Genomic DNA, 144,179 nt, shown 5'->3' with positions numbered 1-144,179 from the left:
AACAAACTCTCACACACAACTGCAGTGTGCATAGTAAAGGATGCTGTACCAAAATTGTCTTCATTACTGAGTCCAGTGCAGCGCTTTTCCTCTGGTTCTCCCTTCATCTTGGCCTATATAGGGAGAAAGAAACACAGTCAGCCCCTGATGTGACAGTATGAGGGACGGGGTCGAGTGGTGTTCAGGCTCCAGCTGCGTGGGTAAAGGACAATAACTTCCATCCATCACTGACTAAAGGAGATGTATTTAAGTAGATGAAGAACAGAGTAATAACCATGGGGCCCATTACATTTAATTTGATCTGTATCGATATGTATCTATATGAGCATTGAAAAGAGAATAGGAGACGAATAAAATGGGCCACATTTGAATTCTTATTTGCATCAAAATCAAATTAGTTACTGCTTTCAAAATTGATGTGATAGTTTTTTTGAAGGTTATTTCATCATGTTATCACATACGGTTTACACATAATTCAAACTTCAAGTGCAATATAATGACCCACCTTCCCAGACTGCTGGACTTACTCCATCCTCAGTAGTGCAAAAATCCAATGCACGGAAGGCCAGATTTGACAGGGAACGTCAACAGCCTTGCAATACCGCCTACAAAGCCCTTCAAAAAATATCCAAACATTTCCATTAAGGTTTTATATACATGATGTGTGTATATATAAGTAGTGACAAGCACATTCATAATAACATTTAATATTTACGTATTTTGGGGCTCTATAGCTCGGTTGGGAGAGTGGCCGTGCCAGCAAATTCGAGGGTTCCAGGTATTCCCTGCTTCCGCCATTCCGTTGTGTCCTTGGGCAAGACACTTAACCCACCTGTTCCCAGTGACACCCACACTGGTTTAAATGTAATTTAGATATTGGGTTTCATTATGAAAGCGCTTTGAGTCACTAGAGAAAAAGCGCTATATAAATATAATTCACTTCACATTTTGATCATTTTAAGCGTACACGGCGCGTTCATTTAAAAAAAGCATCACAATGTTTGCTTTTCTTTTTCTTCATCATTGATTATTACTCACTGCAGACTTTATGAGAGCCAACAAACATAATAAAACATCACTTAATGTGCAATGTCTGCTGTCATTAGGATGTCGACTGCGGGGATGTTCATATATTCCAGGGGTCCTCGAACTTTTTGACTCGGGCAAGGCAAGGCAACTTTTTTTATATAAATAAATGATAAATGATAAATGGGTTGTACTTGTATAGCGCTTTTCTACCTTCAAGGTACTCAAAGCGCTTTGACATTACTTCCACATTTACCCATTCACACACACATTCACACACTGATGGAGGCAGCTGCCATGCAAGGCGCCAACCAGCACCCATCAGGAGCAAGGGTGAAGTGTCTTGCTCAGGACACAACGGACGTGACGAGGTTGGTACTAGGTGGGATTTGAACCAGGGACCCTCGGGTTGCGCACGGCCACTCTCCCACTGCGCCACGCCGTCCCGTTTACACGTTTACAACAATTTTAAAATTGGACCAAAGTGCTTTACAGGTTTGAAAACATTGAGAAAAAAAGCAAAAAAAAAAAATAAAAAAATAAAAATGGCATTAGGTTAAAAAAATTTGGCCGAGGCCCTACATATATATATATATATATATATATATATATATATATGTGTATAAACGCAACATTATTAATATTGATAGTACAGATAATTTGATCAAAAACTCCTCAAAACAGCCCACTACCTATAATATGGGCTTTTTAAACATAAGATCATTGTCTCCCAAAACGTTATTAGTCAATGAGGTCATCATAGCCAACAATCTTAGCTATATGAATGCGCATATTGTCCGTCCCCTTAAAAAAAGGGGGGCGGGGTGGTTGCACTAATATACAACGAAAACTTTAACCTTAGTCCTAACCCAAAAAAATAAATATAAATCGTTTGAGGTGCTTACTATGAGGTCTGTCACACCGCTGCCTCTATACCTGGCTGTTATCTACCGCCCCCCAAGACCCAATTCGGACTTTATCAGTGAATTCTCAGAGTTCTTTGCTGATATAGTGACGCACGCCGATAATATAATTATAATGGGGGACTTTAATATCCATATAAATACCCCATCGGACCCACCGTGCGTGGCGCTCCAGATTATAATTGATAGCTGTGGTCTTACACTAACAATAAATGAACCCATGCATCGCAACGGTAATACGATAGACCTACTGCTTGTCAGGGGTATCACCGTTTCCAAAGTTATGATACTCCCGTATACTAAAGTAATTTCCAATCATTACCTTATAAAATTCGAAGTTCAGACTCATGTTCGGCAAGCTAATAATAATAATAACTGCTATAGGAGCCGCAACATTAATACGGCCACGACGACTCTTGCTGGCCTACTGCCCTCGGTAATGGCACCATTCCTCACTGATAACCTCACTAACAATTTTAACTACGCCCTGCGCATAACCATTGATAGTATAGCACCGCTGAATTTAAAATAGTCTCCAAAAAGGCGTGCTCTATAGTTTACAGGAGAAACTAGAGCTCAGAAATTATCATGTAGAAAGCAGGAACGCAAACTGCGCGTGACTAAACTTGAGGTTTTCCATCAAGCATGGAGTGATAGTTTAATAACTTATAAACGCATGCTTGCCTTAGCTAAAGCTAAATATTACTCAAATCTCATCCGCCTTAATAAAAACGATCCTAAATTTTTGTTTAGCACAGAAGCATCGCTAACCCAACAAGGGACTCCTTCCAGTAGCTCCACCCACTCTGCAGAGGACTTTATGAATTTCTTTAATTAGAAAATTGAACTCATTAGAAAGGAGATTAAAGACAATGCGTCCCAGCTACAACTGGGTTCTAGTAACACAGATAAGACTGTTTATACGGTGGATACTGCGCTTCAAAATAGCTATTCTCATTTTGATGAAATAACTTTAGAAGAATTGTTATAACGTGTAGATGGAATAAAACAAACAACATGCTTACTTGACCCACTTCCTGGGAAACTTATCAAGGAGCTCTTTGTATTATTAGGTCCATCAGTGCTAAATATTATAAACCTATGACTTTTCTCCTGTACTGTTCCCCTAGCATTCAACAAAACGGTTATTGATCCTCTCCTTAAAAGATCTAACCTCGATCCTGACCTCATGGTAAACTATCGACCGGTGTCTCACCTTCCCTTTATTTCGCAAATCCTCAAAAAAATTGTTGCAAAGCAGCTAAATGAACACTTAGCATCTAACAATCTATGTGAAACCTTTCGATCCGGTTTCAGGGCAAATCACTCTACGGAGACAGCCCTCGCAAAAATTACTAATGATCTATTGCTAACGATGGATTCTGATGCGTCATCTATGTTGCTGCTCCTCGATCTTAGCGCTGCTTTCGATACAGTCGATCATAATATTTTATTAGAGCGTATCAAAACACGAATTGGTTTAACTCTTATCTTATTGACAGGATGCAGTGCGCCTCCCATAACAATGTGATCTCGGACTATGTTAAGGTAACGTGTGGAGTTCCCCAGGGTTTGGTCCTTGGCCCTGCACTCTTTAGCATCTACCTGCTGCCGCTAGGTGACATCATACGCAAATACGGTGTTAGCTTTCACTGTTATAATGATGACACCCAACTCTACATGCCCCTAAAGCTGACCAACACGCCGTATTGTAGTCAGGTGGAGACGTGTCTTAATGAAATTAAACAATGGATGTCTGCCAACTTTTTGCAACTCAACGCCAAACAAACGGAAATGCTGATTATCGGTCCTGCTAGACACCGACCTCTATTTAATAATACAATTTCAACATTTGACAACCAAACAATTGAACAAGGCGACTCGGTAAAGACTCTTGTTATTATCTTCGACCTGACTCTCTCCTTTGAGTCACACATTAAAAGAGTTACTAAAACGGCCTTCTTTCATCTCCGTAATATCGTTAAAATGTGCTCCATTTTGTCTACTAACGACACTGAGATCATTATCCATGCATTTGTTACGTCTCGTCTCGATTACTGTAAAGTATTATTTTCGGGTCTACTCCATGTCTAGCATTAAACGATTACAGTTGGTACAAAATGTGGCTGCTAGACTTTTGACAAGAACAAGACATTTTGATCATATTACGCCTGTACTGGCTCACCTGCACTGGCTTCCTGTGCACTTAAGATGTGACTTTAAGGTTTTACTACTTACGTATAAACGGTCTAGCTCCAGCCTATCTTGCCGATTGTATTGTACCATATGTCCGGCAAGAAATCTGCGTTCAAGGGACTCCGGTTTATTAGTGATTCCCAGAGCCCCAAAAATGTCTGCGGGCTATAGAGGGTTTTCTATTTGGGCTCCAGTATTCTGGAATGCCCTCCCGGTAACAGTTCGAGATGCTACAACAGTAGAAGCATTTAAGTCTCATCTTAAAACTCATTTGTATACTCTAGCCTTTAAATAGACCCCCTTTTTAGACCAGTTGATCTGCCGTTTCTTTTCTTTTTTTCCTATGTCCCCCCCCCCCCTCGCTTGTGGTGGTTTCCTGCTGGCTCCACTTTGGACGGGACTCTCGCTACTATATTGGATCACCTTTAGACTTGATTCTCACGGTTACGTTAAATCCACTATGGATTAGACTTTCACAAAATCATGTTAGATCCGCTCGACATCCATTGCTTTAGGGCTATATAAATAAACATTGATTGATTGATTGATTTGTTGAATTGGAGAAGGCATTCGACCGTGTCCCTCGGGAAGTCCTGTGGGGAATTCTCAGAGAGTATGGGGTATCTGACTGTCTGATTGTTGCAGTCCGCTCCCTGTACGATCAGTGTCAGAGCTTGGTCCGCATTGCCGGCAGTGAGTCCGACCCGTTTCCAGTGAGAGTTGGACTCCGCCAAGGCTGTCCTTTGTGGCCGATTCTGTTCATAACTTTTATGGACAGAATTTCTAGGCGCAGTCAAGCCGTTAACGGGATCCGGTTTGGTGGCTGCAAAATTAGGTCTCTACTTTTTGCAGATGATGTGGTTCTGATGGCTTCATCTGGCCAGGATCTTCAGCTCTCATTGGATCGGTTCGCAGCCGTGTGTAAAGCGACTGGGATGAGAATCAGCACCTCCAAATCCAAGTCCATGGTTCTCGCCCGGAAAAGGGTGGAGTGCCATTTCCGGGTTGGGGAGGAGACCCTGCCCCAAGTGGAGGAGTTCAAGTACCTCGGAGTCTTGTTCACGAGTAAGGAAAGAGTGGATCGTGAGATCGACAGGCGCATCGGTGCGGCGTCTTCAGTAATGCGGACGCTGTATCGATCCGTTGTGGTGACGAAGGAGCTGAGCCGGAAAGCAAAGCTCTCTATTTACCGGTCGATCTACGTTCCCATCCTCACCTATTTTCATTAGTTTTGGGTTATGACTAAAAAGACCAGATCACGGGTACAAACGGCCGAAATTATTTTCCTCCGCCGAGTGGCGGGGCTCTCCCTTAGAGATAGGGTGAGAAACTCTGCCATCTGGGAGGAGCTCAAAGTAAAGCCGCTGCTCCTCCACATCGAGAGGAGCCAGATGAGGTGGTTTGGGCATCTGGTCAGGATGCCACCCGAACACCTCCCTAGGGAGGTGTTTCGGGCACGTTTGACCGGTAGGAGGCCACGAAGAAGCCCAGGACACGTTGGGAAGACTATGTCTCCCGGCTGGCCTGGGAACGCCTCGGGAAGAGCTTGACGAAGTGTTTATTTGTATAGCCTAAATCACAAATGTCTCAAAGGACTGTACAAACCACTACGACCACGACATCCTCGGAAGAACCCACATAAGGGCAAGGAAAACTCACACCCAGTGGGACGCCAGTGACAATGATGACTATGAGAACTTTGGAGAGGACCTCTAATGTATGTATATATATATATATATATATATATATATATATACAGTGTAGAAAATAAGTATTTGAACACCCTACTATTTTGCAAGTTCTCCCACTTAGAAATCATGGAGGGGTCTGAAATTTTCACGGTAGGTGCATGTCCACTGTATGAGGGATAACCTAAAAAAAAATCCAGAAATCACAATCTACGATTTTTTAACAATTAATTCATGTGATAAAGCTGAAAATAAGTATTTGAACACCAACATTAATATTTGGTAGAGTAGCCTGTTTTCTATTACAGAGGTCAAATGTTTCCTGTAGTTCTTCACAAGGTTCGCACAGACTGCAGGAGGGATTTTGGCCCACTCCTCCACCCAGATCTTCTCTAGATCAGACAGGTTTCTGGACTGTTGCTGAGTAACACAGACTTTCAGCTCCCTTCAAAGATTTTCTATAGGATTTTTGTCTGGAGACTGGCTAGGCCACTCCAGAATCTTGATATGGTTCTTGCGAAGACACTTCTTGGTTTTCCTGGCTGTCATGTTGGAAGATCCAGCCACGACTCATCTTCAATGATCTGACTGAGGGAAGGAAATTTTTGGCCAAAATCTCACAATAAATGGCTGCAGTCGTCCTCTCCTTAATACAGTACAGTCGTCCTGTCCCATGAGCAGAAAATCATCCCCAAAGCATGATGCTACCACCCCTATGCTTCACAGTAGGGATGGTGTTCTTGGGATGGTACGCATCATTCTTCTTCCTCCAAACACGCATAGTGGAATTATGACCAAAAAGGTCAATTTTGGTCTCATCTGTCCACAAAACTTTCTCCCATGACTCCTCTGGATCATCCAAATGGTCATTTGCAAACTTAAGACGGGCCTTAACCTGTGCTGGTTTAAGCAGGGGAACCTTCCGTGCCATGCATGATTTCAAACCATGACGTCTTAGTGTATTACCAACAGTGACCATGGAAACAGTAGTCTCAGTTCTTGTCAGGTCATTGGCCAAGTCCTGCCGTGTAGTCCTGGGCTGATTCCTCACCTTTCTTAGCATCATTGAGACCCCACAAGGTGATATCTTGCATGGGGCTCCACTCCGATTGAGATTGACCGTCATGTTTAGCTTCTTCCATTTTCTAATGATTGCTCCAACAATGGACCTGCTTGGCAATTTCTCAGTAGCCCTTTCCATCCTTGTGGAGTTGTACAATTTTTTCTCTGGTGTCTTTGGACAGCTCCTTGCTCTTAGCCATGCTGAATGTTTGGGTCTTACTGATTGTATGGGGTGGACAGGTGTCTTTGTGCAGCTAACGACCTCACACAGGTGCATCTGATTCAGGATAATATAGAGGAGCGGAGGAGGACTTTTAAAGGCGGACCAACAGGTCTTTGAGGGTCAGAATCCTAGCTGATAGACAGGTGTTAAAATACTTATTTTCAGCTGTATCACACAAACAAATTGTCAAAAAATCATTGATTGTGTTTTCTGGATTTTTTTTTTAACGTTTTCTTATACAGTGGACATCCACCTACCGTGAAAATGTCAGACCCCTCCATGATTTCTAAGTGGGAAAACTTGCAAAATAGCAGGGTGTTCAAATACTTATTTTCTTCACTGTGTGTGTGTATATATATATATATATATATATATATATATATATATATATATATATATATATATATATATATGTGTATATATACTGTATATATATAATTTAAATTTTTTCTTTAATATTTTTTTTATTATGATTCAGTTTTCTGGGTTAGTGTATGTGAAAGATCAAGCTTACACACACAAAGTAGGGTAGTTTTGTATTCTGACTTTTATTGCATCTTAATTTTTCTAGTTTTGTTGGTAATTTTCATATTCATTAATACATTGTATTCTTTCTTATTATTTGTGTTTTTGTTTCTGTATTGTTAAAATGCTCTGGTGCCACATTTTTTGGTGGGTGAGGAGGAATTCTAACTATTTTTTTCACGGTCGAAGAACGGAAATATTAAACTTCCTTATGGTATTTTTACAATGAAAACAACAAAAATTAATTCATAGTCAATACTTTAGAAATATTTTCCACCAACAGAGTAATATGTATGTACATTTAGATTATTCAGATCCATATTGTATCTTACAACTTATAATATAGTGATATTTTCTTGTTAAAATAAAACTGCGAACATCAACATTTAAACACAAGCAGTTGTTACAAGGTGACCACCAGATCAACTACTAACATTAATTCGAGCAATCGTCTCATTTCTAAAGAAAAGAAAGAGCAGTGTCCAAGATACCCAAATTCAGTTGTGTATGATACAAGTGTGGCATCTCTTCATATTTACTGTACTACGCTGAAATAATAATACTGTTCTAAATACAGTGCATCCGGAAAGTACGCACAGCGCTTCACTTTTTTCCCACATTTTGTTATCCATCCATTCATCCATTTTCTTCCGCTTATCAGAGGTCGGGTCGCTTATATTACACTAATTCCAAAATGGCAAAAATTCATAATGACAATATAAAAATGTTTTTAGGGGGGGATTTTTTTCAAATGTATTAAAATTAAATAAAAAATTAAACATTTACATGTACATAAGTATTCACAGCCGTTGCTCAATACTTTGTCGATGCACCTTTGGCAGCAGTTACAGCCTCAAGTCTTTTTAGATATGCCACTTTGTCGTCATGCACACAACATACATTAATGCCTGTTGTGTCCAATCCAGTTGTCAGCACAGTGCCGTGAGTGTGGGGTTAAATCAATCTGATCCAAGTCTGGGCTAAAGCTAGGCCTGAAGCTTGGCTGCGTGCTTTGGGTCGTTGTCCGGCTGAAAGATGAACGGTCACCTCAGCCGGAGTTCAAGAGCGCTCTGGAACAGTTTTTTTCATCTAGGATGTCTCTGTACATTGATGCATTCATCAGGCGGAAGGCAGGGTACACCCCGGACAAGTCGCTACCTCATCGCAGGGCCAACACAGATAGACAACATTTAAACTGTAATTAAAAAAATGTTATTCGACTGCACTGAAATTAGGTGATACCCTTAACTGCATTGTTTTGAGTGTCCAGCAGGGGATGCTCTGACACAGATCACAGGAAGTCCACTTGGTATTTCTCCACTGAAGACCTTTGCAAAGACGCCACACGGTGAAGTGTCCTTAAGGCCAAAACACACTTTAACCATAAACCTTCTGTGTGTGTGTTTCTGTAACCCAGCTGCCAAAATGTGACAAATGAGACGTGTCATTTTGGTCTCGTAACGATTGTTGTTCTAAGAAGTCTCCTGCTTCTTCTGTGTTTTCACCCTAAGAATGAGTCATTGTCTTAATGTGACATCTTTGAAGGAGTGTTTTATTAATAAATAAGTAATCCAAAAAGTCAAAATAAGGTAAGTCAGCACAACAAAAGGGAAAGTTATTACACATGTAATTAAATTGGGGGAGAAAAAAAAGACGACGTTTCACCATCATCATCATCCACCCCCTTATGAGGTCATACCTACGTCTGGCGTAATGGCGGAGCTTTGATCCTCCCTGCTGTTGACAAGCACCTGCTGGGATATGTTGCTTTGCCGTTTCCATAGTGACTCTTCCCCTGGCTTAACTTGGTGGGTGTCTGCTTCTGCAGTTAGAGGCGGGATCAAGCCGCCTGGCTGGACGTCTTCTATGACGAGACGTTCGACTTCCGCGGAAGAAAGGCCATGAAGTTGTGATGGTGAGAGTTCGCCTTTTGGATGAGTGTGCAGACAGGAGGATTGTGGGTAATGCAGCTCCTCACTGATGGGGTAATAAAAGGTGGAGGAGGATGCTGTAGCGGCCGCAGGTGACGGCTCAGCTTCATCCTGGGGAAGAAAGAAAGATGGCGGAGGTTAGATGTACTAGGATGGATGATGAAAGACTGCATTCATTCATGACTAATGTTACTGGGATTTACTTTAGTGCAGTGGTTCTTAACCTCGTTGGAGGTACCAAACCCCACCAGTTTCATGTGCACATTCACTGAACCCTTCCTTAGTGTAAAAAAAATATATATACATTTTCAAATTCAAGACAAAGTTGTATATTTTTTCAACTGGTGCACAAAATGATCCATGCATGAACATCACCTTGTTTAAAGAACAAAACCAACATGGACTCACAACAAATTACACACCTCAAAATCAGTGTGACTTCTACTGTTGCTGTAGCCATAATACGCCGATAGGGAGAAGTTTTTATTTACACGATGAGTCAGGTGTATCTTGACCTCCACCGAACCCCTGAGGTTGGCTCACCAAACCCCCAGGGTTCGATCGAACCCAGGTTAAGATGACATCACAGTAGAGTCCTCTGAGCCAAAATCGAGTTGATAACATAATGACGAGTCACAGAAGATGACAATGGCGGCAGGCAACAATTACTACGCGTTAACAACATTCAGTCGTCACGCACACTACAAACACTAATGCCTGCTGTGTCCAATCCAGTTGTCAGCACAGTGCCGTGAGTACGGGGTGAAAAGTAACAGGATCACATACATGTTATAATGGCTGCTGCAGAATGGCGTATATCTGCATACATGTACAGGACAAACGCCCGGTTAGACGCATGTGAGAACACAATTGACTGCTTGACCATGTTTGGTGGATGATCATGTGCCTTGATAACGAAACCATCATGCGGTGAGATGTGGAGAGGCCAAGAAGAGAGGAAGTAAAACACTTGCAGTGTCATGTTTGAGCCACGAAACAGCCCTCACACACCTGATTGACAAGAACATGAGGACTTATCTGTAACTGTGAAGCAATATTCTTGTTCCACAGCACCTCTTACAACCGACGTTAGTGATCATCTGCCAGTTTTTACAATATGTGATGGAAACTGCAAAAAAAACATGGAAAACAAAAGGACATTTCGAAAACTGTGCACAGAAAAGAGGATGACTGCTTTCAAAATTGAGCTACATAAACTGGATTGGGACAATGTGTACAATGAAGAAGAGGTTGATGAAGCATATGAACATTTCTTAAACAAGTTCATAATACTTTATGACAAACATTGTCCATGGAAACAACTCAGTAGTAAGCAGAAAAAGAATAATCAACCGTGGATGACGAAAGGATTAAAAAATGCTTGTAAGAAGAAGAATACACTATATAGAAAATTTATAGCACAAAGAACTACAGTGGCAGAAATGAAGTACAAAATGTATAAAAACATGTTAACAAACATACTACGATCATGTAGAAAATAATATTACAGTGAATTATTGGACAGGAAAAAAAATGAGAGCAACATGGGGCATTATCAATAGCATTATTAAAAATGGCACTAAGGGGGATTACCCCCCAATACTTCTTAGACGGAAATAAACATAATGACAACATAAAGGAAGTAGTTGAAAGCATTAATAATTACTTATTAAACCAAAATTGGAAAAAAAGGATTCCGGGCCAAGTTTCAATTGAGGACTATAATGATACCATAGAGCGAAATCCCAACTCCATTTTCCTCAGTAATGTGACACAGGAGGAAATAGTTACAACCGTGAAAACATGTAAATCTAAGACTTCAACTGATTGTAACGGAATTGATATGGAAACGATTAAAAAGGTTATTGAAGAGATCTTGGGACCATTAATGTATATTAGTAACCTATCATTTCCAACAGGTAAATTTTCAAACAGAATGAAAATAGCTAAAGTTGCACCAATTTATAAGACTGGAGACAAACATTTATTTACAAATTATAGACCTGTTTCTTTACTTCCACAATTTTCTAAAATCATTGAAAAACTGTTCAATAACCGATTAGAGTTTCATAAATAAAAATAGAATACTCGTAGAGAACCAATATGGATACAGAGCTAATGTTTCAACTTCAGTGGCTTTAATTTAATTACAGAAGAAATTACCAAAGCAATAGATAGTAAAAAATGTGCGGCAGCAGTGTTTATGGATCTAACTAAAGCATTTGACACAATTAATCACAATATTTTAATAAAAAAAAAACTACAACGACATGGTATCAGAGGGTTACTCTTAAACTGGAAAAGAAGTTATCTTCAGGAAACAATACGTGAAGCTAGGCGAACACACTTCTACAACGCTAAATATATCTTGTGGTGTACCTCAGGGATCAATACTAGCACCTAAATTATTCAATCTCTATATAAATGACATTTGTAAAGTTACAAGAGATTTAAAGTTAGTATTATTTGCGGATGATATAACAGCGTTATGTTCAGGAGAGAACACACAGAGGATAATACAAATAATAACAGAAAAAATTAACAAATTAAAAAAATGGTTTGACAAAAACAAACTATCGTTGAATCTCAGTGAAACTAAAATAATGCTATTTGGTAACAGTAAAAGAGAAAGTCAAACAAATACAAATAGACGGAATAAAAATTGAAAGAGTAAATGAAACCAAATTTCTAGGTATAATGATTGATGATAAATTGAACTGGAAATATCATGTAAAAAACATACAACATAAAGTAGCAAGAAAAACGTCAATAACGAATAAAGCTAAATATGTTCTAGACCAAAAATCACTTCATATTTTCTACTGCTCACTAGTGTTACCATATCTGAATTACTGTGTAGAAATATGGGGAAATAGTTACTAAAGTACACTTCATTCACTAAAAGTGTTACAAAAAAGATCAGTTAGAATAATACATAATGCTGGATATAAAGAACAGACAAATCATTTATTTATTGAATCAAAGATACTGAAATTCCACGACATAGTGAATTTGCAAACAGCTAAAATTATACACAAAGCAATCTATAACCTGCTACCCAAGAATATACAACAATTCTTCTCAACAAAAGAGGAGAAAATATAATCTTAGAGAAAAATGTAATTTAAAACATTTGTATGCACGTACAACACTTAAGACCTTCAGTATATCAGTATGTGGAATTAAATTATGGAATGGATTAAGCAAAACAATCAAGCAATGTACTAATATGATCCACTTCAAAAAACTCTTCAATTATAATCAACTATTTGATTACCTCTGTTCTGTAAAGTACAAAGAAGAAGAACCATGATAAACATTCTGATTTTCTTCATCCATCCATTCTTTCATTCTCAAAATAATCTTATTTATCTCATCGTATGGAATATAACTTACTTCACCAATTATTTATTTTCATTGTGATTACTTATGGAGTATATTGTGAATACATTGAGAACAGGAAGTGAACAAAAGTTTTAGCAACTGTTATGTAAAAGAAAAGGGGTAGGATTAAATGAGCTCTGCTTCTTCCTACTCCTTTTCGAACATGTTGAAAAGAGAAACTGGAAATTGTGATGTATCATGTTGTATGCTTGCATGTTTGAAATAAACTGAAACTCAACTCCTCGGTTGTTTCGTGTACCAAGACAGGTTTGAAGCACTGTGGCGAAGCACTCACCGTGTTGATGGAGCGGCCGGGTCCCCGCTGTGCCACGATGGCGCCGGAGAGTGCTTTAATCCAGCTGTGCATTTCATCTGGACTGTCAGTCTGACAAAATAATACATGTCATGATGTGTAACTATAGTTTCACTTTGTATCCTGGAGAAAAAAGATGTGTGGGGTAATTACCTGCAAGTAGAATGTTCTGGAGCTGGTGATAATCTCAAACAGGTTGTCCCTCATCATCAGCTCACTGTAGAACACATTGTTTAGGTGCAGGGATCTAAAAGTTACTTTTGTTTCTTCTGCAGCCTACTTAGGCAGCAAACTAGAAGTCTAATTAAAAAGTGCACCGTGCTGGTCTAATCACTCTAGCCCAGTGGTTCTCAACTGGCTTGGCTGCGGGACACACTATCACCCTTTAATGATAAGCAGTGACTCCTCTAGCCCAGTGGTTCTCAACTGGCTTGGCTGCGGGACACACTATCACCCTTTAATGATAAGCAGTGACTCAAATCACAGAGATTTTACAAATACAATTTATTTATTGAGGTAGTGCAAAATTACTCAGAGTGCAAGCAGTAAACACGTTTAATGAACATATTAGGACTCGGGGTATTCTTTAAATAATCAACCATTCTATTCAGAGGACTCTGATTCGATTAACTTCCCACTCTGTCAGTTAATACCTGCTGAGACCCAGCGTATAGAAGCGTGTTGGGAGGATAAATCAATGGTGTTCATCGTGTTTTCTATAAATATTTAGTAAAAAACTCTTGTGCACTGACAAATAGTGTTTAGGGAGTAAGACGAAATCCACATCTGCTTTCGATTTCGCTGTTTCCAGTCACTACTTCCTGGTATGACGTCACAAGTCTGAATTAAACAACTGGCAGTATTTTGGTCTGAAAGACACTTTTCATCCAACCTGATGGACTTTGAGAGGTGCTGCAAAAAGGAATGGGCTAAACTGCCCAAAAATAGGTGTGTCAAGCTTGTGGCATCATATTAAACAAGGCTTGAGGCTGTATTTTCTGCCAAAAGTGCATCAACAAAGATTGGATGTGAATACAAGTTTTTTTTGTTTTTTTCCTTTTCTTTGGAAATCACAAAAAAGGCGCTAGCTAACAGCATGATTACAAATTCTTAATCACTTCTCCTGGACTGCTTTTGTGAATGTGCAAATATAAAATAAACATGTATGACTATATTAGACAGCCATGATTACAGTCTTAATCTTTAAAAAAAAGATGTATTCCATTTAATTTGTAATTGTGAGAAATATGTTAAGGTTTTTATTCTATTTAATATATTAGGATTACATTGTTTTAGTATATGAGGTAGATCACAAAAAAAAAATGTTTTGGTCTTCTTCTATGACAGCAGGTTTTATAAATAGCACGGGAGAACCTTTGTCGCTACTTTAAGGAGTATTAAGAGATGACGTCTTGCTGCATGAAAGAGACCAAGACCGACAGAATTATAATCAACTATTTGATTACCTCTGTTTGCACTCCTGGACTTTAAGAATGTCCTTTAGATGGATGACTCGCAGTGCCCCCCTGTCCTGTGAGAAGGCAGAGAGAGCAGATGCTTAATCAGTTGGCCACATCATGTGTGCACATGCCAAGTTGAATGAAGCTTCAAACTCACCAAGTCAGACTTGAAGTAGCTGAGAGCGTTTTCATCCAGGATAAAGTACCTGCGCTTCCATGTTTTCATCTGTGGACATAGTAACATTATAACAGGAGAAGTTGTCAACTGTGTGTTTGTTTTAGTTGTGTACTTCTGACATGATAAAAACAGGCTGTGTGGGTGTGGGTGTGGGTGGGTGTGTGGCTCACCACAGCTCCCTGTTTGACACAGTACCCCGCCTTGATGACGGCCTGGTCTTGTGCTTCTCTGGACAGGAAGTAAGGTGACTGGTTGTGGCCCCGCCTCAAACCTCCACGCTCTACCCCATCCTGCCCCTCGCCCCGTTCCTACCGCACAACAAAGTAGACGTGCACATAGACTCAAGCATTTGTTTGAACTTCACTTTGTTGGAGATGCTATGATAACAAAATAAAATAATAATTATTAGTATCTTTTAATGTCAAACAATAGCATTACCATGAAACACAGCAACACTGCAGAGTCACTGTTTGTTGTAAAGTCAAGTTTTCCATTCTAGAATTCAAAGCAGTGATCAAGCATGTCGAGACGTGCACACGTAGCACACGCATCCACGCATACCAGCGCACGTGTCCAGGCGTGCCAGGACAGCACCAAATGAAAGCCTTACCTGAGTAGCCGTGACGATGGGCACTCCTCCAATGATTTCAGTCTTGTAGGAGACTCCCAGGACTTCCTGTTGGGTGTCTGCCGCCATAGCTACGCTGACCTTTGGCACCTGGAAGTAAGCAACAACCGCGCTGACTCATAACATCGGCTGTTGTCTTGATTAACACCCACGCAGAAAAATTTTATAATTCCTAAAAGACATTCATTCTTAAACTGAAAAAACAGTTTCAGTAAATCTGTCACTTAAAGAAAGAAGACTGATAATGTGTCTGCTTTGGACTGTAGGTTTTAATTTGTAAATGTTGTTTCAGACAAGAAAATTTCTTCAGCATAGGGAAAAAAGGCTTACGCTCTTTTACCGTAACTCCTGGTATAATTATAGAAATCATTTAAATAAACCAATAACGCAGACGCCCGACATCGATACCACCAAAAAAAGATCATGCAAATACACAGATTACACTGCACCACATTGTACAGTACATGCTTTGCTCTACTTTTGGATGTATTTTATTTTACTTAAATTTACATAAAGTTCCCCCTAAATTCGAGCATTTGAAGTGTTAACATTCTGAAGTGTTTGAACATCATGCAACAAAAAATTTCTACATTACTACTCAAATATCTCAGATATAGGCTAAAACGGTCTAAAAAAAAAATCCCATATTGAAATTTTAGTTGGCTTGGTTAACAGTAATGGGTAGGATCAATTATTATGTTATGCATTTTATTGCAAAAAAACATTTTCACAAAAAAGCCAAAAATACCTTTCAGCAAACATTCTTTTTCAGAGATATTCATCATAATTTCATGCATCAGTCAAAGGACAGTTGCTCTTAAAATAGCTCCTTGTCAAACTAACTTAATACAGAATACATTGCAGTATAGAGCAAATGTTGCTTGCAATTAACTTTTTCAATTTTTGTAAAAGATTAGGATATTATATATCTACACAAAAATAATAAACAGGTTTATTTTTCTGTGTGCTAATAATTTGTACCTTTTTTTGTAAACAATATTGTGTTTTTATGGTTACTATAACGATTGTATGTATCTAACGTGGAGATTTTATGTGGTAGGATTGGTCACGTATGAATGTGTGCATTTATGTTTGTTTAGTGTTGTACATGTATCAGAGAATTGTGAAATGTTACACCTCAGGCTAATGCAGCTGCTATTAGGGATCTTAATAAACAAACATGCAGGCTAGCAAGCTGCTCTGTACATAAACACGCTATGCTCTCATCAGGTAGCATTAACCATTTATGAATGATGGTGGAAGGAGTAGCGGGAGAACACCGGGGTTGTGAGTGCAATGTTTTGGAAAGGAATTCAGGCACTGTTTTGTAAATGAATGTCAGATATTATACGTTTCAGTAAATTGGGGTCTTACAGTTATCTTGGTGGCATTGTTGAGAGCAGCGATCCATTCCACCAAGTCTTGTTGGTCGTTGGCCTGCAGGTAGAACTTCCTCATTGCTGCGTTTATAACTGTGCGTGTGAAAGAAGATACAAATGGGAAAATGTCATCATGGTTCAGAATGAGGATACACACTGGTACTGCTTCCTCCCAGAGGCAAACCACAACAGGAAGTGGCGAGAGACAAAAGACGGGGAAGAAAAGTGCGGGGCAGACACACGGGAAGACGAGGCAGAGAAGGGACTACCGAAGGAAGCAAGGAAAGGGGAATGAGAGGAAGCGCACCTGCACCTTTCAACACAGATGTTTGTCAACATGTTTGAAAATAATCATTACAGAACCTTCCTATGTGACCACGGTGACCACCAGACTTATGCATGTTCTCTGTGACAACTCACCAAAGCAGAACTCAGTCTTTGGCCTCGTTTTGGTGGCATCGCTCACCTGCAGGCAAAAAAAAAAAAAAAAGACACTGCTGTTTTGCTGTACCTCACGCAAACGGCTTCCTATTAATTTGTCATCTGCACGCACTCACCTTGGAGATGTAGGAGAGGTTGAGAGAGCCTACATTTTCTGCTCCTTCCGGAAGATTCTATACCAAAGAAATGAACATTGCCATTGTTGTCATGGTGGCGACATACACACACATATACATTCACTCACCTGTGGGTTGTCCATATACCACAGCAGGTTGCGCTGTTCCGTGCTAAGGATGAAGTAGCGGCGCAGAAACTTGCCACTGTTCTCCATCTCCTCAATGTCCAAGAAGCCGCAGATGCGATTCTGTCGGTCTACGTACGGCATGACGACATCTGCAGGCACCACCCACGCTGTGACATCACAGGTAGGCTGCAAAGAGGCGGATCAGAGTCAAAACATGCTCGGATTGATTGATTGATTGAAACTTTTATTAGTAGATTGCACAGTACAGTACATACTCTGTACAATTGACCACTAAATGGTAACACCTGAATAAGTTTTTCAACTTCTTTAAGTCGGGGTCTACGTTAATCAATTTATACGCCACATATGACAAATGACAAATAGGACTTTTATATCTAAAAAGAAAAAACACCAGAAAACATCAACATTGAACGCATCACCCTAGAGCAGGGGTCTCAAATTCACTTTACCTGGGGGCCACTGGATGCCGAGTCTGGGCAAGAAAAGATTTCCTAAAAAAATGTTGTATACTCCTCAGCATGTCTACTTGTATAATGACATTTGAAATTGTATCCCTTGTGCACCGCAACTTTCTCTGTGCAAATAAGACACGTCGGGGTGCCCCTGTGCTCAAAAGAAATATTGCATCTCCCACTTTTCCTGGAATTTTCTTTGCACATCATTAAGCTTTCTTTTCACTGCAGGCTTAGAAAAAAAGACATGTTTGGGGTTGTGGAATATATTTGTATTTTGCCGATGCGCGGAGAATAATGTTTTTTCCACAATGTGTGTCGTTCCGCTTTTCCTTCCGACAACAACACGGCGGTCGGCGGATAATGAGTGTTAGACAAGCCTCCTCTCTTCCTGTTTTTAAATCTCTCTTAAAGACATACTTTTATTCAATAGTTTTTAACACTGAGTGATATCCATCATTCAATGGCGCCCCATTATACACCTGCTGTGAACCTGTTTTTATGCTTTATTTATTTAATTGTATTTATTTATTTTTTATCATGTTCTGGTTGTGTTGTGTTTGCTTGGTTCTCATTTTTAAGCTACCCATTGTGCAGCACTTTGGCTACCCCTGTGGTAAATTTTAAATGTGCTATATAAATAAAGTTGATTTGATAACAGCCGGGAAAGTACCGGGATAGCAAGCGCAAAAAAAGTGACAGCTCCCAGAGTTTTATCCGGCGTCATATAGAAATATATGTAGTGTTCATCGTGTGAGGCAATGCAAATCAAACAATAATAAAAAAAAAACAAATAATTTGAATTGGTCCAAGTTATCAGGGACTGTTATTGAAGACGGACAGGTGTCGAAGTATAAGAAAACCCTCGTCTTTGTTGTAAGCACAATACCAATGGCACGCAATTTGCAAAATGCGCAACTGCATTTTGCAAATGTAATGTCATATCAAATCAAATCAAATCAAATCAAATGTTTATTGGATTCATCACTATACATTGTACATCCATGACTAAACTACTGACTAAATTACTACCAAGTGTGGATTCAGGCTGGGTGGCCTATTTCAAGTTCCAGGTAACCCTACATTATTATATTTTATAAATAGTTAACCAAGTTGTGGTAGTAGTTTAGTCAGTAGTTCTGTCGTGGATGTACACTGTATAGTGATGAATCCAATAAACATTTGATTTTACATTAAATTTGCAAAATGCGGTTGCGCGTTTTGCAAATTGCGCGTCATTGGTATTGTGCTTACAATATCTCCATGGAAACGTGTCTTGTCGCTTTCACTCACTTGCCGCTTATCCACTAACAGGGGTAGGCAACCCAGAACGTTGAAAGAGACATTTTGGACCCAAATAACACAAGGCTGTCAAACGCCATTCATATTGAAACTTGCGGGCCGCACTAACATTAAACTTTCATATTAAGGTGGGGGCCGCAAAATAACGTCTCGCGGGCCACGTGTCTGAGACCCCTGCCCTAGAGGAAGTGTGTGTGTGGCGTGTGTCCCCTTACAAGTCCAGCAGTGGCGTGGACATCACAGCAGCTGGACACAAATTGACGTCACCACGTTCAATGCTATTCGGTAGCAATTACACTATTCTATTCACTGTAATGGCAGTGTTTCTGTTACTGTATGAGCGTGTTGCTAACTCGAAAAAAGGAAAAGGCATCCTGTTAGAATGACTTACATGTAATTAGTTCCCACTGTAGACGCAAGTTAATTCCGCCTATGAATGGCTTGTACACCTTCATGTCAGCCGCAAAAGTTAAACAAATCGTTTTTCGAACAAGGTTTATGCTGCGAACCAAAACACATCGAAAAAAGTATAACTTTCAGCCAAAATTAACGGGAAGTTTAAAGACTTCACTTACAAGTTTGGCTCCGTCCGAGTCCACCTGGCAGCTCACTCCGAGCAGCGTGAAACTCCCTGCCGCTCACCAACTCACACTTCCGCTTCCGGTTTTTCCCCCAGTGCTGCACAGACTGCCTAGCACATAAAAGTACATATAAAACAAATATTAAACATATTATTATTGATAATATACCAAGTTACACAGCAGTAGTAGTGTTTTCCTAAAGAATATAAATTCAATAATATTAAAAATATATTCATTATTAAGCTGTTTTTTTTTTTTATTGCTTTTGCCGTTTTTTTTCGTCTGGATCATTGTTTTTGGCACATCACCGTTGTCTCGCATGAGCGAATATTCGGTGTGCGAAAAAATTGGTTTGGTTGTATACTACTTGCGTATAAAATACTACACGGTCTAGCTCCAGCCTATCTTGCCGGTTGTATTGCACCATATGTCCCGGCAAGAAATCTGCGTTCAAAGGACTCCGGCTTATTAATGATTCCCAGAGCCCCAAAAAAGTCTGCGGGCTATAGAGCGTTTTCCTTTCGTGCTCCAGTACTCTAGAATGCCCTCCCGGTAGCAGTTCGAGATGCTACCTCAGTAATAGCATTTAAATCACACCTTAAAACTCATATTTGTATACTCTAGCCTTTAAATAGACTCCCTTTTTAGACCAGTTGATCTGCCGTTTCTTTTCTTTTTCTCCTCTGTCCCACTGGAGGGGGTCTGGTCCGGTGGCCATGGACGAGGTGCTGGCTGTCCTGAGTCGGGACCCAGGATGGATCGCTCGTCCGGAGCCGGCACACAGGATGGACCGCTCGCCTGTGTATTGGCTGGGACATTTCTGCGCTGCTGATCAGCCTCCGCTTGTGGTGGTTTCCTGCTGGCTCCACTGTGTATGGGACTCTCTCTGCTGTGTTGGATCCACTTTGGATTGAACTTTCACAGTATCATGTTAGATCCGCCCGACATCCATTGCTTTCGGTTCCCCAAGGTTTCTCATAGTCATCATTGTCACCGACGTCCCACTGGGTGTGAGTCCCACTGGGTGTGAGTTTTCCTTGCCCTTATGTGGGCTCTACCGAGGATGTCGTTGTGGTTTGTGTTGTGGTTTGTGCAGCCCTTTGAGACACTAGTGATTTAGGGCTATATAAATAATCATTGATTGATTTATTGATTGATTGATATCACACTGGGAGAGCCGAGATCAGACCATATGTGCAACCTGTCAGGAGAGCTCCATCTGATCAGAGTCCAAAGCCAAAGAAGAAAACCATTAGAAATATTACAGTATATAGGGCCAAATGGGACACAACTAAATGAATGAGTACATCTTTAAATATGTACTTAAAGGCCTACTGAAACCCACTACTACCGACCACGCAGCCTGATAGTTTATATATCAATGATGAAATATTAACATTGCAACACATGCCAATACGGCCTTTTTAGTTTACTAAATTACAATTTTAAATTTCCCGCAGAGTTTCCTGTTGAAAACGTCGCGGAATGATGATACGTGTTTGTGGCGTTATTGGTTGGAGGGGACACAGTATTTTGGACATCTGTGTTGCTGAATCTTTTACAATTTGTTCAATTAATAATGGAGAAGTCAAAGTAGAAAGATGGAGGTGGGAAGCTTTAGCCTTTAGCCACACAAACACACGGTGTTTCCTTGTTTAAAATTCCCGGAGGTGAAGCTTTACTATGGATCAGAGCGGTCAAGCGAACATGGTTCCCGACCACTTGTCAACCGGCAGGTTTCGGTGAGAAAATTGTGGTAAAAAGTCGCCTCTTACCGGAGATCTGTGGAGTTTGCGCCGTCCTTGTATCTGCCGTGACTTCCCTCAGACACTGGCCTCAAGACACCCGTGGACACATCCCTCCGACTATCAGGTACTATTTAATCTCACTAAAACACTAGCAACACAATAGAAAGATAAGGGATTTCCCAGAATTATCCTGTTAAATGTGTCTAAAAACATCGGAATCCGTCCCAATTGCGTTTTTTTTTTCCTAGTCCGTTGCTATCAATATCCTCAAACACAAATCTTTCATCCTCGCTCAAATTAATGGGGAAATTGTCGTTTTCTAGGTCCGAATAGCACTTTTTGTTGGACGCTCCCATTAAAAACAATGTGAATATGTGAGGAGCCCTCAACATGTGACGTCATCGTCTGCAACTTCCGGTAGAGGCAGGGCTTTTGTCTTAGCACCGAAAGTTGCAAACTTTTATCGTGGATATTCTCTACTAAATCCTTTCAGCAAAAATATGGCAATATCGCGAAATGATCAAGTATGACACATAGAATGGACCTGCTATCCCCGTTTAAATAAGAAAGTCTTATTTCAGTAAGCCTTTAATGTTTTCTCTTCAAAAAACATGTTAACATTTTGCTATTTTGTGAGGCTAATCACCAATTAAATCGATATCAAATAATTTTAACGAGAGACATTGGTTTGTGATACAAGAGCCGTCACACAACCAATTAAGCTCCTAAATTGAGCTACTACTGCATTTAATTAAAATTATAATTAATTATTGACATATATAAGTAATTATTCAAACCTATATTTATTAATTACATTTTGACCCATTTGGCCCTCCAGAATATACAGCACCAACTGTGTCAAAGATTTGTACTTAGCTTTTATAAAGTTGAATTAGGAACCCATTTTAAAACACATTCTGCTCTGTGGGGATTATACATACAGTAACAAAGGTCATGCTTGGTGATTTTATTCTGATCTAAATAAGGGCCGTCACCTTTCATCATTTGAAAAAAAATTTTTTCCGAACTACTCATCCTGTGACTTAAGCCACTACCCCTCCGCCCCCCCCCCCTAAAAAAATCACCATATTTCATTCATTAGCTGCTTTACTTAAGAATCTTATCTAGTCTAATTTGAGAGGTCTATATTTAGAGTACAGCTTTGAAAATGATATTTCAACCTATGTCCTTGCATATGCCAATAGGATAATCACGCCGTTGTTGATACCGTTTGTGATATGAAACGAGCATGAAGTACCGAATGGGATTTTTAATGTTCCTATTCCACCACATGACCACATGAAAGTGAATGTGAGACGCACGCAGACAGGCACACGCACACATTCCTTGCCATCTGTTAACATATGTTCAAAAATAGCCCTACCAGAAGCTTCCCTAAGATAGGCGGAGCTGTGTTCACGTTGCCGTCCTTGCAGAGAGTTTAGTCTCCATAATGATCTTTAGATACCAATACAGGGTTGTTTACGTCAATATCAGTTTCTAGGAGTCAAGGCCCAACAAGAAATGGAACCTTTTCCCGACCAGTTCATGGAGTTCCACCCTATCCACGGAACCAACGTTCAACTGGACCCCTTGTCCACGCAAGCCACACGGGTCGAAAGCTTCGCCAATGGAGTATGCTTCAGCAAACACCCCCTCAAGCCAGGGGAGATATTCCTCGTAGAGATCGAAGACAAGGAGCTTGGCTGGTGTGGCCACCTCCGGATAGGCCTGACCGCCAAGGACCCCATGAGCTTGGAGGTGGTTCCTGAATACTCTATACCGGAATTGACAGACCAGGGCGACAGCTGGGTTTTCGCTATCACTCGCAACCACAATAAAATCGTGGAAGAGGTCGAGGAGGGAGAAGGTGAGCAGGATCCCGCGGGGGGTCACAGACTGGGTCAGGGGGAGGAGGAAAATGAAGGTGACACAAACAACAAACCTAAAACTTTTTTCACTGACTCTCATTTGTACATTGAGAACGTCCGAATCCCCAGAGACAAGCTCGTTGGCCGCAGCCGACCTGGACGCTACAGCCACATTCTGGACGACTTGTACAAGACTAATGCGCTTCCGCCGACAGCCAGACGTAGCCGGATAGGAGTTCTGTATGTATCCAAAGGCCCACATCTAGCTGACATGCACATTGTCATTAACGGGGAGGACATGGGGCCTTCTGCGAGAGGCATCCCTACCACGGAGCCCATTTATGCCGTAGTGGACGTGTTTGCTGCTACTAAGTGTGTCAGGATTGTGCAGGTGGAGTATGGATGTGAGTGTCACTCTTGCATGATGGAAGCATTTTTTTTGTCAATTGCGTATCTTTAAATGTCCCCCAATTCAGTCTCGTCCTTGCAGACACTGTGCAGGAAGACCATCCAAAAACACATTGTTCACAGAATGGCCATTGACTGGTTGGCGCTGCCAGAAGCATTAAAGCACTACTGCAAGTATGAGTGAGGACTGAGGATCTTCAGTGGGAACTAAACTGAGACTCTATAGATATTGTGAATGGATGCTGTGTTAAATCCGGATGCTTAGTTGCGAAACTAAAAGCCAGTTAACCTAACAGAAGTGACAGCTTCCTTAAGCCGGAAAACTTTTTGTCCATTTGTGTCCATCCAGATGCACTTGTGAGGTCAGAGTTCATTGAGGGAGGTATGAGGTATAACTCGGTTGGTAGAGCGGGCGTGCCAGCAACTTGAGGGTTCTGGGTTCGATCCCCCTAGTCACTGCTGATGTGTCCTTGGGCAAGACAGTTCACCCACCGGCTCCCAGTGCAACCTACACTGGTTTAAAAATGTAACTTAGGTGATGTTCTTTAAGTTACAAAAAAAAAAACGCTATATAAAATATAATTCACTAATGAGGGCTCAGTGGGGTCTTCCACATCTAGACTCATCCAACCGTGCCTTTAAACTTCGGAAAAAGGTCCTTCCCCAATCGTTACCATAATTTTGGAACAATAGTACAGATTTAATTGTGCTTGTTTGATTTTTTTTTTAAGAATATTGGTTGATTAAAAATAACTGAACTTTTTTTTTCATTTTTTTTTTTATTGACATCTTCTCCCTTAATTTAGTACAGTACACTCAACTGAACACTATTTTGAAATAAGTCATGCTGCTAATTGTTATGATTTAAGTTGCAAGCAAAAATCTTAGTTACACGCATCCTCGCTAGCTAGAGATGGACATCGCTTTGTTTTTGCAACCATGGTAAGGAAAAAAGTGAGTTTGAAGGACAATGCTGAGGAGAAGTAGTGTATGATATTATTTGAATTGAAAAAATAAATAATCAAAAACATGACCGAGTGTGTAGTCCACATGACGAAGCAGTACGAGCGTATCCCTGTTTGTCTGCACCATACAGAATGAGTCTAACGCCAGGAAAGATTGTTCAAATAATGTCAAAATGCGAACATTTATCCATGAAGATATGAAGTAGCTGCTAATGGTGTGTTTGATGGAGGAACAGCTTGTAGGAGATACCATAGAAGTCCACTCTCCAATGTATACACTATTATAACATTACTTTATGAACTACTTTAGTTGTTTTCATTCAAAATGCATTAACTTAAAAAAATACTTTTATTTTTAAAAGGCATGTTACATGTTAAAATGGTGCCATATGTGGGGCCAAGCACAGATGAAATTGATTTAAATTAATTCAATGTGCAAGTGTATTGAATTAAGAGCTACGTGACAGAACCAAGTTAAGGTACTACTGTATATGCCCATATGTTTATTATACACTAGTGGAAAATACCAGTGGTTCCATTTAGTACTGTATTTTATTTTATATTGTATGAATGTTTGAGTTTTGTATATTTCAATTTTTTTGTTCAGGACAACTGCAAACAACAGTGTGTTAAACACTTGTCCAAATCCAAATATTAAAAAAATATGTATTTATGTGTGTGTATTTAGACATGTATATTGATTTATAATACATTTTTAAATATAATTCACTGACTGTTACATTACATGTAGGGCACACACGTTTAATGAGAACCTACAGAGGAGCTGCACGAATGCCTTCATTAAAATAATAATGCAGTACGTATTCATTAAACAATATGTTTATGATTGTTTGTTGTTTTCAGTATGTGAAATGCATTGCATCATATTGAGAGCTGTTTCTATGCTGTGCTATCTTAGTATGCAGAAGTATGGACTGCCGGGGCGAAGCACGAAATCCTGGGCCCCCATACACAGGACTCCTAAGAGGCCCTCAATCCCACGCTAAACCCAACCGCATCCACACACACTTGGTGTGTTTACATGCACTAAAACGCACTACATGTACTGAAACCGGCTTTCTAAAATACATGTAAAAACGTATTAGGTTTTTGACTTTTTAAAGATGGGATTAATATGCCTAAAACATATCTAGATAACCTATCCTAACCAATTTAGTTTTAAATGATTACAATTAAAAAAAAGTTAGTTTCGGTTTTAAAAAAACGTGTCAACAAATGATTATAGAGTAGCCAAAATATGAATTTAAATACGGTAATCATACTACCTGCCACTATTCATTTTAATATGATTATAAATTTGTCAAATTCAATTTTACTTTAGACTAACATCATTATTATTTAAATATATATCGTTATTAGTGCATCTCGGAGGAGATACGTCTCCCCCTTTCTTTAAAACGTATTGACACCTCTGTTTCTAACTTTAATCAAGGGTCTTTGAATGCACCACAGTTATTGGCAAAGAGATGCAAAGGTGAAACTCGTAAATAACCTTCTCCTATCCTGTCACAGATAGATTTTCTTTTACCATCTCTCCTTGTTCCAATATGTTGTTTCTGTGTGTGAATGTTTGAAGGTGAGTGTTCTGATGACGTTGTGTTATATATTGTATATATTACGCAATAATATAATATAATAATAATAATAATAAATACTGTATGAGGTGGCGACTTGTCTAGGGTGTACCCAGCTTTCTGCCCAAATGCAGCTGAGATAGGCTTCAGTAACCCCCTGCGACCCCAAAAGGGACAAGCGGTAGAACATGGATGGATGGATATATAAATATCACATAAATGTTATATTTTGTATTGCTACTATGGTACATTTTTGGTCGACTTTATACCTTTTGTTTTCGCCCTCTTTTTATGTATTTGTGTGCATTATCCTTTCCATCCTTTGTACCTGAGCTACTGTGTGGAACAACTTCACTTGTGGATCAATAACATTTGTCTAAGTCTAAGTCTAAGTCTAAGTTATGTTACATCTGTGTTCAGTGAGGTGTTCCAAGCTAGGTTTGCCTATTCAGGTGGAATGAACCCATTCACATTTTTGATAGGGGGTGTAGGTAGACCCAGGTCAAGATCAACCTTGCCCCATCTTTCACTTGCTGCCGTGAGCTCAAAGACGAAGAATTTCAGACAAATGCTGTTCCTGTTGGACTAGTATTAAGTGACTTTTGATGCTCAAATCAAAATGCCAATGCTAATGTTAGCTATTGGAAATTTGTGCGGTACCAATAAATAGCCAACAGTGTGATAGTTTCACACTACTGGCGGGAAAAATAATCTCCCTCCGGTCTTTCTTTGCTTCAGACCTGCATCCGGCCTGATACATTCTTGGTAGTAGCGTCATGTTGGTAGCGCAATTCAAGATTATTTCTTTATAGTGTCTGCTATCTAATATCAGCATAACCATTAGAGATGTAATATTTATGTCAACATTACAGCGGAAATCGGGGGAAATGTGTTCATTTTCTGGCAAAACACTACCACTTATGTCCACTGGCGCCGCCAAAATCAACCAAAACTGAAAGTTCTTAAGTGGGATTTGAAATATGCTTGCTAAGTAAAACTCTGCATTTTTTACTTGAACTTAGGCCTACTACGCTACTGGATTTAATTGTTGGTCAATATGGTGGTACTTGGAGAGCCAGAATTTTTCTGAAATGGTACTTGGTGAAAAAAGCTTGAGAACCACTGGTCTAAGTCATTCTTAATTTGATTCAGACAATTTAATTATTGAATGTATAGGGTTGTATTGATTTTTTAATGAATTTGTATTACTTAGCTTTTTTTTTTATAAGTAATGTATTTGAATGAGGGAACAAAATATTTAAACCGTACAATGGTCCTCCCTGTGCTTTTGGCTAACAACATCTCCACTTACCTTCCCACTTCACGAACCGAATGACAGTTCAGTTTCGTTCAATTTCAGTTTATTTCCAACATGCATACAATACAATGTAATTCATCACACATTTCCAGTTGTTTCAATTACAGGACGTCCGAGAAGGAGTAGGAAGAAGCAGAGCTTATTTAATCCTACCCCTTTTCATACCATAGCAATTTTATCCTATTTCCTTGTTCTCTGTAACAGAACAGTGAACAAATAAATAATTAATAAATAATATACCATAATAAGCAAACAAATATTAAATACATAGATAATCCATCCATTTTCTACAGCTAATTCCCTTTTGGAGTCGCTGGTGCCTATATCAGCTACAATCGGGCGGAAGGCGGCGTACACCCTGGACAAGTTGCTACCTTATCGCAGTACATAAATAATATTTTTCTCAATAAACAAAGAAAAGAAAAAAAGAATTAATCCTAATTGTTGTTTTGTGTACTTTGTGTTCACAAAGTACTACACTTGTAGTTTGAACAGTCTCTTAAACTGAATCATATTGGTGCTTTGTTTGATCTCTTTGGTTAATCTATTCCATAATTTAATTCCACTTACAGATATGATAACAGTTTTAAGTGTTGTACAAGCATACAAATGTTTCATATTGGATTTTCCTCTGAGGTTATATTCATCCTCTTTTGTTGAGAAGAATCGTTGTACATTTTTGGGTAGCAGGTCATAGTTTGCTTTGTACATACTTTTAACTAATTGCAAATGCACCGAATTGTTGAATTTCAATAATTGTGATTTAATGATTAAAGGGTTTGTATGTTCTCTATATCCAACATTATTTATTATTCTAATTTATCTTTTTTGTAACACAGTTAGTAAATGAAGCGCACAATTGTAGTTGTTCCCCCTATTTCTGCACAATAACGAAGATATGGTAACATTAGTGTGCAGTAAAGAATATGAAGTGATTTTTGGTCTAGAACATATTTTGCTTTATTCATTATTGACATATTTCTTGCTACTTTTTGTTGTCTATTTTTAAATGAGATTTACAATTAATTGTATTATCCATTACTACACCCAAAATGTGTTTTCTTTTACCCTTTCAATATCTACTCCATATATTTATAATTGTGTGTGATGTTGTCTTCTCCTGTTACCAAATGGCTTAATTTTAGTTTTACTGGATACAAAGATAGTCTGTTTTTGTCAAACCATCTTTTTAATTTGTACTTTTCTTCTGTTGTTATTTTTATTATCTTCTGTGTGTTTGCTCCTGAACAAAATGTCGTTGTGTCATCTGCAAATAAAACTATCTTCAAGTCCTTTGTAACTTTAAAAATGTTATTTATATAGAGATTGAACAATTTTGGTCCAAGTATTGTTCCCTGAGGTACGCCACAAAATATTTTCAGTAAAACCAAGACACACATAAGTCGAAACGTTTTAATGCTGAAAGTGGTTGTGAGGGTTCAACTTTGTGGTGGCAGGAGCGTGAAATAGTCCATCATCTTACACTTTTTTCCAATTGCTTGAACTCAAAATTTTACATTTTCACACAGTTAACAAAAGTCTACAACCAGTAAACAAAACCACTGTGCAGATTTGCCTAATTTTAGGCAAAGACTCCCATCTTACAAATGTGATGTAGATGAGATACTATGTATGGTCTGATCCAGCTAGACGAGCAGGTGACGATTAAAATCAGTAACTGAAGTGTTTGAGTAGGTTCTTTTATTGAGTTGCTGTTGCCTAAGTCTGCACATGTAGACTGTACTCTATGCCAGTGTTTGTCAACCACTGTGCCGCGGCACACTAGTGTGAGATACTGTCCGGTGTGCCGTGGGAGATTATCTAATTTCACCTATTTGGGGTAAAAAATGTTTTTGCAAATCAGTAAATATAGTTTGCAAATGATGTGTTGTTGTGGCCCTGCGATGAGGTGGCGACTTGTCCAGGGTGTACCCCGCCTTCCGCCCGATTGTAGCTGAGATAGGCGCCAGCGCCCCCCGCGACCCCAAAAGGGAATAAGCGGTAGAAAATGGATGGATGGATGGTGTTGTTGTTGAGTGTCGATGCTGTCTAGAGCTTGGCAGAGTAACTGTGTAATAATCTTCCATATCAGTAGGTTGCAGCAGGTAGCTAATTGTTTTGTAGATGTCGGAAACAGCGGGAGGCATTGTGCAGGTAAAAGGGTATCTAATGTTTAAACAAAAAATAAACAAAAGGTGAGTGCCCCTAAGAAAAGGCGTTGACGGTTATGGAAGGCTATGCAGAACGAAACTAAAACTGAAGTGGCTACAAATTAAACAAAAACAGAATGCTGGAAGACAGCAAAGACTTACTGTGGAGCAAAGACGGCGTCCACAATGTACATCCGAACATCACATGACAATCGAAAATGTCACCACAAAGAAGGATAAAAATTGCTAAAACAAAGCAGATGCGGAAAATATCGCTCAAAGGAAGACATGAAACTGCTACAGGAAAATACCAAAAAAAGAGAAAAAGCCACCAAAATAGGAGTGCAAGACAAGAACTAAAACACTACACACAGGAAAACAGCAAAAAACTCAGAATAAGTCAGGGCGTGATGTGACAGTACACCTACTTTGAGACACGTGCTATATTGATGCATGCTTGGTTATGGTTTGAATTCATATCCAACAATTGCGACAACGACTTTTTACTGTCGACTCAGTTTCGTTTTTTAATGATTTCTGCTGGTGGTGTGCCTCTGGATTTTTTCAACCCAAAAAATGTGCCTTTGCTCAAAAAAAGGTTGAAAAACACTGGTCTATGCTGTCATTTCTATTTATCTCCAGATTTTTTTCCACACCTTTTATTTGTCTCAGATTTTAATTTGTGAAGTGAGGTGTGAAGTGAGTTCCATTTATATAGCGCTTTTCTCTAGTGACTCAAAGCGCTTTACATAGTGAAACCCAATATATAAGCTACATTTAAACCAGTGTGGGTGGCACTGGGAGCAGGTGGATAAAGTGTCTTGCCCAAGGACACAACGGCAGTGACTAGGATGGCGGAACAGGGGGTCGAACCTGGAACCCTCAAGTTGCTGGAACGGCCACTCTACCAACTGAGCTATGTCGCCCCATTTGTACCGCATATCATTGTTGACTACTGTGATATGTTACTTTACCTGACTGTGGTAAAAAATAAATATTTGCAGTTTGCAAAATTATTGTTAAGCAGTTTTTGAAAATATTACAGGATAGTTTTACTTTCTCTTTAGGTCCTTACATATAGGCCCACTTCAAAGTAAACAATGACGATTGCTGTGGATCTGCCAATATGTTTTTTTAAATTACAGTAATCACCCGGAAAAGGGTGGAGTGCCATCTCCGGGTTGGGGATGAGACCCTGCCCCAAGTGGAGAAGTTCAAGTACCTACATAAGAGTCTTGTTCACAAGTGGGGAAAGAGTGGATTGTGAGATCGACAGGCGGATCGGTGCGGCGTCTTCAGTAATGCATACGTTGTACCGATCCATTGTGGTGAAGAAGGAGCTGAGCCGGAAGGCAAAGCTCTCAATTTACCGTTCCCATCCTCACCTATGGTCATGAGCTTTGGGTCATGACCAAAAGGATAAGATCACGGGTACAAGCGGCCAAAATTTGTTTCCTCCGCCGGGTGCCGGGGCTCTCCCTTAGAGATAGGGTGAGAAGCTCTGCCATCCGGGAGGAGCTCAAAGTAAAGCCGCTGCTCCTCCACATCAAGAGGAGCCAGATGAGGTGGCTCGGGCATCTGGTCAGGATACCACCCGAACGCCTCCCTAGGGAGGTGTTTAGGGCACGTCCAACCGGTAGGAGGCCACGGGGAAGACCCAGGACACGTTGGGAAGACTATGTCTCCCGGCTGGCCTGGGAACGCCTCGGGATCCCCCGGGAAGAGCTTAACGAAGTGGCTGGGGGGAGGGAAGTCTGGGCTTCCCTGCTTAGGCTGCTGCCCCCGCGACCGACCTCGGATAAGCGGAAGAAGATGGATGGATGGATGTTTTTTTACATGGATGGATGGATGGACAGTAATCACTCATCACATATGCTAAAAAGGTCGAGCAAAATGCCCCACACATGTGATTTCTTATAGTAAAATAGGGGTTTTTACAAATGTGTATTGTATTTATCACTGTTCTGGGCAACTCACTCCAATAGTGTCTTATCATTTGACGTCTGTGTGAGTGAGATGACAATAAAACTGCTTTATTTTGATGAATGGATATGTTCTTTAAGATGTCATTTTGCAAATAATCTAGGAATCAAGAAAATTGAATGTGGTGTTTGGGAAAATTGTCTAAATCCTTTTGAAAATAAAGACACACAGTTAGTAAAAATGTGTGTAAGCCAATGGAAAAAACTGTAACCTGTTCCCTTCAGTAGTGGTAGTTCTGAGGTAGTCAAACGCTGCCATCTAGCGCCCACTAAAATAATTGCGGCGGGCGGAGCTCCCGTTTAGTCTCGCGAGAGGAGGCAAAAACGGAAAGGCGATCTCACTGTTGACAGTCAGTCATCACCAGTCTCCCTGGTAATTATTGGGGATCACATCCATCACACACAGCATGTCTTTCTGTCGTTTTTTCGGCGGTGAGGTCTACAAGGATCACTTTAAACCAGGTGAGTCTGTAACAACGTTACGAAATCACCTGAGAGGTTAGGTAACCTGTGGACAGGATTAAGCAACCTAAGGTAATTAACATGGTTTATTTTAGGCCTGGCATATATGTTTATTATTATTAGGTTGTGTTGCGTCCTTTTGCGAGTCAGTAAGTAGACACCAATATATGGATATTGAAATAACGTTTTTATATATCAATTGATCAATCAATGATTATTTATATAGCCCTAAATCACTAGTGTCTCAAAGGGCTACACAAACCACAACATAAACCACAACGACATCCTCGGTAGAGCCCACATAAGGGCAAGGAAAACTCACACCCAGTGGGACTCACACCCAGTGGGATGTCGCTGACAATGATGACTATGAGAAACCTTGGAGAAGACCGCATATGTGGGCAACCCCGCCCCCAGGGGACCGAAAGCAATGGATGTCGAGCGTATCCAACATGATACAGTTAAAGTTCAATCCATAGTGGATCCAACACAACCGTGAGAGTCCAGTCCAAAGTGGATCCAACACAGCAGAGAGAGTCCCGTCCACAGTGGAGCCAGCAGGAAACCATCCCAAGCAGAGGCGGATGAGCAGTGCAGGGATGTCCCCAACCGATACACAGACAAGCGGTCCATCCTGGGTCCCGGCTCTGTACAAGCGGTCCATCCTGGGTCCCGACTCAGGACAGCCAGCACCTCATCCATGGCCACCGTACCCGACCCCCTCCAGTGGGACAGAGGAGAAAAAGAAAAGAAACGGCAGATCAAGTGGTCTAAAAAGGGAGTCTATTTAAAGGCTAGAGTATACAAATTAGTTTTAAACTTAAATGTTTCTACTGAGGTAGCATCTCGAACTGTTGCCGGGAGGGCATTCCAGAGTACTGGACCCCGAACGGAAAACGCTCTATAGCCCGCAGACTTTTTTTGTCTCTGGGAATCACTAATAAGCCGGAGTCCTTTGAACGCAGATTTCTTCCCGGGACATATGGTACAATACAATCAGCAAGATAGGCTGGAGCTAGACCGTGTAGTATTTTATACGTAAGTAGTAAAACCTTAAAGTCACATCTTAAGTGCACAGGAAGCCAGTGCAGGTGAGCCAGTACAGGCGTAATGTGATCAAACTTTCTTGTTCTTGTCAAAAGTCTAGCAGCCGCATTTTGTACCAACTGTAATCTTTTAATGCTAGACATGGGGAGACCCGAAAATAATACGTTACAGCAATCAAGGCGAGACGTAACAAACCCATGGATAATGATCTCAGCATATATATATAGTGACTCTGGTCTAAATGAGATGTTCTCCACAGGTGTGTACGTGTGCTCCAACTGTAACCATCCACTCTTCTCAAGTCGGTCCAAGTTTGCCCACTCATCCCCATGGCCCGCTTTCACCGAGACCGTCCGGGAGGACAGTGTGACCAAGCTGATGGAGACGCTCACAGCCTTTAAGGTCAGCGAAGTCATCAAAAGTACTCCCATCCATGACTTCACAAGTACAGGAGGTGGGAATTGATCGCGTTATTTCGGTTCAGTTTCACTTTATTTGGAACATGCATCAATGTAATGCATCACACATTTCCAGTTGTTTCATTACAGCACGGCCGAAAAGGAGTAGGAAAAAGCTGAGCTTGTTTAATCATACCCCTTTTCATACCATAGCAATTTTATCATATTTTGTTGTTCTCTGTCACAAAACAGTGAACAAATAAATAATAAACTAATAATACACTATAGTAAGTAAACAAATATTAAATGCATAAATGATCTTTGTCTCAATAAAAAAAACACACAAAAAAAGCAAACAAAACAAACAAAAAAAAGGTTTCAAGATATTCATCATAATTCTTGTTTTGTGTACTTTGTGAACACTTGTATTTTGAACAGTCTCTTAAACTGAATCTTTGTCTGATTTCTTTGGTTAATCTATTCAATAATGAAATTCCACATACTGATATGCAAAAGATTTTAAGTGTTGTGTGAGCATACATATGTTTTAAATTAGATTTTCCCCAAAGGTTATTTTTCTCCTCTTATTGAGAAGAATTGTTGTACATTCTTGGGTAACAAGTTATAGTTTGCTTTGCACATAATTTTAGCTGTTTGCAAATGCAACAAATTGTTGAATTTAAATATTTGTGATTTAATAATTAAAATGATTTGTATGTTCTCTATATCCAACATTATGTATTATTCTAATTGATCTTTTTTGTAACACAGTTAGTGAATGAAGCGCACATTTGTAGTTGTTTCCCTATATTTCTGCACAATAACTCAGACATGAAGTGATTTTTGGACCAAAACATGTTTTGCTTTATTCATTATTGATGTGTTTCTTGCTACTTTATGTTGTATATTTTTACATGAGATTTCCAATTCATTTTACCATGTATTATTACACCCAAAAATGTGTTTTCTTTTACCCTTCCAATGTCTACTCCATCTATTTGTATTTGTGTTTGACTTTCTCTTCTACTGTTGCCAAATTGCATTATTTTAGTTTTACTGAGATTCAAAGATATTCTGTTTTTGTCAAACCTGTAGGTTCTGTGTGGTAAGTGCGGCCAAGGCCTGGGCCATGAATTTTTTAACGGCGGGCCGGAGGAGGGCGTGTCACGATTTTGAATATTCAGTCACTCGCTCAAGTTTGTCCCAAGCAAAGGTAAGACAAGTACATTAAAGCACACTTACAACCATATTACTACACTCAGCAATTACACTCTTTAAGGACTTTTGGAATATATTTGTTCAAGCATGCCATTACACTGAATTGGTTCCATTTGCTTGTAATCTCTCCAAATAAACGTACATTTCTGTAATTTTTCAAATCTCAACCATATAATACACATATTTAACTACTCAATATATGTATTGGCCCATCTCAGGCACAGTTTTCTATGTACGAGGTTTAAATGAAAAATACTTTATGTCTCATTTGAGTAACATCACCGAACGTAACAGGAGTGAGTTTTTAGCATAGACTGAGCAAATACATAAAATGATTTATGCTAATTGCTTGTTCATTCTAGAGCAGTGGTTCTCAAATGGGGATACGCGTACCCCTGGGGGTACTTGAAGGTATGCTAAAGGATACGTGAGATTTAAAAAAAATATATTCTAAAAATAGCAGTAATTCAAAAATCCTTTATAAATAAATGTATTGAATTCTACTTCAACAAAATATGAATGTAAGTTCATAAACTGTGAAATCAAATGCAACAATGCAATATTCAGTGTTGACAGCTGGATTTTTTGTGGACATGTTCCATAAATATTGATGTTGGACTTCTTTTTCTGTGAAGAAATGTTTAGAATTAAGTTGATGAATCCAGATGGATCTCTAATACAATCCCCAAAGAGGGCACTTTAAGTTGATGATTACTTCTATGTGTAAAAATCTTTATTTATAATTGAATCACTTGTTCATTTTTCAACAAGGTTTGAATTATTTGTATTTATTTTTTCCAAATAGTTCCAGAAAGACCACTACAAATGAGCAATATTTTGCACTATTATACAATTGAATAAATCAGAAACTGATGACATAGTGCTGTATTTTACTTCTTTATCTCTTTTTTTCAACCAAAAATGCTTTGCTCTGATTAGGGGGTACTTGAATTTAAAAAAATTTCACAGGGGGTACATCACTGAAAAAAGGTTGGGAACCACTGTTCTAGAGATTAACTAAAGATATTAGTATAAGTCACAGTACTTTGCCTGTGGTAAATACAATATTTTAGATTATTCATCAAACTGCAAGGTTCCTTGACAGTAAAATTATATTTTATCACTTTTTATATTACAATTTCAAAGTATGTATATTCGTCAATATGCTGGGTGTGATTACCCTTTTCCAGTGTTTTACTCCGTTAAATATAGCATTTTAAACCTAATATAGCTTTAAAACAACCTTTTAAACCTGGTTTAGTTTCCTTATGGTATTGTTATTGCCCTGTTTTAAACGTGGGTTGTAAATGCAACACACGTTTGTTCTGCAGTGCATAACTAAGATGCTTGAAGGGTAAATAATAAACCTGAATCATACAGAACTATAAATTCATCCACCATCACTTTAGGCCTCCCATGGCCTGCAGAGGATATGAATGAGGCAACTTCCTGTGGACACATGAATTGTAAAAGTAGTCAACATATTCAGTGGGGTTAATGTGGGACAGAGCTCAAGTGTTAATTTTTACTAAAAAACATTTATTTTATTTTTAAAGGGAAATAAAATAGTGTTTTGGGGATAAGAAGTAATATAAATATGATAACATGATATTTTACAATAAAAAGATTGGTTGAAAGCACACTTTTTAATAATTTTTAAACTATTATTTTTAATTATTAGTATCCCTACTATTATTTTCACTATTTTAGGTTTTTATTGACCAATAATTTATTATTCATATTTAATTGTTTATGTATGTTTTAAACTACATTTTAGAAAAAAAAACAAAAAACATTTGTAATGTTTTTCTTACTCTCCATGCCTCAAAGGTTGTGCTTATTTGTGTTGCAACTTGGCCGATGCATGAAACATGCTATATGAATAAAGTTTGATTGATCAGTTGATCATAGTTCATGGTTAAGTCACATTTTAGGAAGTAGGGCTAGGCAGCAAATGCTATTTTCCAGTGTTCAAAGTAGTTGAAATTGATATTTTACATTAGATGTATTAAATATGCAATCACATCAGTGCACAGGATGTGTGTGTGTGTGTGTGTGTGTGTGTGTGTGTGTGTGTGTGTGTGTGTGTGTGTGTGTGTGTGTGTGTGTGTGTGTGCGTGTGTGTGTGTGTATATATATATATACATATATATATATATATATATATATATATGTTTGTGTGTGTGTGTGCGTGTGTGTGTGTGTGTGTGTGTGTGTGTGTGTGTGTGTGTGTGTGTATGTATATGTATGTATACAATTGCTGGAAAATAGCGTTTGCGGCCTATCCTTTCTCAAATTTGACGTAACTATGAAATATAATCATGTCAATCACACATATGGAAACGAGGGTTGTATAATCACTGGATACATATAACAATTTAATAATTTTTTTTTTCTTTTTACATTTTTTTTCTTTCCATGATGGCACGTGAGGCACTGCCTTACCTGCCTCCACGTCACTGTGGATATATATATATATATATATATATATATATATATATATACTGTATATCATAATTCCATGTATGAATTTCCCAGACATGACATTGTGGTTGGTAATAATAGGTTATCATAATATTGATTATGTTCTATATTTTCTTCTTCCCAGGCAAGGACAAGAAATAAAGAGTGAGTTTCAACAAGTCCAGAGACTGCGGGTATCCATGTGGAGAGTATGATGCGGCTAAGAGAAAGTCCTGAGAAGGACATCTTGTCTGTTGAAGTATCTCACATTACATTCTGTATTACCCTTCATGTTTAAGAACAGTATTTATTAGTAATAATATAGATTGTATGCTGATATAAGTCGGCCACATGATCTTTGCACTTACAATCTGCACATTGCGCATGTTATAATATTGAATAATGCTAATGGGTAATAAAATGCAAGAATGTTGGTGTTGTTTGCTGAGTATTCACTAGAGGGAGCTGTTCTCTTGTGTTGTCACTTCATCTTCTCTCTCTAAGCAGACTTGTGTGAGTGATGGAGGCAGCATCTTGTATAAGACACACCACTGTACACTTACTTACACGCTTCATCAGCCGTCCACGTTTTTGTGATGACATGTGAACGTCGGTTGGTTGAGTGGCGTGTTCTGGCGCAGCTGCAGGCCGCATTCCTGGTGGCGGCGGCTTGGCGGTGGCGACGAAGTTTTGAGGAGAAGCTGGGCAGCCTCGTTATAGAGACTAGAGAGCAAAGGCTGTGATTATACAGGCAACACGCACTCGTACTTAAACACATGAACAAGTGTTGGCTGTATTCTTGGATAGGGCACACTCGAGCCGCGACTTTTGAAGTTTTGTTTACGCTCTTGTAGTTTATTCACACAAAGTGCACTCAAGTGGTCTTCCCGCCGACACATTTCGGTGTTGCCCATAACTTGCCCTTACATAGCACAAATGCCCAAGGTGGTCATTATGTTTGTGCATACAACAACTTCAATTTATGTGTACAAGTAGACATTGAAGGTGTGTCTTGCTGACAGCGCTTGTGTTGTTGTTGCATGGGTTAGGATTTGTGATAGATTAACTACTGAAAAGAGAGGCTTCATCACTTATCATGTCTTCAAGGGCCCAACACTAAATAGAATCATCCAACAGAATGTCCTTACTGCAAAAAGGTATTAGCATAATAGAAACGCCATATTTACTCTACAAGGGGAATGTAGTAAATTATCCTTTGACTACAAAGTCACTTAGAAGAGAGTAGACCTCACATAAACAGGTTATTATTTTTAAATACTTACACCATTTACCTTGTGTGGCCATTTTTTTTGTTGTACTCTCTCAAAATAAACTTGAATGTATGTATTTTTTAACTATCGCGAAATATAACCTTAGAGCAAAATCTAATTTAAAACATTTGTGTGCTGTTATAACACTTAAAACCTTTAGTATATCAGTATGTGGAATTACATTATGGAATGTATTAACCAAAGCAATCAAACAAAGCACCAATATGATTCAGTTCAAAGGCCTACTGAAATGAGATTTTCTTATTTAAACAGGGATAAGCAGGTCCATTTTATGTGTCATACTTGATCATTTCGCGATATTGCCATATTTTTACTGAAAGGATTTAATAGAGAACATCGACGATAAACTTCGCAACTTTTGGTGCTGATAAAAAAGCCTTGCCTTTACCGGAAGACGCAGACGATGACGTCACAAGGGTGAGGGCTCCTCACGTCCTCACATTGTTTATAATGGGAGCCTCCAGCAGCAAGTGCTATTCGGACCGAGAAAACGACAATTTCCCCATTAATTTGAGCGAGGATGAGAGATTTTTGGATGATGATATTGATAACGAAGGACTACAAAAAAATAAAAAGGTGATTGCATTGGGACGGATTCATATGTTTTTAGACACATTTACTAGGATAATTGGGAAATCCTTTATCTTTCTATTGTGTTGCTAGTGTTTTAGTGAGATTGAATAGTACCTGATAGTCAGAGGGGTGTGTCCACGGGTGTCTTGAGGCCAGTGTCTGAGAAAAGTCACGGCAGATACAAGGACGGCGCAAATTCCACTGATCTCCGGTAAGAAGCGACTTTTTAACACAATTTTCTCACCGAAACCTGCCGGTTGACAAGTGGTCGGGAACCATGTTCGCTTGACCGCTCTGATCCATAGTAAAGCTTCACCTCCGGAAATTTTAAACAAGGAATCACTGTGTGTTTGTGTGGCTAAAGGCTAAAGCTTCCCAACTCCATCTTTGTACTTTGACTTCTCCATTATTAATTGAACAAACTGCAAAAGATTCAGCAACACAGATGTCCAGAATACTGTTTAATTTGCGCGATGAAAAGAGACGACTTTTAGCCGCAAATGGTGCTGCGCTAATATGTCCTGACAGTCCGTGACGTCACGCGCATGCGTCATCATTCCGCGATGTTTTCAACAAAAACTCCGCGGGAAATTTAAAATTGCAATTTAGTAAACTAAACCGGCCGTATTGGCATGTGTTGCAATGTTAATATTTCATCATTGATATATAAACTATCAGACTGCGTGGTCGGTAGTAGTGGGTTTCAGTAGGCCTTTAAGAGACTGTTCAAACTACAAGTGTTCACAGAGTACACAGAACAAGAATTATGATGAACATCTTGAACCTTTTTTTTCTTTTTTTTAATTGAGACAAAGAGTATTTATGTATTTAATATTTGTTTGCTTACAATGGTATATTATTTATTTATTTGTTCACTGTTATGTTACAGAAAACAAGGAAATAGGATACAATTGCTATGGTATGAAAAGGGGTAGGATTAAATTAGCTCAGCTTCTTCCTACTGGAATTGTGTGATGCATTACATTGTATCGTATGCATGTTCCAAATAAACTGAAACTGAACTGAACTGAACCCTCAATCTGATTATCCACATATTTGGGGCTGCAACAATTCATTGATAAAGTTGATTAGGAAAAAAAAAAAGCTTTGTATGGTGCATCCAGAAAGTATTCACAATGCTTCACTTTTTCCACATTTTGTCACGTCGCATCCTTATTACCATTTTGAATAAATACATTTCTGTCCGCAAAAATCTATGGACAATACCACATAATGACTGGATATTATGTAACTTCGATTAATCGTTTAATGAGTGTAAGTAATGCCATGTGATACAATCCAGACCACATGAAGTGCCCGGAACTTTAAGTGGACGGGTTCCGTAGGGACGCTGAAATAGAGTGCACATGAGAGCGCGCGCGTAATACACACATGTTAAACGGGCAATTTCAATGCTGATGATGTGCATTTAATGGGAAATAAATATGGTTATGCTAAGCAGAGTAGTCTCTGTTTATGCCAAGGGTGTCAAACTCATTTTAGATTATGAGCTACATGAAGAAAATTCTACTCCCCAGTGGGCCGGACTGGTAAAATCTTGGCACGATAACTTAAAAATAAAGACAACTTCAGATTGTTTTCTTTGTTTAAAAATAGAACAAGCACATTCTGAAAATGTACAAATCACAATGTTGTTGGGTTTTGGTTTTACACTTACATGTTGTGGTCAATAGTTTTCTATCTTTATTTGTCGTTACTTACACTTTCTGAATAAATTATGTGATAATATTCATCAGTCAACTCATTGGCGTTAATTTTCAGTCTATCAAGATACATTTTTTTTTTAATCAAAATCAAATTAAAGGATGTTATTTATGTAGTTTGCTCATTTTCCTCAACTGGTGACTAACATCATGTGGTTGTTTTTGTTTTTTTACGTATGTAGCATAATCTACAAAGATACAGATAATTGCTATTTTTTACATCTTGTGGACACATTTAGAACAGCTGTTTCTTTAATTAAAACATTTCGGCTAATTTTTATACTTAGCAAACTCATCAGATAAGGCCGGATGTTTGACACTTCTGGTTCATGCCAACTATTTTCCCTAAAGTATGCTATAGGGCTATAAAGTCTCATCTTGTCCGATTTTTCAAACAAACTAATCGATAAATTACTTGAGTACTAAAATAATCGATACCTAGCTTTTGGCCTAAATTTATTTAACCACTCAAAAACTGGATTAGCCCATCTCAGGCAACATTGTTTGTACAAGGGTCATATGGCAAAGTGACACGACTGCATGCAACAGGACTGAGTCATTTGTAAGTGTATCAGGCAACGTGGAAGGTCGTGATGATAACTATAAACTTCAACTAGTAGGGAGCGACACGTGAGATAATGCCTGTATGCAATCACATACTGGGTGGTGTAGAATTTGGAGAGGATTGGAACATCTGCAAGGCAGTTATAACATTTATGATTTTACACCAAGAGGTGTCACGTTGACCATGTAGTCTGAATCGCAATTCTGTCATGATGTTAACATGTTTCCCATGCTTACATTTAAATGTAAACATGGGAAACAATCCTGGATCCTCATTTTCAGCTAGATCTTCAAAAAATATAACTTTACGACAGCTATTATTTTGTTTACTCATCCACAATCCTTATGTGAGATTAGAACATTCGTCTTTAGCTTTTCTGTGCATTTTAACCCTTGTGTGGTGTTCGGGTCTGTGAGACCCGTTTTCATTTTTTTATTAAAAGAAAAAGGATACGATTAATTAATTTTTCAAACTGAGACTCACTGACTGGCTCATTTTCTGTGAACAACATATATCAGAATACATATTTAATGACCACACACCATACACCCCCCTACACATTTCTATTACATATAAGATGTCCGGGTCCACTGGACCCAGGGCTAATAAAAGTGTGGAAATTGATGTTCTGTGTACCACACACACACACACACACACACACACACACACACGCACGCACGCACGCACGCACACACACACACACACACACACACACACACACACACACACACACACACACACACACACAGCAGGCCAAGACAGGAGGAGGACAGAGTGTAGGTACACAGAACATCAGAGGGTCAAATGTGCGAGAAAATGAGAGCAGACAGTATCGACAAACAGTGTTGCAACCGTGTGTGGGAACCGCAGGTGCAGAAACACAAAAGAAGAATCCTTGTGGGATGCAGAAAATGGCAGAGAAATTTCCCGTGCATCATTCATATTGTTAATCAGCCAGCGTTTGTGGGTCTGATGGACCCGTTGCATTTGGTGGCTTTTAGTGCCTCACAATCAAACACTTTTATGTTAAAATACTGAACAGATGTTTTTTTGGATAAGGTAAACATTTGTGGTTGAGCAAGGGTTAAAAAAGCTTAGTAAGAGGCGGCTTACAATAATGAGATTCATCATCCCTGCTGATAAGGCGCTCTAAAAAGCTGCCAACAATACTCTAACGCTATAACATTGTTATTGTAAGAGCTAACACAGAGGAACTACTTTTTTGATGCACTGAGACATTGCCTTGCTCATACTGCTACGCCAACCACTATTCGCTAGCGAGAGCTGCCAGAATACGACCTGCCATAAAAAAAGGAAGGCGCTGTATTGTCTCTGAGTTAGGAACAGTTAATGCTAAGTTGTAAATTATACATCTCACCTGTGGAATAGAAGGCTGTGGCATCAAGCCAAGAAAATGGTCACCTTTGAAAATCCACACGCTACCAACTTCATACTTTATGGCTCTCAACTTGGCTCTTACCGAAAGGAATATAGCGTAAGACCATAGCGTAAGACCAATAATCATCAGAGGATTATTCTGAAATTGAGCAGCTCAAGAAGCGCGTAAGTGCCGAAAGATACAGCAATTTCATCCCAGTGAGAGTGGCCATTGTAAGTCACTTTTTTATGTTCTTACTTGAAACGTTACACGCTCTGTGAAATCAATGCGCCTATGTACCAATACCCCATTACCTGCGCACATTACCTGATCGTCTTACCTGCAGGAAAGAAAATCAGGTAATCCTTAAAATGAGCTATATGCTGTAAATAATACATGTTATCAGGAACATGCCTCTTACTATATTACATATAAACTTACAGCATGCATATACAGAGGTTTTTGGCTATTTTAGAATGCTTTACTGGCGACATAGATCATATCCCCAACACATGCATTGTTAATTGCCTTTTTACGAATGCCTTTTTAGAATGCACAGAAAAGGGAAAGACATTTGTATTCTTATCTCACATAAGGACTATGGATGATTGGTAAAATTCAACAAAAAAACCCCCAGTGCAATTCCTCTTTAAAGTTATGTATAACTAAGGATACAATAAAACATTTAGATAAAAAAATAGCCCTTGAAGTGTTAACACAGGTGATTAATGTTAAAGGGGAACATTATCACCATACCTATGTAAGCGTCAATATATACCTTGATGTTGCAGGAAAAAGACCAAATATTTTTTTAACCGATTTCCGAACTCTAAACGGGTGAATTTTGGCGAATTAAACGCTTTTCTATTATTTGCTCTCGGAGCGATGACGTCACAACGTGACGTCACCTATGTAGTCAATCCGCCATTTTCTCAAACACATTATAAACATCGAGTCAAATCAGCTCTGTTATTTTCCGTTTTTTCGACTGTTTTCTGTACCTTGGAGACATCATGCCTCGTCGGTGTGTTGTCAGAGGGTGTAACAACACGATCAGGGACGGATTCAAGTTGATTTACGTAGAGTGTGCACCGATTAGCACGGCATGCTAATCGATGCTAACATGCTATTTAGGCTAGCTGTATGTACATTTGTAGCTAAATTTGCATCCAGCCTTTCCGTCCACCCACATTTAATGCCAAACAAACACTTACCAATCGACGGATTTAAGTTGCTCCAGTGTCACAAGGTGCGAAAGTCCCGATCGTTTGGTCAGCACATTTTTCCAGCGATGCTAAGGCAGACATGGCACATCGATGTATGGATATCCTGCAGATGCATCTCCAACGATAAAGTCAACAAAATCACAAAGGTGAGTTTTGTTGATGCTATTGACTAATGTGCTAATCAGCCATATTTGGTCGCGGCATGACTGCCAGCTAATCGATGCTAACATTCTATTTAGGCTAGGTGAATGTACATCTGTAGCTATATTTGCATCCAGCGTTTCCCTCCACCCACATTTAATGCCAAACAAACACTTACCAATCGACTGATTTACGTTGCTCCAGTGTCACAAGATGCGAAAGTCACGATTTTTTGGTCTGCACATTTTACCGGCGATGCTAAAGCAGACATGGCCGAATACGTCAATAGCTATTCGCTCAATAGCTTCAGTTTCTTTTTTGATTACGTTTTCGTTATCTGCCTCCAAACTCCAACCATCCATTTCAATACATGCGTAATCTGTTGAATCGCTTAATCCGCTGAAATCTGAGTCTGAATCTGAGCTAATGTCACTATATCTTGCTGTGCTATCAGCCATGTTTGTTTGTATTGGCATCACTGGATGACGTCACAGGAAAATGGACGGTGGCTTCACAGATAGCGAAAATCAGGCACTTGAAAGCCTTTTTTCGGAATATTCCATGATGGGTAAAATAAATAAAAAAACTTCGAAAAATAAAATAAGCCACTGGGAACGGATTTTTATTGGTTTTAACCCTTCTGAAATTGTGATAATGTTCCCCTTTAAATGGAATTTGTTTTCCCCGAATTACATGGGTTGCTCATTGAATTACTCCCTAAATCAGGGATGTCAAACTTGTTTTCATTGCCATCAGAGGGCCGCTTGTTACAGCGAATAATGTACCAATTTGCCTCTGGATTTCTTTATTTCATTATTAATGATATACATTGGTTTTAGTAGACTGTTGATTTTACAGTAAAAACTTCACATTTACAAAATGTTACTGTATAATATAGTGTTTTCTACAACATTTTACAGTTAATGGAATAACAGTACCATTGTTTTTTTATTGGTTTGTTTGTGTTTTTTTTTTTTTTGGGGGGGGGGGGGGGGTCTCCACCTTATTGCAGGTAATTAGAGTAACATCCTTCAAAGAGCACAAAATGATGGAAAAGGTTATCAAATGATATATGTAAAGAACCATCCATCCATCCATCTTCTTCCGCTTATCTGAGGTCGGGTCGCGGGGGCAGCAGTCTAAGCAGGGATACCCAGACTTTCCTCTCCCCAGCCACTTCGTCCAGCTCTTCCCGGGGGATCCCGAGGCGTTCCCAGGCCAGCCGGGAGACATAGTCTTCCCAACGTCTCTTGGGTCTTCCCCGTGGCCTCCTATCGGTTGGACGTGCCCTAAACACCTCTCTAGGGAGGCATTCGGATGACAACCTGACCAGATGCCTGAACCACCTCATCTGGCTCCTCTCAATCTGGAGGAACAGCAGCTTTACTTTGAGTTCCTCCCGGATGGCAGAGCTTCTCACCCTATCTCTAAGGTGTGGCCCCGCCACCCGGCGGAGGAAACTCATTTCGGCCGCTTGTACCCATGACCTTGTCCTTTCTGTCATGACCCAAAGCTCATGACCATAGGTGAGGATGGGAATGTAGATCGACCGGTAAAATGAGGGCTTTGCCTTCCGTCTGAGCTCCTTCTTCACCACAACGGATCGATACAGCGTCCGCATTACTGAAGACGCTGCACCGATCCGCCTGTCGATCTCACAATCCACTCTTCCCTCACTCGTGAACAAGACTCCGAGGTACTTAAACTCCTCCACTTGGGGCAGGGTCTCCTCGCCAACCTGGAGATGGCACTCCACCCTTTTCCGGGCGAGAACCATGGACTCGGACTTGGAGGTGCTGATTCTCATTCCGGTCGCTTCACATTCGGCTGCAAACCGATCCAGTGAGAGCTGAAGATCCCGGCCAGATGAAGCCATCAGGACAACATCATCTACAAAAAGCAGAGACCTAATACCGCGGCCACCAAACCGGAACCCCTCAACACCTTGACTGCACCTAGAAATTCTGTATGTAAAGAACATATGTAAAAATGGACAAGTGTAACAGAGGTCAGTACTTAGTTAAAAAAATCACTTTCTGACACCATAAAAGCTCGTGCTGTCGGCTCGGGCTTTTAGCTCGATGCCCAGCGCGCTCTATTCTCACTTTACCCAGGTTTGAGCCCCGGGCTAAAATATAAATCTGAAAATCTGAATTTAATAATGGGCAGGTTAAGCATTAGTATTACGTCTATCCATTCAATCTCAACTACAATCGGACGGAAGGCAGTGTACACCCTGGACAAGTCACCACCTTATCACAGGGCCAACACAGATAGACAACATTCACACTCACATTCACACACTAGGGCCAATTTAGTGTTGCCAATCAATCTATCCCCAGGTGCATGTCTTGGGAGGTGGGAGCAGGCCGGAATACCCGAAGGGAACCCACGCATTCACGAGGAGAAAATGCAAACTCCACACAGAAAGATCTCGAGCCCGGGATTGAACTCAGGACTACTCAGGACCTTCGTATTGTGAGGCACATGCACTAACCACCGTGCTGCCCGCATTTCATCTCCTTTGACCCAAATGAGATAAGATGCTTACTTTAAAATTATCCTATCAATCACAACTGTACCCCAGATTTGAAAAGCAGGTGCGGTGATATCATCGTCAACACGTATGTACGCATACATTACACACATTCTCTCTCAAACAAACATACACATGCATGCACACGCCCACATTCACGCACACACACACACCCACAGACAAGCAACCACACACACACGCACAGTGAAGCTGTTATGTTTAAGTAGTTCAAATGGAACACGCTGGAGGCCAAATGGCATTTTTGTGGTTTACTGCCAGTCAGTCCGACCAACATCTTTGACTATCACTATATGCAACATTGCAGTCAATTGCGCAATATCACTTTTAGACCTCTGCAGTACAATTACATATACAGTATTACTTTTTCTTAAATTGATGCTGTCTCATGAATCAAATTTAAAAATCTAATTTAATTTCAGTTAAATTTACTCTTCTGCCTTAAGAAATAACATGACATTGATGCAAATCTCTATAAAAGATTTAGACTTAGACAACTTTAATGACCCACAAGGGAAATTGTTCCACACAGTAGCTCAGTTACAAAGGATGGAAAGAACAATGCACGTATAAAATAGACTAAAATGTACAGTAGTAGCAATACAACATATAACATACATGTAATATTTACATAATATATGTACAGTACATGACGTACACTGATATATTATACTATACTATACGTTTATATAATATATACAATATATAACATTTACCATGTACAATATTACAGTACAGGATTATATATAGTAATAGGATTATATCTGTTAAGTTTGATGTACATTTCATTACAACGTGTGGATTCCTGTTTGTCCCTAAATGCACCATTTTTCAGGCCGGGACTTGTTTACAGAAAGAAATGGCTGATGTAATTTTGAGATGAATTTGACCAATTTAAGGGTGCTGTTTGCAACTTCCTCACAGTAACATTTTTCAAAGCAAAAAATACAACAAGAGCACCACCTGCTAGTTTATGTTATCATTAGTGGTTTAACAGAACACATTTGTTTGACAATTGTCAATATTTTTCACAATTACAAAGTTGATTTGATAAAAATGTTTACTGGACCGAATTAAATGAATTATACATACACATATATGTATGTGTATATATATATATTTATATATATATATATATATATTAGGGGTGTGGGAGAAAATCGATTCGAATTTGAATCGCGATTCTCACGTTTGCGATTCAGAATCAATTCTCATTTTTTTTAAACTTAAAAAAAAAAAAAAAAATATTATTTTTTTAATCCAACAATCCAACAAAACATACACAGCAATACCATAACAATGCAATCCAATTCCAAAACCAAACCTGACCCAGCAACACTCAGAACTGCAATAAACATAGCAATTTGGAGGAGACACAAACCCGACACAGAACAAACCAAAAGTAGTGAAACAAAAATGAATATTATCAACAACAGTATCAATATTAGTTATAATTTCAGCATAGCAGTGATTAAAAATCCCTCATTGACATTATGATTAGACATTTATAAAAATTAAAAAAAAAAAACAATAGTGTCACAGTAGCTTACACTTGCATTGCATCTCATAAGCTTGACAACACACTGTGTCCAATGTTTTCACAAAGATAAAATAAGTCATATTTTTGGTTCGTTTAACAGTTAACTCAAATTTACGTTATTGCAATCAGTTGATAAAACATTGTCGTTTACGATTATAAAAGTTTTTTACAAAAATCTACAACTCTGCTAGCATGTCAGCAGACTAGGGTAGATCCTGCTAAAATCCTATGTATTGAATGAATACAGAATCGTTTTGAATCGGAAAAATATAGTTTTTGAATCGAGAATCACGTTGAATCGAAAAAATCGATTTATAATCAAATCGCGACCCCAAGAATCGATATTGAATAGAATCAGGGGACACCCAAAAATTTGCAGCCATTTTGATATTTTTCATTTTCAAACCATAACAAAATATATAGATTTTTTACTTTTAGGGCAACCGGGGACCATAAAGGGTCTCATTTATTAAAATGTTAAAAATAAGTGAAATTATTATTTTTTAAATTTATTTAACGATGACAGTAAATCTCTATACCAACTTCAGGCTGATATAAAGTAACAAAAAAAGGTTTTATGCCTCTTCTGTCAAAGACAACCTTGTTTTTTATAGTAAAACTGAAATATGCAGTATTTGGTCATTAAAGCCCTAAAAGATCAATAATGCAGGACACCATTGATTTAAATTATTTTAGATTTTTGAGTAATCACAGTGAAAAGTTAAATAAAATCTCACTAAATATAATTGGGATCCAAAAGGTCCCCCACTTATAAAGTGATAGATTTGTATTAGGTTTTTTCACTTTCAACACTTAAGTTACAAGATCAACTTCAGATATATCTGTCGATTTTACATTTCAACTATTATTTTGTTTGTTTTATGCTCTTTTGTCAAATAAAACATTGACGTATTCATATCGCGACCACACAATATATGCAATCTTTTCCACATAAAACATTATAAAGTGAAATATTTGAAGTAATTGGAGCCTTAAAAAAGGTCAATAACTCAATATATCATAGATTTTTTTTGTGATTGAGCAAAGGCAAAAAAAGAAAAAACAAAGATAGACAAAAGAAAAAAAACTGCCTGCATGGCAGCTTTGTGTCAACAGTGCAACGTTTTCTGGTAAGATTTCAACTCATTCCACTTTTTTTAATGTTTTTATTTTTTATTTTCGCAATAGCATTTCCAGAATGTGTGGTGGGCCGGTAAACAACTAGCTGTGGGCCGCAGATGACCACCGGGCCGCACTTTGGACACCCCTGCTCTAGGCAGTCTCGTGCCCTTCTGTGATGAACCTAACCACTGTAGTAACATCCGACAATTTGATGTTGGAATTGCTCGGATGGATAGGAATACAGTCATAAGTGTATTTTAGAATAAGGAGAAACGATAGAAGAAAGGTAATATTATAATAGATCTATTTGTGCCAGGATAGGATACCGTTATGTACAAGTTTCATTTTTGCATCTTATTGCACATAACTGTGGTGGTGACCCTCGATTAAAGTCAGAAGCAGAGGCGTCACCAGGTTTTAAAAACATGCAGTAACTTAACTCCCAGTGGCTGCACTAATAATAATATAATTATGATAATTATGTATTATTATGATTCATATTAGACATTGGGGATAATCCTATGTGTGTCAGATAATATCTACTTTACATTCTGTATAAAGGAAAACATGACTGATTTGTAATCGTATGTAAGTGAATAATGACAGGGATTTAAATTCGTATTCTGCCACAATATGTTGGCATCAAGTAATAATTGCCAGGGTTAACTACACTGCAAAAAGTCAGTGTTCAAAAACAAGAAAAAAAATACAAAAATTAGGGGTATTTTATTTGGACTTAGCAAAATGATCTGCCAATAGAACAAGAAAATTCGGCTTGTCAAGACTTTCCAAAACAAGTAAAATTAGCTAACCTCAATGAACCCAAAAATACCTTAAAATAAGTATATTCTGACTAGAAACAAGTGCACTTTTATTGGTTTGGTAGAAAGAAAAAGAGACCTTTTTGCTCAATATGTTGAAAAATATTCTTAAAAAAGTAAATGCTAGTGCCATTTTCTTGACATAATGATATGCGCCCGGCATCATGATTTAATTTTTCATGCTTGAAGTAAGACATTATTACTTTAAAAAAGTAGTTTTATACTAGTGAGTGTTAATGACACAGCTTTGCATCAGTTGATATTCTATTTTCAAGCTTGTTTTACTCAATATAGGTCATAAAATCTCAGCAACAAGCTGTAATATCTTACTGATATCATTTAGGACCAAAACCCTTAAAACAAGTAAAACACTCTAACATAAAATCTGCTAAGTGGGAAGAATTATCTAATCAGACAGAAAATAAGAAAATATCACCCTTATTTGAAATATTTAATCTTACTTAGATTTCAGTTTTTGCAGTGTAGATATGCTGTAGATATATTAATCCCATTTTTAAAAAGTCAAAAACCCTAATCAAGGTTTTAACATGTGTTTTTAAAAGCTATTTTCAACCAAATTCATACAAAATATGTTTTTAGTGAGTGTAAGCATGCCAATTGTGTGTGTATGGGGCCGCAATGTTGGGTTTAGGGTGGGATCGGCGGCCCCTTTAGGAATCTTGAGTATGGGGGCCCAGAATGTGGTCCCACGCCCCTGTTAATGAACAATGTCTCGCACCCCCTCTACGTCATCGTGGAAAGTCTGCAGAGCAGCCCAGAAACAGACTTGTGCAGCCCAGATGTCTGGAGGAACGGTACAGCTCGTCCATTCTGCATGCCAGAGGCTATCAGACTGTATAATTCACAATCCACGTTTCTTTTGTTGTCTTTAACAGTTTTAAGACGGCTATTTGTGGTGTTCACTTCAAGGACAGAAAAAAGTGTGGTCAGATTAAACACTCATTAAAAAAGCCGACATCATATTATCTTATAAGCCCAACTGACATGCAGTGAATTAAAGTTACAGAGTTAACTACAAGAACAATGGTTAAGTTGTCTAAAAAGTGCTCACGTTTCATCATTCACCCACTCCTTGAGGGTGACAAATTAGTGGTCAGAAAGTTAAATCCGAACTGTGTAAAAGCCGCAGGCAACTAAGCGGCCGGCATGACTTAGCATCTGGGCTAAATTAGGCTAAATCCTTTAGACATGGAGCAACTCTTCACCATCCATCTCACACTTCTGCACGCCTGAACTGGACCCAGGTAGAACCCCCCCGCTGAACACACACACAGGGGTCAACATGCATACATCACACTCACACAGATCAGTGAGAAGGCAGCACAGACACCGGAATGTTGACACCTTTCACCTTCCGTGATGGCATTTGGGTTTGTACACCACAAAGAGTTTTACTTATTGTTTTTTTTTTGTTTTTTTTTGTTTGCATTGTCTGTGTTCTTCTTTGGCTATTTTTAAGACCCTTCTTTAAAAAAAAAAAAAAAAAAAAAATACATATATATATATATATATATATATATATATATATATTCACTGGCTTTTAACCCAGCATGAGACTTTAAACTGATTTTAACTTTTTTAACTGTTTTTAACTTTTTAAGTACTTTTCATGTTGAGATCCGCTTTTCGGTTCTCCACATATTATTGTTTATTGTTCCAGTTTTTGTATCACTCCGTCGTTTCACCTGCTTAGTTCCTGTTTTGTTCGTTTCTCATTGATTTCACCTGCTACTCATGGTCCAGCACACCTGTTACTGTTAATCAGCTTCCCTATATAAACCTGTCTCCTTTTGTTGTTCAGTCTGGGACCCAAGTTTGCTTTCACGCAACGGTACGTCTGTTATGCTCATTTGCTTACGCGCAATTCTTTCTTATTCTCGCGAGCTCTCACGCTACACATTTGTTTTATTCCAGCTCTCATGCTGATTAATTGTTTTTCCTTTTGTGTGCCTTCGTGCCAGTTTAGTTTTGCTATTTGTATTCCTAGCTTTCATGCTAATGTCCTTTGTTTGTTTTGTCTATTGGCTCCAGTATTTTTGTTCTCTAGCTCCTTTTGTTATTTTAATGAATCAGTTAATCTTACCTTTGCTGTGTTCTTGCTCGACGCATCCACGGAGAGACAATCTTGGCAACACTATGCCACACAGACGCAACATTTCATCGAAAAAATTGTTGGTTTTTCAACGTGTATTTTACCTCTGTTTTTAATGTTAATTTTTAGTCTGTCCTTTGCCTATATTTCATTTTGGTGTACCGCCCTTTGTTCTTCAAGTGTGGTTGTTTTTAAAGGGCTTTATAAATAAAGTTGGTATGGTATGTGTTCCACACTGGATCTGACTAAGATCACTACGGACATACAGTATGTTACACAACCTTTGGTAGTCCCAAAATTGCCGCGACCCCAAAAAGGGATAAGTGGTATAAAATGGATGGATTTGTTATTCAAACTCTCTACAGCACCTACGTATTGACTCAAATATAAGACAGTCCTCTAATTGTTTGTTACCACCTTTTGATATGCACGTATAAATATGAAGATTTTTAGACTGTTTTTCAGTCATCCATCCATCCATCCATTTTCTACCGCTTATTCCCTTTCGGGGTCGCGGGGGGCGCTGGCGCCTATCTCAGCTACAATCGGGCGGAAGGCAGGGTACACCCTGGACAAGTCGCCACCTCGTCGCAGGGCTAACACAGATAGAAAGACAACATTCACACTCACATTCACACACTAGGGCCAATTTAGTGTTGCCAATCAACCTATCCCCAGGTGCATGTCTTTGGAAGTGGGAGGAAGCCGGAGTACCCGGAGGGAACCCACGCATTCACGGGGAGAACATGCAAACTCCACACAGAAAGATCCCGAGCCTGGATTTGAACCCAGGACTGCAGGACCTTCGTATTGTGAGGCAGACGCACTAACCCCTCTCCCACCGTGAAGCCCAGTTTTTCAGTCATAAAAAGATAATAAATAAATAACGGAATATGTTTTGCTCGATAGTGTAAATTATGTCATGGAACTTGAGACTCATCTCAAGACCACAAATATAGGGCAGTCTTCTGTAACTTTTTTTTCCAAAGAAAAAAATATCGTCTTATATTTGACTAATTATAGTAACGTCTTTAAAAAACCCATAATCATAGAAAAAATAAACAAAGTAATATGTGTGAGGAAAGACAGTTAACAATGGACGAGATGACTATTTCTGTTGTAGTATTGGACCTGTTTGTATCTTCTTTTTAATCAATAAATAAATAACCTTAACTTGATGATTTAGAACAAAATATATATATAATACATATGATAGTAAACAATTATTACAAATAATCTAATAATTAAATGTGTCACTATGGCTTATACTGTACAACATGATATCATGTAATACAATTGATAACATTCAAAACAAACAACATTTAAATGATTGCAACAATACTTCAAATAAAGTTTTGGTTTTAAAGGATGCATTACAATGTATACTTTATAATGATTTATAATAATTTAAACCAGTGTTAGGCACTGGGAGCAGGTGGGTAAAGTGCAGTGAAGTGCGGTGAACTATACACCAGGTGAGGCATAGATACTTTTGGAGTTTTTTTTTACTTAAATTGATATGAGCAGTTCTAAACATTGTTGATTTAGGTTGCGCATTAAAATAACAGGAAAACGAAGGGAGTAATTTGCTTTCATAAAAACGTTATCATAATGATATTATGGTTTGACAAATTGGTCCAAAAAGTATTTGACAAAGTTGTTATTAAATACTTTCTGGTCCCATTTTCTTTTAACAAAATAAATCAAATATTATGAGTGTGTATTACCTTTCTGTATTTGTACCTGAAGCAGCAATAACACCCACACATGCTGGCTTACTCTAATAAAAATGCCATGTTTGTTATAAATACAGTTTTACAAAAAAAAGAGATAAGGCGGGCTTCCGCTGGAGAGACATGTGTCTGCTAGTTTGAGCGCCCCCACTTCTCCTAGTGTGGCAAGTCAGATTACTGCTGAGGCATTGAACAATATATCGCCCCCTACTTTGAGGCAGAGGTACTTGCTGCCTCATGGCCTGCCTTTTTCCCGTGGCATCAAGCACGCGCCCCCTCTCACGCACACGCTCAATACACTTTGCCTGTAGCCATGGAGGCACCACTTGTGTCTGCCTCACCTCTGGTCTGCTGCGTTATTTTTATCAGGAAACACAGAATTTCCGCGATTTTGACCATGAAAATTATCCAAATGTACAGGACCCACACCAAAATCACATAGAAAGCATAGACCAAAAGACAAATATTTTATTACGCTATTTTTTGAACATCTCATAGTTAAAACTTTTACCCCTCCTGGTGGCAAGGTGAGGCACTGCCTCACTTGCCTCCCCTGACAGCACGTCACTGGTAAAGTGTCTTGCCCAACGACACAACCGCAGTGACTGGGATGGCGGTAGCGGGGATCGAACCTGGAACCCTCAAGTTGCTGGGCGCCCACTCTATCAACCGAGCTATACCACTCTCAAAAGGTGATCTGGGAGTGCGGACGGTGGTAAAACACCTGACATATGTGAGACATGCAAATTATTCACAGTAACTGTAAAACTGTTCTGGAATCAGGTATTTTTAATCCAATTATTAAGCAATAAAGATGGCGAATAAATGGCGCGGCAGTTTGCAGAAGTGTGGAACTTCACTGTATCATGTCAAGAAGTGCTTCTAATATTTTGGTTGTCACAGTCACCAGTTCTCCAAACTACAATATTTGCTTGGTTAGTTGGCAAATTAGTAAGTATAGACTGACCATACGTCCTCTTTTCCCTGGACATGTCCTCTTTTACGGGCCTGTCCAGGCTGTCCGGGCGAAGTTTCTTAAATGCCTCAAATGTCCGTCATTTTGAGTTAGGGTTGCGTGTATTTTCAATGTACGTTCAGGGTTAAGAAGGTGTTAAAAACAAAACAAATTGTGAAGGTGTGCGCACACAGCATCATTTGTGAGGGGGGGGGGGGGGGGGGGGGGGGGCAGAGACAGAGAAAACGAGAGAGGTGTGATAAAGGCGCATGAGTCACCAGGTTCTGCTTTTTATCGATAGATTTATCAGATTACATTTTTTATTATCTATAGCAGGGGTGTCAAAACTGTGCCCCGGAGGCCATTTGCGGCCCACAGCTTATGTTTTAAAGGCCGAAGGCACATTCTAAAAATACTATTAAAATAAACCAAAACATAACAAAAGTGAAATAAAAAAGCTTAAAGGTGAAATGTAATTTAGGAAAAATTGCAATGTTGACTAATAAAACAAAGCTGCAGTCGGGCTCGGACACAGCGTGGAGGTAAGAAAAAATGATTTATTAATAAATAAAACAGACTAAGAAACAGAAAAACTTGCACTAGGCACAAAAGGCAAAACAAAAACTACTAGCATGGGAGCTAGAAGAAAACAAAGGCATAGTGCGAAAGCTAGCAAGTGAAAACATGGGAATCAGAGTCGTTACTGTTGCAAAACACAAACTGCGTGTAACACAAACTAGGAAGCGAGAATGAATGAACAGAAAAGGCAGGCTTATATAAGGACGGTGATTAGCAAAAACAGGTGTGCGCCTAGAAATCGTGGCAGGTGAAAATAATAAGCAACCATGGTGACAGAACAAACAGGAACCACGGATGTCAAACACATAATATGATACAAAAACGGAACAAACTAGTATATGGTATGATCCGGGCAGCGGATCATAACAATAATATTGAATCAAAATCAATGTTACTATGAATTACTGACCTATCCAGGGTTCCGATTACTTCACATCAAATATTCCACTTTGAAAAATATTTTTTCCGGAAGATTTTGCATATTTTGTGTGTTTGCCATTAAAAACATAGCTTTGTTTGACAAAAAAGGGCGGAAAACAAACAAACAAAATAACAACATGAAAAAAAACTAAAACATTTTGAAATGAGCGGTAGATCTGAAGTTGATGTCGACTCCAGAGATTTAAGCGTTAAATATAAAATGTATGTATGCCCTGGCACACCATTATCATCATTTCATGACCGAAGCAAAACACTTTTTACACTTGTATACTGAAATAAATATACCTTCAACTTGTTTAATAAAAACATGGAAAAAACTACCAGCAGCAGTAAAGTTTAGATCCATGAAGGAAAGAAGAAAGTGAATTAACGTTTATAACTGAATACATTTACATATGCTTACAAATTTGTTTTATTTTTTATTTTTTAATGAATTAAGTAACATTTATGACAAACTTTTTACAAAACACAATAGAGAATGTGAGATACAACAGGATAATGCATACATTTATCTTTTTTTTTTCAAAATGCTTACAAAAAAGTGGGATCCCAAAAATTTACTGTGGGACCCCATTTTGAAAATTCCCAGCGCCAACACTGCTGTCTACAGAGGAGAAAAAAATGCTTTATTTAAATAAATATATTATTCATAAAGCATGTTCGAGTATCATTGGCAAATTTTCACCTCGTGTCCTCTTTTTGGGATTTCAGAATATGGCGAGCCTAAGTAGAATTATGCAAAAGCTTCATGGCCAATTTTCGGTTGGGCCAATGAAAACCATTTTTATTTTGGTCTAGATCTGATTAAAAATGCAGATTAAAAATTTTAGTTTGCTAGCGTGCAGAGTGGTGTGGTGATACACCACATCCAGTAGATGAATCTGTGATGGACAAAGCTGGAAGTGGGCAATTTTCTTAGTAATGTACATTACTGCCACCCACAGGACTGCAAAGGAACAACATTACTTGACACTATGATAGGTCAATAAGAATTGAGCGTTATCAACACGAGCACAGTTACATGCACTAATATAACAGTCACATTTTAACGAGCTACCATGCACGGTTAGTACTCGCTGGAGACAAGCGAAATGACAAGACTCAGCGTACACGTTTGTAGTTGACTGATGGATAGTTGGCAGAGCTCCAGGGTTTATTTCAAGATGTGTAGATAAGCCGGATTTGTTAGATTTGAGCATTTAAACATAAAAGGGAGCTATGATGATTTTAATCTACATTTAAAACACTTCCTTGTGGTCTAATTAATATGTATTGGATATGCTTTGGTGTAAATTTTGCGTACATTTTGCACCACAGTCCATTTTATGATCCACTTCTTAAGTATGTCTGCAAGGTGTTCGATTGTGGACGCGTTAATAGAGTTCAAGTGAAAACACGCCCAACATCTCCAAAAGTAATTTATGTTTTGAAAATGTGCACTGTTTAAATATATGTGTTGATGTCTTCTCTGCTATTATTTTCAGATACAGTCGAAAATATGCATAATGAACAGTACAGTATATAGATTCATCCGGTCACAACGTTGGGTACAACAAAATACTCTGCAATCTATTTAGACTCATCATTAAAAAAAAGTTGCTTTAAGCAGCATTTTGTCACGCTCCGCGACTCGGATCGTTTATGGTTTTGCCTTTAATGTTTTCGATCATGTTTATTTCTAGACTCTGCGATACCTTCAGTTATGTATTTCCTTGTTTGTGTTCGTCGCCATGGTTTCGCCATTTGATTCACCTGCTCTGGCGTCAGGCGCACCTGTGTTCCGATTATTATTTGTGTATTTAAGCCCACCTGATTCCTTAGTTCGCTCTCGGCTCTTTGTTTGCTTTATGCAACACGTAACGTATGTATTATCTGCTTATCTCTGCTTTGTTTGTGCTAAGTCCCGTTTTAGCTTCGCGTGCGTTCGGCACGTCACCGTTTTGGACCTTTTTGTATCCTGCTAAGTTTAGCGTTAGCTTCCGTGCATAGGCACGCGCTTTATTTTGTCTTTTTGTACCAGTGTTATTTTATTTTTGTATTAAAATCAAGTTCTTACCTGCAATCCTGCCTGTCTGGTCGTTGTGCATCCAAGATGTGGCAAATCCGCGCAACCAAGTGTGCCGCGCATACGTGACGCATTTATGCTACTGCATGTTGTAGTTTTTATGCACACGCCAAAATTAGATTAAAATAATACTTTATTCTACCTTTTTTGTTTCCTCAAAGCCTGAATCAGAAAATAACTTTTTTAGGGCCTGATTTGCGAAAAGTTTGCGAGTAATAGAATGCGTGCAAACTTGATAGCACATACGAAGATGATCCACTAAATGTGTGCAAAGTGGATCATGTCTCTGATCATCAAGACAACACTGGGAGGATAAAATGCAAATATAATTTTTTAGTATTTATTGAGTATTTATCGACACTTTACCATTTTGGGATCGTTATTTTGCGTTTTTTTTAGCACGGTTGAAAAGAATGCGTAAGCTGACACAGTTCCAAACACAGCTGTGAGAGAGGAGTGCTTGCATTGCAAAGACACACTGTGGGCAGGGAATCCTCCATCCTATATGTATGTTTAGACATATTTGGACGGTCTAAAATAAAATATATTAGACACGTCGTCTATTCAGCAAGATCCTTTCATAATTTTTGAGCTTCTACATGAGGGGCTGATTAAAACAAATTTGATTGATGTGTTTGGTCATCTGATGTTTTTTTCTGTTCTCATACAGCAGAACATATATGTAGAAGGTCTCCGACCTGGATCCTCCATTTTGTCACGGACACAACACACTTTGTTCAGTGGTTACACTTTCTTTTTAATGTTTCTTACTTTTATACAACACAGTCACTTTGTTCACAACTCCTTTTGGATTTTCAGCTCACTCTAAACATATGTTACAGGCCTCGCACTGAGTAGCCTGGTCCCAGTGTTTGTAATGGTGTGTCCTGTTTTATAGGGATAAAAAGAAGACACGAAGTGCTTGATTGCGTTCTCATCGCAGGGTGTGGCATGACATTTTTATTAAACATTTCTTGATTTCTTTACTCTCATTTACATTTCTATTGTGCTTTTACACTTTCTTTTTAATGTTTCTTACTTTTATACAACACAGTCACTTTGTTCACAACTCCTTTTGGCTTTTCAGCTCACTCTGAACATACACAATGTGTTTTCCTTCCACTCCTCCGTCCGTCAGTCTCTCCCTGCTGCCGTCTGTCACTCATGATCTCCAGCCCTGCTGATAAAGGATCAGGTGATTAGATAACTCGTCCCAGCTGAGGTATCTGCTCACCTGATTGCTGCTTCGTGACCGGCTCCTGCACATGCCCCGCCCGCAGGGAACGGGTAGGACAGGCCCCTCTCCACAATATATTACTAACATATATCCTATATGATAAAATCTTCTTGAAGTATGCATTTTTTGCGTCTTGAGCACAGCGGTGCAGCTTCCATCCCATGCAACTTCAGCGGTTAAAAAAGAAAAAAAAAAGTAATGTTCATTGAACTGCAACATACAACTGCCCATAAAAAGTGGTGGATGTCTACTGTATGTTTAAAAACATAGCGATACGCCACAAGCAGGAGCACAATAAAATAGATGTGCAGTAAATGATCGAGTGTCTCCATGGTGACTGAGTACATGCAAAATCCTCATGTAAGAAAGGTGGTTCGCACCAGTTTTTAATTGCAATCGCAGTCATTGTATATCACATGCAACACGCCCAATAACCGTACATATTAATTATGATTTGCACACACTGTTTAGTGCAAAGTATTTGGATCTCATTTAAATCATGCCCTTAATGTTCAAATAAGTAGAGCCACCTTGCTGTGATGTCACAACATAGCCAGGCTGCAAAACCCTGCAAATAAAGGCATCAAAAAATGCATGCAAGCTTGTAGTGTTGTCCTGATACCATTTTTTTTGGTACTGGTACCGGTACAAAAATATATTTCGGTACTTTTTGGTACTTTTCTAAATAAAGGGGAACACAAAAAACTTCATTATTGTCTTTATTTGAACAAAGAAATCTTACGATACATTAAACATATGTTTCTTATTGCAAGTTTTTCCTTAAATAAAATAGTGAACACACAAGACAAGTTGTCTTTTAGTGGTAAGTAAGTAAACAAAGGCTCCTAATTTAGCTGCTGACGTATGCAGTAACATATTGTGTCATTTTCCATTCTATTATTTTGTCAAAATTATTAAGGACAAGTGGTAGAAAATGTATTATTAATCTACTTGTTCATTTACTGTTAACATCTGCTTGTTTTCTGTTTCAACATGTTCTATCCACACTTCTGTTACAATGTAATAATCACTTATCATTCTGTTGTTTGATACTTTACATTAGTTTTAGATGATACCACAAATTTGGGTATCGACACCAAGTCGTTACAGGATCATACATTGGTCGTAATAAAAGTCCTCATGTGTCCACGGACATATTTCCTAAGTTTATAAACATAATTAAAAAAAAAACTAAATAAGATTTTGTGATGCTAAAAAATATAGATGTAATCATAGTAGTATCGACTAGATACACTCGTGAACTTGGTATCATTACAGTGGATGCTAGGTGTAGATCCACCAATGGTTTTTGTTTATATCGCACCATCCCGGAAGAGTTGGTGCTGCAGGGAATTCTGGGTACTTTTCAGACGCGGTCTTGTACTGAATATGATTCATAAGTATTGCGGTACTATACTAATACCGGGACACCGTACAACCCTAATACAAATTCACGCAACAATGCACAAACCTATAATTTGACGCTTTGGCATTGTTTAACATGAGTATACAACAATAAATCAAAAATAAGTATCACTACACACTAAACGGGAACGGCGTGGCGCTTTGAGAGAATGGCCGTGGCTAGCAACCTGAGGGTTCCTGGTTCAAGCCCCACCTTCTACCAACCTCGCCACGTCCATTGTGTCCTTGAGCAAAACACTTCACCCTTGCTCCTGATGGGTCGTGGTTAGGGCCTTGCATGGCAGCTCCCTCCATCAGTGTCTAAATGTGTGTGTGATTGTGGAAATAGTGTCAAAGCGCTTTGAGTACCTAGAAGGTAGAAAAGCGCGATAAAAGTATAACCCATTTACCAAACACTATACTCTATTACAAAATGTGAACTTTGTTGGGGTTTTTTTTTTGTCATCTGCTGGTACTTTAACAGTCATCAAGTTGAAAAAAATATCTAAGTCGACGCACAGTTTAAAGCACACACACACTTTATAGCAGCGCCGTCTGGCTTCATCCAACATGGATGCCCCTCTGACAGCGCTCACAGTGACTGTTTGTAAACACGATCCCGGAGCGCCGCCTAACCGCATTATCTCCAGCAGCGAGACGCGATAGGAGCCGACCTCAGCGAGTTGCTTTAAAGCTGCTGAGCTTACTGAGACACACGCACACACACACACACACACACACACACACACACACGCACACACACACACACACACACACACACACACACACACACACACACACACACACACACACATTGCTGCAAAGTTATTTAATCAGGAGCTTTTCTACTGCGGCAGACGTTCAACTGTTGTGTGTGTGTGTGTGTGTGTGTGTGTGTGTGTGCGTGTAAGTCAGGAGGTTAGTTGTGTTTGTTTAGGCTACCTGTCGTCCCTGCTTAGACTAATTGATGTGTTTTTAAGACCTCATTGATCTCTGCATCTTAAATAGTGCAGTAATGGAGAACAGTACTTTGCTTCTAACTTTAAGAAAATTACAACTCTAGGATCAGTCTTTACTTTGGCCTCAGGCGCCGTCTACCCGCTCTTTATATTTACAGCCTTAGCCTAGCTTCGGATATATCATCCTTCCACTGCAGAATTTCATAGCAGCTAGAATGGCCGCCAATGATTATAGAGCAATCTTTATTGCATGAGTGACATCATGACTGTAGATCATGCAATGGTGGGATTATACTGGGCACTGTAAATCGCACTGTCGCTGTAGCACGGAGTCCAAAATTCTTGTTTAAAGGATTGGATCGGATGCCGAGGAAAAAGGAAGGACTGCATTAGAGGACGCACAAGCAGATCTAGCGAAGGGGAGTCACATGATCTCCGAACTTTACATGACAGGACAGGGTGGTCCTATTAATTCAATGCAGACATTTGACAAACTTACCAAAGTCATCAATTGCAGTACAGGACCACCTATATTTGTAACCTCCACATTATTTCTGACTCTAAAGTGGGAGTCATCAACAAAAGATGCCATTTACTGTTACCATTTACAGTCTGAGAGCATGTGTAATGTATATACTGTAAGCCAGTAATAAATTACACACACTCAAATATATATCAAAAAATTAATGCAAAAAAATTTGTGGCTTTACCACTTCAACAATTATTAATATACTATTTAACGTGTTAGTGTAGTCCAAAACATGCAGATAATTAGATTTAGGTACAGTGCAGCATAAAAATTGTTTCACACAAATAATAAAGTTTGAACATTTGTTGTAAAGGGTCTGGGGGGATTGTTTCCAAATAAAATTCTGCAAGGGTGAACAGTGTTTGTAAATAGAAAAGTTTGCACATTGAATTTGTTATATATTATAATCATTATATAACTATATAATATAATATATAATTATATATTTTATACTGTATATATAATATGTAAATATTACATATATGTTATATTTTATATTGTTACTATGGTACATTTTTAGTCTATTTAATACCTGCATTATCCTTTCCATCCTTACTCTTTCCATCCTTTGAAACTGAGCTACTGTGTGGAACAATTTCCTTTGTGCATCAATAAAGTTTGTCTAAGTCTAAGTCTAAGCTAATTTCTCCATAAGAAACTATGTCAATATGAAAAATGGGTTCCAGTCGCAACAAAAGTTCAAATTTTCATTAACGTTTGTGCAATTTAAACACAATATACAATACTGTACTGAAAAAAAGGTGATGCACAAAAAGATATATAACAAGGGGGTGATGGATCAACTTTCTATTTAAAGGGGGAACATTATCACAAGACCTATGTAAGCGTCAATATATATCTTGATGTTGCAGAAAAAAGACCATATGTTTTTTAAACCGATTTCCGAACACTAAAAGGGTGAATTTGGCGATTTAAACGCCTTTCAATTGTTCGTCTGTCGGAGCAATGACCTTTCACCCGTGACGTCACATCGTGAAGCGACCCGCCATTACACACACCAAGTCAAATCAGCTCTGTTATTTTCCGTTTTTTCGACTGTTTTCCGGTCCCTTGGAGACATCATGCCTCGTCGGCGTGTTGTCGGAGGGTGTAACAACACAAAAATAGACGGATTCAAGTTGCACCAGTGGTCAAAAGATGTGAAAGTCCCTCGTTTGGTCTGCACACTGTACCGACGACAGCTATGCTACGACAGAGATGGCACAGAGATGGCAAGAATGTGTGGATATCCTGCGACACTCAAAGCAAATGCATTTCCAACAATAAAGTCAACGAAATCACAGAGGTGAGTTTTGTTGATGTTATTGACTTATGTGGAGTGTGCTAATCAGACATATTTGGTCACGGCATGACTGCAAGCTAATCGATGCTAACAGGCTATTTAGGCTAGCTGTATGTACATATTGCAACATTATGCCTCATTTGTAGCCATATTTGCATCCAGCCTTTCCCTCCACCCACATTTAATGCCAAACAAACACATACCAATCGTTGGTTAGAAGGTGATCGCCAAATTCGTCCGTGCTTCCTCCCGTGCCGCTGTCTGTCGTGATATGGCTCAAAAGCTTCTGTTTCTTCTTCAATTTCATTTTTGGTACCTGCCTCCACACTCCGACCCTCCGTTTCAATACATGCGTAATCTGTTGAATCGCTTACGGCGCTGAAATCCGAGTCTAAATCGGAGCTAATATCGCGATACCTTTCTGTGCTATCCGCCATGTTTGTTTCTGTGTGGTCACACTGTGACGTCACAGGATAATGGACGGGTGAATGTAACGACGGTTAAATCAGGCACTTTGAAGCTGTTTTTCGGGATATTGCGTGATGGGTAAAATTTTGAGAAAAACTTCGAAAAATAAAATAAGCCCTTGAAAACTGATTTTTATTGGTTTTAACCCTTCAGAAATTGTGATAATGTTCCCCTTTAATATCAAATCTAAAACAACAACTAGCAGAACTGTCCTCTACTACAGCCGACACGCACACACTATCTATCACTAGCGCCGTGGTGCACTACCAATTTGAATTCACAAAACTCTTTCATTTAACTGCCAGGTTGATTGGGAATAAAAAATAGAATCCACTTTCGGTTAATCTTCTTTACCTGCAACTAGGTGTAATAAAAAAAAAATTATGATAATAATTAGCTTTATTGTCTCCAAGGAGAAATGTGTCTTGGACATCAAGGAGTAAGGTTGTGTCGGCATTGACAACAATGCTGTGGATACTTCCCGAATATTTCAAACCACATATTGCTTGTCAATTACCATTCGAAATTATATTGAGCTAGCAAAACTAGAATTTTTTTTTAAAAAGGCTAAAAAAACAAATGCTTGAAAATCAACACAAAATATAACTAACAATGAGCCCACAATAGATGTCCTGCCAGCACAAAATGGCTACCCTGCAGGCAAACAATGGGTGTATGAAACGGTTATACCCTGAGACAAGATTCGTACAAAAAAGTTCATTTATTTTTGGTCCGCGGTTCGTAAATCGAGAAGTTAGTGTAATGAGCGGTACGTAAATGAGTGTCGTCAATCATCGCGGTGTTGTTGTTGTTTTAACACCTGCATTATACAATTATAGAATATACATTTAAAAATGTGACGTTCCTTGTATTCTTTCATAAAGACTGCTTTAAACTCTCCGATTCATGGACAGCGCCACTCTTCTTAGCAACTGTTGTGGTCAAAGTTGGAATTGCCTCTAAACATAATAAACAGTTGGTATTAAAGCTCTCTGCTGCCATCTGGTGGTAAAAGTTGGTAGTTTACACCCTCTCAACTCTTCATGTACCTACTGTGCTGCTTCCCAACATCCTACATGTCGCAGCATACTTTTTCCCCTATCTTGCTTTGCATATTTGTGTCCACCAATCAAATCAACCATTTGAGGCTTGTTGATACAAACAGATTTCAGGAGATTTTAAAAAAAGGGTTTTGTCTGCAAGGCCCACCTGAAACATGTCCCCTGACCTCACTGCTGATTCCTCTGATGTTATTACCTCTAACAAATCAGGTGGTGCAACATAAAAATGAAGAAATCATGGTTAGTTGAGGCGCCCCTGGTGCTTTGGCATACATCTAACAGCTTGTGTTTTTTTACCTCTGTAATATTTTTAAATGACAGCAGTATATAATGGATACTAGGGTGGCTAAAACATGTTTTTAGGGCATTATCTTTTCATCTTACAGCTTTGAGATGTAATAGTCCTGTGCAGGCATGCAACTCAGTCGAAAGATGTTTCGAGTTCCGAGCTCTTTGGCCACACCCATGGGGCTGTAATGTAGCTTATTCACGTGGCCTATACTTACCAGCTCGCCACAGAGCGCTGCCCTGCACTTACAGCGGAAAGTGTGCGGCCTTCTGCAGCTGGCGTTCGCATTGCATGCAACGTCCGATTGCAGATGCCATGGCTATCTAGTATTGTTCCTAAATTACCATCTTCACAACATTTTCTCTAAGTGCAGTGAAGGCATTTTCATGTCAGTAAGATTGTTACTAAGATTAATGCATCATTCACTGACAAATTAGGAATCCATGCACACTGACAAACAGATAAACAAAAGACCCACAAATGATATATAATTAGTCTAGTGCATTAAACATGGCTGCTGTGTCATATTAATTGTTGTTTTTTTTTTTTTTTGCTGCCAGTATTAAAATGATTTAGCGCCATTTAATCATTACTAATGTCCCAATGTCCCTGAAGTAAACATTTATCCCACCACATTGACTGATGACTTGTGGTTGAATCCTTCCTGAGTGACTTTAATTAAAATTTAAAAAAAGGTTCAACCTCTAATCCATGTTGACCTTTATTAAGGATGGCTGATGGAGCGTGGTGACAAGCATGTATACTGTCCGTCTGTGTGTGTGTGTGTGTGTGTGTGTGTGCATTCCATGCAGGTGAGCTAACAGAACATTTAGAAGAGGTATAGATCTCCTTTGTTGCACACTTTGTAGTCTTTTTTAGAACTTTCTTTAAACTGTGTCCATCATAAAACCTCTGTTAACGGTACAAAGAAGGTATTAAATTGGGATGCTCCGATGAGGGTTTTATACTCACGGCTCTGATACTGATAATCCAGAGTGGGATTCGTTTGATACCAATACGGACCACATGTGTTTTTCAATGTATTTTGGTGACAGTTAAACATTATCAACATGTTACTTAAACTAGTTCATTATTCCCTTTTATAACATTCATTTTTTTGAGCAAAATATAGCCAATAGTACACAATAACTCAACAAAAACTACTATTTCTCATTTAAATAATTAGTTTTGTGTCTACAAAGTCCTCCTATGTCCAAAAAAAACAAAATATGACTTTGATTACAGTAACAAAAATAGCAAAAAAAAATATTGTGGGACAATAAAAATATTGACCTAATCACTCGATCAATCATATACTGACACGACTCTTGGTATCGACACCACCAATTTATGGATGGTGACCCACCAGCAGTGGTTCTCAAATGGGGGTACGCGTACCCCTAGGGGTACTTGAAGGTATGCCAAGGGGTACGTGAGATTTTTAAAAATTAGGCTAAAAATAGCAACAATTCATAAATCCTTTATAAATATATTTATTGAATAATACTTCAAGAAAATATGATTGTAAGTTCATAAACTGTGAAAAGAAATGAAACAATGCAATATTCAGTGTTGACAGCTAGATTTTATTTTGGGAACATGTTCCATAAATATTGATGTTAAAGTTTTCTTTTTTTGTGAAGAAATGTGTATAATTAAGTTCATGAATCGAGATGGATCGCTATTACAATCCCCAAAGAGGGCACTTTGAGTTGATGATTACTTCTATGTGTAGAAATCTTTATTTACAATTGAATCACTTGTTTATTTTTCAACAAGTTTTTAGGTATTTGTATATCTTTTTTTCCAAATAGTTCAAGAAAGACCACTACAAATGAGCAATATTTGGCACTGTTATACAATGTAATAAATCAGAAACTTTTGACATAGTGCTGTTTTTTACTTCTTTATCTCTTTTTTTCAACCAAAAATTCTTTGCTCTGATTAGGGGGTGCTTGAATTAAAACAAATGTTCACAGGGGGTACATCACTGAAAAAAGGTTGAGAACCACTGATCTACAGTATCTTAGCACGCCTGCTCCTGGCAGACGCTCAGTGTGTTGTGTAACCTGTTTAACCTTGTCTTCCTGTGATCATTTAATATTGATACTTACTATACCAAGAAGGTTGATTGGCAACACTAAATGGTCCCTAGTGTGTGAATGTGAGTGTGAATGTTGTCTGTCTATCTGTGTTGGCCCTGCGATGAGGTGGCGACTTGTCCAGGGTGTACCTTGCCTTCAGCCCGATTGTAGTTGAGATAGGCACCAGCGCCCCCCGCGACCGCAAAGGGAATAAGCGGTAGAAAATCGATGGATGCAATATACTAAGAAATGCGGTGTGTTTGCCATAATGGAGGTGATTCTTCCACGCTGTGTATGGAGACACACAATTATCTGCTAGCTGCTTGTCAGCCGGTGCACTAAAACTAAATAGAGTAACAGCCAGTGGGGCTTGGCATCAAACAACATGACGATTGTATACTTTTTTTTGCAAAAAATAGCCACTGATGACCGTTGGTCAGTCCATCGGCACATCCCTAATGTTAAGTCGTATTTCAACATGTTTCATCACCATACAAGTGTAAAAATAAGTAAACTAAAATGTGTGTTTTGTGCGACTTTTGAGGCGAATGTTGGTGAACTTGCTCAACCAAAAGGGCTTAACAGATACCACTGTACACACAGTCATATGCCATGGAAGAGGAGATGTAATGTTGGATGTTCTGTACTGTTGTCCGTTAAATACATTACACTTTGTCACTCTCCTGTGATGTCACACTATCTATCTATCTAGTAGTATTTACATTTCACATAATGGATTTACAGCAACTCTGCAACAGCATTTGATGACACATCTGTTTTTTTGTTTTGTTCACAGTGTGACATTTAGAGGCGCGACACCGTCTTTCAAGCAGCCGCTGCCAATCGTCACTTTCGGGAGGATTATAGAGCAGAACTGTGCATGCTGGGCTCTGTACAGCTGTCTGCTTTCCCACAGCCACATACCTGACGCAGGTGGATGGGCGCTCAGCACACAGGATGTCACTCACTGCTGCAGGTGTGTTGACAGTATGCGCAAAGCTCCCATTTCATTTCACTCAGCATTGACTGTGACTTGATTAGGCCTAAAAGTTTTATAACTAATACTTGAGATTACTGTATAGGATGCACACTTTGAAAAGTAAGGATGTCAAGCCTCAAGTTACCAGACTCAAAAACGTATCCATTTGTATTTTTCAGGCCAAAAAAGTACAGGTATTTGACTAAAGCTGTAAAAGTCAAGCTTCATAGCTACATATGGCTGTTTGTCCAAAGATTAAAGCATATGCACATGAACATGGATGTGACGGTGCAGCGGGAGAAGAAGACGGTAGAGAGGCGATGACGTCGCTAGCTGTCAGCGTCTTTATTGACAGCAAGATATGTGTGTGAGGTGTGGGATTAAAGGCCTACTGAGACCCACTACTACCGACCACACAGTCTGATAGTTTATATATCAATGATGAAATATTAACATTGCAACACATGCCAATATGGCTTTTTTCGTTTACTAAATTGCAATTTTAAATTTCCCGTGAGTTTCTTGTTGAAAACGTCGCAGAATGATGACGCGTGCGCGTGCTGTCCTGGACTGTCAGGAAATATTAGCGCTGCACCACTAGCGGCTAAAAGTCGTCTGCTTTAATCGCATAATCACACAGTATTCTGGACATCTGTGTTGCTGAATCTTTTGCAATTTGTTTATTTAATAATGGAGACTATAAAGAACAATGCTGTTGGTGGAAAGCGGTGGATTGCAGCTGTTTTTAGCACCGAGACACAGCCAGTGTTTCTTTGTTTGTTGTAAAGCAGAGCGGTCAAGCGAACATGTTTACTCTACGTCAACCAGCATGTTTTTGGATGGGAAAATTGTGATATATATCTTACCGGAGACATCATTGGATTATTCGTCGTCCTGCAGCAGGTGTCAAAAAAGGCAGCTGTGAGCTTGGCTCCTCGGCTTCTCTCTGAGACACTGCGTGTTCACCGCAGCCATCCGACCTCCAGGTATGTCTTTACAATCTTTACAATCTCACTAAAACACTATTAAAACAATAAGCATATAAGGGATCTTCCAGAATTATCCTAGTAAATGTGTGTAATTACATCTAAAACGCTCAAACTCCCGCCGCCCGGAGCCGTCGTTTTTTATTAATTTATTTATTTCTAGTCCTTCACTATCAATATCCTAATTCACAAATCTTTCATCCTCGCTCAAATTAATGGGGAAATTGTCTCCTTCTCGGTCCGAATTGCTCTTACTGCTGGTGGCCCCCATTAAAAACAATGTGAATATGTGTGGAGCCCTGCAACTTGTGACATCACGCGCACATACTTCGGTAAAAGCAGAGCTTTTTTATTAGCGACCAAAAGTTGTGAACTTTATCGTGGATGTTCTATACTAAATCCTTTTAGCAAAAATATGGCAATATCGCGAAATGATCAAATATGAAACATAGAATGGACCTGCTATTCCCGTTTAAATAAGAAAATCTAATTTCAGTAGGCCTTTAAACCAAAGCTATGTAGTGTGACTATGTGTGAGTATTATATGAGCCTGGTTACCAGAGGGTGTTGAGGGTGCGTGTTGGGATCGATGCGGAAGTCCAAAAAAAGGGCAAAGCAGGCTCAGAAGTCGTAAGGCAGGCGGATGGTCAAGGACGGGAGCGGCGTCGTGGGCAGTGGGCAGGCGTGAAGTCGAAGTCCAGGAAGACAAGAGAAAGTCCGAAGGAGATCCGGTAAGACGAGACACACAGCCCGACAAAAGAGGAATGGCGACGGGAAGCTGGACGACTCCAGCCAAGAAGGCTGAAATCGTGTTTGCTTTCTGTACAAGGTAAGAGAAGCTACGTTCTGGCAGTGGATCTCAAGACGCGCTGGCTTATGAGGGCTGGTTGCTCATCACGGGCATGTGTGTTGACTGCTGACTTCTTGCAGCTGCGCGGAGGCGCGCCCGCACCTGTGAGGAAACAGCTGTGGGCGTGGCCCGCGGTGCACTCAGCAGAGCGCACAGCAGGATGAGAGGCAGCAAGAGTATGACCCATAACAATGGACATACACAAGAGAGTTTGTTAGTTAATTTTAAGCATGTTCTAACAAGCCACAATCAGTGTAACATAAGCAGTCTTTATGTTTCGCTTTTTAAAAATCTACCAATAATTTAAAAAATGAAAATAGATTTAAAAAAATATATATAATGTTTTTGCAGGTGTGAATAATAATAAAGAAAAATGTTGGACTACCTACAATATCCTAAATACCTTTGTGTTGTAAATATAAAGAAAACATGGGTTTAAAAAAATAATTAAAACAACAGATATTTTTTGGATTGAATAATATTAAAATACTTTTTTTTTGTTACATAAAGACAGGCAATTTAGATATGCATGTGTTCCATTGTAAAGGGAATGAGCACTTTTTTAAACATTTGTGTTTATTTTTGTATTTATTATCTTTAATGCCAAACTGTTGGTTTTCCGTCCTTTATTGTCAAACAAAACTATGTTTTTTTATGGCAAACACAAAATATGCAAAATCTTCCACCAAAAATCCATCCAACCAATTTCTACTGGGGTCGCGGGGGGCACTGGTGCCTATCTCAGCTACAATCGGGCGGAAAGCGTGTACACCCTGGACAAGTCGCCACCTCATCACAGGGCCAACACAGATAAACAGACAACATTCACACTCACATTCACACACTAGGGCCAATTTAGTGTTGCCAATCAACCTATCCCCAGGTGCACGTCTTTGGAAGTGGGAGGAAGCCGGAGTACCCAGAGGGAACCCACGCAATCACGGGGAGGACATGCAAACTCCACACAGAAAGATCCCAAGCCCGGAATTGAACCCTGACTACTCAGGACCTTCGTATTGTGAGGCAGACGCACTAACCCCTCTACCACCGTTAAGCCCACCACCAAAAATATTTTGCAAAATAGAATATTTAATGTGACGTAATCAGGGTTGAGGTGGGGGGAGGGTGTCGGGGAAGCAGGGGGGTGTATATTGTAGCATCCCGGAAGAGTCAGTGTTGCAAGGGGTTCTGGGTATTTGTTCTGTTGTGTTTGTGTTGTGTTACGCTGCGGATGTTCTTCCGAAATGTGTTTGTCATTGTTGTTTGGGTGTGGGTTCACAGTGTGGCGCATATTTGTAACAGTGTTAAAGTTGTTTATACGGCCACTCTCAGTGTGACCTGTATGGCTGTTGATTAAGTATGCCTTGATTGACAATAGATCCACTACCTCGCTCTCTCGCTCTCTCTGTCTCTGCCCCGCCCTCACGAATGTTGCTGCATACGCACACCTTCACAATTTGCTTTTGTTTTTGACCCCTATTAACCCTGTACGCACATTGAAAATACACACAACCTTGACACAAAATGCCGGACATTTGAGGCATTTAAGAAACCCAGCCGGTACACGACGGACAGTCCCGCAAAAGAGGACATGTCCAGGGAAAAGAGGACGTATGGTCAGTCTAGCTCAGGGGTAGGGAACCTGTGGCTCTAGAGGTAGATGTGGCTCTTTTCATGACTGCACCTGGCTCACAGATAAATGTTAGCTTATATTGCTTAACACGATAAGTAATGAATAATTCCGCTGGTAAGCACAGTCTTAATAATAACGTTCAAAATATTGAGGTGACGACTTGTCCAGGGTGTACACCGCCTTCCGCCCGACTGCAGCTGAGATAGGCTCCAGCACCCCCCACAACCCCAAAAAGGGACAAGCGGTAGAAAATGGATTGATGGATAAATATAAAACATTCTCATGCATTTTAATCCATTCATCCGTTTTCTACCGCACCTGTTCAAGAAGTCGCATTAATGTTAAGAAGTATTTTATTTATTATTGGTTAGCTTCAGAATAACGATGTTATTAAAAAGAATAAGAGACTTATTATACTCCAAAAATGTTGGCCTTACTTAAAAACGCACGCACTTAATTGTATTCCATCCATCCATCCATTTCTACCGCTTGTCCCTTTTGGGGTCGCGGGGGGTCGCTGGAGCCTATCTCAGCTGCATTCGGGCGGAAGGCGGTGTACACCCTGGACAAGTCGCCACCCCATCGCAAAACAAAACAAAAAAATGCTTCATGGGACACGACCAGTGGAACCCAGAGGTAAGAAGTCATCATTTACCTCCAGATCAAAGGATGAAAAAGTTGTTACATGCAGCCCGAAGCTAATTGATACCATGTATATTCCAAGACTCTGTAAAGACACCTAGAATGGGCTTGGTGCTAAACCAAAACCAAGTCAGAACGTTGGTATCCATGGGCAACATGTAATGTCACCCGGACTAAAGTTAATAAACAGATTTTTGCCTCTGTCACGGTATGACAGAATATCACAATCAGGAAGAAGTTAGCACAAAGCGTCAGACCGAAAGAGCAACTGTGCCAAGTTCCAAAGTCAAAGATAAGCTACTGCTTGTAGACGGCGCCATATCGGATATAAAAAATAAACAGAATGGTTACATGCAGCTTTCCAAATGCCACCGTGTCTGATGTCACAGAGCGGCTACCTGAGGTCCTGGCTCAAGACCAAGGAATTAAACAAATGGTTGTGCATGTGGGTGCCGTACACGTCAGAAATCAATAATCTGAAAACCTAAAGAAATACTTTAATAAACTAATTGAGAGTGTTGGTGAAGTGGAAATATCTACACTTATCAGTGGACCGCTCCCAAACATCGACAGGAGGATGATTAAATTCAGCCGGCTGCTTCAGCTGAATACATGACTGTCCAAAGTCTGTGAGTCCAGAGACTGCATTTTATTGGCAGTTTCAATCTCTGCTAGCAAAGGGAGGGTATTTTTCAAGGGAAAGGCCCACACCTGAACAGAGGTGGAGTGAGACAACTGACGGATAACCTCCTCCACGCTCTGATGCATGAGAATAGGCCCGGACCAGACTTTGTCTCCAGCAGGTTAGACTACTGTAATGGCCTTCCCACCGGGCTCTCTAACCAAGATGTAAAGCAGCTGCAGTACATCCAAATTGCTGCTGTTTGAGCCCTGACTAAAATCAGGAAATACGACCACATTAGTCCAGAGCTTAGAGCCATACTAACCATCTTGAGCTCTGAGAACGTCAGGGAATGGTCTCCTGCTGGTAGCTAAAGTCAGGACCAAACATGGTGAAAATAACTTTCAGTTTTAAGCTCCTAAAATCTGGAATAATCTTCCTGAAAATGTGAGACGGGTCCCAACGTTGGCAATGTTCAAACCCAGCCTGAAAACCTTTTTATTTAATTCTGCGTATGACAACTGAAAATATTTTATTTACAGTATTTGATTGATTTTTAATTTTCATTCATTATGATTTTTTTTATGATGATTGTATTTTCTGACTTTAATTTGAAATATGATTGTGTATTTTTTATTTTTGCCTTCGTTTAATATTCTGTAACGCACTTTCAATTGCCTTGTGCACAAATCGCACGCTACAAATAAACTTGCCTTGCCTTGTAGATTTAAAAGCAGTTCTACGTATGTCTAATCTAAGTCCTCATTGTTGTGAGCTCATTTTGACCCAAACTCGCTAAAAACTCAAGAAAGTTCATTATTGACCAACAATGTGGCATATCTCCGATTGTTTTTCAACCCTGTGGCTGATCGATAATGACAAGGAGAGCTCTGTGACTGCAAGGAGGATAAACGATGCCTTCTCTATTTAGGGACTGGTAGTAAATTGACATTCTGCCAGATCGGAGGAGGGCTGCGTCCATCAGGATCGCCTGCAACCCCCTCTCTGGTTTGTCATCCATATGGATATCCTGCCATGTTGCGCCTCCTTTCGAGGTGAATTTTCCAATAATTTGTCATCACACACTGGAACACAAATATTGGGTTCTTGTGAAAGGTGCCAATTAGCGGCAGCACTTTTTTTTTTTATATTTGCACATTATTTATTTTAAAATGTGTCTGTGGAAAATAACTGACAGGACTTGACCTAAAATCAAAAATATGGCACCCTTAATGAGTAGGAAAATAAAACAACTTGTTTTTTTTGGAATAACTGGAATAACTCATGTGCCCACAGTTTGTTGTTTTGTTCTAATTTTAATGAGGTTTTGGGTGTCGTGTTATCTTACAACAGGTACCAATACCGTCTATAATGTTAGTGCTATCCCCTGTTACATTAAAATGAATACCTTCTCATTTAGATGAGCATGAGGAGACATTCTAACCATTTTGGAGGGGGGCATGGCTCCAGTTCACGTCTGCCACGAGAAGAGTACTACTCGGCCAGAAACCGCAAATTTCACCAAGAAGTGACTAAGTTTGCGGTTAAAAACTTACCACAATTTGCAACATAATGCTTCTTTGGTAGGTGAATGTTCAATTGTCGTCAGGGAATCGCATTTTAACTTTCATATATTATACAGGTGGAAATGTGAAACTAATATATGATATAAACTCATTACATGTTATTTCATATGTTGACCAGAAAAACCGACACACAGTCAATTTGAAAAATCCCTCCTTTTTGGGACCATATGCGGTCCGCTCCAAGGTTTCTCATAGTCATTCACATTGACGTCTCACTGGGGTGAGTTTTTCCTTGCCCGTATGTGGGCTCTGTATCGCGGATGTTGTTGCGGCTTGCGCAGCCCCTTGAGACACTTGTGTTTTAGGGCCATATAAATAAACATTGATTGATTGATTGATTGATCCTATGATCACATATGGAACGCGGGTTGTCTTACGTCAGCATCAGAAGTCGTAAAATCAGCCGTTCACCTGGCAAGTTTTTTCGGGGATGAATAGGTAAGTCATTCATCAGCTGCCGTCTTCTTTTATCATATATAACTGCCTTTGCACCTGACAATGCTTACTTTTGTATGCGCATTACAGTTTTTTCCAATTGCTTATACACAAAATTTTACATTTTCACACAGTTCACAAAAGTCTACACATTTTAAACCAAACCACTTTGCAGATTTGCCTAAAATTAGGCATAGACTCTGCTTCACAGTTTTTGCGAAATATTCCACACAATGCTTTACACCAGGGGCCGGGAACCTTTTTGGCTGAGGGAGCCAAGAATCCAAATATTTTAAAATGTATTTCCGTAAGAGCCATATAATATTTTTTTCAACACTCAACACAACTAAACGTGTGCATTTTTAAGTAAGACCAACATTTCTACAGTACAATAGGTCTCTTATTCTTTGTAATAACATTGTTATTCAGAAGCTAACTGTGGAGGGGGTGTGGCCTGCGGGCCTGCAGCGAAGAGGTGTGTGCCATGAGCGTCCTCGAAATCAGTGACAGGTGCGTAGATGGCCCACCTGGGCCTTGTTATCTAATCACCTGTCGCTCTGTTATAAGCAGCAGCCAGGAGGAGAGACGGGGTTGGGGCTGGAGCCAGAGCGCGAGCGAGAACGAAAGAGAAAAAGACAATTGCTGGAAAGCAACTGAGAGACTTATTGAAAAATAAAACAATATTGTAACCCTGAAACAGGCTCTCATGTCGGTGCTTGGTGGTCTGAAGAGCCCCCAGGAGGGCAAGCCCCACACTAAGTAATGATAAATAAATAACTTCTTTCCATTAACGCAACTTCTTGAACAGGTGCGGTAGAAAACGGATGGATAGATGGATTAAAAATGCATGAGAATGTTTTATATTTTGAACGTTATTTTTAACACTGTGATTACAAGTGGAATTATTCATTACTTATCGTGTTAAGCAATGTCAGCTCAGATTTATCGGTGAGCCAGATGCAGTCATCAAAAGAGCCACATCTGGCACTAGAGCCGTAGGTTCCTTACCCCTGCTTTACACACACCTTTCCATCTTCCGCACAGATAACGGTTGTGATACTCACATCTTTACACCTTACAGAAAGATAAGGATTGTGAAGTTTCTTCCTTGTCAATCCAAAGGTCACACAATTGAACACATTGGATAATCACATCCAACAGGTGTAAAGACACACAGATGATACATTGAAAATACAGCTTTCAAGGGGGTACTCTATCTATTTGTCATTTTTATCTCCAGATATTTTTTCAAACTTTTTTATTTTTCCCAGATTTGTACTGCATGTAATTTTTTACTTATGTGATATGTTACTTTACCTGACTGTGATTTCAGGATCAATGTTGAGCACTTCTTGAAAAGATTACAGGATATTTTTATTTTCTCTTTAGGTCCTCAAGTATAGGCCCACTTCAAAGTAAACAATGACGATTGCTGTGGATCTGCAAATATATTTTCAAAAGTTACAGTAATCATTCATCACATATTGTTATGATCCGATGCTGGACCAAGTTTTATTTTTGGTTTTGAGTCACTTGTGCTTTAAGTTCTGTTTCAGCATGCAACCCTGTTATGTGTTGTCTTGATTGTCATGGGTGCTGATTGTTTTCGCCTGCATCTGATTAGTCTTCGGGACTCACACCTGTTCCAGGGTTCTAATCAGAAAGCTATTTAGTCCTGCCTTTTCCGGTCACTCAGTCTGGTGCAGTTGTTTGCTTTACCCAACTGTCACGTTCATCCCTTGAGCTTTCCTTGTGCTAGGCACGCTCTCCTTATGTTCGCTTTTTTTGTTCGTTTATGTTTTTGTGTATGATTTATGCAAATAAATCACTTGTCCTACCTGCACGCTGTCTCTGGAGTTCCAGCTGTCCTCACTGGAAGAAGAATCAGCATAATCTGGCCTCCTCTACAGCGTCATTGTTACACATATGCTAAAAACATGTGATTTCTTAAAGTAAAGTAGTTTTTTTTCACAAATATTGTTTTGTATTTATCACTGTTCTAGGTAACTCACTCCAATAGTGTTTTAAGAAGTATGTGAGAGTGAGATGACAATAAAACTGCATTTTTACAAATGCTTGCTTTATTTTGATGAATGGGAATATGCTTTGACCCAAGTGTGTCATTTTGCAAATCATCTAGGAATCAAGACAATTGAATGTGGTGTTCGAGAAAAGTGTGTAAATCCTTTTGAAAAAAGACACACAGTTAGTAAAATTGTGTGTAAGCAAATGGAAAAAACTGTAAATCAACAAAATAAAATTGTGACTTTGGAGCAATGTTCACAGACTCTAGTATTTGGCTCTCTATTACAGTGGTTCTCACATGGTGGTACGTGTACCCCTAGGGGTACTTGAAGGTATGCCAAGGAGTTTGTGAGATTTTTTTTAAATATTCTAAAAAATAGCAACAATTCAAAAATCCTTTATAAATATATTTATTGAATAATACTTCAACAAAATATGATTGTAAGTTCATAAACTGTGAAAAGAAATGCAACAATGCAATATTCAGTGTTGACAGCTACATTTTTTGTGGACATGTTCCAGAAATATTGATGTTAACGTTTTCTTTTTTTGTGAAGAAATGTGTATAATTAAGTTCATGAATCCAGATGGAACTCTATTACAATCCCCAAAGAGGGCACTTTAAGTTGATGATTACTTCTATGTGTAGAAATCTTTATTCATAATTGAATTACTTGTTTATTTTTCAACAAGTTTTTTGTTATTTTTATACCTTTTTTTCCAAATAGTTCAAGAAAGACCACTACAAATGAGCCATATTTTGCACTGTTATACCATTTAATAAATCTGAAACTGATGACATAGTGCTGTATTTTACTTCTTTATCTCTTTTTTTTCAACCAAAAATGCTTTGCTCTGATTAGGGGGTACTTGAATTAAAAACCTTTTCACAAGGAGTACATCACTGAAAAAAGGTTGAGAACCACTGCTCTATTATATGCAATGATAATCAGTTTAAGGACCATGATTTCGGTCCTAACTTGTTCACCGGTCCTCATATGGAAAGTACTTTTCCTTGTTGATGTCTTAAAGGCCTACTGAAACCCACTACTACCCACCACGCAGTTTGATAGTTTATAAATCAATGATGAAATATTAACATTGCAACACATGCCAATACGGCCTTTTTAGTTTACTAAATTGCAATTTTAAATTTCCCGGGAGTTTCTTGTTGAAAATGTCGCGGAATGATGACGTATACGCGTGACGTCACGGACTGTGAAGAAATATTAGCGCTGCACACACACACAGCTAAAAGTAGTCTGCTTTAACCGCATAATTACACAGTATTTTGGATATCTGTGTTGCTGAATCCTTTGCAATTTGTTCATTTAATAATGGAGACTATAAAGAACAATGCTGTTGGTGGAAAGCGGTGGATTCCAACTGTCTTTAGCACCGAGACCCAGCCGGCGTTTTTTTGTTTGTTGTGAAAGCAGAGCGGTCAAGCGAACATGTTTTTCCTACGTCAACCAGCATGTTTTTGGATGGGGAAATTGTGATATATATCTTACCGAAGACATCCCTGGATTATTTGTCGTTCTGCAGCAGCTGTGAGCTTGGCTCCTCAGCTTCTCTCTGAGACTGTCATGTGGTTGTTTGTACTTCCTCGATGCAAGGATGATGTGGGACGAGTCAGGCATGAATGTAAGTATATTTTATTTATTACTAAAATACAAAAAGGCAAAACAAAGAATGCGCTCGGTGGCGGCTAATAATCTATACTAAAACTTTAACAAAAACAGCACAATGGCATGGTTATCTATAAATAAACAAAAGATGCTAACAAAGATACTCAATAAACCAAAAACTTACACTTGGGCGAAAAAATACACGGATCTTACGTGGCGTGGTCCAAAGGTTTAGCAGCGTGGCAAGGCATGAAGGTTGGTACGAGAAATGCAGGCATGAGGCAGAATTCAAAAATCCCAGAGCGATAAACAGAAAGCAAGTGACATAAATAGTGGCCGTGGTAACTAGAAATAGGTGTGAGAGGCTGATGATCGGGGCGTGACTAGGGGAAACAGGTGGAAACTAATGAGTAGCTATAGTTACAAAAACAAACCAGGAAGTGAAAAAACGGAACAAGAGTCCAGAAAACAAAACAAAACATGATCAAACATAAAACCAGATTTACAGGCGTGACAGAGACACAGTGTGTTCAACGCAGCCATCCGACCTCGAGGTACGACTTTACAATCTTTACTTTACAATCTTTAAAATCTCAATAAAACATTATTAAAACAATAAGCAGATAAGGGATCTTCCAGAATTATCCTAGTAAATGTGTCTAATTACATCTGAAACGCTCACACTGCCATCGCCCGGAGCGGTCGCTTTTTTTTTTTTTCCTAGTCCGTCGCTATCAATATCCTCAAACACGAATCTTTCATCCTCGCTCCAATTAATGGGGAAATTGTCGCTTTCTCGGTCAGAATCGCTCGCACTGCTGGCGTCCATGATTGTAATCAATGGGTGGATATGAGGAGTCCGACAATCTGTGACGTCACGCGCACTACTTCCGGGAAAGGCAGGGCTTTTTTAAGAGCGACCAAAGGTTGCGAACTTTATCGTCGATTTTCTCTACTAAATCCTTTCAGCAAAAATAATGCAATATCGTGAAATTATCAAGTATGACACATAGAACGGACCTGCTATCCCTGTTTAAATGAGAAAATCTAATTTCAGTAGGCCTTAAAGAAGTGTAGAAGTACAAGAACACACACACACACACACTGAGAGAAAGGAGCTTCCAACACCTGTCCGTCCCAGTATATGGCTAGAGTGCAAAGGTTAAATGTGTGTCATGGTGGCTCCATGAAGGGGGGAAGGAACTGACAACAGGTGGCCGCCAAGCAGACATCAAATTGGACTAAAAAAATGTCCAATAATACACTTTCGCAAATTTGCACACATTTTCCTCAGGGTGGATGTGGTGATTTGTAGAGGAAATGGGCATCTCAGTCTGCAGTGCTTGCTCATGTTTTCCTTGCATTTCAGTCAAATTGCTTGCAAATGACTGCAATATGAGGACTTGTCCTAATGGGGATTATTGTGCCTGTCATTTCAGTGAAACAGGGGGTAATGGGGGCGGGGGCGTGTGTTTTGATGATACAGGGCGTGGAAATGGGGATGCGTGTTTCCCACAGAGACACTTCCACGGAGTCGCGGGAGCGCGCAGGAGGGACACACGCGTGTTCTAGCGGACTTGAAATCCCCGCAGAGAGGACGAGGAGTGGTTGGAGGAACGTCATGGTGCGCGTTTTTACGCACGTTGCGCAACTTTGGCGGCACTTGCTGCCGCTTCGTGTGGATGAGCGCATCTTTTAAGACGTGCCTTTAAAAAAAAAAAAAAACAACCTTAAACATGAAGACTCATGGGATGTAGTAAATGGAGAGCTGCGTTCAACTTTGGACACCTGAAGGTGCAGTCCAAGCTGTCCGTCTTCTTGACCATGATCATCCTCTTTGTTTACCTTTTTTACTGCCTGAACGGATTCTGCGAGTCGTTACCCAGACCTGTTTATGACCAGCGGGCGCGCCGGCAGGACGAACATGAGCCAAAAGACGCGCCGTCTTTTGTGCGGGAGCAGCTGCCGGACGTCGCTGACAGTACGAACAACATCTCCATCGCGAATACTTTCGGGAGCAAGAAGTTCCCTCAGACCATCATCATCGGGGTGAAGAAGGGAGGAACAAGAGCTCTCCTGGAGTTCCTGCGCATCCACCCTGACGTGAGGGCGGTTGGATCCGAGCCTCACTTCTTTGACCGCTTCTATGATAAGGGACTGGACTGGTACAGGTAATCACATGACCTAATCATTCACCTTTACCGTTATAAAGCATGCATACTGGAAATAACCCTAATTGGCTTCTTCACACACACAACATGAGCCATAACTACAGCATAATTAAACTTATACCATCCATCCATCCATTTCCTACCGCTTATTCCCTTTTCGGGGTCGCGGGGGGCTCAGCTACAATCGGACGGAAGGCGGAGTACACCCAAGACAAGTCCCCAGCTCATCACAGGGCCAACACAGATAGACAGACAACATTCACACTCACATTCACACACTAGGGCCAATTTAGTGTTGCCAATCAACCTATCCCCAGGTGCATGTCTTTGGAAGTGGGAGGAAGCCGGAGTACCCGGAGGGAACCCACGCATTCACGGGGAGAACATGCAAACTCCACACAGAAATATCCCCAGCCTGGGATTGAACCCAGGACTGCAGGAGCTTCGTATTGTGAGGCAGACGCAATAACCCCTCTGCCACCGTGAAGCCCATTAAACTTATACATTAAGTCAAAAATTATATGACTAAGAAAATTAAAAGACATGTTGGGGTCGTCTAGCAGTGTCTTTCAACCACTGTGCCGTGAGATACAGTCTGGTGTCCCGTGGGAGATTATCTAATTTCACTTTATTAGGGGGTAAAAAATATTTTTGCAAATCAGTAATTATAATCTGCTAATAAAGTGCTGTTGTAGTCGGCAGACTAACCGTGTAATACTCTTCCATGTCAGTAGGTGGCCGCAGGTAGCTAATTGCTTTGTAGATGTCGGAAACAGCGGGAGGCAGTGTGCAGGTAAAAAGGTGTCTAATGCTTGAACAAAAAATAAACAAAAGGTGAGTGCCCCTAAAAGGCATTGAAACTTAGGGAAGGCTATGCAGAAAGAAACTAAAACTGAACTGGTCACAAAGTAAAGAAAAACAGAATGCTGGACGACAGCAAAGACTTACCGTGGAGCAAAGACGGAGGCCACAATGTACATACGAACATGACATGACAATCGACAATGTCCCCACGAAGAAGGATAAAAACAAAGTAGATGCGGGAAATATCGCTCAAAGGAAGACATGAATCTGCTACAGGAAAATACCAAAAAAAGGGAAAAAGACAGCAAAATAGGAGCGCAAGACAAGAACTGAAACACTACACGCAGGAAAACAGCAAAAAAACTCCAAATAAGTCAGGGCGGGATGTGACAAGTCGTGATAGTACACCTACTTTGAGACAAGAACTATAGTGATGCAGGCTTGGTTATTGTTTGAATTCCTATCCAACAATTGCGACAGCGACTTTTTACTGTCAACTGAGTTTAGTTTTTTAATGAGTTCTGCTGGTGGTGTGCCAACAGATTTTTTTCAACGCTAAAAATGTGCCTTGGCTCAAAAAAGGTTGAAAAACACAGGGTCACACTTGACAAATTAAATACATTAATGGATATTATTGTGAGGAAAAAATGACGTTGCAATATCGTCACTGTCCAATAAAACATGCATGAACATATTTTGTTTGCCTCTAATTAACACTAATCAGTGCTACCCCAAAGGAAATAAGCGGTAGAAAATTGATGGATGGATGGATAGTGCTGTCGAAATGAACACATAGATCTGGATTACCCAGAGGCCCAATTTTTCCACTAAAGAGGTGCCCACTCCAATATTAACACTGATTGAGTAATCTTACTCTTGATTTTAATTATATTCAATAATTATACCTAACCCACTTACAGTTTACAACCTTGTCAAATGATATGAAAATCTGCTTGGCTCTCAGCATCAAGGGTTGGAATTGGGGATTAAATCACCAAATTATTCCCGTTTGTGGCCACCGCTGCTGCTCACTGCTCCCCTCACCTCCCACGGGGTGAACATGGGGATGGGTCAAATGCAGAGGGTAATTTCAAAACACCTCATGTGTGTGTGACTATGGTTGGGACTTTAACTTTACCTTTAATTTAATCACAAAGATTATTATTTATTCAACACATAGGCTTAGGTCCGGTTGATTAGAAAAATATGTACAAATATACTGCTTAAGAAAGGACTCAAAAATACCAGACAAAAAATACATTCACAAACAAGTATGTTGTGCTCAAATAAACTAAATTAATAATGAATATGTTTCTGAACGAAAAAGTGCAAATGAAACTAAGCTTCACCGCTTTAGTCATATTTTTGGCCCTTAAGAATTAATTGGTGGAAAGGTGTATTACAACTGAGTACGCAGCTGAAAAAAACAAATATTTTATTTTTTCACGGCCCTCTCTTGAGGCCCCAAAATGGGTTATGTTTAAGAAACACTAGATTTCCCCATGATCATTAATAGGAAAGTCTGATTAATATTTTTGTTCTCAGATCCCTTTCCGATATTTGACAAGATTATAGAACTGAACATGTTTTAAGCAAGTGACTTATACAAAGACTTTATTTTAAAAATAAATATTTGTAAATTCACTCCACTTGCTGTAGGCTAATAATTGCAAAACTATCAAAATACTTTGAAATAACAGTTATTTGCTGTTAAGTATAAAGGAATTGTAATATTGCACTCATTTGTTGTAATGTTAGAGTACATTTTGATTACAGTATTTTATTGTGGAGAAAATACTGTTAAATGCTGTAAAATTTTAACAGGGCACTTTTATAAAACTAAGAATTTGCTGGGTTTTTTTTCGTAACTCAGACCGTAGTAGTAAATTTGTAGTATTGAATGATACATATATATTTTTTAAAAACAAAATAAAGTGGCTAGTGCACATTAATAAGCAAAAGCATCAATTAATTTTGGCTGCCATTTAAATGATTTTGGTTTTGCTCTCAAACTATTTCAGTATCCAAAGACTCACTACCTGACTTTGTAAACAAAATATCAAAATTGACCCAAAAAAGAAAAAATATCAATGCGTGTGTGCGTGTGTGTGTCTCTGTGTAGCATACTTTGCCTTTCATTTTCCTCTTGTCCTCCAGTGATAATAATACTGTGATGACACCTAGGTAGAGAGGATTAGTTTCTAAGTGGATAGACAACATGTTCGCTGCAGCTTGCGCTCAAATTCGAGCCAGTCTTCTGGCAAGACTGGATACATGCTTTTCATTGGACAGCCACATTATAGTAGCATACATACCATAGATCTGCGTATTGTGGCTGCAGCTAAAATATGGTGCTACAGTAGATCATTTGTGGTACCTTGTCAGGAGGATGCAGGGCTGTCCGAGCTTCAATGGCGCCCTGAGCAAGACCCAGTAATTCTTGCAATCACACTAATTATAGCAAAAATGTGTCCATGTGTTACACACTCACTTCCTCGTTTACATTGAGAGGGATTTAGACTTGTGATGATAATCTCTCATCGGTTTGGTTGAGTACAAATAAATCTTTATTTCCCCCCTCATCATTATGATCCCCCAAGAGAAGGCCGCTCAGGTGTGGCCAGTATCTACAACCGCTACCCAGTTGCTACAGTTTGAAAACATACCAGTACTCTTTTTGTCTTGGAAAAAAAAAAAAATAGTTAAATGCCTTCAAAAATTCTAAAACAAATTTAAAAAAAAAACCTCTGTATTTACTAATTGATATTATGAAAGAAATATTAAAATGTTATAAAGAAAAAAAAATCTTGGAAAACATGGAATATTTAGAGAAAAAATGTTGTAGTATTGTGGGATAAAATTGTAGTTTTATATGAAAACAATTGCAATAATTAAATAGTTTTAAATATATTTTTAATTAAATAATAGAGTTGTAGTTTTATGTAAAAAAACCATTTTGCTAGCCCTGTTCCTTACATTATACATGATAATAATACAGCACATAAAATGGGTCAAAAGGTATTGGAGGAAATAAGAACATACACATATAAAGAGACCTATAGTCTTTCAACCTACTGTTGCTATGGATGACTGCTAATACTGTTATATATAATATTAATACTATTTCTGACAAGTATGCTGAACATGGCCCATAGCATAAAAAGGGTCTCGCTTTATTTATTTATTTTAGATCATTTTGTTTCTGTTTGAATGCCTTGAAATACGGCCCCATTAAAACTTATGAAAGGTCCAATAAAACAGATGTAATAGAGGGAATTAAGCATCGATGATGTTTTTGGATAGACACACTCAGTAACACTATCATGCTCCAGGCTCTCTTCATTAATATCGCTCAGCGCCAATAAGACGCTCCACAGAGAGTGTCCAAGGATGGCTGAGTATTGTATTCCGTGAGTCCCCTGCCAATAAATTGCTGTTTATTGAGCTGACACGCTGCTTTCCAAAGTGTCCATGTAGGTCCCCTGGGGAGAGAGGCTTTGTCACCAAGGCTGGCGTGATCACAAGGGAGGGAGAATGGGACATAGCCCCGATGCTCTTATAGCATGAAACTTATAATAAATTGTGCATGCAGTGATATCGTTATTGTGGGCTTGAGGCTACAGAGAACATCATGGAATAGGAAGGTTAGATTTTAGATGGAATAAATGATGGTTTGATGAGGAGACAAGATGCAGGAGATGGAATCAATACAACAGTCTAAAGATCAGGTCAGAGATGAGGCTCAGACGGATCAAAGCGTGTGCGTGCACAAGGTTTGGTTCGTTTTGCTTATTTAATGAAGAGCGCTTTACTTTACGGAAAGGTGGAGGCTGCTGCTGCTCTTCTAATGCATTTCTGATGACACCTAAAACAGACTTACATTAGGATGATGTGTGGGTGCAGTTCTTGAGCGAACTACTGAATGAAAGCAGCTTTTAATTCCGTGGGTGTAATAAATCCCTATGATGTTTTTTATATGAAGATTTACCACATTTTAAAATATAAATTATTAATTAGTATGCGACTTGTTCAGGGTTTACCCTGCCTTCTGCCCGAGTGCAGCTGGGATAGGCTACAGCCACCCCCGCGACACCGAGAGGGACAAGGGGTAGATTACTTGCTTGCATAGTAAAAATATGTATGCTGGTTTGTAGGGCTGGGCGATATGGCCTTTTATTAATATCTCAATATTTTTAGGCCACATGACGATATATGATATATATCTCGGTATTCTGCCGAACACCTAATGCATATAATCACAGCAGTATGATGATTATATGTGTCTACATTAAAGCATTCTTGTTCATACTACATTAATATATGCTCATTTTACACTTTCATGCAGAGAGGGAAGTCAGAACTAAGTCAATTTACAGAAACTGTATTTATTAAACAGTTATGAAGCAGTGGCACAAACATTCATGTCATTTCCAAAACAGAAAGTGCAAGATTATCAGAGACATTTTAAAACAAGCTATAAGTGCACTTTTGTGCATGATGTCACCAGGATGACATATCAAAACAACACTAAATTAAAGTGTACATTTCGTACAGAACGCCCTTACAATAGTTAAAGACAAAGTGTACTTTTCTGCATGATGTCACACAAGATATTTCATTAAGTGTCAACTAAAAATGAGCTGCATAATAAGTAATCAAATAGTGTATGTCCTTCGCTATGTGGTAGGTTCCTCCGGACGTTATTTCCATCTGTTGTTGACTATTTTTTTCATACATTGTTGATCTGGAAATGGTTGCCTCTGCGGTTTGTTGGTGTGGCACCAAACAAAGATGTTGACTTGCAGGGTTTAAAGCACTGTTCATTCTCTAGCGGGCGACTTTGCAAATGATGCTACAAATTAGCATTGGTGTTAGCTTTTATAGCAAAGCTTTTGCCGTATTAATGTTAAACATATTCCCGTTTGGAGCCAAACCACCGCCAGACGATGAATCCCGTGCTGTTTTTCTTGGGAATTAATTCTTCCTTCATTTGTTACCAGATTCGCACCTTCTCTCTCTCGGATTACCACCAGCATCGCACCATTAGCATCACAGCTATCGATACCATGTCGTTACTTCTCGGCTGGGCGAGAGCGTGTGACGTTGCTCACGTGACGTATAGAAGAAGATGCGCTTGTTTCTATGTCTCTGTGAGAAGGAGAGACAAGAGAGTGGGAAACGCATGTAGTGCAATGCCCGCAGCTAAAATCAACTGCGTGAAAATTTATACTCGAATATCATGATATAGTCATTTTCTATATCGCACAGAGACAAACCCGCGATATATCGAGAATATATCGATACATCGCCCAGCCCAAACCGGTTTGTATATGAAGCTTTACCTAGTTTTAAATGATAAATTGTAAATACAGCAATTATTTCTATTGTGTTGCTAGTGTTTTAGTGAGATTAAATGGTACCTGATAGTCGGAGGAGTGTGTCATTGGGTGTCTTGAGGCCAATGTCTGAGGGAAGTCGACGGCAGATAAAAGGACGGCGCAAACTCCACAGATCTCCGGTAAGAGGCGACTTTTTAACACAATTTTCTCACCGAAACATGCCGGTTGACAAGTGGTCGGGATCCATGTTCGCTTGACCACTCTGATCCATATTAAAGCTTCACCTCCGGGAATTTTAAACAAGGAATCACCGTGTCTTTGTGTGGCTAAAGGCTAAAGCTTCCCAACTCCATCTTTCCACTTTGACTTCTCCATTATTAATTGAACAAATTGCAAAAGATTCAGCAACACAGATGTCCAGAATACTGTTTAATTGCGCAATGAAAAGAGACGACTTTTAGCCGCAAATAGTGCTGCGCTGATATTTCCTGACAGTCCGTGACGTCACGCGCACATGTCATCATTCCGCGACGTTTTCAACAAGAAACTCCGCGGGAAATTAAAAATTATAATTTAGTAAAATAAAGTGGACATATTGGCATGTGTTGCAATGTTAATATTTCATTATTGATATATAAATTATCAGACTGCGTGGTCGGTAGTAGTGGGTTTCAGTAGGCCTTTAAAGTGAAATCTCTGTATGCATTGACCTGATCGCTGACTGTGTAGCGACTTATCAACGCTTTTTAGTCTGTGGTTAAGGTAATCTGGGTTCATACATTATTCATTCAATGTTTTTTTTGTGTGTGTGCTCAAACACATGCATTACCACGTTACTTATTATTATTATTATTATTATTATTATCAGTGATGGGCAGTAACAAGCTACATGTAGCTGAGCTACGTAGCTTAACTACATTTCCCAGTAGCTTGGCGGTAGTTTAACTGCTTTTCTAATGGGTAGCTTTTCCTGTAGCTTAGTTACTTTTAGACCCATTTTGCGAGGTAGCTTACATAAAACCTATAAGCTAAAAAGACACAAAATGGACTGCGGATCCAGGCAGCCCACCCATGAAATGGATACAAAACAAATGACCTGGATAAATGAGAACATTCTACAAATATGGAGAAAATCCATTATGATTGGTTGGTGTTCGTATTGGCTAAGGTTAGGGCGAAACATTACGAACTGGCCAATCAGAAGCAAGATAAGGCGGGTCATCGAAACTAGTAGGCAAAATCCTAACAGAGACGCACTCCTGTCACATGATGACGAGGGAGTCGGAGACAGAGGGACGCTTCAAACTGCCGACTCAAAAAAGAAAAAATAAAGATACTTAAAAAATGGCAGAGGGATTTCTTTCCTGCAGAATATATTTTTCCTTTGGTGATGAAGCTGACCTGCGGGAAGCCCACAATATTGTGTGTCCTTTTCATATTTAGACAAATGCATTTGTTTAAAAAAAAACAGTGCTCAAAACCTTAGTTTTTAGTTGGTTACTCTGTACACCAAAATTACAACTGCTCTTTTCATTTAAGACATCCAACACAGATTTAGGAACACACATTAAGGTGAATTGAGTTCAAGAAACATTTTACTGCACATAACCATTACAAACTGTTACCAAACACCCAAGTCTTTATCTTGACAAGATATAGATTGATGCGTTTTTTTTGTTTTTTTATTGTACAAACCCCGTTTCCATATGAGTTGGAAAATTGTGTTAGACGTAAATACAAACGGAATACAATGATTTGCAAATCATTTTCAACCCATATTCAGTTGAATGCACTACACAGAAAATATATTTGATGTGCAAACTAATAAACTTTGTCTTTTTTTTTTTGCAAATAATAATTAACTTACAATTTCATGGCTGCAACATGTGCCAAAGTAGTTGGGAAAGGGCATGTTCACCACTGTGTTACATCACCTTTTCTTTTAACAGCACTCAATAAACGTTTGGGAAGTGAGGAAACTAATTGTTGAATCTTTGAATGTGGAATTATTTCCCATTCTTGTTTTATGTAGAGCTTCATCGTTCAACAGTCCGGGGTCTACGCTGTCGTATTTTACGCTTCATAATGCACCACACATTTTCGATAGGAGACAGGTCTGGACTGCAGGCAGGCCAGGAAAGTACCCGCACTCTTTTTTACGAAGCCACGGTGTTGTAACACGTGCTGAATGTGGCTTGGCATTGTCTTGCTGAAATAAGCAGGGGGGTCCATAAAAAAGACGGCGCTTAGATGGCAGCATACAGATAGATAGATAGATAGATAGATAGATAGATGGATGGATGGATGGATGGATGGATGGATGGATGGATGGATGGATGGATGGATGGATGGATGGATGGATGGATGGATAGATAGATAGACAGACAGATAGATAGATAGATAGATAGATAGATAGATAGATAGATAGATAGATAGATAGATAGATAGATAGATAGATAGATAGATAGATAGTACTTTATTTATTCCTTCAGGAGAATTCCTTCAGGAAAATTAAAATTTTCAGCACAATCAACAGTGGTTTTCTGAAGTGTTTCTGAGCCCATGTGGTGATATCCTTTAGAGATTGATGTCGCTTTTTGATATAGTGCCGTCTGAGGGATCGAAAGTCACGGTCATTCAATGTTGGTTTCCGGCCATGCCGCTTACGTGGAGGGATTTCTCCAGATTCTCTGAATCTTTTGATGATATTATGGACCGTAGATGTTGAAATCCCTACATTTTTTTGCAATTGTACTTTGAGAAACGTTGTTCTTAAACTGTTTGACTATTTGCTCACGAAGTTGTGGACAAAGAGGTGTACCTCGCTCCATCCTTTCTTGTGAAAGACTGAGCATTTTTTGGGAAGCTGTTTTTATACCCAATCATGGCACACACCTGTTCCCAATTAGCCTGCACACCTGTGGGATGTTCCAAATAAGTGTTTGATGAGCATTCCTCAACTTTATCAGAATGCATTGCCACCTTTCCCAACTTCTTTGTCCCGTGTTGCTAGGATCAAATTCTAAAGTTAATGATTATTTGCAAAAAAAAAAATGTTTATCAGTTTGAACATCAAATATGTTGTCTTTGTAGCATATTCAACTGAATATGGGTTGAAAATGATTTGCAAATCATTGTATTTCGTTCATATTTACACCTAACACAATTTCCCAACTTATATGGAAACTGAGTTTGTAGGTAAATAAAATATATAACAATATAGGGGAGGGCCAAAGCAAAGGCAAATTATATAAATACAGGAAACGTACAGAATATGCCCTCTTAAGGTGCGCCGTGGGTAAACATAACTCTTATATTGCGTTATAAAATTTATACCAGATTCCCTGCCGGAGGCACAGAAAAATACAATTTGGAGACACACAAAAGTTAGATTTATGGCAAAGTCATCAACACCGTAAATTCTTCCTCTTTACGGTGCCAGAATCCCCGTCTGCGGGGCGATGTGGAGGTCACAGGAAGTTTCTGCTATGATGGCTACGATTAATCAAGCCGCTGTCTATCACCATTATTGATGTTAAGTCAGATTTTCTCACTTTTTGCACGCGTATTATATGTGTTGACCCATGTGAAGGACTTTAATAACTACTTGAAATGCTAGTGACTGGGCAACACTTGAACATGTCAAAGCAGAAATAAAAAGACTTGTAAATGTTCCTTTTACTGCTTTCCTGTGGAACTCGTTGACGTCAACATAAGCGGCTGTTAACAACACCGAAACAAGCCAACGCTTGCACATTTGCTTGTGATTGTGGACGGACACATGAGGAGAACGGACAATAATAAAGCATTTTTGTTTTACCTAATGTTTTTTCCATTTGTGGATTTTTTTACTTTGATTCTTCTTTTTTCATAGGATATTTCGTAGTCTTATCTAACAGAACTGCTGCGGTCTTTTTGTTTTATGTCTTGACTACAATGACAATAAAGCTTTTGTTCATGCACAAAAATCCCTGTGGGAGACTAACAATATAGAACAATATGGGTTTATTTTGTTAGTTGCTGGGGTGGAATCCTGGTTACAATGCTGTCATTATTGATGGGTACCGAATTTGGTACTTTTATGATGTTGGTACTGTCGGGACTCCATTCACGTGAAATAAACAGTAACATATATTTGATACCTCACGTCTGGTTGCAGACTCTGCACTAGCTCAAACATTTGGCATGGACACAAGCCCTCAATCACTCAGTCAAAATTGCCTCCAGGGAATTTTCCATGCCAACAAAGCAAGTATGCCTGATAGAAAACATTCAAACGTACAGTGAGGCTCCACTTTTCAAAAACGCATGAAAGATTGACGCTAAATAACATTGGCTTTGCCATAGACATGCTACTGATTTGCATTAGCGATTTTACATGGCAATTTCAACACCTACTTGTCCAGGGCATACCCCAGTGTCTGCCCGAGTGCAGCTGTGATAGACTCCATCACCCCACGCGACCCCGAGAGGGACAGGCGGTAGAAAACAGATAGAATGAATGGAATTTCAACACTTCCAAAGTTAAACTACAAACTAAACAACTACAACTAAAATGGATATTACAGTCAAACAGTTGGTGTGTAATAAGTACAATATTTACAGTAAGAACACTTTGAAGGGCTCTACATAAGAGAATATAAAAGACTAGAAAGTACTTTTTTGATCCTCGGGGGAAAATTCAGCGCCACAGTTCACTCACAATAAACAATAAACACTTAGGTATTTTTTACATGTGAATAATATAAATACAGTCTATTATACTGCATTATTCAAATGGGAATAATATAAATACAGTCTATTATACAGCATTATTCACATGGGAATAATATAAATACAGTCTATTATACAGCATTGTCCACATGGGAATAATATAAATACAGTCTATTATATAGGAATAATATAAATACAGTCTATTATACAGCATTATTCACATGTGAATAAAATAAATGCAGTCTATTAAACAGCATTATTCACATGGGAATAATATAACTACAGTCTATTGTACAGCATTATTCACATAGGAATAATATAAATACAGTCTATTATACAGCCTTATTCACATGGGAATAATATAAAAACAGTCTATTATACAGCATTAATCACATGTGAATAATATAAATACAGTCTATTATACAGCTTTTTTTACATGTGAATAATATAAATACAGTCTATTATACAGCATTGTCCACATGGGAATAATATAAATACAGTCTATTATACAGCATTAATCACACGTGAATAATGTAAATACAGTCTACTATACAGATTTTTTCACATGTGAATAATAAAAATACAGTCTATTATACAGCATTATCCACATGTGAATAATATAAATACAGTCTATTATACATTCTAGTATCCACATGTGAATAATATAAATACAGTCTATTATACATTCTAGTATCCACATGTGAATAATATAAATACAGTCTATTATACATTCTAGTACAGTACCTAAGCAAAATACAGTCTGATGGCTGTCGGTAAGAAAGCAGACTGGCACATAAAGCATAATGGCAAAGACCACTTCCTGGCAAAGGCAACACACCATAGTCCACAAATTACTGCCATCTAATGCCTTGGAGTCGTAAATGCAAGCAACATTTACAATTTAATACTGGCAAATGAGACTCCGAAGGGTACGAAAACAATATATGAAAATTGGACGGTTATATTTAGCTCAGTTTAAATGTTTTTTGGGGTTTTCTATATTAAAAAAAAAGACATTTCAAACACCTGAACACACACATAGGTACCGAAAATGAGTACTTCGAGTACTGGCATCGATTCCAAGGTATAAATTTAAATGTGAGAGGTACCCATCCCTAACTGCCATGCTTGTATTTTGTAGTTTACTTTGCTCTAAACATGTGTGCACACTTTAATGCTGGGTGTTTAATGATTTATTGATAAGGATGAAGTCACTTAAAGTCAACATGAATGGACTGATTCGTCATAAAAACGGCACCTTTGGTTCTCAAATTGCATGTGGTCTCAAGAGGTTAACCTCGCACGTAGGCAGGCACATTGTGTTAAAAAGCAGAACATGGTGCACCAGGACTTGATGAGCTGGTGGAGTGTTGTCGACATAAAAGAGAACGACTGTATGTTTGACTGTATAGCCTTTTATTCAACTCGTTATCCAACCCCCCCCCCTCTCGTGACCGAAGGAGTGTTTAGTTTCTTTTCTAATCCGCTGACAGCACGCGTCAACACTGTGAGTATTGGAGCCGTGTAATGACAGGTCAGGCTTTTACACGGACAGCTTGGGGACGTGCACGGGGGATGACGGGGATTAGGCTTTTGGCCGCAGTCAAACTAGACCTTATGGAGTATTAGTCCATGACATCGACCCTTTACCTTATAATGTGGATTCACACTAATTTGCGTCATACAGAGGGAAGCCTTTTTTATTATTGATACATTTTTGACAGTAATCCCATTTCCTCTCCTCTCCTAATTGAGTTTTACGATTCCAATAAGTCAGCTGTGTCTTTATGTCAGTTCTGTCTTTTAGGGATATTTTTCATAAATCTTGTATTTGCGGACACTTTTATTTTAGTAAAAGGTTGCAGTGTATTTCATTTAAATAAGAGTTTCATTAATCCTTAACTCAACAAAACATAATTCCCATATTTCCCAACTACTGGTCAAAGTATGTCATAGATCGGAGCGTGCTGCTGGCATTATTTTACTGTAAACTACGTCCCAGGCATGTATATTTGCCATGTTTGTTGTCAAGTGGCCTAGTGGTTAGAGTGTCCACCCTGAGATGGGTAGGTCGTGAGTTCAAACCCCGGCCGAGTCATACCAAAGACTATAAAAATGGGACCCATTACCTTCCTGCTTGACACTCAGCATCAAGGGTTGGAATTGGGGGTTGGATCACCAAAGAGGATTCCCGGGCGCGGTCACCGCTGCTGCTCACTGCTCCCCTCACCTCCCAGGGGGTGATCAAGGGTGATGGGTCGAATGCAGAGAATAATTTCGCTACACCTAGTGTGTGTGTGACAATCATTGGTACTTTAAGTTTAACTTTAACTAATGTTGTATTAGTGTTATTAACAGTTATTATACACTGCCAATTGCTGATTGTTTCTTTGAGACTGCGTTTGTGTATGTGCACGCCCTTCGGACACGTATTTGTATCCCAGGCAACCGTGAGTGACAGTCCTTTTTATTCGCCCTGAAAGCCAATTTACGACTTGCAGTTGACTCTCGCCAGATCCTTGTAGTTTGCTGAGTTCCACACAAGGATCTGGGCTTGAGGGCAATGCAAACTCCTTCAAGATAGCAAAAAATAATGAACCAATCAGGATTGCCGGGCGGGATTTCATAGATGCGACGTAACGCCAAAGCGACTATTTGAATGCTGACATTGATTCTGCTATTGCAACTGTTTTGTCGAATCTATCAAATATTCATTCTTTAAAACATGAACAGAGAACGGTTTTTGAAGGCATTTACTAACTTTTCGCTCTGTCGTTATCCAATATGTTGGCTGTTGTTTTGGATTTCCCAGCGTCTCTTTCCTCAGCGTCACGGGTTGATTTCGATGTGAGTGGTTGCAGTAATACGTCATTCAAGATGACGGACAAGTGATTTATCCAATCACATACAATGCTTTCTGAAATACATCTCCTATTGAGAAGTCCCAGATCCTTGAGTGGAGCTCAGCGAACTACAAAAAACTGGCGAGAGTCAGGTTAGTTTAATTGGGGCTTGTGAAAAACATTGGAATCCATCCATCCATCCATTTTCTACCGCTTTTCTCTTTTTGGAGTTGCGGGGGGTGTTGGAGCCTATCTCCGCTCAAACCACTTTTGATACAATATTGTATGATAGACAGTAGGGCTGGGCGATATGAACGAAAAAGTATATCTTCAAATATTTTTACTTTAGACATGATATTTGATATACTCTATATCTTGATATATTTTAATTTTTATTCATTTTTGTCAATAGCTTATGGAGTGTTGCGAGGAAGAACAAGGAACACAACAAATAAGCGGCATTTGGTCATGTTAACGTGAAAGAAATTATATCGATATAACGATATTTTCTTCATTCAAATCTTGTAAAAAATATATCGATACATCTTACATACTGGATATATCGCCCAGCCCTAATAGCCAGTGGTGGTTGTCTTATATTTTAGGGTTTGGAATAAAAATTGAGTTGGTGACATACAGCAACTTGAAACAATTCTCATTTTGACTCGAATATAAGATTTGCAACATATCTGTCCCTAAAAAATGACAGGTCTAGAGATTAATACAAGGGACAAACAACCTCTCACCTTTTGGAGCCAAAGCTTTTCTTCCTGTCACTCCCGCTGGGAGAAAAAAAAACAGCCTCAAATCTTGATAGCCAAAGGAAGACTCTTGATGTTAATTTCAAGATAACGCGCCGAGCAGAGTTATCAAATTGCAAGCAGCTAAGAAATATAAACAAAATTCTTAAAAAAATATAAATCCTTTCTTTAGTATAGGGGTGTCCAGATACAATTATTTCACTACCGATACGATATCAATATTGGAGCTTTGGTATTGGCCAATACCAATATTAATGTGATCGTCGCAGGTCGTGGTAGCTACTGTCATTATTTTGTAGAGGATTGTTAGAATATGCCTGATCACGTGAAATTACTCAAACAAAGAACAGTGCTAGGTATGAGAAACACTAACCTTTTGACAGAGTTATGTTTTTTAAATTGAACGATAATTCAGTGTTGGTAACAGCCTGTGGTTTAAGCGCATGACACAGTAAGTTGAACAATGCAGACACATTTGTTACTGGATACGTTTTAATATGCCTCTCCCTCGGAAACTAGGTAACATGCACCATAATAGTTTTATACTTGTATATAATGACACGTTTTGAACTGCAATATTGTTATACTAAAGAAACTTATTTGGTATGTCTAGTTTATGCACTATAGTGTGCTTAGCTCAGGGGTCGGCAACCAACCATGTTGAAAGAGCCATATCCGACCAAAAATACAAAAAACGAATCCGTCTGGAGCCGCAAAAAGTTAAAAGCCTTATGTACTGTACGTGAAATGAAGGCAACACATTAAGTAAGTGTCTCAGAGGGTTTGATAACTCCTGGAAATCACTGGCAGTTAAAGAAAGGACAGGCTGTCTTCTACTAATAGATTAATTTCAATCTTTGGAAGCTGGGTAACGTTTGCTGTGGTCTGGAACAACATGGTACACTGTCAGATATGCAGACAATATTACATACAGATAATGTGTAATGAGACATGCACATATAAATGAAACACACAGAGGACATAAGTAAAGAAAATTAAATGAACTCAAATATACCTACAAATGATGCAATATGTACACACAGCTAGCCTAAATAGCATTTTAGCAGGGATTATTAGGACTCCACGCAAGTCAGTAACATCAACAAAGTTTACCGTTATGCATTCACGCACAGCATAAAATGTTTGGTGGACAAAATGAGACAAAAAAGGAGTGAAATAAAACAAGTCTTCCTGTGGCAGCGGTGGAGAAAGTTGAACACGTAAACCAACTACGATAAGTTCAAGGGCCGCCGAAATTAGTAGGACAAAATGGCGCTGGCCAAATACTGTCATCAGCGAAGCATGAACACAAACATATTAAACAGTGGGCTGTCTAACAATTAAGAGGGTTTGTGTTATGTTGGTCCTCATACAGAAACATGATTAAAAGAACAAATATATTTTTACCCCATCTTTTTCCATTTTTGAAAAAATTCCAGGGAGCCACAAGGGTGGCCTTAATGAACCGCATGTTTCTCGAGAGCCGTGGCTTGCCAACCCCCGGCTTAGCTGTTGTGTTGCTGCTATCTCCTAGTAGCCTATAGCTTACCAGGTTTACCTTTTGTAAGTGACTTGATTAAAGTACAAGAAAAGACTAAATGTGTGCTTACTGGAATACATTTATTCTAGATGTTAACTGGCTGCCTCGCTTTGCACAAGCAAACACGCTGCAGGACTGCTTGTACCTGAGTTTGTATCGGAGATTTTAGATGCAAGCCGTTGTAGTCCGAATATTTTTTTTTTCTATGGAACATCTCCTATTTTTTAGCATCTGCCAGTTATTTCAGTACTATAGGACTGTGGTTCTCAAATGGGGGTACGCGTACCCCTGGGGGTACTTGAAGGTATGCCAAGGGGTACGTGAGATTTTTTTTTAAATATTCTAAAAATAACAACAATTCAAAAATAATTTATAAATATATTTATTAAATAATACTTTAACAAAATATGAATATAAGTTCATAAACTGTGAACAAAAAATACAACAATGCAATATTCAGTGTTGACAGCTAGATTTTTTTGTGGACATGTTCCATAAATGTTGTTGTTAAATATTTCTTTTTTGTGGAGAAATGTTTAGAATTAAGTTCATGAATCCAAATGGATCTCTATTACAATCCCCAAAGAGGATACTTTAAGTTGATGATTACTTCTATGTGTAGAAATGTTTATTTATAATTGAATCACTTGTTTATTTTTCAACAAGTTTTTAGTTATTTTTATATCTTTTTTTCCCAAATAGTTCAAGAAAGACCACTACAAATGAGCAATAATTTGCACTGTTACACAATTTAATGAATCAGAAACTGATGACATAGTGCTGTATTTTACTTCTTTATCTCTTTTTTTCAACCAAAAATGCTTTGCTCTGATTAGGGGGTACTTGACTTAAAAAAATGTTCACAGGGGGTACATCACTGAAAAAAGGTTGAGAACCACTGCTATAGGACATATTTGATTTTTTATTTTTTTTTGGTCTATTTTGCGAATACAGGTCTTGAAAAAAAAAGTTAGTCTTTCATTCGTGGTTGTCCTGAGTCAATATGATGTAATGCCTATGCCATCTTTAAGAGTTGTTTCTTCTCTTCCCTCACATTTTTTTCATTCCATGTGTCTTTCTACTGTGATTTACACTGTAATCAAAACCGGAGCCTATAAAGTGCCACTCCAAAGGTCAAAGGTTCCCTCTGCTGTAGTCTTTTCCCTTCCTTTCCATCTTATTCCTGTTATTTCATTCCTTCTCCAATCCTCGGATTCCTTTCCTTTTCCCTTCTTTGTTCCCTCTCTTCCCATCCCTTCAATGCATCCCTACGACACCAACCCTGTAAAGGTCAAAAGTCTTCTCTCTTTACCTTTCATTTCCCCGTCCTTGTCTAGCTTTCCTCCCCGATATATAAGTGTCCAGCCACCCTTTGTTTGGAACATCCCCTTTACAGATATCATATGTTATTCTTCCTTTCAGCATAATCGCTCGTTAAGTGCTCGGAGATTCGTCAAAATCGATTGGAAGCAGACTTCTGCCGCGTGCCAAGCCAACAAAATATCACGTGAAAACCGGGAAAACTTTCGCTCTTTTCACTATCAAAGCGCCGTCTGCATCTCTGAGCTCCAATATGAGCGTGCGTGCTGACCAAGTAAAACACATGGACATCCTTAAAGGAAGCATTTGGCAAATTGTTCAAGAACAAATCCTTATATGTGGAAAAGCCTTGGATTTGCCATCGACTGGAAGTCTTTCTGTGGTTTCCCAAGAGTGGAGCACTCCGCTCTGTGTGTGTGTGTGTGTGTGTGTGTGTGTGTGTGTGTGTGTGTGTGTGTGTGTGTGTGTGTGTGTGTGTGTGTGTGTGTGTGTGTGTGTGTTCGTGTGTGTGTGTGTGTGTGTGTGTGTGTGTGTGTGTGTGTTATAGTGTTTTCCCGATACTGGTACCAAAATTATTTTGATACTTTTTGGTACTTTTTTAAATAAAGGGTAACACACTTCCACCCGATTGTAGCTGAGATAGGCACCAGCGCCCCCAAAGGGAATAAGCGGTAGAAAATGGATGGACGGATGGATGGGAGAAAAAAATTGCATTATTGGCTTTATTTTAACAAAAAAATATTTCGGTAAATTAAACAAATGTTTCTTAAATAAAATAGTGAACATACAAAATAACTTGTATTTTATTAGTACGTAAGCAAATATCCATCCATCCATTTTCTACGGCTTATTCCCTTTGGGGTCGTGGGGGTGCTGGGGCCTATCTCAGCTACAATCGGGCGGAAGGCGGCGTACACCCTGGACAAGTTGCCACTTCATCGCAGAGAAAGCAAACAATTGCTCCTAATTTAGCTGCTGACGTATGCAGTAACATATTGTGTCATTTTCCATTCCATTATTTTTTCAAAATTATTAAGGACAAGTTGTAGAAAATCATGAATCTACTTGTTCATTTTCTGTTAATATCTGCTTATTTTCTCTTTTAACATGTTCTTTCTGCACTTCTGTTAAAATATAATAATCATTTATTCTTCTGTTGTTTGATACTTTACATTAGTTTTGGATGATCCCACACATTTGGGTATCAATCCCACACCAAGTCGTTACAGGATCATACATTGGTCATATTCAAAGTCCTCATGGGTCCAGGGACATATTTCCTGATTTAAAAAAGAAAGAAATAAGATGTTGTGATGCCAAAAAATATCGATATAATCATAGTAGTATCGACTAGATACGGTACTGTACTTGGTATCATTACAGTGGGTGTTAGGTGTAGATCCACCAATGGCGTTTGTTTACATTTTGACGCTGGTGACCTATGGTGCGTAGTGAAGCATGTTTATCTATTACTCGTCCTGCAGGGAAGACACTTGTAAGAAACTTACTTTATTTGTCGCCAAGGAGGTGAGGATTGGTGATTTCTCAGTAGATAAAACACTGCCGACTGGGGCTGGACTTTAGCTGCCTGCTAGCTAGCCATGTCTTAAAGCACCTCTTCCTGAGGGCGTTTCAGTGTTATAACTTCACCTTAATCGTTAGTTTTTAAGTCAAAATGCGTCCGTTCTCCCTTTTCTGTCTACGCACCGTGTGTGTTTGTAAGTACTCCGTGATTGTGCGCTACTGAACATGCTCATCTGCTCGTAAACCAGCAATGACATGACTTGACGACACGGGTGTGGGTAGAGGCGGTATAGTACCGAATATGATTTATTAGCATTGCGGCACAACCCTGGTGTGTTACCTGAAGCCCATCCTGTCACCTCAGCAGCACAGCAGCCTCTCCATCCTGCCACTGCACAGACATATTAGTCATTTCCCGGTATTGATCACATGAACACAGCCTCATTCTCATCGATCCAGCCTCCCTCTGCTTTTATCACGCCGTTACAGAAGAAATGATTAACTTCTGAATATTCAATCTTGCTGACTATGGGGCTGTTTCTCCTCTCCGCCACTGACTTTTACACCTCAAGGTTGGGGTGTCGCTGGCGCGGCGGATTTATCGGCTTGTTCAGGCCACTCAAACCGTGCAATTTAAAGCCGGCGGACAGGTTCTCTTTCTTGTTAGGTCAGTGTCTCTAAATCTGTCTGCTTATCAACTCAATTCCCGCCCCCGCGTTTCTCCCATCCAATGTCTGGTCACTCTGAGGGAGGAAGGTTGCGTAATTCAGCAGGGAGCAGGGATGTGCTGCCGGTCCGGGAATGCCCAGGTTTTATTTCCTGCTTGTGAATTTCTTGCAATCGCATGGGAACCCTTTGCTCAAAAATCCTCTTTTTTTTCCCACAAAGAAATGTATACGTTATGCTGCAAGAAAGAAAGCTTTGTGGAGCAGATGGAAAAGGAGAAGGGGGAGTCAATGTGTTTTAGGCTGCGTCGATGCTGGAAGGAAATAGTTTTAGCAGGATGCATGTCACAACCAATCAGTGCTATGTGATGCCATTTGCACGGAATGACAAACTCACCAGAAAATTAGGAAAACCTGCACCCTTTTTCTAAAAAAAAATACCCCTGCCAAAATAACAATGCTTATGTTTGATTGACGCTGTCAGATAATGGAACAATGTGTTTATTATGTCGGTTATAGTTTGCGGTGGTTCAGAACGGCGGTGCATGTTTCTCATATTTGGGTGAGTGTAGTAATCAAGATATTCATCTTGATGACCACAAAAATAAACACATTGTAATATCCATACAGTGCAGATGTTGTATTTCGAACAGTAAGTTATAGTCTAATGCTGGCAGGCAATGTGACATATGGTTGCACACCGCACAGTAAAATAAATCCCATCGCCTCTTAATAGATTAAAATGTCATTTGTGTGTTTCCTAAGGATGCATCCACATTCATAATGTAATATGTCTTTTCTTCTTCTATGCTATACTTGTACTGGACCTTAGTAGATTGTGCAGGTGTACCCAATACAGTAGTAACTGTAATGTATAATCCAACAGGGCAAGATAATTTATCGTTTGACGGATGGGAGAAAAAATATTTGGACAGCTCGTCGTCGGTTTACCTTCGTCCCCCTGGTGGGTTGTGACTCAACCAGTCAGTGATGGGGGGGTCAGATGGTTGGCATCGGTGACAACATGTGCGCATCCCTGGGAGACTTTGCCCTATAATCCAGTTTTAATCAGTAGAGCCCCAGGGAGTGTGCAGTATTTGTGGCGAAATTTAATGAATTTGAAGTTAAAGTTAAAGTACCAATGATTATCACACACACACTAGATGTGGTGAAATCTGTCCTCTGCATTTGACCCATCCCCTTGTTCACCCCCTGGGAGGTGAGAGGAGAAGTGAGCAGCAGAAGTGGCCACGGCCGGGAATATTTTTTGATGATTTAACCCCTAATTCCAACCCTTGATGCTGAGTGCCAAGCAGGGCGGTAATGGGTCCCATTTTTATAGTCTATGGTATGACTCGGCCGGGGTTTGAACTCACAACCTACTGATCTCAGGGCGGAGACTCTAACCACTAGGCCACTGAGTAGGTGAAGCCAATTAAAGGCTATGGATTAATTAAGTTCGTAATTAACTGTTGCTATTTGCCAACATTTTCCTGACTATGTGAGTGTGAATGTTGTCTATCTGTGTTGGACCTGTGATGATGTGGCGACTTGTCCAGGGTGTAAACCACCTTCCGCCCGATTGTAGCTGAGATAGGCTCCCCGCGACATCGTAAGGGATAAGCGGTAGAAAATTGATGGAAAATGGATGGATGTCTGAACTAGTATTTTCATATGATATACAGTATGTTACTGTTGTGTATGGATGTTGTTTGTCGTGAATCTGGGATGCGGGGACGGCATGCATCGCGCAGGTAAACATGTATCAATACCAAAAACAAAGAACTAGTGCAACAAAGAGGTGCACATAAAGTATACGGGAAAGCTATACACGTTTTAGTTACAGTGACGCAAAGCAACATTAATGCATCCAGAAGACAGGGCTGGCATTTAAAGCTTCCTGATAGGCAACCAGGTACAGGTGTGTCCTAATTGCCAATCAGAGACAGGGGAGGAAGAAATAGTGGAAAAAAAGGCAAACAGAAAATGGAAACAAAATTAAGATCACTAGAAAAGAAAAGAAAACAAAATACCATGAACGAATAATAATTGTCATGAGAAAGTACTGTATGAAACAGTAGTCAATACATAATTCGAATGATTCTTTAATAAAAAATGATAACATTTCATTTCAGGTCATATCCTTGCTGTATGTGTACGTCATACGTCAGCAGCCAAGGGGAGCTTTTGTAATCTGTAACCGGTTTTGAAAAGGTTTTATCATAATTTTTATACTAAGTAAAAAATTATGATTATTGAATTATGAATCAATTCTTCATCGAATTTTCACAGCAAGAATAATAATCGAATATAACTGAGGGTCGTTGTAGGAGCGGCTTCACGGTGGCAGACGGGTTAGTCCATCTGCCTCACAATACGAAAGTCCTGCAGTCCTGGGTTCAATCCCAGGCTCGGGATCTTTCTGTGTGGAGTTTGCATGTTCTCCCCGTGAATGCGTGGGTTCCCTCCGGGTACTCCGGCTTCTGCCCACCTCCAAAGACATGCACCTGGGGATAGGTTGATTGGCAACACTAAATTGGCCCTAGTGTGTGAATGTGAGTGTGAATGTTGTCTGTCTATCTGTGTTGGCCCTGCGATGAGGTGGCGACTTGTCCAGGGTGTACCCCGCCTTCCGCCCGATTGTAGCTGAGATAGGCGCCAGCGCCCCCCGCGACCCCAAAAGGGAATAAGCGGTAGAAAATGGATGGATGAAAGGATGTTGTAAGAGCACCATCCTTAATATACAGTATATTGCAGAAGTATTTTAACAATAAAAATGTTGTCTGCCTATTATTGTTGTGTTTTTAGGATAGTTTTTAAACGTATGAATTAATTTAGTCCCTGTCATAATTACAGGTTTTGAGCATGCATTTTATAAACTGTACATCGCAACTCTGTATAGTGGTGGAATTTGAAAGAATTTTGAACAATTTAGTTTTGCAATGTATGCATTGTATTATGGGGATTTCATAAATTGTAGGCCTCCTTGCACAGGCACTTAATGCTTATTTTTTCCAGCACAAGAATTGTATGAATGAATTTATTTTTAAATAACGTGTGATTGTGAGATAAATGATAAATGGGTTGTACTTGTATAGCGCTTTTCTACCTTCAAGGTACTCAAAGCGCTTTGACACTACTTCCACATTTACCCATTCACACACACCTTCACACACTGATGGAGGGAGCTGTCATGCAAGGCGCCAACCAGCACCCATCAGGAGCAAGGGTGAAGTGTCTTGCTCAGGACACATCGGACGTGACGAGGTTGGTACTAGGTGGGATTTGAACCAGGGACCCTCGGGTTGCGCACGGCCACTCTCCCACTGCGCCACGCAGATGAGATGTGCAGATGTGTGGGGGCTTGTGTGTAATGGGTTTTTTGTTGTTATTGTTGTTTTTTGTTGTACGTCGTTTTTTGTGTGCAAATATACATTTTTTTATTAGCTGTCGTTTTATTGTTTTTAGTAGTGGTGTCATTTGTTTTCCTATTGTATGTCAGAGGGTGTCAAAGGAAGACTACAGTTTGAAATGAGCTGTTAGCTAAATCTGGTGCACCCATCGATTCCTTGTGAATTCTGTATCGTGCATACTGTCCGTCAACCATAAATGTGGGATCTGAACTGAGGATATCGTTGTGGCTTGTGCAGCCCTTTGAGACACTCGTGATTTAGGGCGTTTGATTGATTGATTGATTGATTGATTGATTGATTGACAAACCAAAAAAAAAGTATAATAATAATAGTCATGACGTCAGTTGTAAAACACAATTATTATTTGTGTGTTGATTGTGCTGGCACAGGTCTCACTCCTTTATTTTGCACTACAATTGAGCAAAACCATTTTTGTCTGTGAGTATCCCCACTTTTAGAGGATAGAGACTTAGGACCCTGCACCATAGTCTCAGATTAGAGCTGTCCTATTCACAGTACATCTGTGAGCATGAACTGATTAGGCCTGCTTGGATGAGAGGCGATTGATTCAATGTTCTGAGAACGAATAACCTATTATAAAATAATTATACTGACTTGATGTATTTCTTGACCATTGCAGACCATGCAAATTTCTTGGCCTTTTGAACTATTCGATGACATTTCTGTTTTTCTAATGGCATTTTCATTTATTTGATGTCATTTTTTGTGATTTAGGGCCTTTTATCACATGATCCTCTGCTATTTGCAAAGCAACATATACAATATCATTAAAAGCCCTGTGTATGAATGCGACAAGGATTCATTTAATCTCTTTTAGTCAACCATCAAAGAAGTGTAGAGTGGGATCAATCATTTGATTGGTTGAAGCGCAATGTACTGTAAACCACGCCCATATATTGGTCATGAAATAATTTTTGTGTAAATAGTTTGAATCTGATGATTTCTTATTAGAATTGACAATTAAATCTTTTAAAAGATAATCAGTTAATTTAACAAAAATACTTAATTGTTATATGTTTTTAATATGTTATATTGTCAAGTTATTTCTGCTTTGAAATCGCCACAAAATATTTGCAAACTATACAATGCATCATAGGATGAAGGTATTAACTCACTACACATTAAATGAACCAACAGAAATTCAACATATGCCAGCTATACTTTTCTAAGCATTTTTCCTTGACAATGTTGCATTGTATGCTAAGAAATACCCCAAAGCTGTAATTAGTATGTAACACAACATCATCTTGATTATATAGCACCTTGCATAAATATCATTCAAACCCCATTGTTGATTTTGATAATATATCACATTTTTATTGTGCCTTTCTAGGTTCTCAACTACAGTAAATTATACACAATTACGTAAATAATAAATATATATTTTTAAAAGTAATTATTTTCTTTATGATGATAATATTCACTTGACATATATTATTAGACTGCAAATATGAAACTGACAGTGTGATGCTCATTGTGACAGGTAATTTGAGGTTAGTTTGCAAACATAAAATATGGGAAATATTAGCAAAAATGCTTGATGATAAGTTCGAATCTATAAATTACAAAGTATGTAATTTATTTGAATTAAACCCCTGTAGAAAGCAGTCCTCCCAATTTCAATTATATGGTAGATTAATTCTGACATGAGCCTTTATTTTTATTCATCTGTAAAACGTCATGTATGCGTATTCCTTTAGGTTAAATTACTTCTTTGAAACAGCGCTGACATGCACCAAAACAAGTCCCCATCAATTTCAAAGTTTTGTCAGACATTGAAATGCAAATCTTTGTTTATGTCACAGGTCTGTCTCAACAGGTAATTACTGTTTGTGTGCGCGTGTAACTAACTTGTCACTGGTGTCCACCTCTGTTTAATGTCTGGCTACCATGCAAAGAAATGTGAAGGGGGGGTATTGGAGGCGCCAGAATTTCAGTATTTGATCCTGATATCTAGTAAGTTTCACGATTCTCATTACTTATTTCATACCAGGGTAAAAGAAAAAAAGACCCATGTACCTTTAAATTCAGTACTTTATTGAAAACTGTTTCAATGTTTTAAGTATTTAAGATCACAATGCTTTAACATATTTTTGCACATCGTCGAAATTGTAACTACAGTATATATTCAAAAAAGAACAGCAGTGGCATATAGCCTCCCAGTACATCAAAATAAACAATACAGTGCTTACAAATATGCTCATAAATAACAACAAATAAATAACTCCACGTTGTCTTCCTCCTCAGAAACGGGTTCCTTGTGTATTGCTATTCTATTCTTTTCACCAAAAATATGATCAAGACCTTGGCCCACTGCAGAAAATCTTGTCATTTTGGTTTCTGCAACTTTGAGACGAGCACTTTGCAAGTTGGCAACACAAAATACTGACTTGACCAAATATGTTTAGACATGCCTGTCTTCTTATTTTCTTTCAGGTTTAGGAGAACAAGAAGTAAAACGAAAAACCCCCTAAAGCTCACAAAGTTGGAATAGGAGCTAAATGACTTGACTGTACACGTATGAATTCAATTTGGGCTCTAAATATTGCTTTATAGTTTTATTTTTATTACAGTATAAATGTAATAATTTCAACCCAAAAAATTGTAAAATGTTATTTTTTGTTTTAATTATGTTGAAATGGAGGTTCCTGCAAAGTGAAAAAACCTTAGTTTCATAAACTAATGTACATGTTTCTTGTATGCATTTAAAACCTATAACGGGTCGGTGCCGACCCTAAGACAAGAGGAATTCATTTTGCATATCTGTCTTCATGAATATGCAAAATATATGCTGATCATCAAAATACCCACAATACTGGAAGGAGAAGATGCAAATATAATTATTTACCACACAATTTGTGATTTATCAACACTCATCCCCGTTTTGGCAGCCAAAGCAGGGACGCACAGACTTCCCTCTCCCCAGCCACTTCGTCCAGCTCTTCCCGGGGGATCCCGAGGCGTTCACTGGCCAGCCGGGAGATATAGTCTTCCCAACGTGTCCTGGGTCTTCCCCGTGGCCTCTTACCGGTCGGACGTGCCCTAAACACCTCCCTAGAGTCATTTCATGGTTATCATTATTATTGCACATAGTGTTCACTAAATTTTGATCAACATCATTTTTTAAAGTAACTAAAATAAATACACACTTTTATAAAAAAAAACAAAAAAAACACTATTTTTATGTTTTGTGTTTCTCATGCTTCATGAGGGTGTTTTAGTCTTAGTATTTTGTCTGTTTTAATGGATAAGCTATTATTGTTTTAAATATAAGTTTGCACTCTAGCACCAACATTTATTTAAAAGAAAATTGCATAAAAATACAATATATGATTATTAGTTATAATTTTTGGTGGGCGTTGTGGCGTCCTACTCTGTTCAGTGGTCCTCGAACACAACGTAAAAACACATCCATTGTTTTCCCTCTAAGTATAGAATGGTCACTCTGTTTTAAGAGTGCAAAGCTTGTACGGTCAATGTGCTAAAATAAATATTTTAGTTGCTCAGACAGCAGTGTGTTTATATCAGTTTAGATTGTTTTCTTAATGGGGAAATACTTTATTGTCTCTTGTCTTCATTTTAGCATCCAAGCTAATGAGCAGGCACCAGTCAGTCTGTGAGTTTATCAAGGTGCAGTTATCAATGGCGTTTTTTTTATCATTTTAATTTGAAACAGTTATAGTTACGCTTGGGGAGTTTTACCGCAGTTATCATTAACACCATTAATCATTAAATCCCTAGTCCACGTTACATGTCTGAGTCATGTATTTTTTTATTTTTAACTTTTCCACCCACTACAACAGTGGTTCTCAAATGGGGGTACGCGTACCCCTGGGGGTACTTGAAGGTATACCAAGGGGTACGTGAGATTTTTTTAAAAATATTCCAAAAATAACAACAATTCAAAAATCCTTTATAAATATATTTATTGAATAATACTTCAACAAAATATGAATTTAAGTTCATAAACTGTGAAAAAAATACAACAATGCAATATTCAGTGTTGACAGCTAGATTTTTTTGTGGACATGTTCCATAAATATTGATATTAAAGATTTATTTTTTTGTGAAGAAATGTTTAGAATTAAGTTCATGAACCCAGATGGATCTCTATTACAATCCCCAAAGAGGGCACTTTAAGTTGATGATTACTTCTATGTGAAGAAATCTTCATTTATAATTGAATCACGTGTTTATTTTTCAACAACTTTTTTGTTTTTTTTATATCTTTTTTTCCAAATAGTTCAAGAAAGACCATTACAAATGAGCAATATTTTGCACTGTTATACAATTTAAAAAAATCAGAAACTGATAACATAGTGCTGTATTTTACTTCTTTATCTCTTTTTTTCAACCAAAAATGCTTTGCTCTGATTAGGGGGTACTTGAATTAAAAAAAATGTTCACAAGGGGTACATCACTGAAAAAAGGTTGAGAACCACTGCACTACAAAACATGACTTTTTGTCCAAAATCCTACTAAATCTTCATTAAAATGGGGCTCCTTCTTGACCTTGGTTCCTGCTAATAGCAATACTGATAAAGGCAGTTTCCAAGCTTAAAAGTTGCCTGTGATTTTGTTTTTAAAACACTGTGAATAATAAGAAACCACAAGAAATGGCGGGATGGAAACTGCTCGGAAGTGGCTTTTTGGGATCAGACAGTATTGAGCATTCTGATTGGCAAGGACTTGGGGAGTTGCTAGAAAAATTCACTCTGTTGATTAAAGTTTGTTCAACTTGCGTGTGTGTGTGTGCGTGCGTGCGTGCATGTGTGTGTGTGTGTATGTTATTGTATTTGTGCTCTTCTTGACACATCAACAAGGAAAAACGGACCGAAATCATGGTCCCAATACGAAAAACCATGGCATCTAATAGAGAGCAAAATACTAGAGTCCATGAACATTGCTCCAAAGTCAGGATTTTTTGGTTTATTTAATGTACATACAAAAGTAAACATTGACAGGTGCAAAGGCAGCAATATATGATAAAACAAAACAGCAGCTGAAGAAGGACTTCACTGTTCATCCCCGAAAAAACTCACCAGGTGAACAGCTGATTTTACGACTTCTGTTGCTGACGAAAGACAACCCGTGTCCAATTTCTGATCATGGGATGAACAAATACATAACTTTACTAAAACTATAGTGGCTTTTAACAGCTTTTACAGATGGGTTGCCCAAAGTGCGGCACTCGGGCCGTCTGTGGTCCGTGAATCATTTGTCATCGGCCTTAAGCTGCATTACAAAAACAAAAAATAAAATATTATTTGCAACCCTGATGATGAAATCTATAAAAATGAGGGTGGTCCAAAAAAGGAGGGATTTTATCAAACTGACTGTGTCGGTTTTAAAAGTGCTCCCCATCTGGTCAACAAATGAAATAACAAGTGTGTGTAAACAATTTAAGTGCTCCCCCCTTGGCCAACATATGCAATAACAAGTGTGTGTGACTAATTGAAATGCGCCCCCTTTGGCAAAAATGTATAAAAAAAAACAACAATAAAAATATATGTATATAGAGACATACTGTAATAACTTGAAGTAAATAATGAAGATTAAAAAACAATAACAAACACAAACAAAAAAAAGATCAAATAAAAATAAACTCAATATTTGTATATTATGTATATATTATTAATGTTGTGAATTCAAATCTTTATATATCTGGAATGGGCGGTCCTAAAGATGTAGCCATCTTGCAGAGGCCCCAGAAGGTAACAAACACACGAATGTGTGTGTGTGTGTGTGTGTGTGTATGTATGTGTGTGTGTGTGTGTGTGTGTGCGTGTGCGTGTGCGTGCGTGTGTGTGTGCGTGCGTGCGTGCGTGCGTGTGTGTGTGTGTGTGTGTGTGTGTGTGTGTGTGTGTGTGTTAAACGACTAGTTTCATTAGAGGGAGCATATTTTTTTTCTTTTGCTTCTGAAAATTTAAAGTACCGTTAGGTGATCATTGTTACTGTAATGCACATCTCGGAAAATCTCATGTAATTTGTAAATGAACTAACTACTTCCATCTAGCTGTTAGAATATATTTGAAATGTGCTGTGCAAAAGTCAAAGGTCACCACTAGACCGGTGGAGAGGTATGCACAATCATTCCTTAAGGAGTTACAGAAAAACTACACAAGCAATTTCCATGAAATGATTTAAAAAGGTGTGCATAATAAGAACCTATACAAGTTTTAAGTAAAAATGTGGCTATGTAAGGAATTTATTTACTTTTGTCATTTTTTGCTTATACAAAAACCACCACACTGTCCAGCTGTATAATTTATTTTTGCACATCTCCATTTAACCTCAAGTTGGTACAATCCTGCACAGACTCAAACACCCTGTCAACCATGATAAATTTACCTTAGTTTCCTTAGTGTATAGTTATTTTCTGTTTGTGTGGGGTGTGGTTGGCTGTCCCCAGCTCCTCCCTTGCCTTGTCCTCTGCCGGGCCAGTCTGTCTATGGCCTGCTGGTGGCCCTGCCCGGCGGCACAGTTGGCCAGGCCCTGGGAGGTTCCTGTCGCTGGCTGGCCTGGATGCATGGGGTCAGGGGTCCCTTCCTGGGCACCGCACCTGCCTTTTTGAGTTGGGCTCTCTCGGTGGCTAGGACCGTACTTTTACTCCCGCACCCACTGGGGGACAAATATATTGCACATACAAATGCACATACATACTCACATACACACACTTATAGATACATATATATATACATACGTAAATGAATTCATTAATATACACACATCGGTATTTACCAACATACATATGTACCTACGCCCCCCAAATACATACACAAACACAGTACATGCATACACACTCACGGTACATACATCCACACACACCTTCACTGTATAAACATACTTATACATGTACTGTACATATACAAGCACATATACATACATACACTCATGCATATAATCACGTTTAATCAAACAAATCAACGTTGTTCACCTTGGAGAAACTGGATAACACAGGGGACACTGACAAAGCTTAACTTATAGTTACTACAACAATCTACAAGGTTAATACAGTTAGCTTTTCTTTCTTCCCCTACATATTGAAATAATGCGCTCCTGTTGTTTTTACGTAAAAAAATCTGGTGACTGAGGTGCCAGTTTTTTGCGTAAAATTGATGGCCATCTATTTACAGTGCATTCCTATACATTGAAAACCAATACCGCTGTTAGCTTTACTACAAAAATCTGCTGACTGAGCTGCTACTTTTTTTTACAGTTAAATCTATGTTCCCTGTTTTTACAGTACAAATGGAAAAATGATACCACTGACGATTTTACGGGAAAAATCTACTGACCTTTTTACAATGTGGACATGCCCTCAATCATTGAGCAGCTTTAAAGTGATCCGTATGAATATGTAATACATTTGGTAGCAACTCTTTGGCGTGCCAAACGAAATTACATTACGGGCCAAATTTCCACTTTGGGCTTCCCTGCTCGACAGTGTTTCCCACCGATTGCAAATCTAATTGTGGTGGTGGGGGCATGGGGGCGGTGTCAATATGACGGACATCATTGTATGATTTGCATAAATGGCTATGATGCTTGTATTTTCTTTAAAAAGGTTATACGTATATATATATATATATATATATATATATATACATATATATATTTAAACAAATCAATGTCATTATTATAAACATGCCTTTTTCTTTTAACATCATATCATTTTGCTGTATTTTTTCTGTTGGTGATGCTTATTTTTTTTACTAAATTGTAAGTCAGGCTGCACTTTGTACACCACTGGTTTATTACCATAAATTATACTGCCTTTCCTGAATGTTGGAATTTAGTTTAGCAGTTAGTTAAAAAGTCACAGAGACAAAATTTCCAACTTGAAGTTACTTTAAATCTAAGCATACAAAGGACATGTTAAATCAACATGTGGCATAAACTGGAAAAAAAAAGCAATACAACCATACACGATAAATGTTGATTCTTTTGCCGCTATTGATTTATTGATTTCATTTTGACAGAAACACATTATGAAATGGCATGTTTTAAATTGTTTTATTATCTGCTCATGCACCAAATATTATTTTATTATTAGAGGTGGGAATGTTTAGGCACCTGACAATTTGATTCAAATCCGATTCTTGGGGTAACGATTTGATTGCGAATCGATTACGATTCAACACGATTCTTGGTTTAAACTGATTCTAGCAATGTATTTTTTGTTATAATTATAATAAACCCTTTTTAAAACAGATTAGAGATTATAAAACCTCCTTTTGCTTGCTGCCTTATGATGTATACGCACCGGGAGTAAGCAATTAGAAAATTGAGTCTTTAAAAAAAAAAGTTAATTTTTTTTATTGATTTAAAAAATATATTAATCAATTTAAAATCTGAATACCAAATTTTTCGGAGTATACGTCGCTCCGGAGTATTAGTTGCACCTGCCAAAAATGCATAATGAAGAAGGGAAAAAACATATATAAGTCGCACTGGAGTTTAAGTCAAATTTTTGGGGAAAATTAATTTGATAAAACCCAACACTAAGAATAGATATTTAAAAGGCAATTTAAAATAAATGAAGATTAGTGAACAACAGGCTGAATAAGTGTACATTGTATGATGCATAAATAACCAACTGAGAAGGTGCCTGGTATGTTAACGTAACATATGGTAAGAGTCATTCAAATAACTATAACATATAGAAAATGCTATACGTTTACCAAACAATCTGTCACTGCTAATTGCTAAATCCCATGAAATCTTATACGTCTAGTCTCTAACGTGAATGAGCTAAATAATATTATTTTATATTTTACGGTAATGTGTTAATAATTTCACACATAAGTCGCTCCTGAGTATAAGTTGCACCCCTGGACAAACTATGAAAAAAACTGCAACTTATAGTCCGAAAAATACGGTAAATACAAATTGCGATTTGGATTCTGACTTGAATGATTATATATTGTATTACAATTTGTCACGCCTATGGTTCATGTTTTGTTTTGGTAATGCTACGTTTAGTTTTTTGGACATTTAGTTCTGTTTTGCATTTCCTTGTTTGTCTTACCATGCCAACTGATTTAGTTTTCTGTCATGTCTGATCTTTTTGTTGGTTCCTGTTTTTAGTTTTAGTGTTCAAATAAAGATGTCTTTACCTTCACGCCGTTTCCACTCCATTCGCTTTGCACCTCGGGAAAAAAAACCAAGACCAAGTCCTAGCCTGACAGAATGTTGCCAGCAGCAAAATGTTTTCCCTGCAAGCGTCTTGGAGTCCATGGAAGAAGGAAGTTGGGAGGCGTTAAAGGCCATGGAGGACCGGGACTTTATGTGGAGTCCAAGCGGCAAGCTAATTCCGATTAGCTCCATTTGGTCCGAAGATAGCACTGCGTCACCGCAGTCCCGGAAGCGCCGCTACAGACGAAGGACGTCTGGGAAGGCTTCTCCGAGTGGACAGGACGTGTCGCCCCCGCAAGCTCCTCCCCCTCCGGGCGAAAATAGGCTGCAGCCTGCCTGGCTTCTCCAGGATAATGTCACGTCGTCGCCGGAGGATGACATCACAGATGAAGATTTTTTTTCCTCAAATCTCTTTTCTGCTAGCTGCTCCCAACTATAGACTCCATGTGCATAAAAAAACATCACCAAAACATGTTTTTGAACTCTTTATCAAAACAGTCACAGCCATCTGATTTTTATGCCCCGCCCCCCAGGACTCAAGCCCCACCCAAGTCACAAGAATTTTTTTTTTCTTCACCCACGCAGACCAAGAACAAAGAAGAAAGACTTTGTGGACAGCTTAAAGGGGAGGATTCTTCCCCCCTCCTCACATCCCTCCGCCCACCCCAAAATACTTTTCCAGATCGCGGTGAGCGCGTCTGGGAGCCGCTCCTTGAGGTGGGGGCTGGGGGTTGTTCGGTTGGTTCTGCCCAGTGCAATGCCAAGCCACAGCGACCAGCACGTCCACCACCTCCAGTTCTTCAACCTGCCAAGCCACAGCGGCCAACACGGCCACCTCCACCAGTCCTTCGGCATGCGAGGCCACCTCGTCCAGCACCAGGTCTAAATCCGATGCTAGCGCCAAGTCCAAGGCTAACACCACGACCTGCTCCACGTCCAAGTCCACATCCAAGTCCAAGTCCACGTCAACCTCCACGTCCATGTCCAGTACCAATGCCTGCTCCAAAACGCCAAGCGCCGCCAGTGTCAGCTCCACGTCGCCAAGCGGCGCCAGTGGCAGCTCCACGTCGCCAAGCGGCGCCAGTGGCAGCTCCACGTCGCCAAGCGCCCCCAGTGGCAGCTCCACGTCGCCAAGCGGCGCCAGTGGCAGCTCCACGTCGCCAAGCGCCGCCAGTGGCAGCTCCACGTCGCCAAGCGCCGCCAGTGGCAGCTCCACGTCGCCAAGCGCCCCCAGTGGCAGCTCCACGTCGCCAAGCGCCGCCAGTGGCAGCTCGACGTCGCCAAGCGCCGCCAGTGGAAGCTCCACGTCGCCAAGCGCCGCCAGTGGCAGCTCCACGTCGCCAAGTGCCCCCAGTGGTAGCTCCACGTCGCCAAGCGCCGCCAGTGGCAGCTCCACGTCGCCAAGCGCTGCCAGTGGCAGCTCCACGTCGCCAAGCGCCGCCAGTGGCAGCTCCACGTCGCCCGCCAAGCCCAAGCCCAAGTCGACCGCCAAGCCCACGCCAAGGCTGTCGCCACGCCAAGCTTTATCGCCTGCCACGATGACGACGCGTCCGCCTCCTTGTCAGCCACAGATGTGGCTGCTACGTGGGTGTCCACCACGCCAGGGATGCCGACCTCCTCGTCGGTCACGGTTGTGGGCACTACGTGGTCGTCCGCCACGCCAAGGTGGTCGGCCAAGGATATGGCCGTTCCCAGGTCGCCCACCTCGGTCTTCCACGCGTTGCCGCCACCTGACTCTGCCCCGTTGGATACGGGGACATGTGGTCTGGCGACCCACCGCCATGTCCCCCTCCCGCCCTCCCATGACTCTCGATCAGTTTTGTTTTGTTTTTTATTTTGGACATCTGGGAGATGTCCTTAACAGGGGAGCTCTATCACGCTTATGGTTCATGTTTTGTTTTGGTCATACTATGTTTAGTTTTTTGGACATTTAGTTCTGTTTTGCATTTCCTTGTTTGTCTTACCATGCCAACTGATTTAGTTTTCTGTCATGTCTGATCATGTGTTTTCTATGGCCATATTACCCTGTGCATCCCCAATCTTATCTGTTCTCAAAGCTAAGCAGTGTCTGGCCTAGTTAGTACTTGGATGGGAGACTGCCTAGGAATACCAGGTGCTTTTGATCCTTTGGACTCTAAGGTCATTTTTTTTTCACTCCTTGTTTTGTTACCATGACAACCAATCATTCACCTGTCTTGTCTCACACCTGTTTTCACTTATCATGTTCATTATTTAAGCCACAGTTACCAGTTAGTCAGTCTGGCAACATCACCTCCTTCACGACCTCGATTATCTGCTTCATGCCTTGTTATGCTGTTCTTTTTTTTCCATGTAAGTTTTTGTCATTCATGCCATAGCGCAAGTGTTTTTGTTTCATGTTTGTAGTTTATAGGCTTTGTGCTAGTCTTTTGTTTCATAGCCCAGTTTTTTGTACCGCCATTGTGCGCGCTTTTTGTTGCTTCCTGTTTTTAGTTTTAGTGTTAAAATAGAGATGTCTTTACCTTCACGCTGTTTCCACTCCATTCGCTTTGCACCTCGGGAAAACAAACCAAGATCAAGTCCCAGCTTGACACAATTGGTTTGTAAAAAATACAAATAGATACTTAAATATATGCTTGTCACTGTGATTTATGATTTCAAAGTAAGATATCCAATAATTTCAAAAATCTAATAATAAAATGCATAGGCAATTATGTAGTAATATAATGAGGCAATTATACATTTATCTTCACACATTTACTGTTACAAATGGCTTCTAAAAGCAACCATAACAATGAAAAAAAGTTTGACGCCCCTGATAAACAAAGGTACATTTTGATTAGACAGTTGACGTGTGTGTTTGAGCGTCGATTAGCATCACATGACGCTGATTGGCCAAAATGTGCAAGGAAATTCCAGACTTTGGAAAGAATGGCGAGGGTTGCTTGAATGTGCGTGAATTGGCGCGATTGCCAAAATCGAAATCGCAAATTCCTGGAGGGACTGATGGATCACAAAAAAAGAGAAACATTTCAGTAAGAAATAGTGTTAACATTTTTATGGACACATTCATTTGCCGTAAAAAATAACCATAAAAATGCACAAAACTTTAAAAAGTTTATGAACTTTATGTTTTGCAGTTTGAGACTATTTTTTACACTGCAAGAGGGAGACAAATGTCTCTTTTGATATCAAAAATACTCTGATTTTGATTGTATTCTGCATCCTCGGTTGCTGTATGCTCCGGTTGTGAGTTGACTCATACATTACTACGCGTACTGGAAGGCACAAATATGCTTAAATGACACAAAAAGCTGTGTTAATCAGTAAAGTATATGCAAGCAATAATCCCCATTCTATTTCTGGCAACCAATGTGGCACATGGTTTATAACCACACTATTAGAATAATCCCATCACCCGTCTCAATGCATAAAATATGTTATTTGTGTGTATTCCAAGGATTCATCTACAGCACACCACACAGCCTAATTATGGTACTGCGGCGAAGACGCCATGACATCACTGGGGTCAGGAAGGAAGGGGAATCTGTAATTTGCTCATCTCTCCACCCCATCTTCAGCTTGTCCATCCTGTGTTTAAAGATTGAAGGCAAGGCGGGGCCCCCGAGGCCTCTTTGGAGCTTCAAGATGAAGTTCATGTGGGCCCTACAGGGACATGGCTGCAGATTTTGCCATTTGATAAGCAATCAGTGGCCTCATGATAATGCACATTAATTGCACATATGGACTGGATTTACACGCAGTAGTTATTGCCAGTCACTTCTAACTACTTGGCGCTACACTTCTAACAGATGCATTGCGAGATGATTACGCAATAACATTATAGATTCTATGGAGAATCCATCCAGACAATGTCCAAACACAGGGTGTCTTAACAAAGAATGTCCCCAAACTAAAAATGTCCACCGAGACAGGCAATTACACAGGCAAGAACAGGAAAAAGAGAAAGTTGAGCTGGAAGGCAACTGGCGAGGAGAAACTGGCAAAGAGAGAAGTCATCATGCAGCCTCAAATGAAGTGAGAGAGTGAGAGAGAGAGAGAGAGAGAGAGAGAGAGAGAGAGAGAAAGTAATACGAAACAGGTGAAACTAATCAGGGTGGTGCGGACAATCACTAGACTGGGCAAGGATTTGAAATAGGAAAATGCATTCTAAAAAAAAAAAGCAATATAATCTGCATCTGAGAGCGTAAACGCCAAAGCAGAACCCGCTTATATTAGACTCTCTTTTGTCTGACTGAAGTGTCTTTCCAGCGTTAACGATGGAGAGGAAATTAAATGATGGTAAAAATGTTGTCTTCCTAATATAAAAGATAACAGTTTCAGTGCAGTGTCTGCCATGTTCTGGGAATACTCGCAGCAGAATGTTTTATAGTGCATGCATGGTAGTTTATTTACGTTTTTGCCTGCTAAATTATAGAACACATTGGTGGTTTGGGTAATGGTTAACATTATTGGCCTCAGTGTAGGGCCAACTTTTCCAACATGGTGCCGCCTCTTGGCCAAACAGACTTACATAATACGTTGGCTGTGTTTTTAATCCACGCTTAGACTTTGTAATGAAATGACGCGTACCTAGGGCCTGATCTACCAAGATCCAAATAGCATGTGCTAAAACAGCCAGTGCAAATTATAAAAGTGTGTGTACCATTGGTGGGTGTGTTGCAGGTTATCTAATAAGACTGCATGTGCAATTGATCCATCCATCCATTTTCTACCACTTGTCCCATTTGAGGTCATGGGGGCTTGCTGGAGCCTATCTCAGCTGCATTCGGGCAGAAAGCGGTGTACACCCTGGACAAGTCGCCACCTCATCGCAGGGCCAACACAGATAGACAGACAACATTCACACTCAAATTCACACACTAGGGCCAATTTAGTGTTGCCAATCAACCTATCTCCAGGTGCATGTCTTTGGAGGTGGGAACCCACGCAGTCACGGGGAGAACATACAAGCTCCACACAGAGAGATCCCGAGCCCGGGATTGAACCCAGGACCAGGGGCGTCACTAGCTTTTAAGGACAGGGGGGGCTTACCCCCCAGGAGATGAACAGGATGTGAGCGAACGTAGCGCACCAGTACAAAACTTCACAAACGGCTAACAAAGACTTAGAAATGATTCTGTGTTATTATTATTATTTCAGTCGGTTAAGGAAATCAAATATATATGGAAGTCTGAATAGAAGTGAGAAACGTTTATGTATACTGTAAGAAAGACTTAGAGTCTGTCTGCTGATATGAAAAAGAGCCAAAGCTGTCAAAGAGCTGAGGGACCATCTTCAAAGTGCAATGCTGAAACAAATAATGCAAACAACTAAATGTAACTTACGGGGACGGAAAAAAAAAATGCACGGGAAGACAAATGATAAATGATAAATGGGTTGTACTTGTATAGCGATTTTCTACCTTCAAGATACTCAAAGCGCTTTGACATTACTTCCACATTTACTCATTCACACACACATTCACACACTGATGGAGGGAGCTGCCATGCAAGGCGCTAACCAGCACCCATCAGGAGCAAGGGTGAAGTGTCTTGCTCAGGACACAACGGACATGACGAGGTTTGTACTAGGTGGGATTTGAACCAGGGACGCTCGGGTTGCGTACGGCCACTCTTCCACTGCGTCACACCGTCACCCGATGGCTTTTAAACATTTTTTTTTCTTTTTCTCTTTATGTATTTATTCATTTTGCATTTTATATGGGCTTCACGATGGCAGAGAGGTTAGTGCGTCTGCCTCACAATACGAAGGTCCTGAGTAATCAGGGTTCAATCCCTGGCTCGAGATCTTTCTGTGTGGAGTTTGCATGTCCTCCCCAGAACTGCGCTGACAGTTCATTGCTCCTGCCAAAAGAATTGCACTGAGTGGAGTGGATCACCACTCCAAGATGGCGGCTGCGCGTCTCGTCTCGTCAGCGCCAGTAGGCAGTAGCTCTCCTTACGCTATGAAGTGAGGGGAAACTGAGTGAATAATGACAGGTTATACGATTATTTATTTTATACTCTTATTCGGGCCATTTTAAAATGAATATTTCGGCATGTGTTTGTAAAAAAAAAAGAAAATAAATAAAAAAGAAAATAAAATATAACGCCAAATTATTTAGGGGGGCTTGAGCCCCTGCTCAGGACCTTCGTATTGTGAGGCAGATGCACTAACCCCTCTCCCACCGTGGTGCCATGTACAATTGATTACAAGTGCAAACGTGGTGCAGACTGGTGCAGATGGTCTAACCTGGCCTGTTTGGTTATGTCATGGAATATGCAGCAGTGGGATGTAACGGTATCAAATCTCACGGTCTGGTATTATCAAGGTACTTAAGCCACGGTACAATATTATTGTGGTACAAGCCAGCAGACACCAAAACAAATTAATTTGTTTAAATCTTTCCCCTAAGCAGCTATAACGTCATTGAACGATATTGCTGAATACACAAATATGTTCATTATTTTTTTTATTTCTGACAGTCCAAATATGCTGACAACTAGGACGTAAGCTTTTTTGTCCATCATTGCTGTGCGACTGCTTCCTTCCCCACCGTCATTGGTACGTAACTGTCAGTTTGTGCAAACATTTCAAACGTGCAAAATATTGATGCAGTGTCTGTCTTAATAAATAACACCGTGAGTGCTAAATGGTTATATTTGCATCTCCTCTTCATAGTATATTGATAATCAGTATATATGCTGCATATTAATGAGAGCAGGCACCCTAAATGAATTCCACTGTTTATTTAGGTCATTTAAGAGTCTCAATTCTCTGCACAGGAGCTTAGAAGATCAGATGTGTGTGTACTATCAAGTTTGCGCATGTTTTAAACATGTGCAAAATTTTATTACAGAGGTGTCACACTCATTTTCATTAGGCCACATCGTAGTGATAGAGGCCTTCCGAGGGCCACTGGGAACTAAAAATAATATATACATTTTCCTATGCATTTGATTATTATATATATATATATATATATATATTTTATGTACACTATAAAAAAAATTGGCTTTTACACAAAAGTGAAGAGAAGTGAGTGATATTTACAGTATATAGCGCTTTTTCTCCAGTGACTCAAAGCGCTTTACATAGTGAAACCCAATATCTAAGTTAAGTGTGGGTGGCACTGGGAGCAGGTGGGTAAAGTGTCTTGCCCAAGGACACAACAGCACTGACTAAGATGGCGGAAGTGGGGATCGAACCTGGAACCCTCAAGTTGCTGGCACGGCCACTCTACCAACTGAGCTATACCGCCCCATAAAAACTGGCTTCTCAGAATATGATATGATAAACAGTGTTTTTATAACATATACGACATTTTTTTTCCTGTAAGAAACTGTCAGCTTAGTCACCAGAATTGTACTGAAAAATGTACAGTGTTTTTACAACATATTACTGTAAATGGAAAAAACATTATCAGATTTTTTTATTTATTTAAAATGTGGTATAATTTTTCCAATTAGAGTAATACACCTTAAAAACATCCATCCATCTTCTTCCGCTTATCCGAGGTCGGGTCGCGGGGGCAGCAGCCTAAGCAGGGAAGGCCAGACTTCCCTCTCACCAGCCACTTTGTCTAGCTTTTCCCGGGGGATCCCGAGGCGTTCCCAGGCCAGCCGGGAGACATAGTCTTCCCAACGTGTCCTGGGTCTTCCCCTTGGCCTCCTACCGGTTGGACGTGCCCTAAACACCTCCCTCGGTAGGCGTTCGGGTGGCATCCTGACCAGATGCCCTAACCACCTCATCTGGCTCCTCTCGATGTGGAGGAGCAGCGGCTTTACTTTGAGTTCCTCCCGGATGGCAGAGCTTCTCACCCTATTTCTAAGGGAGAGCCACGCCACACGGCGGAGGAAACTCCTTTCGGCCGCTTGTACCTGTGATCTTATCCTTTCGGTCATGACCCAAAGCTCATGACCATAGGTGAGGATGGGAACGTAGATCGACCGGTAAATTGTGAGCTTTGCCTTCCGGCTCAGCTCCTTCTTCACCACAACGGATCGGTACAACGTCCGCATTACTGAAGACGCCGCACCGATCCGCCTGTCGATCTCACGATCCACTCTTCCCCCACTCGTGAACAAGACTCCTAGGTACTTGAACTCCTCCACTTGGGGCAGGGTCTCCTCCCCAACCCGGAGATGGCACTCCACCCTTTTCCGGGAGAGAACCATGGACTCGGATTTGGAGGTGCTGATTCTCATTCCGGCCGCTTCACACTTAAAAACAGTAATAGATTTTATTGTAAGAAATTGCAACTCAAGTCAGCAGAATTTTACTGCAAAAACAGTGGTACAGTTTTCTTACAGTTTTTTTGCTGTAACAACCACCGTATTTTTTTTATTTTTTACAGTATACAACTTGATGGATAATTTGCTTTGAAATCATAAGTCAAGCTTGTGTTTAAGTGTTTATTTTTATTTTAACAACAGTTTTTTTTCCAAAGTAATATAATATGATATTTGTTGCAATACTTTGTAATATTAACATTTAATGTGTTTGCAATTTCAAGGACAACGTAAACTGCATTTTCACTGTCGAAATGAGAAAAAAATGTGTTTAGTAAGAAAATATAAAGTAATTTATTAAGTTAAAGTACCAAAGATTGTCACACATACACTAGGTGTGGTGAAATTTGTCCTCTGCATATGATCACCCCGTGGGAGGTGAGGGGAGTAGTGGGCAGCAGCGGTGCCACGCCCGGGAATCATTTGCGGTGATTTAACCCCCAATTCCTACCCTTGATGCTGAGTGCTAAGCAGGGAGGCAATGGGTCCAATTTTTATAGTCTTTGGTATGACTCGACCTACCGATCTTAGGGCAGAGACTCTAACCACTAGGCCACTGAGTAGGTTATTGACACAGATCTGGCCCCCGGGTCTTGAGTTTGACACGTGTGCTTGAGTAGATCAGGCCCCTAGTTTTTAAGAGTGTTACCTAAGCTCTGCTTCTTCCTACTCCTTTTTGAACATGTTGAAAAGAGAAACTGGAAATTGTGATGTATCATGTTGTATGCTTGTATGTTCGAAATAAACTCAAACTCAAACCTCAAGTCGATTACTATCAAATATCCATCCCTCAAATAGATTTGCCTCCACCTGATCACTCTTGCTCATAAACACATTGCAATGCACCTGGTGTGCCAGAGTATAAGAAGAGGGAGCAGGAGAGATGTGTTTAACAATGAACCAGACCCCTGGTGAGACTGTTGTTGTTTTTTTGTTTTGTTTTTTTTAAGCTACAAACTCCAAATCTAGTGGAGACTTTTAGAGAATTGAAAGTACAAAAAGTTCTAACTGAAAGTCATTTTTTTAATTGATAGTTTTAAGTAATTTAAACCATTGCTCTTTTCAACGAGTCCTGGGTGTTGCTCTGGAAAACACCCATATAAAAGTGCTAACAGGCTTTGTCTTGTGACGAACAATAATTTAACTTTTCATGTTTTTTATGTACATTTTTCAAATGTTACAGTATGTAGCCATGTTGCGTTATAATATCAAACTCACAGAAAGTGGATGCACAAAGGGTGTCTTTCATGTTGTTGTGGTTTCTCCTAGGAACCCGACTGACCACCTCTCACTCACTTGTGGCTTCCAGGCCTTGTACTTGTCAGTTTCCCCCTCAGCTGCACACATTTTTCAACTCTTTTTTTCTTACCGACCTACCCGGGTGATGCAAACCTCTACGGCGAAAAATACTTTTCACCGCCTCAAAAAAAGTAAGCATTGGTGTTGCTTGCAGTAACATGGAGTCTCTGCATGTTGGTGCTTAACACGTTCTGTCAAATATGAAACGAAAAGAATAGAGTTCCACCAGAAGGGCATATTATCCAGCCAAGGCTTGTTCAGTTCCAGTCCTTAAACGCTACAGGAGGCAACAAACAACCCTCATTTTTGCTAAGTTGATTACAGTCTCTGCTGACTTCTCATCAGCCAACAGGAGCTCTCCAGGCCTGTATTTGCCCGCCGTAATGACAAACGTCTCCCTTTCACACAGCAGTGAGTTACAGGGAGCTGCTTTTAAACATCTTTGAACGGGCTTAAGTGGTTAAGGATGTGGATATATTCGCACATATCCAGTATGTTTTGTTGGAAGGGCGAATTGAGACTTGGATTGCGAATGAGGCTGAATCTAAAGAGTGAGGGAAGGAAAAGAGGAAAGAGAGCGTGTACCAGCTTGTAAGGGAGAAAAGTGCACATGATGACAAGTTGTATTAAACGATCCTCGGTGATTATACCCGGTGGTTTTCGCCCCCTGAATCACTACCATCTGACTCTGAAATTCAGGGCATTTCTTTTTTTCTTTTTTTTTTGGAGCAGTGGGGAGGGGATAAAGAGGGTCCGGGGGTCTGGCCACGAGCCCAGCACAGATCACAGCTCTCATGGCTCGGAACGTCAGGAGCAGAGAGAAACTTCCTAAGTCAGAAACACTTCCCTCTAAATGGCTCAAACACAAACACACGCACACACACACACATTCACATACACACACACACACGCACGCACCCACGCACACACACACACGCACACACACACACTATGTGGGTCTGAACTTCATTGCTCCCAGATGTGGATCCATCCTGTTGAAGGCATGTTCGCATTGCTCTTGTGTGTGCTTGTTTGTGTGTTGCTGCGTACAAACAATACAAATATGTGCCCGAAACAAAAGTATATTGCTGCATGACAAGGTACTTTTTTTTTAACTGAAGTACTATCCTATTTCAATAATCTTGCAAAGTCTTAGAGTAAGGACTATTTTTATTAAGCCTACAGTATAATTACACTATTTCTTTATACCAGTAGGTAGTAGCAGCAGATTAATTTAGGTAACTACCATATTTCCGGACTATAAAGCACACCAGTATACATACATTTTTTAAATTTAAATTTAAAAAGTTAAAAATATTTTCCATGTATTAGCCGCATCGGATTACAAGCCGCAGATATACAGTATATATATATATATATATATATATATATATATACAGTATATATATATATATATATATATATATATATATATATATACATATATATATATATATATATATATATATATATATATATATATATATATATATTAGGGATGCAAATCTGGGTTTCCCACAATTCGATTCAATATCGATTCTTGGGGTCACAATTTGATAATATATCGATTTTTTCAATTCGATTCGATTCTCGATTCAAAAACGATATTTTTCCGATTCAAAACGATTCTGTATTCATTCAATACATTGTATTTCAGCAGGATCTACCCCAGTCTGCTGACATGCCAGCAGAGTAGTAGATTTTAAAAAAAAGAAGCATTCTGTAATTGTAAAGGACAATGCTTTATCGACTGATTGCAATAAAGTAAATTTGTTTTAACTATTAAACGAACCAAAAATATGACTTATTCTATCTTTGTGAAAATATTGGACACAGTGTGTTGTCAAGCTTATGAGATGCGATGGAAGTGTAAGTGTGAGGACTCTTCTTCGGCATGGTAATGCCGGTGTAGTTTTCCCGTGGATGCGTCGAAGCAGAACACAGCATAGGTAAGATAAAGGGTATTTAATAACAAAAGTCTATGAACAAAAATACTGGTGTAAAGAGAAAAAGTAAACAAAACATTTAGCATGAAAGCTAGACAATAAAGTGGCTTGGCGTGAGAGCTAGCGAGAAAATACATACGAATGATGAGAGTCGTCACTGATGCGCGTGGGCAAATTTGGATCCGAGAATGAGTGAACAGAAAAGGTGAGCTTAAATAGGAGGGTGATAATTATTAGCAGGTGTGCGGGGCGAGACTAGCAGGTGGACTGATGTGTAACCATAGTGATGGATAAAAACAGGAAATAAACGGGTCAGACAGAGAATGAAAAAACAAACACGTGAAGATCTGAGCAGCAGATCGCAACAGTAAGCCACTGTGAAATTATAGTTATTTTTTTAAATTTTTATAAATGTCTAATGATAATGTCAATGAGGGATTTTTAATTACTGCTATAATATTCATTTTCGTTTCACTACTTTTGGTTTGTTCTGTGTCGTGTTTGTGTCTTTTCTCTCAATTGCTCTGTTTATTGCAGTTCTGAATGTGTTGCTGGGTCAGGTTTGGTTTTGGAATTGGGTTGCATTGTTATGGTATTGCTGTGTAGTGGTTTGTTGGATTCATACATTTAAAAAATAAAAATAAAAAAAATAAAATTGATTTAAAAAAAAATGAGATTCTGAATCGCAAAACGGATTCGATTCGTATTTGAATCGATTTTTTCCCACACCCCAAATATATATATATATATATATATATATATATATATATATATATATATATAAATAAAAATAAAAATAAAAAAAAAATAAATATATATATATATATATATATATATATATATATTTATATATATATATATATATATATATATATATATATATATATATACACACGTTGTGAAATGAGATGTTTACGCTGAAAAATTTTATAGATGTTTACTTACAGCAGTAAAACGGCTGATCAAAAAAAAAAGAAGTCATCGCCATGGACCCACTAGCTGCGGAAGCTAGCTCTCCAATCAGCCAAACGGACTCAATAACTCCACGGTGACGTCTTGGTAAAGTTACCCAGAAATATGTGGAACTGAAACAATACACAAAATAATGATGTTGTAAGTTAATACAACTGTCACTTGTGATTGTGCTAGCATATTTGCTAATGCTAACAATGCTTACTTGATTACATTACGATAGCATGCACAAATATGCATGAAAACACTCCGATGGACATCACACACGGAAGGGTTTAGTAAGCGTAAATAGTATTTGTTATATTGTAAAACTTCCAAACATAGTTTGGAGTGACAAATTAATCCATACGAGTAGAAACGATATGGTTTACCAGATGAAGGAACGGCACTTGTACTTACGATTGAAAGCACTAAATGGAAGGACACAATGCAGCACCTGTACTGAGTAAACTTGTCCAAAAGATGGTGCTATGAAACAAACCTTAACACACCTTTTCAGTGTATTTTGCGTGTGTTTTATTTGCATGATGGCATTCAAAGCGAAGAAAAATACATAAGTTAGCCACACCGTTTTATAAGCCGCAGGGTTCAAAGCGTAGGGAAAAAAGTAGCTGCTTACAGTCCGGAATGTACAGTATTTCCCTAAAACAGTTGGTAGTAGTAACAGGAGATTAGCATACGTAACTAATAATCTGTTGCAGGGTCACAATGTTCCAATGTTGAAGCCTTCATTAACTGCACAGTACCAGTTTCACATTTGAACCGTCACAAAAGTGTAAAAACAAGTTCCCCTCAGAATGGATTTAACTTGACATTGGTTGTGTGCCCTTGTGGAAATTACGGTTCCAATAGCTGCAAAACCATATGCAGTATGCAAGACAGTAGTGGCATAAAGAGCACTGTATGCAGTGCAAAACAAGTATAAATTAAATATGACAATGTACTGTAGTAGCAATAAGAAAAGAAAACATGCTGCTCCTTTCTTTGATAAAAACGTTACCTTTTTTTCGATGGATGTTTTTGGAATAAGTGGCGCAAAAAAGGGGGAAAAAACGCAAAACACAGTTTGGAATTGTGTGCTACTTTAGAGGTGCATTTTTTCTGAAGGATTCCAAATTGTGTTATCTCACTTGTTGGACTTTGATAAAAACATATTAAACCAAATATAAGACTAACACTCTTTTTCAAGACCCTATTTTTTTTTTTTTATAGAAAAATGTGTCATCATTATTATTAGTTTCTGGTATGTATTTCATGTGACGACCAGAACTCCTTTTTATGTTTCCATTTCCTGATTGTCTCCTTTTAGCCACTACTCCTGTTTGAGCGCTTGCTCCCTCACCTGTCCCTGACTGGCGATCAGGACACACCTGTTCATGGATGCCAATAAGGATGCTTTTAAAGCAAGCTTTGCTTTGCTTTCCCTATGCTTCATGTGCACTTCCCTGCTGCACTATGTCTTTATTTTTGTTTAACAAGTACATTTTCCCTGCACTTCACCTGCCGTCTCCGCATACTGGGGTCACGGCCGACACAACACCTAAGTCAGAATGTAACCGAAGTCCTGTGTTTTTTGACATCGCTGAAATGACACCAGGTAGAGAACATTAAAACAATGATATCATAATTAATGATTCTTCTTAAAATTTGCATCACAACTTCTATATTATTTGTAACCTTTGCCGAACATTGAGGCATTTTTTTCCGAGCAGCTGTCTGTGTCACAGCTGGATCTCGCCAAGTCACTGTTGTGTCTGTGTGTGTGTAACAGGAAGAAAAGCTTGCGTGGGAACAAGTTGTTTAGCCCTAGCTATTGGTTTGTTTGTATACATCCTTAGAACCGGAATATTTGAGGGCCCAACATTTTTAGACATTTGAAAAGTTTTTTTTTTTTTCACTAAATGGATAAGATCACATGTTGCACACATGTTCCTTTATTTTGGTGCTCCTTATGTTAAAGTTTGTTTGTTGCTGCATTTTTTTCTTGCGTTTCCTCTGTGTGACATATCAGCAGCGTAGTTCAATCACATGTGCTCACATCTGCGTTGTAAACAGTAACCTGCCAGCCTGCCGCCCTGTTAATGGGCCTTAATAAAGCTTAAGCCCACCTACATGGATTGTGCGTGTGTGGACACATGTGTACGCCCTGATAATTTGCCTAGCAACTGGATGCCAGATGCTGGAAATGTAACTTCCTGTGGTCGTTTGTCACTTTTTTAGTTGAAAAGAACTTAAGAGGGACATTTGCTTGTATTCTATTTTTTGTATTCAACTTCTTCCGTCCATCCTTGCTCCTCAATTGTGCTTTTAGTCTTGTTTTACCCCCCCCCGCAAGGCAACAAGGATGTTTGCTAAGAGACAGTTCTCTTTACAAGACAGTCGCTTCCAGTCCTGTTTGTGTTCCACATTGCAATATAATTCACATATTTTAAAATATCTGGCAAGTGTTTGTGTACCTCTTTGTGTCCATATAGTATGTTAACAGACTACTTCTTGGTTCATGGAGGAAAATCGTTTTTAAATGTCAGTGCACACAGAACGGTTCGATCAAGACTCCATTCATCCATCCATTTTTCTACCGCTTGTCCCGTTCGGGGTCACGGGGGGTCGCTGGAGCCTATCTCAGGTGCATCCGGGTGGAAGGCGGCATACACCCTGGACAAGTTGTAACCTCATCACAGGCCCAACACAGATAGACAGACAACATTCACACTCACATTCACACACTAGGGCCACTTTAGTGTTGCCAATCAACCTATCCCCAGGTGCATTTCTTTGGAGGTGGGAGGAAGCCGGAGTACCCGGAGGGAACCCACGCAGTCACCGGGGAGAACATGCAAACTCCACACAGAAAGATCGCGAACCCGGTATTGAACCCAGGACAACTCAGGACCTTCGTATTGTGAATCACATGCACCAAGCCCTGTTCCACCGTGCTGCCTGATCAAGACTCAAAGGGCAAAAACAAAGGATAAAAGTTGACAAGAGTGTAAACGTTGATTGTTTTTCTGTCCATTTGTAAATTAGCAAGCTATTTCCGGATTAATGGAGGATAAGAGTACAACGATTAGTCGATGGAAATCAATGATAACCGAGAGGGACAACAGCAGAAAAATGGATGGATGGATGGATGAATGGATGGATGGATGGATGGATGAATGGATGGATGGATGGATGGATGGATGGATGGATGGATGGATGGATGTTTTTTTTAATAATATTCTACCCAAACAAGGCAACATAAGAAGTGCACTTCTCATTTCTAAATTAAATATGTACAGCAGATATGGACGTAAACATCAAAATTATGACTTGCCTCAGTGGCTGGACAGGACAGATGAAAAAAAAAAATATATTTTTTTTTCTTAGTTTTAGAATTGATTAAGAATTATTACAAATAAGAATCGCGATTCATTCGAAAATCGACACTCACTTTTTTTTTTTTTTTGTCCTGTCCAGCTTTTTAGGCAAATCCTACAGTTGATGTAGACGCCCATATCGACTGTAAATTGACAAGTATTGTCATAGTTCGTTGCCAGGACATGTTTCTTGTGTTATTTCTTAGTTATTTATTTCTCTTTCAGAACCCTTGATGGGTTTCTTACTTGCCATGGGTGCTGATTTTTGTCACCTGCTTCTGATTAGTAGTCGGGACACTCACCTGCTCCCGGTCACTAATCAGAGAGCTATTTATTCCTCCTGTGCCACACTCTGCCTGGCAGTCTTGTGACATTAACATTGGTTCCTGTTATCACCACACTTTTGTATTTTCCATTGTAAAACGTTCTCGCTGTTCGCCCCGAGTGATTATCTTGGTGTTTTTGGCTCCACACTTGACTAGTGTCTGAGTTTTTGTACTTGTTGTACTGCTTATTGGAATCAATCACCTTTTTACCTCCACACTGCTTCTGCATCTTGGGGACATGACCACCGCAAAACCATGCGACCCCAACCTAACAAGTATGAAGGAAAACAAGATTATTTCATAAATATCTCCGCAATGCCTTAACGATTTGATTTCACACTTTCAGGACATATGCAGATCCGAAATACACAAAACAGGTACCAATAGGTAAGAAATGTTGGTTTTGCATTATAGGCCTCCTTTAAAATATATCTTAAGCTGAATTTAAGCTCATGGCTAAATCAGAATAACTGAATGGGTGTGCACTCCATAATATGATTAGTCGACTAATCATTAAGACAGATGATAGATTAGTTGGCAATCAAAATCAAAATAGTCGTTAGTTCTTTCTGTCCGCAAGACTGTACATTTTTGATTCTACGGCACTAATACTGCTTTTAGTGTGCCTCAAATGTAAGAGACAGGAACAGTACCAACAAAGCACCCAAGAAAGTTGACTACATTCGAGGCTGCCCACTAGCTCTCGGTCAATGTCCAGTCCACACCAATGAGAAGCTGTCCCAAGAGTTTGAAGTGTCTGACACATTCACATAATTTCCCCATTGTGGGATAAATAAAGTCTATCTGATCTCGATCAGATTAATGCTACTGACAAAAGTGAGAAATACTTGTTTGGCTTTCTGTCCATTTGTTAGCTATCAGGCTGCTTTGTTGATCATGGAAGAAAGGCCTATAATAAGATGTACAGTTTCGATAGTAGGGCACAAAGACTTATGTAATTGTTACTCCAAGGAACAAAGAAAAAAACAAATTTTTCCAAATAGGTGAGAAATTTGTTTTTTTAGGTCCTTTTGATTTATGCTACTTCCATGTTTAATGAAAGAAGGAAATAAGATGGGTTAGTCAAGTCAAGGCAACTTTATTGTCAATCAGACCATGGAACAGTACCGGTACATTACACAGAAGACTGAAATTTTGTTTCCCCCACACTCCAATGTGCGATATTAAAACAAGATTGAAACCAGATTTGACACATATTAAGCATAAACTAAACAATAGACTAAACATGAGACATATATTTACCATATAAACAAATGAAAGACAGGGAGCTTACAGCTACCAGCCAATCATACTGTTTAATACTACAGTCAGGATAAGGTATTTACTGTAGTGCAATACACAACGTGCAATAAGGCAAAGGTGCAAAGTGCAGAGTGCTGAGCAGCAGCATGGAGATGAACAGTTTTTTATCTTGTTTCAATGTCTTTTTCATAGTTCCACAGGTCTTTATGTGTGAGGGTTGTGGGGGACCGTACTCCAAAAACTACAAAGAAAAAGAAAGAAACCCATCGGTTGGATTTTCCTCCCAAAAAACACAATGGTTTTTGGATTTATATCTCAGCAGCAATATTACCTCTCGTGCCATTTGATGCTTGAAATAAATCTTTGAACCACATTCTCACGTAAGAGAGAAAGAGAGGACACTGCTCACACTTTGGCCTCCTTGAAACACATCCTAAATTTCTATTTTTTACTCCGCTTTTATCCTTTGCTGTATTTCGTGTGATCTTCTATTACGGCCGTCGTTATACAACTGAAGGATGTGTTATGAAAACCATAAGTCTTTGGTGTGTGCCCCTTGTAAAACTGAGAGTGGTCTCCATCAAAGCTCGGAGCGCCACAAGCTTTTTACTTACAAACCAACCGCAGAGACCAAACCATCTAAACATTAGCTGAGAGATCTTGCAGAAGTGGGCTGAGATGTTTCCAAAACAAAATCCCTTCTTTTGTCTCCTTTTGCATGAGGAAAGTTGGCAGGACCTTACACATAATAGGGGTTATGACATTCCGTTTTACCACTGCTAACATGTGCATGAAATAAATGGGCAAAATCCCTTTTTCCCCTCCCAATTTTTATACCCTGCACTTTGTTTTGTACAATCCGCTCTGGCACATCATGTTACGACTTTTTCAGGTGTAATGTCCTCTCAGCTTGGGTCATCAACTATACGAGCGATCAATCAAGAAATATGTCAACACACTAAAACGTCGCCCATTCAAGAACTGCCTGCAGCAATAATAATAAGCAGTGAGCCAACAGCAATAGTAAAGATTTAATGAGCACACATGGCGCTCAATCCTTGGATAACCTCCGGTTTTGTCGGCACCACAAATCTTTTTGCATGTTCTTTTTTGGTATTCTTTGGTAAAATACAGCACAGTCACTGTAGCCATAATATGACGAACACCTGCTCACATTAAATGGTAAATGGGTTGTACTTGTATAGCGCTTTTCTACCTTCAAGGTACTCAAAGCGCTTTGACACTACTTCCACATTTACCCATTCACACACACATTCACACACTGATGGAGGGAGCTGCCATGCAAGGCGCTAACCAGCACCCATCAGGAGCAAGGGTGAAGTGTCTTGCTCAAGGACACAACGGACGTGACGAGGTTGGTACTAGGTGGGGATTGAACCAGGTACCCTCGGGTTGCGCACGGCCACTCTTCCATTGCGCCACGCCGTGCTTTTGTCAGGATAATGAAATTGTTGAGATGTGTTCGCCTGACATTATGGTTTTTCATTTCCCACTTTTCCCACTTTTTTTTATTAAATGGTACCTGTATTATGCAAAACCAACTTTTCATACTTATTAACACCTGTTTTTGTGTATTTGGGATCAGCATAAGTCCCCAACAATTTAAAATCAAATCATTGAAGAATTGTGCAGATATTTAAAAAAAATCTTCCCTTCCTTTTCATGTCCTCAATTTGTCCAATGTGTGACATTTTGAAGATGGTAAACATAATGTATGCAAATATTTAACCAAAGAACCAGCATCACATGTTATGTAGACAACAAAGGAGTGTTTAATTGTAGAAAAAAATCATACAACCCCTTTTAAAATAAAGGTAATTTAAACAAATGTTTTTAAAATATATTTTAACGTCAACCTTGTAAAATATTCAGAATGTTAAAACTGTATATTTAATTTAAAAGAAAAATACAACTATACTCAGAAAATGACATGTTTATTTTAGTACAGTATATATTAATGGAAAATTAGTAATGTCTTTTTTTAAATACACCCTTAATTTCAAATTTTTTAAGTTTGATTGTCACAAAATTACACACATTTTCTCATAATTTCAATCAATCATTTAATCAAAGTTTACATATATAGCCCAAAATCACAAGTGTCTCAAAGGGTTGCACAAGCCACAACAACATCCTTGGCTCAGGGCAAGAAAAAACTTAACACCCCAGACCTGTCCAGGTCTGATATTGATATCAGATATCAGTCCAATGTTAGCCAAAAAAATAGTATCGGATAATATTGCGTCCAATACAAGCAATCCTGCAGCAAAGTTAATTTCTAGTTTTCCTCCAATAAACACACAGGTTTGATATTTTCTTGACTTTTTGTGAAGCCATTTAAAAAAAGATAAACATGGTAGGCTATAGGCTACTAAGAGCTAGCAGCTACACAACAGCTATGCACACACTAGCACACAAGCCAGGCATACCGTATGTAATAAATGTCCTTAATTGATCCAATATGCACTCTAAAATGCAACATTTGTCAATATAAAGAAGTATTAAATATTCATAGTTGCATAATACTTACACATTCAAAGTCATATTAGAAAGTAGGCAGTAACAAACGTGTCCGCATCATTTAATTTACAACATCAAGTTCCTAATTGAATCAATTATTGTGACCGCTAGGTTTCGACAAAATACGAATTAACATTCACCTTCAAAAGTGTAAAAAAAAAACTCATAAAGTTAGTGTTTTTCATACCTAACAGTCTTCTCTGAGTCATTTCACTTGATCATCATTTTCTTCTGGGGCGGTATAGCTCGGTTGGTAGAGCGGCCGTGTCAGCAACTTGAGGGTTGCAGGTTCGATTACCGCTTCCGCCATCCTAGTCGCTGCCGTTGTGTCCTTGAGCAAGACACTTTACCCACCTGCTCCCAGTGCCACCCACACTGGTTTAAAAATGTAACTTAGATATTGGGTTTCACTATGTAAAGCGCTTTGAGTCGCTAGAGATAAGCGCTATATAAATATAATTCACTTCACTTCACTTCTGGCATTCCACATTACAAAATGGTAAAAGTATGTATTTTGATTCATGCTGATATCTTATTGGATTAATGGCAGTACTGGCCAATACTCAGTGTTCTAATATCAGAAGGGGAAAAAGTTGTATAGGTAGGTAGGTCGGTCTTTATTGTCATTGCACAAGTACAACAAAACTTTGTTTTCAGCACAAACCCGTTCAAGATTAGACAAACAGTGTACAGTGTTACCGAACAGGATTGCTGATGGGTCACCACAAAGGTAAACGCTGGGGGAAGATGAGTAAAAAACTCCAATCTAGACAGGGCTCCTAAGGGGCCCCAGTCTGGAGTGGGAGAAAAAAATCCATAGCAAAGCACATATACATACAAGACAAGACAAAGAAGCAAGTAGGAGAGATAAGGGAGAGGAAACGGGAGCGTCCGCCCTCAACGAGTGCCAGTGAGAAAGAGGGACAAATCTACTAAAGAGAATGCTTTTTTTTAAAACACAAAACTTTGTGTTGATTCTTAGCCACTAAGAGACCTGGAAATGTGTTGTGTGTTAAAGAGCAAGAGGAAATGAACTGTCTGAGGTCAGTCTTGTGCAGGCACGTGCACACATAGGGCCCTATGGGTGCTTGAGCCCCTGCCCTTTTTTGCCTCGTCTTAAAAAGTGCCCAGTGCCTGTGTTTTTTTTTTCTTTAAACAACATTAATAAATTCTTGTTAGGGATGTAAAAAAACAAAACAAAACAAAAAAACAGCGGTACAAAAACGCCACGTTTTCTTGTAATATTGGGTTGTTTGAGCCTGCGCTTCCGCCAGAGAGAGAGAGAGGGCTAGTGAGTGAGAGAGAGAGAGGAGAGAGAGCCAACAATGGCCTGAGGAGACGTGACAGTGGAGCAACTTGAACCTGTGAGTTATGGTCTAGTCGCCGTCCACTTATTCAGTATTTAATATGGGTAATATTTCAGAAAAATGCTGTAATATTCTATTATTCAATGTGTCAGCTTCTGTTTTTGCCGGACGTCGGAGCACAGCACATCAATTGAGCGCAGAGCAGATCGTGCGGGACAGGAAGTAGTGTACAAAATACAAAATAAAACACCGCGTTAATTTTCTAAGTAAAATGAACTGTGTTTACGCCGGATCACATTTCTCTCATAGTAGAGGTTTGGATATAAAGTTATATCGCGTTTCAGTTGTTTAGTCTGAGCATTAAGTGAGAAAGACCATAAGTTACAACTTAATGGTGTTTTCATCAAGTTAAGAGAAGAAGGACAGATTTTCACATTGAAGTTTTTTCCATTTGGGTATTTATTTTATTTTATTTTTTCGAAGTTCATGTTGCACTGTTCAATGTTCAATATTAAAGTGCTTATCTTTAACAATAAATAGCCTAATAATAAACCAGTGTTTTGTTGCTTTTCATGTCTTCCAAGCCTATGATAATGTGAATTAACTCATTATGACAATAATATGTTGACACAAAAGAAATGGCAATCACTTTTACCTACAAAGGACACACAGCTAAGTAGTTAGCTTCCTATTAGCAAATTTAATTTTACATTAATTTCCATATTGTGTAAAGGACCCAAAAAAAAAATCCTGCCCTTTTTCTGACTTTGAGCCCCTGCCCCTCTATAATCATGTGCACGTCCATGGTCTTGTGGCTCCTACAGTAAAAGTCGGTGCTGCTCGGACTGCTCCATCATTGTCAGATGCCTAATCCACAGATTTAGATAGCAAAGGATGGATGGAAAGTAAAGCACAACATTCAAGAAGTCAACAAGGCATTTGCGGTTTTGGAAAATCCCATCTAATGAGATTAAGAGCATAAATATTTTTCCTTTCTTTTCAGGAATCTGATGCCCCGCACGCTGGATGGTCAGATCACCATGGAGAAGACCCCCAGTTACTTCATCACAAAGGAAGCCCCTCGCCGCGTCTTCGCCATGAGCCGCCACACCAAGCTGATCGTGGTGGTGCGCGACCCCGTGACCAGGGCCGTTTCCGATTACACCCAAACTGTGTCCAAATCACCGGGCCTGCCGTCCTTCCGGGACTTGGCTTTTCGCAACGCCACCACGGGGCTCATCGACACGGCCTGGAGCGCGGTGCGTATAGGCATCTACGCCAAACACCTGGAAAACTGGCTGCGCTACTTCCCGCTCTCGCGCTTCCTTTTCGTCAGCGGCGAGCGCCTGGTGACGGACCCGGCGGGCGAGATGGGCCGCGTCCAGGATTTCCTGGGACTGAAACGCGTGGTGACAGACAAGCACTTCTACTTCAATCAGACCAAAGGCTTCCCCTGCCTGAAGAAGCCAGAGGGGAGCAGCCGGCCGCGATGTCTGGGGAAGTCAAAGGGCAGGCCCCATCCGCACATCCCCTCAGACGTCCTGCTCAGACTCAGAGACTTTTACAGACCTTTTAACCTCAAATTCTATCAAATGACGGGTCAGAACTTTGGCTGGGATGACACAGCTTGACACCAAAGTTGTCAGAGGCGAGAAACAATGTGCATTACCAAAGTTGTTCTTTTATCGAAAAATGCAAAAATGAGCTTGGGTCAATTCAGTTCAGCTATCATTTTATTTGCTTACATCATTTCCTGTACTGTACTTTCACTTTAAAAGATGCTGTTTTTAATCATTATTTTTGAAATAATCATGCAGTACATCTACAAACCCACACCTTCATTCAAGTGTATATTTTAGAGCGCCTTATTTATAAAATAACAACACATTGTTGACATTTTTCTTGAGACTTTTGTATTTGGAATTCTATGGAAATTCTGACTAAAACTGTTTTATTCTTAAAGGTGTTAAGTGGTATTTCTGCATATTTGCCATACAGGTTCATCCAGCATTCAACTTTCAACATCAAGAGTAAAAGATGCTATTCTAATTTTGACTATAATAGCTAATTGTACTATTTGGGTTCATTTGTGCAGTATTTAGTCAACCAGGCATTGTATTTCTTTCCACTAAATGAGAAGCATTAGTGCCACAGTAAAAATAAAGAAAAAATATGAGAAAAATGTTGTAATTATAATACTAAAAGGAAACAAATTACATTTTAATAGGATAATGTCACAATATAAAGAGGATAACAAAATTGGAAAATAAAGTAAAAAATGCAATAATATTGTGAAAAAAGGTTTAACGACAAAAAAAAGTACTGTTGTACTATAAAAAAAAAAATTTAATAATGTAATTTTATTAGAATTAAACAATAATATTACAAGGTTAAAGTTAAAATTATACACTTTGTAAAACGGGAAAAAATGTATAGTTTTATAAGAATTCAATTAAATTACAAAATAAAAGTAAAAAATTATACAATTTTGAATAACATTTTTAAAAAATATGTAAATATTAAGTAATAATTAGTTGACGTTATAAAGTTTGAATACAATGAGGAAAAACGTGGAATTTTACATAAAATAAAGTAATAATATTAATAGATAAAAATAATCATAATGTTTAAATACAATAAGAAATATATGCAAATTTATGGGAATAAAGTCATATTATTACATGAACAGAAATACTAATTACAGTATCCATCCATCCATCCATTTTCTCCCGCTTATTCCCTTTGGGGTCACGGGTGGCGCTGGTGCCTATTTCAGCTGTAATTGGGCGGAAGGTGGAGTACACCCTGGACAAGTCCCCACCTCATCGCAGGGCCAACACAGATAGACAGACAACATTCACACTCACATTCACACACTAGGGCCAATTTAGTATTGCCAATCAACCTATCCCCAGGTGCATGTCTTTGGAAGTGGGAGGAAGCCGGAGTACCCGGAGGGAACCCACGCAGTCACGTGGAGAAAATGCAAACTTCGCACAGAAAGATCCCGAGCCTGGGATTGAACCCAAGACTGCTCAGGACCTTCGTATTGTGAGGCAGATGTACTACCCCCTGTTACACCGCGCTGCCCCTTATTACAGTATGATGTGAAAAATGGGTAATTCTTAAAGAAAAAAATAGGTTAGGACTTCCAGAAAAAGCTCATATTACATGAAGAATAATGTTTTCATAGAAACATATATCATTAATGAATAACCTTGTAGATTAAACATTTTTTTAATGAGGTCATGTTACTTAAAAAAAGTTAACATTTTGGGACTGAGACCAAACACAAACTTGAAATCTTAAAACATAAAGTCACATTCTTTTTAAAAATGTTTATACTTCGAGAAAAATTAAGACATTTTATATTTTATAAATATTATGAAAAAAGCTATAATGTTAAGTATACTATTATGACAGAAAACGTGTAATTTCATGTGAAATAAAAAGTCAAATAATATTATGTAACAAAAAAAGATTACTTGAAATACCTTAAAATGATCATTTCCCTTCAATATAATAAGAAAGAAGTTGTATTATTAAAGAAGTATGTTTTAAATAGTCAATGTTGTTGCACGTAGGTTGTGAGTTCAAACCCCGGCCGAGTCATACCAAAGACTATAAAAATGGGACCCATTAATTCCCTGCTTAACACTCAGCATCAAAGGTTGGAATTGGGGGTTAAAACACCAAAATGATTCCTGGGCGCGGCCACCGCTGCTGCCCACTACTCCCTTTACCTACCATGGGTCAAATGCAGAGAATAATTTTGCCACACCTAGTGTGTGTGCGAAAATCCTTGGCACTTTAACTTCAACTTAAAATGAACACCATCATCACAATGATTAACTTAATATATTTTGTAGTCTGTTGGTTTTGGGGAAACATTTATTCTTTTTTTATTTTTTATTTTTTAATATGTAATGCTTTCACCATGATGTAGTTATTGTCACAGACTATAACAGCACAGAAGCAGAACTCACCATATTAGCCCAAATGAGAGAATCTTAAACACATTTGATTAAAAAATAGTGTTTCTTGTACGCTAATTAGTCAATAAATACTGCAGAACCCTCAGCGTAAACAAGTAATCAGTATCTTGCGCAGCTGAAGTGTGCAGGTAGGTGGCCATGAGTGATGACAGTGGGTGAGGGAGACGGCTAAATTTGGGCTTAACATTGGGCAGCACCTTTCTGATGTGTAAGCAATCAATTCAACAGGCTGATTGGAGACCTTCCGGGGATGGCGATCCTTGACCTATTGACCCCACCTTGACCTGTGAGCCTGGTCATCATGAACTGCACACCAAAAACGCCATGCCACCCGAATTGTCTAATGGGGTCGTTTTGCATGAGCTAAACACACAAATTCCACATTTTCACACATGCATACACTTACTTGACACATTAATATTGCAGAAGGCCTCCAGATCAATAAGTGCCTCTTTAGTTTATAGGCAGTGAGGACCTTTGCTCATCTGCTAAAAATCACCACATATGATTATGTTGTTTGTTTCTTCATGATGGTAATAGTAATCAATGATATTTCCCCATGTACCTCAAATGTGGGTTGAACTTGTTCGTTGCCAGACACACAGTGGAGCATCAGCAGAGTAGAATAAAAGGAGTTCATGAATATTTTCTGCAAGCCCGCAACTTAACCATCTTGTTTAAATATCCAAACAGTTAGGTCCCAGTAACTTGATTCAGATGATGAACGTTTATTTTATTCAAACTTGTTGATGAATGGACAAAAACTGGACTAAAGTTCCCACAGACACAATCTAACATCTTGTGGAAAGTCTTCTTCCCAGGCGAGGGGAAAATGCAAACACTCGGTGGAATGTATTTATTTTTTATTTTTTTTTATAAGAAGTATCCAAACACACTTCTTAATTAACAAATAAATCAATGAAGAGGAGCCCATATTATCAATACCGAGTGTAATATCAGTATATTTTTTGATTGATACCAGCGTGGTGATTTTTATCCATCCATCCATTTTTCTGCCGCTTATTCCCTTTGGGGTCGCGGGGGGCGCTGGTGCCTCTCTCAGCTACAATCGGGCGGAAGGCGGGGTACACCCTGGACAAGTCGCCACCTCATCGCAGGGCCAACACAGATAGACAGACAACATTCACACTCACATTCACACACTAGGGCCAAGTTAGTGTTGCCAATCAACCTATCCCCAGTTGCATGTCTTTGGAAGTGGGAGGAAGCCGGGGGGAACCCACGCATTCACGGGGAGAACATGCAAACTACACACAGAAAGATCCCGAGCCCGGGATTGAACCCAGGACTACTCAGGACCTTCGTATTGTGAGGCAGACGTACAAACCCATCTTCCACCGTGAAGTCCTAATGATTCTTATATATTTTTTTATTCTCTTCTGTTAATTTACACAGGAAAATGTTTTTGTTTTCTTGTTCTAATGATCCAAAAGTAAACAGTACTCAGACCAGTTGTCAGTATCGAATCGATACTAGCGTGGTAAGATCGACATATCAGTTCTCGACTATGTTTAATTTAACCATAAATCTGTGTTTTTGTTGAATTGTTGATATTGTTATCGTATATATTGTTATATTGTCAACAAACTCCAAAAATACATTATTGTACACAGGAACGCTTTGGGAGCTCAAAAGATAAAAGATTGAAATGAAAACCAAAATATTTGTGTACTTATTTTGCACACACAATTGTAATTAAAGGGAATAATTACATAATTTTCTTTATTTTGATACAAGGGGTATTGCCATCCATTATGGACATTGGCTATCAATGTAATATCAGCAAAAAAACAAACAAAAACAAACAACTGTGAGATGATATCGGTTTGATTTAAAGTCTCCAATATAAGCTCCAATGCAAGCTGTCATGCAACGTGTTTACTTGTGCAAAGCCAATTAACATCTAAATGTCCTACAATAAACACACACAATTGATGCTATGTAAATAAACAATTCAGTATTTACTAATACTTTATTAAAGCTTGATAGTGGGTACAAATTACACCATTTACAAAAAGAAACATGGTAAGCTATAAGCCACTAGGAGCTCGCAGCTACACAACAGCTAAGCACAAAATAGCACGCAAACTAAACATACCAAATAAATGTCCTTAATTGAACACTATTTCTGTCTAAAACACCACATTTGTCAATATAAACACATTAAATAATTATAGTTGCATATTACTCACAGATACAAAGTCTGTACAAAAGCAGAAGCGTATTAGAAAGTATCCCCATAACAAACTAAACATCCCTCAATTTACAAGGCCATTAGCTTAAGCTAATGAAATATTGTGACCACTACGTATTGCCATAAAACAATTTCCCTCTCCAGTTAATTTTTAAAGAGAGCAAAAGTAAATTCCAGTTGATAAATAGGTTACATCAGTGGTTCTCAACCTGTTTTCAGTGATGTACCCCCTGTGAACATTATTTAATGAACATTTTTTAAATTATTCAAGTACCCTCTAATCAGAGCAAAGCATTTTTGGTTGAAAAAAAGAGATAAAGAAGTAAAATACATGATTTATTAAATTGTATGACAGTGCAAAATATTGCTCATTTGTAGTGGTCTTTCTTGAACTATTTGGAAAAATTATATAAAAATAACAAAAAAATTGTTGAAAAATAAACAAGTGATTCAATTATAAAGATTTCTACACATAGAGGTAATCATTAACTTAAAGTGCCCTCTTTGGGGATTGTAATAGAGATCCATCTGGATTCATGAACTTAATTCTAAGCATTTATTCCCAAAAAAAAGAAATTTTCAACATCAATATTTATGGGACATGTCCACAAAAAATCTAGCTGTCAACACTGAATATTGCATTTTTGCATTTATTTTGACAGATTATGAACTTACATTCATATGTTGTTGAAGTATTATTCAAAAAATATATTTATAAAGGATTTTTGAATTGTTGCTATTTTTAGAATATTTTTGAAAAATCTCACGTACCCCTTGGCATACCTTCAAGTACCCCCAGGGGTGCGCGTACCCCCATTTGAGAACCACTGCGTTACATGTTTTTAATACCTACCATTGTCCTCTGTTTAGTTATTTCACTTGATCAAGGACATTCCACACTACAAAATAACAAAAGTTTGTACCGGGAGGAGCTGGACAAAGTGGCTGGAGAGAGGGAAGTCTCGGCTTCCCTGCTTACGCTGCTGCCCCAGCGACCCGACCTCGGATAAGCGGAAGAAAAGGGGTGGATGGATGGATGGACTATGATTTCTGCTCATATTGTTTTGGTTTAATATCGTATATATATATATATATATATATATATATATATATATATATATATATATATATATACCGTATTTCCTTGAATTGCTGCAGGGCATATAGTATGCGCCTGCCTTGAATTACTGCCGGGTCAAACTCGCTTCCCAAAATAATTAGCGCATGCTTAGTATTATCGCCTGGTCAAACTCGTGATGTCACGAGTGACACTTCCCCTGTCATCATTTTTAAAACGGAGGAGGCTGATTTCAATACCGGTAATTTGAAATCGCATAAAGGCAAGAAGATTACAAGCTATTCAGTAGGATTTAAGGTCCAAGCTTACATCACACTCAAATTTTTACTGCATACCTATTGGTAAGTGCCGGAGTGAGAAGAGGTTTTAAAATAATTAGCGCATGCTTACTTTTACTGCATGCCTTTGGTAAGCGCAGGAGTGAGTAGAGGTTTTAAATTAATTAGCGCTCCGGCGGCAATTCAAGGAAATACGGTATATATATATATATATATATATATATATATATATATATATATATATATACAGTACATGCAGCTGTATATATCTATATATATATATATATATACATATATATATATATATATAGATATATATATATATATATATATGTATATATATATTTATATATATATATATATATATATATATATATATCTATATATATATATATATATATATATATATATATATATATATATATATATATATATATATATATATATATTGCCTGTATGTGGACAAAGGGCAAGAAGAGATCCCTCTTTTGCACATGGTCATAATCATGACCCAATCTCCTTTTTCCTGATAGGGTTTGACCAACTGTGCTCTACACCATTCTCCGACTATGTGGCCTGCTGAAGAGGTCAAAGTTCATGATGCATTCCACCCCTTGGGGTCACCTACGATCATCTGCCCCACCCAATCACTGTGTTCAAATTATTTACATATTTTTTAGTCATGCTGGTACAGAAGAAGTACTACTTCATCATGTAGTGCTATTTTGTACCCGCACTATTTAACCACTTAACGTCAGAAATATTTTGTTAAGATCCATGTTTTACCATACTGGCCCAAATTTAAGACGACCCTGAATAAAAGAAGCTTTCAAAGGAACCTATGAATATGTTCTCTTGTCTGACTTGTTTCGTGTTGTATTGTTACGAAGTTGGATACTCGTGTTAAATAACGTCAAAGCGTTAAATCGTCAGGTTCATGCATTTTGGCGTGAGCTGGCACAATGGATAGATGAATGCCTCTAAGAGTGGGCCATTTGTGACATCACACAGTGATAGATGTACATAGATGGGCATCCTGTTGTTCAGCACGCAGAGCTCCTCCTCCTCTGCTTCAAGCGGCCTGGGTGTTTACATTCAATGTTAGCATGTTTAGCAATAACTCCAAGAAAAATTGTAATCGGGTGCGAGGAGATGATAGCTTTGTTGAGCCTTCTCAAAAAATGCAAGTGCCTTTTCCAGGTAAAAACAAAAAAAAATACAGATTCTTGACCGTTTTTATTTTATCCGTCATCACGGGTCAATACGACAATGAATTAGTCGCTAAACTGCTGCTGAAAGACGGAGCCATTTCGGCCAGGGACACAATTTGGATTTCAGAAGGAGTGGGAGGGGGGACACAAGTGACTTGCATACAGGGGCTGTGGCTTTAAGGTGACGGTCTCTCAAGGGATTAGATGCATGTTGTATTTACATATTTTTTGTACAAAATGACTAAATAAACAGAATGAAATAACTTTACTTTGGTTTTTCAAGATTGCATTTTGATTTGATTTAATGTTTGCCTTGTAATGTACTGGCTGGGAATCGAACCATGTCCGCTGCAAGAAAAGACTGATATTCAAGCCATTGCGGTACGAATAATTGCACACACTTTAGCTGCAATTTGCGTTCTTATTCCCTCGGCACAGGTCCAAGTTAACAACATAACTACCTTTGAGTGGAGCACTCTACGCCTCTTGTTCGGATTTTTTATTTTGTGTTACTTGTTGGTGATTTATATTGCCATGTGGAGGCCAACTCGTTCTTATCTTGCATCTGACAACTGATTGGTCAGCTTCTGCGTGCTGTCAATCACTGTCACGTTAGCAAGAAGGCAGCCACAGAAAGCCAATCAGTGAGCTTGTGGGCAGTCTAAAGGAACAAGCTTCAGCCTGAGTAATGGTTTTCCACCTGGCGCTAGTGTTTGACTTGTCTCCATTCAATAGCT

General features: G+C 39.1%; 4 protein-coding genes across 6 annotated transcripts; 3 read left to right on the top strand and 1 right to left on the bottom strand.

The window, feature by feature from the left end:
* Positions 1 to 9,163: 9,163 nt before the first annotated feature.
* Positions 9,164 to 20,067, bottom strand: LOC133558005 (pleckstrin homology domain-containing family A member 1-like). 3 transcript variants are annotated; one of them, XM_061909052.1, is made up of 12 exons: positions 19,952 to 20,067; positions 17,602 to 17,787; positions 17,474 to 17,530; positions 17,337 to 17,382; positions 16,912 to 17,009; positions 15,520 to 15,627; positions 15,080 to 15,217; positions 14,889 to 14,957; positions 14,738 to 14,802; positions 13,425 to 13,488; positions 13,254 to 13,343; positions 9,164 to 9,685 (listed from the first exon to the last, which is right to left on the bottom strand). In XM_061909052.1, the coding sequence occupies exons 2-12, from the start codon at positions 17,740 to 17,742 to the stop codon at positions 9,329 to 9,331; spliced, it is 1,233 nt and encodes a 410-aa protein (XP_061765036.1). In that variant the 5' UTR covers positions 17,743 to 17,787; positions 19,952 to 20,067; the 3' UTR covers positions 9,164 to 9,328. The 3 variants fall into 3 exon arrangements, with proteins under 3 accessions (XP_061765036.1, XP_061765037.1, XP_061765038.1); XM_061909053.1 differs by lacking the exon at positions 19,952 to 20,067 and adding an exon at positions 19,768 to 19,903; XM_061909054.1 differs by lacking the exon at positions 9,164 to 9,685 and adding an exon at positions 9,692 to 10,703.
* A 3,028-nt stretch (positions 20,068 to 23,095) lies between these two features.
* On the top strand, positions 23,096 to 32,054 carry neurl2 (neuralized E3 ubiquitin protein ligase 2). The gene is made up of 2 exons (XM_061909055.1): positions 23,096 to 23,980; positions 24,053 to 32,054. The coding sequence occupies exons 1-2, from the start codon at positions 23,230 to 23,232 to the stop codon at positions 24,166 to 24,168; spliced, it is 867 nt and encodes a 288-aa protein (XP_061765039.1). The 5' UTR covers positions 23,096 to 23,229; the 3' UTR covers positions 24,169 to 32,054.
* A 261-nt stretch (positions 32,055 to 32,315) lies between these two features.
* On the top strand, positions 32,316 to 40,474 carry msrb1b (methionine sulfoxide reductase B1b). Its single transcript, XM_061909051.1, has 4 exons — positions 32,316 to 32,456; positions 33,763 to 33,905; positions 34,997 to 35,114; positions 37,728 to 40,474. The coding sequence occupies exons 1-4, from the start codon at positions 32,402 to 32,404 to the stop codon at positions 37,742 to 37,744; spliced, it is 333 nt and encodes a 110-aa protein (XP_061765035.1). The 5' UTR covers positions 32,316 to 32,401; the 3' UTR covers positions 37,745 to 40,474.
* Positions 40,475 to 80,644: 40,170 nt separating this feature from the next.
* si:dkey-121b10.7 (heparan sulfate glucosamine 3-O-sulfotransferase 6) lies at positions 80,645 to 136,627 on the top strand. Its single transcript, XM_061909050.1, has 2 exons — positions 80,645 to 81,298; positions 135,669 to 136,627. Exons 1-2 carry the CDS (start codon positions 80,874 to 80,876, stop codon positions 136,294 to 136,296), a joined length of 1,053 nt encoding a protein of 350 aa, XP_061765034.1. The 5' UTR covers positions 80,645 to 80,873; the 3' UTR covers positions 136,297 to 136,627.
* The last annotated feature ends 7,552 nt before the right edge of the window (positions 136,628 to 144,179 follow it).

Source organism: Nerophis ophidion, linkage group LG08 (genome assembly GCF_033978795.1).
Source record: "Nerophis ophidion isolate RoL-2023_Sa linkage group LG08, RoL_Noph_v1.0, whole genome shotgun sequence".
NCBI lineage: Eukaryota > Metazoa > Chordata > Actinopteri > Syngnathiformes > Syngnathidae > Nerophis > Nerophis ophidion.
Note: the sequence above shows the minus strand (reverse complement) of the source record. Positions and strands in the feature narration are given on the sequence as shown.

Bases quoted from the DNA above. Each gene is read 5' to 3' on its own strand.
- LOC133558005 (XM_061909052.1), bottom strand. From the start codon at position 17,742: ATGCCGTACGTAGACCGACAGAATCGCATCTGCGGCTTCTTGGACATT. The intron at 17,010-17,336 runs GTGAGTTGTCAC...TCACACGCACAG, and splicing joins AAAGACTGAGTTCTGCTTTG to TTATAAACGCAGCAATGAGG. The intron at 13,344-13,424 runs GTAATTACCCCA...TTATTTTGTCAG, and splicing joins CCAGAACATTCTACTTGCAG to ACTGACAGTCCAGATGAAAT.
- neurl2 (XM_061909055.1), top strand. From the start codon at position 23,230: ATGGAACCTTTTCCCGACCAGTTCATGGAGTTCCACCCTATCCACGGA. The intron at 23,981-24,052 runs GTGAGTGTCACT...CCCCCAATTCAG, and splicing joins TGTGCAGGTGGAGTATGGAT to TCTCGTCCTTGCAGACACTG.
- si:dkey-121b10.7 (XM_061909050.1), top strand. From the start codon at position 80,874: ATGGGATGTAGTAAATGGAGAGCTGCGTTCAACTTTGGACACCTGAAG. The intron at 81,299-135,668 runs GTAATCACATGA...CTTTCTTTTCAG, and splicing joins AAGGGACTGGACTGGTACAG to GAATCTGATGCCCCGCACGC.